Source organism: Trachurus japonicus, chromosome 12 (genome assembly GCF_045865225.1).
Source record: "Trachurus japonicus isolate A0001 chromosome 12, Traja_1.0".
NCBI classification, from domain to species: Eukaryota; Metazoa; Chordata; class Actinopteri; order Carangiformes; family Carangidae; genus Trachurus; species Trachurus japonicus.
Window position 1 is genome coordinate 23,912,243 of NC_140918.1, and position 144,179 is coordinate 24,056,421.

The 144,179-nt window shown below is 40.8% G+C and overlaps 3 protein-coding genes across 3 annotated transcripts in view; 2 read left to right on the forward strand and 1 right to left on the reverse strand.

The window, feature by feature from the left end:
- Nucleotides 1–24, reverse strand: part of adra1ab (adrenoceptor alpha 1Ab) — a 13,472-nt gene extending 13,448 nt beyond the window's left edge. Inside the window, exon 1 of the mRNA XM_085793891.1 lies at nt 1–24. This exon is cut by the window's left edge and continues 107 nt beyond it. The gene's annotated coding sequence lies outside the window, so the exon portion shown is untranslated.
- Nucleotides 25–18,360: 18,336 nt separating this feature from the next.
- On the forward strand, nt 18,361–26,025 carry LOC146977568 (transmembrane protein 230-like). Its single transcript, XM_085793892.1, has 4 exons — nt 18,361–18,502; nt 22,196–22,310; nt 22,648–22,770; nt 25,211–26,025. Exons 2-4 carry the CDS (start codon nt 22,209–22,211, stop codon nt 25,349–25,351), a joined length of 366 nt encoding a protein of 121 aa, XP_085650018.1. The 5' UTR covers nt 18,361–18,502; nt 22,196–22,208; the 3' UTR covers nt 25,352–26,025.
- Nucleotides 26,026–26,728: 703 nt separating this feature from the next.
- igsf9a (immunoglobulin superfamily, member 9a) lies at nt 26,729–92,476 on the forward strand. The gene is made up of 21 exons (XM_085793894.1): nt 26,729–27,046; nt 46,674–46,768; nt 46,919–47,122; nt 55,219–55,365; nt 59,127–59,275; nt 61,628–61,739; nt 63,587–63,728; nt 74,095–74,240; nt 75,407–75,549; nt 77,104–77,244; nt 77,718–77,834; nt 78,939–79,089; nt 79,338–79,449; nt 80,977–81,167; nt 84,137–84,354; nt 84,754–84,838; nt 85,893–86,063; nt 86,456–86,492; nt 86,803–89,097; nt 89,945–90,018; nt 91,797–92,476. Exons 2-21 carry the CDS (start codon nt 46,708–46,710, stop codon nt 91,958–91,960), a joined length of 4,860 nt encoding a protein of 1,619 aa, XP_085650020.1. The 5' UTR covers nt 26,729–27,046; nt 46,674–46,707; the 3' UTR covers nt 91,961–92,476.
- The last annotated feature ends 51,703 nt before the right edge of the window (nt 92,477–144,179 follow it).

Sequence of the window (144,179 nt, forward strand, 5' to 3'; positions counted from 1 at the left end):
AGTCATGCGTTCTTCTGTCGGCAGCAAAGTCCAGAGCTCCCTCCTCTCCTTCCTCCTCCTCCTCCTCCTCCTCTGGCGACAGTCAGAGCCACAGTGGACCGCCCCACCTGATCCGGCCAGGCCCCGCCCCCCTGCCCGCGCCCGACCGCCTCAGACCTTCTAATTGGCCGGTGTGCACGTGCCCCTGCTGCTCATTTACTCACTGTGTGTGAATGATCCAGTGACCTCAGAGCCAAGTTACAATCAATGTTTAGAATCATTAAGAGACAACAGGCAGCAGTGTCAAGGGGAAATGATTGAACAACTATCAGAGAAAATGAGAGGTGGGGGTATGCTGTCATCTGTATCACACGTGGTGGGTAAATCAATTAAGAAAGCTGTCAATGAAATATATATATAAAAATATATAATAACACAACTCAAAATTAGTTAAAAATAAATACTGTAGGCTAAATAATGAAATAGAATTTGTGAATAATAAGTAAATGATCACATCAAATAAAAAGAGTTACATTTGGAGTTAATGTTGAAAAATATCTACATTTGCAGCTGCTTTTGGATCCTCAGAGTATGGAAGTAAAAGTCTGCCTCTCTAAAGGGGAATTAAAAAAGAAGTAAAGAAAAGAAAAGAAAAAGAGAGGAAAAAAGGAAAAAGGGAGCCTGACTGGAGCCCTGAAGCCTGCACCCATATTGCCTGAAACTACTAATGATTTTTTTCTCCCGCTTTAAACACATGTTTTACTTTTCTTAGTCAATAGAAATTTGGACAAGTTGGATTCACAGGAAAATAACAGTATGAAACCCTGCAGGAGGAGCTCTCTGCTGGTTCTCAGTCTGAGTCATGTTCACATCTCAACAGCACAAACAAAGAGCTGATTTGAAAATCCTGTATGAACTGGGATAAAAATACTGTACTGGACAAATACCAGACAATTCAGCAACACATGCCCCCGCTCTTCATATGCTTCATGGTAGCTTAAAGGTACAAAAATGTACTTTATGTACTACAATTACAACATCTATACAAGTTGTGATTAACGGTGCGTTCCAGGCTTTTGAACCCGTAGGTCACGACTTCAAGTCACCAGTTACGAGTTTGTAGCGTTCCAGGCAAGTTACGAGTTACAACTGGGAACTGGGAGTCCATCGATCTAGTACGAGTTCACAGGTGGGAAGTTACGAGTTTGACCGTACGTTCCAACGGGTAACCATAGGAACAGGTCGGAAAAACATGAGTTATGGGTTGCCTGGAACGCACCATATGCCCCAACCTTTTAATTTCTGTATTTCAGTTCTTTTGATATTATACAGTTGCCATATTGCCAGCAAATTGAAATTATGAATAAACAAGTATAAATAAAACATGATCAGGCTGATACTGTATTGTGTTAAACGGAAGCCTGACGTGTCTCATTCCTCTGTGCCATGGGACTCATTTACAGACTATAACTGGTTACAGTTGTGGTTGTAACATCCCAAACCACGACCCCATCTACTGAAAGGAGGAGGAGGAGGAGGAGGAGGAGGAGGAGGAGGAGGAAGAGAAAGACAAAAGCCAAGGAGAGAAACTCTAATTGACCATGTCCTTGTCCACATCTTACATCCATATTGCAATCTGGAGAGCTTTGCACATATTTGCTGTATTGTTTGCTCCGCTGTGCTGTGTGGAGTCTGAGAAGCTTTGCATCGTATCACACACAGTTACAGTTTGCTCCTATTTTGTGAAATGGATGGTCCGCTGTAATCCCATCAGCAACGCTATTTCTGTATAGAAGGGAGAGACGACCACCACCTAATGGAGCCATAAGACAGGAGGCTATTTTCAGAGGAGAAAGTGATGGAAGTCGCCAATATGGTTATAGCCATGAAGCGATATCATTTGCTTGTGTGAAATACAAAAGAGAGATACTGAGGGCGAGGAAGGGGAGAAAGGGAGCAGAAGATCACCAGCTACCAGGCAAAAGGAGGTGAGGCTTTAAATCACTGATGGCTCCTGTACCTGAACCTTGTGAATGTTGGTGTGAATGGATGAATGGAGCACACACACAACGTTGAGCACTTTGAGCGGGCTGCAAGACTTGAAAAGTGCAGCACATTTCATATGAACATCTCCTCGATGTGTGAGATCACACAGCGGCTAGACCGGAGGGAGCCAGCACAGCCACAGCTGCCATATTACATTGTTGTTTGGGGCAATATCCGTATCCACCGGGCTGATCTGGATTCAGAACCATCCCCAATCCCCCCTCCAGGAAAGGATTTTATTTTGGCCCGGTGGTGGACAGTCTATGACAGGGACGCCTACATCCGTGTTCACTTCACCTCCGGGCAGCGGAGGAGGAGGAGGCTTGCTTAGAAATTACAGTTGCAGCTTGTCAGGGGGAGGAGCAGGCAAACAAGAGCCCCCCCCCCCACCACCACCACCCCCCACTGCCTGGAGAAGGCTGATTCCCTGTGATGTTGATGAGAGTATCCTCCCTGACTCAGACAGGAAGCTGCAGCAGAATAAATGTGATTTCTGTCTTTGTGTTGTGTTTTTCTTCCAGGTTTATATTGGTAAATGCATTGAAATCATTTTCACAGTACATTTAGTTTTTCACTCAATTTCATCTTATTCTACTACAATGCTCCGAGTAATGTGTCTCTGTTAGGTTGTTCTTTAAAGTCCCCATTATTCATTCATTCAAATGTCTAACGGCTATTTTCATGTGTGTGTGTGTGTGTGTGTGTGTGTGTGTGTGTGTGTGTGCGTGTGTGTGAGTGTATTTGGTGGCTTTTGTGTGATGTCTGGAGGCAAAGTGAAGATGGATTCTGAAGATGTCTGCAACTTTGCATGTGTCACTAGTGCTACACTGGGTGACACATACTCCCTGTGTTACACTGGGTGACATGTCCCTTCTTCTTTTTTCCAAATATTTTTATTGTCAGATTTTTTTAATCAATTGAAGTAACAGAAAACACACAAACCATAAAAATAGTACACACAAAGAGGCTTAATAATGTCAGAGTTTAATGTCCACTTGAATGCACCAATTATGTAAAAATAGATACTCTTTAGGGGGGTTAACTACAGTTTCAAGTACTCCAGGATACAGTAGGTCTCCATACACCACAAAACTTCTGTAAGTTACCAGATATCGGGTATCTCAGTTTTTTAATGTGGAGGATTCCTCCCAGCTCCCTCAGCCAGGCTTCCAACTTAGGTGGTGAGTCAGGCTACATTTACACGGAAACGATCTGAACAGAAAACGCAAAAGTGGCGTTGTGTTCTCACTTTTTATTTTGCGTTTAGACGAGCGTTTTTGGGGAGGAAATCCATAATGCATACGGTGACGCAAAAGCCTGTGGAATTCAATGTTATATGCACGCCAGGCCACACAACACACGCTTGTGTATCATGGATGTATTATATGCTGTGTACAACCAGAGCCAGTCTACGATTCAATATTAGAAATTCTCTGGTACATCCCAGAATTTTTCCCTCTTCTTCTTCTTCTTGATTTCCGGCAGGCTGTACGCCGGCCATCGTTATGCTGCCCTCTGTGTCCCTCCACAGGTCACTGCAATCGGAGCAGACTTTTACGTTTTCACCCTTTACATGGGGACGCAACGGCGGAGCGTTTTTAAGAGTTCCACTCTGGAGGGTGGTTTCACTTTTTTGCATTTTCAAGCCCCGAAAACGCAGTCGCCGTCTAAACGAAAGGCACATCCGATGAAATATTTTGCCGTTTTCATACAGGGCCTCAGATTTTACACTCTCAAAATGCATCTCTTTGCTCTGACCATATAGGCCACCACCACCATACTAATATGCCAAGTAAAGCGGTTTCTGGGTCAGGATCCAGGTTTACTTTAAGTACTGTACATCTGAAAATCAAACAGCAGAAATCCTGAATCTCAGGTCATAGCCAACATCGGTGTGCAATGCTGTCTGATTTCTTGCACCTTTCACACAGAGGGGAAGTTTGGGGGAAGTTTTTATGCGGTGACATGCTCCTTCTGTTATTGTTTGGACCCAGTTGTCATTTCCTTTCCTCGCTCTGCTGTTTTCTCCTCGCTCGTGTGTGTTTGTCCCCAGTTTGTTCTTTGTGCTTGTGAGTGTGTATGTCAGTGTGTGTGTGTCAGCTGGACGTGGCTTCCTGGATCCTGCTCCCTCCAGCCTTCATACACACCTGCTTCTCATCCTGTAATCACCTCCACAACCAGCTGCAGCTCAGAGGAGCGCTTCAACACCATTCTTTACCCAGATCATTGCGTGTCCTCATGTGGTACAGAACTACACAGCCAAGCTTTGTCTGAGATGTTTGTTGCTCAGTGTGCTCCTCTTTTGTTTGATGACCCTGCTATCCCTGTGTTTCTGGTCCAGACACCTGCCACACTCAGCCGCAGTCCCGTCTCGCCTGTTCGACTTCTGTCTGCCTGCCCGGCTCACTAGGAAACTGTTTGTTTGACTCACCAGTTCCTGTTTGTGTGCCCACCATGTTACTCTCTTTCTACAAACCCTCACCCCATAACCATCACCAGCTGCATTCAGTACAAGAACTACAATAAATGACTTAATTCCCATAAACACATTGTTTAAGTCAAGCAAATGCTGGCAATGCTCACCATAGCACCAAATCTGTATTAATCAGTGGTTAAAAATAGTCCCCCACTAATAGATGACATCCCTATTGTTGTTTGCCAAAAAACTACTTTGCCCTTTTAAGGAAATTATTATTTCTTTAGTTGCACCATTATATATGGGCACAATTGTAAATAACTGCTGAGACTGAAAGTATTTAGAGACAATCATTTTGTGAGCTGGTGTGTTTTTTTCCCGACTGTCCTAGTGCAGATCAAGTTTCAAGTAAAAGGCTGTTTGAGTCCAAGGCAGTCTGGGGTAAAAATCCTTTAATTCTCAGGGATAATCAGCATGTTTCGACTTAACAAGTCTTCATCAGGATATGAGCTAACCGATTACACAGGTGTTTTAAATTGTAGAGCCGATACTAAGAATCATGAGTCATGTGACCCAGTCAGCAAGAAGGAGCAAAAACACAAGATACTACAGTATTATGTATAAACATCAGAAACATTACTGTACATTTAAAAGATAAACACAGCAGACAACATTATCAAGAAATGTCATTCATATTATTTCACAAAAAAGGAGAAAAGTCTATCTCCTCATAAAAATAAAAAACAAAAATATTAATGGCTTGCAAAATTGATGAAATTGATGATCACTATTCAGATTTTCCAAGTGTTTTTTCTTCAGACCCTTCCAGTGACCCATGTTTATGTCTTTCTGACAGGTACATCTTGTGACCACATCAACTACACAGGTGGGACCAGTGGGAGAGTGTTTTAATGCCGTGAAACCTGTGAGGAACCAAGGCAGGTCATGGTGAGTCAAGTGCCACCCATCACTTTGCACTTGAGAAAAAAACTGCAATGGTAAGGTCAGAAATTCATCAAAAAAGTGGACATATTCAAATCTTATGCTTGGCTGAGGTGCAAAAGTTGGTGTATTGATAAAAGCAAAGTGCATTGGAAATAGACTCAGCAAATGAGTCAGATGCACATGTGCATTTACCCAGACATCCTCAGAAGCTTCAGCTTCACTGGAGAGATGAAGCATATACACAGGACGGCTTAGCTTACAGGAGCCTGCAACCTTCCCTCAGTCTCACATGGCACAAAAATGTCATTTTAATCAGAATTTCTATGTTGTTGAGTTCTTTTGACTTTTTACTGACACTTGTTTAAATACACTGTTCCTCTTCTTCTACACTGATTCAGTGTAATGGCACCTAACTGGAGAACTGGCACTAATACAACTGCCAATTATCTTCACCTGCTTAAATCCACATAACAACTCCTGCTAACATTTCCATATTTCGCACATTCTGTGACAAACTGTAAACTGTTTTCTTGTGTAACAACATCTATTGCACGTCTGTCCGTCCTGGGTGATGATCCCTCCTCTGTTGCTCACCCTGAGGTTTCTCTGATTTTTCCCTGTTAAAAGGGTTTTCCATGGAGTTTTTCCTCAGTCGATGTGAGGGTCTAAGGACAGAGGATGTTGTTACGATGCCATGTAAAGCCCTTTGAGACAAACTGTTTGTAAAAACGGGCTATACAAATAAAATTGCCTTGCCTTGCCTCGCCTAGATGGATCAATCAATTACAGTATGTGTCTGCACTGTTCATTTAAATGTTATGCCAGTAAACATCTCCTGTTTTCTTGTGAGCCTGATAAAAATTGTTTTAACACTTAACAAATTATTTTAGGTTAATAAAGCTAAACAAAAAGTGACCGCTTTGGGAGCTTAAAAAAACAAAGTGATATGGGTGGCTTTGAGGGCAATAATAAATACGCAATTTTATTATTTATTTTGGAGAACTTATTGAACAAAATACTAATGATTGAATTTCCATAAATTTCCTTCTTGCATCGTATACATATTCACAAATGCCTAGAGGCTTAATCATAATGTTTTTGATGGCCACAGCACTGACTCCTGTTTGCATCGCCATCGGCCAAAAAATGATATTGGTCCACCAGGCACTTCAGAAACTAATTGGTAGGATGCCACCAAATTCCTTTTAGCACCGGCATCAGGCTGAATCACTACACACAGGATAGTTCAGAATTTAATGGTCTGATTGAGATGAAAGAACATATCCATCCTCCCGAAGCCATAAACACTCTTGACTTAGATAAGCTCATGACTATTCCTATCACGCAACTCTAAAAACTGGTTTAAATCCAATAGTGAAAGAGGTGTTAATAGTAGCTACTGTGCTGTTGTTGTGGACTGTTCTCATATCAAAATGCTGTTTCTTACTGTAGAGAGCACACTAGTGTCTAAAAATATCTTTGTATGTTGTAAAATAAAAATTTCTCTTCACAGTAACCATGAAAAACAGGCACACAGATGTTTCCTCGTGGGCCTGGGACAGTGAATCTATGTGTTTGGAGGACTTCTGGAGGACTAGGACTAGGACCGCTACAGGGGCTTAAAGTACCTGTCTTTTAATTTGTAGAGGGAGCCCAGATGTACTTAGGTGGGAGCCTGAAAGGGGTCGGGAGGGGTCCAGTGCATCAATAATACCTCAAAAGATGACAAATGGGCTATATCTTCTCTCAGTTATTGTTTCAGGCTGTGTTATTTATGGTCACTGCGATGGCTCGATGACCTGACCACAGGTATCACAGATCCCGCTGAGGACCTGGGCAGCAGTGCTCACTTTGTTATTTTTTCCCACTGCTTCTTTCTCAAATGCCACAGTGATGCATTCATATTTAAATAACAGAGTTGTGTCATAACTCTGCTGGCTGCCGTGCCGTTGCTGGCTCTATCGATCCAGTGTATCGATTTTCCAGTCCAAGGGTTTAGTGTTTGTGGAGGGACACCTTGAATTCTTGTCCCCATCTAAAAGAGAAAAAAAAAAGTGATTTGCTTTGTAAAATCAGTGGATGGAGAACATTTGGAAAACATTAGGATCATTTTTGCTTCAGTCTGTAAACACTGATGTTTATTCCCAATTTTGAACACAATGAGCAGAAACTAACTAGTAGTTGGATTCATCTCAGTAAACAGGTCCCACTGCCCCAGGACGTGGTGCAGAACACAACAGTTTGAGGATGAATATTTTGTGCTGGACCTGGTATGTTAATGTACTTTGCATTAGCACAGAGCTAGATCATGCTTCTGTGAGTTCTTATTGACTGTGCGCTCCAAGAGCACAAATCACACTGGGTAATTCCCTTGAATGAGGCTCTGCAAAGACTCAGAAAGTCACTTTGGTCCTGGCTGAAAAATCTCAATACTGGTGCACATGCATTCAATGAAAAATAGATGTACAGTATATGTATATACGTATATATATATATATGTATGTGTGTGTGTGTGTGTGTGTGTGTGTGTGTGTGTGTGTGTGTGTGTGTGTGTGTGTGTGTGTGTGTGTGTGTGTGTGTGTGAGAAGAAATTAATGTTTGACAGATCACGTTAAGTAAATAAACATCTGGCCACAACATTCCTTTTTAACTTTAAATAAATGTCCACATTTTAAATAGGCTACAATAAATGTTAGTTAATTAGTTAGTTAGTTTGACTTTATTGTTTCCGAGGGATTGCTTTTCCACAGCACTGTGCTACCTCGCCAACAACAGAACATTCAACAACATACATTTGACACTGTAGCACAGCACAGTACTCTATCAGGAAATACAAGAATATGGTGTAAAAATGACAGCATCACACTTGATAACACAGCAACACCTGACAAACAGTAAGCAACGGCAGATATTGTGGAGACTGTCTTGTTACAAGATTGAACGCTGTTTGTTGGATTTAACTGTGACAGCTCCACAACCAGCTGCATGTGTATCGCTGAAGCGATGACAACACTGAGCTTATGATGGTTTATTTGAACTGAAACCACCATCTGTTGCTCCACCCAGCCAAATAGTTCTTGTGCCCACACCTAACCAAACAGTGCTGTTCCATAAACATAACCATACATTTATTAGTGTAATCAAATGACAAAGCTTCGATCTATCTGTTGCCATATCAACTCTGTTTAGTACACCTCAGCTCACAAGCAAAAATCCAAAATGTCCACAATGTTAAATCAATACCCTTTTAATGAAAATCGGAAGGTTTAAATAACCTTCGTTACGGAATGATTTACTGAAAGACTGGTGCTACTGAGACCTCCTGAGCATTAGTTTTTATGTTTTTTATCCATTGAAATATATTGCTTTTTGTAAGGGCACATTCTCATGTCACACATTGATAAAGGGAGTACGGATGAAAATATTAAGAGAATGAATCACAGTTCTGTATATTGGAGAAGAAATAATATTGACTTGGTCTTGGTCAGCAAACACAAAGACTTTATTCTTAGCCAAGGTCCCTTGCTTAACAAACACTTTATTAAAGCTATTGAACTGTAAAACAAAAATGTGAATATTTGCCACATCCACTGAAGAAATTCTGACTGATGACAAAACGAACCTTAACATAAAAGCACAGTTAGTCTCAGGACACGTCTACATGTGTCAAGTTGCTCTGAGTGAAGATGTGAGAGGTCTAAACACTGAGAAGCCAAAGGCTGTTTATCTTTTTTTCTCAAAAATCCTGTTTTTGAACTGCTCTGCTCATTTGAATGGGTCATGAGGCTCCATCAGATGTAGACTATGTGGAGTTGTGTTGAAAACGTCTGTGTTCCTGCCCTGAAATGACAGCCTGACATTCTGTCTCAAAGTTTAGAGCATGACTCATGTCCTCAAACTACACTTCAGACTTTAGTGAGTTTTTCGTCAAGTTTTCTTCTTCTCAGCCTTTCCTTGATCTTAGCAATTGTCAAAGCCATATAACCTGTGAGTTGCTGCTTGCTAAAGGAAACTCACTCTGATGTTTATGTTATGAGAGATGAAAACTCAGACTCTTTTGTCAGTCTTTTATCTAATGAGAGGGTATGCTCTTCTTTTCGGCTAATGTCTGCAATTTCCCTATTTTGATGTTGGACCTTTGGATCCCACGTTATACTTCTATACTTCTATATAATGTCTAATGTCTATAAAGTCTTTCACTTTAAAGGTCAAGTCGCTTGCCCTGAGCAGACGGGCTTCTCGGAGAACCATTACCGTGCCGCAGCACTCCGCGACTTCCTCTCATAACTGATGTTCTCTCACATTTGCCGACTTCAGACATTAAACTGATTACATTTTGGGAAAAACCCACTCTCTCCTTTCATTGCCAGGGGAATGCAAACACGCACGGCTCCAGCCCCCGCTTGGCAGAGGGAAATACATTTGGTTGTTATCAGCTTCAGTTGGGTAAATGCGTAAATTATTCATAGGGAGGTAAAGGCTTGCCCTCATGAGATTAGTACGCCTAATTGTTCATCCAGTTTGCTGCTTGAATGCAGGAGGGAGGCTGGCTGAGCACCAGCCTCCTGGATGATTTCTTTAATGAGAAAACGAGACATGACATTCAGAAACTATTTACAGAACTCCCTAAACTTTTAATATACTGTACGCCAAGGAATAATGGCTACGTCCAACTTTGTGGGTTGGTAAAATTAAAGGGAGATTGGACACAAAAATTAAGAGAAGGTGGCCATTGTTTGTTTTGACTGGAGTTCAGGGTTGGAATCTTAAGTACGTCTACGCACTTTTACTGTCTGAAAACAGATGCCTCTATTATTGTCAGTGGTATAAAAACGTCCCAGCTCATCTCCTGAACATTCAGTCAGTATTTGCACTTTTTCGAAAATGTCTTTAATTGTGTCCTCCAGATATTACTAATTTATCCTGCCTTTGTTCTCTCTCGTTGTGCTGTTTTCAGGCTCCAGCAGATTCACTGGGGTTCTGTGTGTGTCCTTCACAGGTTAGACGAAACACAAGTATTAAGATTCATTCATTCAATTCTAGAATAAATAAGAATCATAACTCCAGTGTGAAGTTGTTTATATAGAAAAATTGGAAAGTTGGCTGAAACTGACAGCAAGCACACAGTATATATATGGACCTGTTGGTTAAAGGCTCTGAGGCTTATTTGTTTTTCCTGTTTCTCTGAGTCAGTATTGAGTGGCTCAGTGCACAAGGCTGTGAAACGGGGGAGTGATATTGCAGTTACACTGTCTGCACCGAGTATAAATATATTTGTTTGCCACACTCAACTCAAAAACTTAGTTTAATCCTATTAATATTCTCCCTTGTTGCCAAACAAGGACTTTACCTGTGGGAAGAAGTCATAACAGCGTTCAAAAGTTTTTTATTGTCATTAATTACAAAATAAATCATTTAAGCTATCGGTCAATAGGGGCATATTAGTATTAAATTGACCTCCAGATCAATCAAAACAGATAATTGTCATTCTTATTTATTCTCTTTTAGCTTGTTATTTAGTTTATTTTATGGCAGACAGAGTTAGCTAAGCTTAAGAAAGAGGAACACGTAGAAATGGAGCCACACAAAGAAGATAATGATATGCCATGAGTCTGGCAGCCTATTTTAAAGTTCTTCTGCCCCCTAGTGGCCAAAACTCAACTAATTCAACTTTAATATCTCAGGTATGGAGGGGTCAAGAAATGAGGTTTTATATCTGTAGTTTTGAAAATTTGTCTCATTTAAACATCATCCACCTGTTAAAATGTTTCTAACAGGCAGGTATTAGCATTTTCCCCAGCATGCCCAGCTGCCTGTGTGACAGCAGGTCAGGACACTAAAGCAGAAGATTGAGCTGTGATAGCTGAACAAGGAAAGTGAGACACATTTCTGGGCAGCCTTCCTCGACCACACAGTTCATTTTCAAAGCGGGACCGGTGGTGCACTTACATCCATCAAATGTATGACACGCTGTTTTTCCTCCCTATGTGGACACAGCAAGGTAGGCGTTTCAAAGAAATGATGTCAATGTTAATTTAATTTTCTCTGCTGGCTGGAGCTCTGCAGAGGATGCTGGAGGATGCCTGTGATACCAGGGGCTTGTTTGGGAAAAAAGATATGGTAAGTCCAATTAATCATGGAGTGCACTTAGAGATGGGCAAATGGAATTTGAAATGAGCACTTTTGTTTCATTAACTTATAAAGCCTCTGGGGTTGACAGAAAACCAGGATGGATGCAACAACAGACAGGGCAAGAAGAGGAAAAAAACTCAAATGGAAATGAAATAGAAAAACAGCCTATAGCATGCAATTAATGACAAGGACTTAACGAAGATAACTCCAGGAATGTCCTATTGATTCCAAATACTGACGCTGCTACATTTATCTGAGGAAACAAACAGGTAAATGGTTCTTCATCATTATTTTCTTTTTTGGATGATCAAATAAAGCTGTCCATAGTGAAATTCCACTTTGTGTTGGGAGTTTTTGCTTTAAAATGTGGTGACGATTGAGAGATTTCTAGCAATATTTCTTTATGGACCCATGACTCCTCATTTGATTGAGAACTGGTGATGTTTTCTTTATCCGTGACTCTTTCTTATTCATATTTCTGTGAACATGTTTAAGATAGTCCCATAAAATTATCTACCTGTAATGTATGTTACATTTTTAAGGAAGCATTTTGCTTGAAAAACACATTTGTTCAAATATCCATGTGGCTCTCGCAGGGAGACAACACATTGTAGTCATAATTATCCAGCTTAAAAACAAATTGGACCTATGTATAGCATGAACATAAGATGCTACCTCCACATCTGGACCAATTCTGACACAGGAAATCCTCAAGCTGTCGTTCAGTAATATAGGAGAACAGCTGGACTGCCAAGACATATGGACCAGACTTGGGCCAAGGACCATGGGAATATGTTGATCCAAAAGTTTTTAATATGATATTTGAGTATGTTTACACACTCACCTGGTTAAGATTATGGCAAGATTGTGGTCTGAATGTTTCCTCAGAACATAATCCAGCTATTGACAATGTTGTCACCCCAAGGAAATCGGGAGCAACAATTCCTAGGTGCTAATTTTCAAGGTTAGCGCAGCCACTTGTAGGCGATAGTATGGTGGCACCTGGAGCAGTTCAATTCTAATTGAATCGTTGTAAGGTGTGCTGATGTGTGAAGCCAGCTCAAACTTTTCTCTCGCTGCTGAGTTAATCAAAGCAGTGGCGGAAATTTTGGCTGAAATATAACCTGAGTTACCAAAAGGATCTAATGTGAGTCTGCTGTTCTGCTACACTGATTCTTTTAATGGTCGGCCGTGTGAGAACTCTTGAAGTGTTTTGACTGAACTGGCCTCGCTTGACTGAAATAGTTGTTTGATTTGATTAAATTTACTGTCATAACTGAATTCTTCTGGAAAAAGAAAGATGTGTATGATGAGCCAGCATAACGGATACTGCTTGTAGAGAGTTGTGTAGTTTCTCCACAGAGCCAGGCTCAGTCTTCTCTTCACACTGGGTGATAAGCTTTATGAATTTTATTCACTATCATCACCAAGGCTTTATAAGTTTGCAGTTTAAACTTTAAAGTTCTGTTGTGTGACACTGTCTTGATGTGTCTCTACTGAGCCACATCACAGTGGCTGAATAACACACAGTGCCACAAGCCTCCTTTACTTCACCGTATTGTTCCCTTTTTATCCATCTGCGTTTTGTGTAATGGGACTAAAACACCTTTGCAGCACAAGAGGAAAATGCAACCAATGCAGCAGTTCATACATTATGGTTCTGCCAAGGTGAACAGGGTGTCCTGCCAGGTCTGCCACAGCAGGCGAGGCAGCGTGTACATCTCAAGAGTTTTTTTTTTCTCTCCTTTTCTTTATGACCACTGGAGCAGCAGCAGAAGCTCACATCTTGTGAAAATAAAGAATAGGATGGCGAAGCCCACATAATATTTTCCACGGTAGCTGTAGCAGCGACTTGGCATCGATTCTGGTATTAATTTCCAGCCGCAACTTTTCAGCACTTTCTGATGGCCAGCGACTGAAACAGGGGTTTACGTTATTAAAGTGCCACAAGCATTTTGATAGATGGTTTACTGTATGTGCACTGTGTGCCTCAAGACTTTTTGTTCGCTTGATCATATCGGCTTTATTAAATGTATCAGTCTGACCATTAAATAATAGAGAAAGTTTGGGAGTGTCTGGGGTTGCTTTTAAGTACTGCTTTCATAGTTGACCAAAGGAGTTTGTGAAAGTCCACAAGTTCTGATAAAAGTGGCTTCCTGCGGTTCTCTGGTGAGAGGTGGGTTGTTGCTTGAGTTTTAGTCTGCTCCTAAACTTTAATACTGTTCATAAATTTCTCAGCTGTGGAGTCTAGTGTTTGATTTAACATAGAGAGAATGTTGCTGATATGACTTTTGTATTGTATTTCATTTGAGATGCTCTGGGCTACAGTAATGATATATACAGTTAAGACTTCTCCAGGGGTTCTTACTTGACTTGTTTTATTTGACTTTCTGGTAATGTTCAAAGTTCAGTAGTCTTAACTGTGTTGTCTTATTTATAGCACAGAGTTAATATGTGAGCACATTAGGCTCCCAGAATGTCCCTGGTTGCCTGACATCAGTAGAAAAATACAGTTGAGTCCAGGCTCAGACGGTTTCAGTCTTATTACTGTCAGCGGCCTCCCATAGTGATGTGGCTGTGGCTGTAACGGTGGGCTATTCCAGCTTGAGCTCATTAATAAAAAAAAAGGTAGTTCTGATTGAAATTGCACTGAATCCATTATCTGTGCTGTGATTCATTGTGTTTTGCATGTTCATAAGGAGGATTTGGACATACAGTAGATGCCATTATTTCAGATACGATCTACAGATGCCTGTGTTGTTGATTCATTGATTTGGCTATGCTCACAGCATGGTGACCAGTCACTTCACCACTACTGCCCAGGCTAACATATTTGATTCATTGATTAGGTTTATTTGTAGGAGTCAGAATGGTCATTAAAGGGATAGTTCACTCAAAATTAAAATTTCACTCATTATCTACTCACCCTCATGTTGACTAAGGGTTGGGAGAAGTTTCAGAGTCCTCCGTGCCTTCTCTGAGTTACAGCAGCACTGCACTGCCATGTAACGGTAGCAAACGGGGCTCACTTTTCTTCGTCCAAAAAGACACACCAAAAAAACATCCAAATACCTCCATACTGCTCATCTGTAATGTCCCTCTTGTATTGAAGCCCCAACATGAGAAATTTGTCCGAAAAAAAAAAAAAAAGTCTATGTTTTAAGCTTGTTTGTAGCGGAAACTCCCTCCCTATGAGGCTGGTCATAGAGGTCACACAGCGGCGCAGGGCAACCTGTTGGTTAGCTTGAGCATATTGGTTGGGCGGCCGACCGGGAAATCTCCTGGTCGTCCCGATGACCACTCCGCACCTGATTTCAGACAATCATTTACATTAAAATTAATTAAATTAATACAAAAAGTTTTGAGCCTCTAAGTGTTGTATTCATTTACCATTGTAATAAACAAACAGTGCTTGAAAGGTGGGTTGGCTTTTCTGGCCCAGTTCTAAACTGGTTCAGAACCTACCATCATGATAGGCTGATTTATGTCTCCATTGGTGATTTATCCTCCTACAAAATGAACATTAGGCCTACATGTGGGATACCCCAAGGGTCAATTCTTGGACCACTGCTGTTCAATCTCTACATGCTTCCACTCTCACGTCATACGCAAACATAATCTTAGTTACCATAATTATGCACATTAGCAACTTTACATTTCACTACACCCTGATGACCTATCTCCCATATTATCCCTCACTCAGTGTATCAAAGATATTAATCAATGGATGTCAGAATTTCTTTTTTTTTTTACAACTAAACAAAGACAAAACAGAAATTCTCATGTTTCGTGCACAGGCTCAGAGACAGAAAAACGCATCACATCTCAATTCTCTCTCTCTTGACAGCAAAACTGAAGCAATGAATCTGGGTGTAATTATCGACAGCAATCTAATGTCAAAGTCATATCAACCACATTACAAGATCATCATTCTATCACCTCAAAAACATTTCCAAATTTAGGGGCTTTCTGTCAAAATCAGACTCAGAAAAATGTATCTATGCATTTATAACAAGTAGACTAGATTACTGTAATGGTTTATTCACTGTACTCCCAAAATCAAGTATTCAGAGGTAGGTTACAACTAATTCAAAATGCAGCTACACATTCTCACTGGTACCAAGAAATATCAACACATCACACCCGTTCTTAAATCTTTGCACTGGTTAACCGTTAGAACAAGAATCAATTTCAAAATACTGCTCAAAGCACTACATGGCCTTGCACCTCAGTACATCACAGATATGCTCATCACTTACACCCCAGCAAGAACACTTTGGTCAAGAGGCAGTAGCAACCTACTCATCCCTCACACCAGATCCAAAGAAGGGGGGGCAGCTGCCAGTGTATATGCCCCACAAAAATGGAACGCCTTGCCTGAAACAGTTAGACATGCCACATCAGTAGCCATTTTTTAAATCTTTTTTCCACAGCGTTCTGTCGAACCGTGTGTGTGTGCATGTGGTTGTGTGGGTGTGTGCGTGAGTTTAAGTGTGTATGTGGTGAAGATGGCATACTTATGATTGTTTACTTGCACTTGCACTCTCTGATTTCTAATTGATTTTTTAATGATTACTGTAATATACCTGTTGTGAAGCACACACAGTCTGCCTTGTGCATGAAATGCGCTTCATGAATAAAGTTGAATTGAATTGAATTGAATTGAATTGCTTTATCTTTTTTGATAACATCTTGTGGATATTGTATTATTGTGTGTGTGCCAGATATTTTTACTCAGTCTCCACACTGGTAATCAGTTGGACAAGAAATAACCACAATTAGATGCATTGTTAAAAACTTGTGCAGATGTTCATAGTCCTAAAAGGATGAATAACTCTGGTCTATAATGATCACCCGATCAGCAGGACAGTCTTCATTTATTCAATGAAATAAGCTGTGTCAACATCTACTAAATCCCACCAGTGTCTCAGCCTCAGCTGTACTTTTGTGCAAAATACTAATGTGCAATTAATTAGCATGTGGACACACAAATCTAAGATAATGAGCACCGTGAACATAACACATTAGGATAGTGTCCCTATGAATATATCAACATGCAGACGTTAGCATTTAGCTCATAGCATTGCGAATATATCTCAGACAGCATGTGCACAGTATAGGCCCATACAGTACACTCATAGTCCTATTGCTATATTTAAACTTTCTGTAAAGTGACCTAAATATATTTGTACATTCGCATAAGTACAGTGGAGCTGCACTTTCATGTTTTATCTGCAGGGTAATTTATTGAGACTTCCTGACCTGTATGAACTCTCCTCCTTTTCCTCTCTGATTCTCACTCTGACGGATAGAAGAGATGCTGCCTTCAGTATATTGGACGATGCGATTGGTAGTCGGCACAGGCTGTTTAAGCAGTGAAGCAATCATTAGTGATATTTCTCAGTTGCTATGATTTGATAGGAGCATGCTGCCCTTTTCCAAATCAGTTTCATAAGTGTTTATTGCACTGCCGCTGTGTCTAACAGAGCTGATTGGCTCTTTAATGTAGATATATTTCGTAGATACTCGAACAAGCAAACAATTTGCAGTGGATATTATTGCTTTATTGAACTTCAACACCTCAGCCTTTGTATAGCTACAGCAGATAATAATGACAGAAAGTGACAAACTACCTCAGTGCTGGTGCATTTACTTATCAGGAAACGAAGTAGCTTACATAAGATGAATAGGTGTTCATGCAGATAGAAGCTGAAACTGTTTCTTAAAGGCTGCATTATTTCCATTTTCTATCACAGTGCCTAAAAAAGAAAGTTGACACCATACAAAGAATAAAACTGGTGGAAACATTGAATAAATGTAGGCTATTTCTGAGAATGTCTGTTCTCAGCAATCTCTCACAGAAAAGTTGGGTCCTGGTCTCAGACTGGAATGTGATTACTTAAAGAGGCACATGAAAGACACAGTAGTAAAAGTATAGGTGAATAACTGAAGTTTAACAAAAGCTTTGAGAAACCCGATGTGTCGGATTACATTCAGTTATTGTACCTTTATTTTGGACTTCAAAACCTCAATGACAAAAACACAACTGACTACCCATCAACTGTTAAAGAAAAGGGGGAAAAAAGAATAAAAACCAAGAAAACTTCGGACCACAAAACTGTAAAAGTATTTTTTCTGTGCTATTTTTGTTAGCAAAAGACTAATACCAACAAACAATCATTTACATCAATTAATATATTCACTAGATTAATTCAAAGTTATTCCTCAACACTCAACACAACACTGATAAAGATAGAAATTTGTTTTTGATATTCAAATTAGTATGAATAATACAAACAGACAAAGGGATGGATAATATCTTATTGACAATAATAATACAATATTATATACAGTCAATAACCCAGTATTATTACAATAGAGATAGTGTTTTTGCTGTAAAAAAAACAACCTTTATTTTAGATTCTATAGCTACCTGATAAAACATTTAGGCTATTGTATTTTATATTATATTTATCAAGGAAACTTAAACTTTTGAGAATATTTTTTTTACAGTGCACATAAATAGATGATTGGGCTACTGACTACAAGTTGAATCAGTCTGGGTAGCCTTTAGGCTATCTCCAAGAATATAGGCTACACAGTAAGATTCTAACATAAATGCAATAAATAAATAATAAAATAAAACTAAAGAAAATGCATAGTGAAAATACATAGATATATTGATAAAAGGAAAAATCTAATAAAAAATGCTTAGATTTCTCAAGTCAGCAACTACGTCTTCAATCATCTATGTCCGCTGTGTTGAGATCGAGATGCTCAGTCTGGACCATAGGTCTGGACAACTTTGTCATGAAGCCTGGGAGCAGACGAGTGTGTAGTTTGTGCGCATGCGCACTGTAGGAAAACAAGGAAGTTGACGCAGATTTTCCATCAATAAATGTAAACATTGTGGATGTGGCACCACAGAGAGGCTGTCTACGCTGGATAACAGCATTTACTGTCTTTGTTACACAGCGGGTTCAGGTAAGAGAGAGACGAGAGCAGAGGAAACGAGTTTTGAACGGACGTGTTGACGCAGGTACTTTACAGCAGCTTGGTTTTAATGGCGCAACTTGGAACAAGCTAATGCTGCAGCTAATTAACTGTTAGATAGGAGTGACTGTCAGACATATGGACTCGTGTTAGACTCCCACTGAGTGGCTCTGCAGCTTCACTCTGACTTGTTTGCTGGTCAACAGTCTCAGTTAAGTTACTGTGCGTGATACTATAACTGCACAGAAACGACCTGCTACTTTACCGTTACCAGTAATTAGCCATAGCCCATGTCGTGATTTTAGATGGCTTAAAGTGCGTGGAGACATGGCGACACAGTAAGACACCGGAGAGGTTACAAAAAATAGCTTTACAAGAACTTAGAACAACGCACTTTACATGAATCCACTGACTGAAAATACAGTAACTTAGAGAACTAAAATATTTAAGTAGCACTGTACAAAACATGTAGGCTAGGTGTAACGTTACAAGGTGCACTGCATAAAGCTGATTTGTTTTTTTAAGGGAAGTCATACTCCCTCTGTGTCCATTTTCAAATTTAGCCTAATTTTTTATCTAATAAAATAATTCACAAATATTTCCTTCTCTCTTTAGTGTCTGAAAATGCTATTTCAAAAAAATTCCCCATGCTGCCAGGGCATTCATGCTGTGTAGACATACTGTATAATATCAGCCCCTGTGTTGTGTACTTATTAAAAGGGTTAGGGTTAGGGTTAGGGTTAGGGGAAAAAAAAAGAAAAAAACAAAACAAACAAAAAACAACAAGAGAGATTTGTCTTAAAGTATTAGCCCAAGTCTTGTAAACAAGACATAGCTACAAAGTGTGAAATCGTAGGATGCAACTCGTGTAGTGCAGGAAATATCAAATTGCCTCATGTTATTATAACAGAAACAGAAAACAAAAGATGAAAATCATCAAAACTCAAGGAGAGGTATTTTTTCATGTCAGGTTCTGTCTCTCCCTTTGAAACCAAAGTATTCCCCTGCTGCAGTAAGTGCTGCAACAACTCCAACCTGCAGCTCTCCTCATCACAGGAGCTCCACGCTGAGTCGCTGTGACAGCTGCCAGCAAAGTAACACAATGCTGAAAGCTCCGTCATTCTTTGTTCAAGCAAGAATAACAGTTTTTATTCATGGATGTAGTCTCTCGTGGGGGGGTGGGGGCTCAAGTGCAAGCAAACACAGAGCTACGATATATGCCTGCATAAACAAATCTTTGGCTTTAAACAACACCAGATCATATGTGATCATATCTTCTCTGAGTCCCTTTTGGGGCACATGACTGTTGAAGTATTGTTCTTGTTTCTTTTCCTGTTTGTTTTGTTTAATAATGCCGACTGGCTTGTGTAGAATAAATACAAGAAACAGTAGATGGTACAGGGTAGCAAAGGACTGCTAGATAATACTGTTTCTCTCAACAGAGGCAGCACTTCAAATGATTCTTTCCCTGCTGGGTCTGGGAAATTACAGCCTCTGTTCTAGCTGGATTTTTCAGAAAAATACGTCTTTTAGAAAAGCAGACAGATTAAAAGTTCTCTAAATGACCACGACAGTGTGCTGCATGCATCTCATTTCACTAAAAAATACAGGGACCCTCTGTGACCTTGCCCCAGTTTCAGCACTGATGGAAGTTGTATCAGACTTTGCCTGAAAACATTAGTTTGGTGGTGTAGTGTAAATGAAAAGAGGGGACGAGAGTCTTCTGATCACAAACAAACATTTTTAGTCTGGTCAGCTGAATGTGTGCTGTACCTTTTCAAAATGAATATGTGTTGCTTACAGTCGGTTGTGTGATAGTCCACATTCACTAAGCTTTTATTAGGGCACCATTGGGAATCTCCCTTAGTTCTCAAAGCAGCCTCGGGTCTGGCATCATGGGCTCCACAAGATGTTGGAGAGACTCTCCCTTGAGACTCAGCGCCATGGTGACATGACTGTATTACATCATTTCTACAGATCTATCAGCTGTACTTCCATGCTGTCCATCTCCCGTTCTCCCACATTCCCTAAACGTGTTCAGCTGGATTCAGATCTGGTGACTGGGGAGTGGGGAGGTCGCCGACCCTCAGTGAACTCATTGTTATGCTCATTAAACTCGTTTCAGACCACTTCTGCTTTGTCACATGGGACCTTTTTCCTGCTGTAAGATGGTAAACTGTGACCCAGAGGAGAAGCACATGATCAGCAACAATAGTCTGTTAGACTGGGGCATTCAAACCATGACTGGTTGGTTTTAAGGAGCCTAAAGTGAGGAAACATTATGTTTATGTTTATTTTGTTTATTACAAGTACATTGAGACAGTCCCAGTGGGCAGACCAGATGCTTTGCTTGGGTGTAGCAAACATGCTGATTTTCACCAGTCCATAGGCTGCTTTTTAAAAACACAGAGCTGACGATCAACAATAAAAAAATAGAATAAAGCAAACAAGTTACGTGATCATAACAATAGCAGTCCATGTCTATACATGTGAACACTGTACAGAATTCCATAGGTTCACCCCTTTACTGAAAAGGCAGACTGTCCAGATGATGTCAGCTTGTTTGCCTACCTCCCTTCAGGCAAGCGTCTGAGGAGCATCAAGGCGCACACCAGTCGCCTTAAGGATAGCTTTTGTCACACAGGCCATCAGGCTGCTTAACAGTAGCACCAAGTGCTTAGTCTAATTATTTTTATTGTTTATTGAATGCTGTTTAGACTATTTTAATGACTATTGAATTGTGATGAGGGTTGAAGAGGTTGCAGACTGCTTTTCATTGCATTGACCGCACACAGTACTTTTAATGTGTATGACAATAAAGTAAAGTAAAGTAAATTAAACTAAGCTAAGCTGAACTAAACAACTCAACTCAACTCAACTCAACTGATGTTGTGCACCTGGGAACAGTCACAATTGTCGGATGCTCGTGCGTTTACTTGGCTCGAGTTACAACAAGGTTGTGTTTTCTCAGGATGCCACAGTGGTGCCACCTCACTCCTTCCCCCTACCATCAGCAGCATGGACTGTTGACCCAGCCCAACGCCATGGGTCCATGGTCCATCTTGCTGTTGATGCCAAACTGTGACCTTGCCATCTGTTGCCTGAGCAGAAATCCCAAAATTCTCCAGACCGGGCTACATGACTTTTCCAGTGTTGATTGTTAGTGACTCTGCGCCCTGTGCAGCCTCAGGTTTCTGTCGTAGAACCCGACGTGATCCTCTGCCGTTTGCTGTCTGTCCTCAAGGGCGGACGTATTGTTCATTCTGAGAGGCGTCTCTGCTCACCGCGGTTACAGAGAATATCTGTTGCCTTTCTGTCAGCTCCAACCAGTCGAGCCATTGTCCTCTGACATCTCTCATGAGGCCTTTCTGCCCACAGAGCCGCTTGCTTTACTGGATGAATTTTATTTTTCACACCATTCTGAGAAAAAAAAAAAAAAAATCAAGAGAAGGGTTGTGTGTGTTGTGTTGTGAAAATCCCAAGAGATCAGCAGTTTCAGACAGACTTGAATCAGTACTGTTCGTACCCTGGCTGGTAGTTAGAACTTTAAAGTCTCAGGATGCAGTGAGCCACATGTTATGAATAAATGAGCAGCGCTGTCGAAACGTACAGCAGAGAACTGAGATCACAAATGATTGTGGTGATCATGGATGATTACCTCTGTGCATCTCTCTTTCCAAACAGCTCCGATGCCATAATGAAGGCAGCCAGAAGCAATATGTTGGGTGCTGGAGTGCCTAACAACAAGGTCAAGTATTCACGTCTGGCTGCTGATGAGGACGGTTACATAGACTTACAGGTGAGAGACTTGTTTTCCTTTTTGGTAACTCCACAAAACTGATGTTGTGTCATTCAGCCCTTTGGATTTTTGAGCAGCTTGCTAATTACTAAATGATTTACCGCCATAAATTAATTCCCAATTAATGACTTCCTGGTAATGTGCCAAGGCCTTTCGTGATTAAACCAGAGGACATACGAGTTGCTGCCAGCAAAAGAACAGCTCCGATAAAGTTTTAAAGTCTCGAGCTGAAGCTCAAATACGCTGAAATAATTCTAATATTTATCATACAAGTGATGTATGTGTCTGCCGTTATGAACCTCCACACTGAATGTCTTGTGTTTTGTCCACTTTCAAGTTCAAGAAGAGTCCACCAAAGATCCCCTACAAGGCGATCGCACTGGCAATATTCCTGTTTCTGATTGGCTCCTTACTGATCATCTTCGGGTCCCTTCTTCTGGCGGGGACCATCGAGGTTGAGGTGGGTTTCATTGAATCTTTTTAAATGTTTATTTGGTTCTTAAATCTGTTAAAAAGGCAAATTGATTTTGTTGATGTAGATATACTGTGTTTTAAGTGTGTGTCCACATTATTATGTATTGAACTACAGTCTCTAGTGCTGCCAGGAAGCTTATTGTTAAACATGTCACTTTCTCCCATAATGGTTGTGTTCTGACAGTAAGTACATCTGGCCTGTTCCCAGAATACACATCACGCGAAAATCCATTTGTGCCAAAAATGACTCCGTTTGAAAGCTATACAATATTTATGTCTTTGTTCTCCCCATATATGTGAAATAGAAGAGATTTGTGCTTTTGTTTGTGTTGTCTCTAATCGCCTTTGTTTCTTCAGCTCAACTTTATGTTTACACACACACATAGGTTTACATTTTGGGACATAATGCTTATTTGCTTTCTTGCTGTGAATGAGATGAGAAAGCAGAGACTGCTATTTTATCTGAATGCTAAATATGAAAACTATGGTCAGTTGTTGCGAGGTTTAACTTAGTGTAAAGTCTAGGAAGAAGGGGAAACAGACCGACTCTGAGTTCAGGTAATAGAACTAGTCTAAAATCATCTCCAAAGCTCACAAATTAAAATGTCGTTCCTCACTTATTTGACCTGTATGAAAACTGTAAGTTATCATTAATATAGTAAATAATTCTGTGGATCCATTTCTTTTGATGTGGGTTGACTCACTCTAATTTAAATCAGGATCACAGAGTAAGAAAACAAGACAGTAAATCTAACAGACCATGTGATGCTGTTTTTTCCTCTTTCTTTTTTTCTTTTGGACAGGTTTCAATTGTCTGCCCTTTTTTTGACACACATCTAAAACGGGAACCAAACAAAACCTTCTGAATTTCAACTCAGCAGTAATTTGAAGACTCTTGCTGCAGCTAATCATCTCTTTAAATAGCTGTAATTGAACAGTCATCCTGACATTTTATTGCTCTGCTGCCAATTTCCTGCTGCACCCTTTTTTTTCCCTGGCCATAATGGTTTGTTGTGTGTTTGAATGTGACTAATGATTTTGATATTTTATACCTTGGAGTGCCAACTTTGGTGGCTTCCCCGCTGTGGCTTCTGCTTCTGAAATTCATGACTCCATGTGGGAGATAACGGAGCCTGCACATATTATATTTGTAATTATCAGTAGGAGGTTAATGTGAACATTATTTGTAGTCTGCGGATTGTATTTGTAGAAATTTGATCTTACATGAAGGCAGAGTAAGACTATTTGTGTATTTGCCAGTTAGCCCACATGGGTTTAAAATGGTGTATCTAATATCACAAATTACACTAGGTTCAAGCAGTAGGTAATCGAGAAATGGCATGCAGGAGTTTTGGTTTGAAGGAATGTAATTGAATCAGTTTTTTGTTTCAGATGGAGAGAGAGAGGGTGTTTGTGTGCGTTCTTGTGAACTGTAGCTACTGTAAGTCAATGACTCCACTGAGAATTATGAAAAGAAATCCTGAACAGTCAACAACAACCCTTTAGTTACTTTTCATTTTACAACTTCATAACAACGCTAATGCCAATTTGGTACAGTTGTCTTTTAGAATCAGGAATCAAGGGTCTGATTTCCCTAAACTGAACATACCAAGTCTACTTACTAGCTTTCTCCTGAGCTGGTCAGTAGAGTTTCATCAGTTCTGATGGAGGTGGCTTAATTGTCATCTTGACTTGAAGTATGGACACGTGATCACAACTGAGACATCAATACGACTGTCCAAACTTGATTGCCAGATGAAGACCATGAGACAGAGGCGAAAGCACAGAAAAAACATAAATGCATTTTCTTTTCTCTCAAGCTATAAGAAAACACATTTCGGTGCCTTTTTGTATGTTAAATTGTGTTTTCTGCCTGTTTTCTTTGGACTTTGGATGGATGTATCCTTTAAGTACCGCATCATATATGTCAATATAACATAATACATGACACAGGCAAATAAAAGGTTTAAAAAGATGAGGAACATGGCTCTGCTTCATGCAGCAGTGCATCTTTAAGGGAAAAGAAACAGTGCCATGGTAACACAACGTGCACAACGCTACCATCTGCTGGTGAAACAAAACACATCACTTTGGCGTTGCTCAAGACCGCGTGTGCCTTCTTCTGGTTCTCCGCCCTGCATGTGGAGTGACTGGTGATTTACATGAAACCAGATCTCGGGCAGATGAAGTCATCACGTCTGTGTGCCTCCTGCCTCCAGCCTTCTCAGTCAGAGGATGCATACATGTCGTGCTAGCGGGCAATGTGGACATAAGCATGTTAAAGCTTGCTGAGTACATTAAGAAGTCTGTGATGCCTCCCCCAGCATCTCATTAGAGAGGCAGCACAGTGGTAAGCAAACAGTTGATCTGACACAGACCTGGAGGAATGTCAGCTCCTAATCTCCTCTCTTCTCCTTTGTCCTCAGCATCCAGACCGCACCATTCCTGTCATCATCATAGGGACGCTCGTTTTCCTCCCTGGATTTTACCATCTGAGAATTGCATACTACGCTGCTAAGGGTTACCGGGGTTACTCATACGACGACATCCCAGATTTTGGCGACTGAACCAAATGACATCTGCTGATTGGTGGAGAATCCCCTCTTTTATGCCACACTGTGTATCCTGAGACTGTTGCCTGCTGTTTACTTTGAGGTTCTGAATGTATGTAGCAAAAAAAAAAGAAGTTTGTAAAGGCGCATTGTGTTCACACAGGTCGACACGTGATTTTACGTAGTTTGCTGATTTTTATAATCTGTTTTATTTATTCTCTGCTCTGTGTCGCATCATCCCCTACACATACACACATGATGATGGAGACCATGGCAGCACAGCTACGTTTTGATGTTCAACACTCATTCAAGAGGTGATAACAAACTTTGGATGACTAGAAGCATTTTTTTTTTTAGTCTACACAGATGCCTTCAGTTTACTACTGCTAGAAAGTCCTTGACCTGGATGACTGAGAATCTATGTGCATATAGCACAGGGTATCTTAACCAAATATTTATTTATGGCTGTAGTCTGTATTATATCCTGACGAGCTGGAGAGGCTGTATTTCTCCTGGAAGATTATATATTTGCAGAACGAAACAAAATTTTTAAATGGAATGTATTACTTTATAAAGTATTGTTATTTGTGTATAGTGGTTTGATTTCATAAAATGTGGAAGGAAAATGTATTTTTACATGTATTTGCTTGATTTACAAAATAAAATAAAAGTGGAAATCTGAACAAGGATCTGCAGTTTGGTTGTCTGTGATTGATGATTGCTGCTCAGACTATGGACTATTTTGTTATCAAAAACTTCATTCTGGACATGTACTGGGAAACAAACAGATCCAAAGCTTCCCTCCGTCCTTGTAATATTTGCTGTGCGGAGAGAAAAGAATTATGAAAATAGAGGACAAAAAATAGTAAGAACAGCAAACAAATCATACAAATAAGTACTTGTTGAAGTTGTTTTGTTCAGAGAAAGTCACAAATAGAAAGAAAAATCAAAACACAAGCACAAATGGAAAAACACGTTCAGCATTGAGCAGTTTAGTAGCTCATCATTCCTGAGACACTTTCAGAGAGAATAAGATGCTCAGAGATCACATTTTCCACTCCAACAGAAGATCTCATTAAAAAATGTTTATTTGGACTCTCACAAGTCCAGAAAGTGTAACTTTTAATCTTGGTCTGGTCACAAACAAAAGGTAAAGGACACCCTCTTGTGGTTACCACTAAACTGGATGCCATCAAGGGATTAAAGGCTAAAAAAAAAAAAAAATCCCACCGTCTTTCATCCTGTGCCTGCGCAAACAAACTCTTTTATTAAATATGCATTGGTTGAAACATTAAAGGGCTCATGGGACGCTGGTAGGTAACTTTAGTTTGATGTGGTTGAAATCTTTTGATCATAACAAGGAAACAGGAGCAGCCAGAGCAGGGTGGAACTGGAGAGGAGGGCAGGAGGGGGAGGAGGGGGTTGGGCTCGGGCTCGGGAGATCCGCGAGGACGCAACACAGTGCGTTGGTTGTCACCTGTACGTGAGAGAAACACCTGTCGCCGGTGGCTTTCCAGAGAGAAAACGCTCGTATTTCAGGTGGATTGTAACACCACGAAGCCACAAGGCCTGAGTTCAGTTCTCCGGACAGTGACCTGATCTCCACACCGAGCAAACTGTGGTAAAAGATGGATTAATAGAAACCAGACCATGCGACGGATGAGTCTTTAACAGGAAATCTACCAGCGGCCGCCACAAACCGTGCTACAGGTAAGAAATAAAAAGTTATGATTTCTTCTTTTTTTAAGGAAGGGAAACAAGTAGGATAAGTTAATGAATGTGAAAGTTTCCAGCAGCTTGGAAAGGATGAGAAATGAAAGCTCAGAGCTCACACTGAGGAGTGCGAAATTTCCTCCTCAATCCCCGGAACTATGTCATGCATTTAAACGTCAGTAATGAATTTTCTTCGGTGGCTTTTCATTATAATGTGAAATATAAAACCGACTGAAAGTTTGTGGAGCTTGAACTCAGCAAGCAGTCACTTCTCAGGACCAGATGAAGCCTGGAAATGTCACTTTGACCTGTGTTGATCATTTCCACTGGGTCTGTGATGTTGTTTATCCCTCTGGCATTGATGGGTTTAATTGGTTAATAGTGGTGTGCTAGCCATTATAAGAAATTAATGGGCTACTTGAACCCTGGGAAAACTGTGGGGGAACGTGGTCAATGTCTAGAAAACTGGAAACTTTACTTCCAAGAGCTGTTATACATAATGCAGAAGCTCTTCTTCATCTGTTAAAACCATATGGGCTTTGGAAATACAGCAAATTCATAGTTGTTTCATTACGATTAATAACTGTTGTTTGAAAGGAATTTGCATTCTGATTAATTAGGCTGTTTTTTAATAGTTTGAAAATGAAGTCTTGGCATTACTTACTTGTCAGTTAATTCCACAAGGGAACAGGAAGTGAATACATGTATAAACTTACATTACAATTGTGCAATATGTATAACTCAGAATATGAAATCTTTTTGTGCTGTTGGAGGCCAGAGTCGATCTGTATTTCACAGATTATTGGGAGAAATATTCTCATAACTTTCTCCTGACAAGGTTCATTGACTGATTTCAAATTCTATTTCTGGTTTGACTGAGCGTGCTGAGGATGGGCGTAGTTCCCACAATATAATATTTTTCCATAAGGTTTTACATCAAGCGAACTGAGTGGAAAATAATTTTGTGTATTTTTTTTTTTTTGAAGGACAAGTATTTGCCTCACTCCACATATTATAAAGATGCACTTCACACACTGCTATTTAAAGCAGACTGAAGTAGATGCACATTACCTCCAAAACCCTATCAAGCCCACACCAGAGTGTGTTTTTTTTGCTTTTTCCAATGGATTGCTCATGGCTGTTTTTATTTTCTTTCTTTTTTAAAAAAGCTTGCTGAAGTGTTTTGAATGAGAAAAAAGTTTCCCCTGCTCTGAATCACCACCCAGCAACAATAATGTAGCTCTTACAAAAATGATGACATGATAATTTCTGTGATGAATTATACATAAGTCTCTGTAACACTGCAGCGACTACCACAACTGTTTTTAAAACTTATATTCAACTTTAATGAACTTCTCAGAAATCTATTTTTTTTTTTTTACATATTATTTGAATTCAACACTCAGAAAACCAATAATCCAACAGCTGTCAGATTTAGATTCAAAGGTTGCTGAATTGTGGTTGGTGCACCAAATTATGTGACATCACTGTTTTCAAATGTAGCCCCACCCACTTGAAACTGCAAGATGAAGGTACAAAAGAACGACAGAGATCTGTAATGCTTGAATCATCAAAACATTTAGTAAAAATAAAATACTGAGTTCATGCGGTATCCTTAAATGTAAATCACCCCCCCCCCACACACACACACACACACACACACACACACACACACACACACACACACACACACACACACACACACACTTTACAGTGTTTTACATCACTGTACATCCCCAATAATACAGTTGGTTGTGCACAGTCCAGATGTCCTAAGAATTGTCCTAAGAATTGAGTCTTGACTCTGATGACTTTAGACCTGACTTTATGAAACCAACATTGGACCTTTGCGGTATAATGACTTCATATCCTCCTAAAAAATAATGATATAAAACCCCTGACAACGGATCTGCTGCTGGCAGCACATTAGCCAATCACAAAAGCCAGTAAGATGCTTGAAAAGGCAGCACAGTGCAGAAGATATAGACAACAGCTGATATCTTCCATTACCAGATGTGGTGGATTAATGGCAACAGGTGAAACATTTAGCTAAGAGCATAATGTATACAATATAACATCTGTTTAAAAAGCATCTAATGATCTTTTTCTCTCATTCATGTTTCATCAACAAAAGGACTGTAGCCTTATGCCTACCTGCACTCTGGTTCATTGAAAATTATACCTAATGCTTTTACTCTGAGCATATGCAGCACCCCCATCGTTGAATCCTCTTCCACTTCTTCTTTTTCCTTTTTTTCCCCCTCTGCTCACTTTTACTCTTAAGTGCATATCAAGCTGAGCCATGCAGAGGGCTCCTGTAGAGGCAGAAGTAGAGTTCAGGATGAGAAATACGGTTCATATGATTGAAATGTGTTCAGAAGATGCATAATTCAATAATATACAAGTATACAGGATTTAATGATTAATAATTTCATTTATAAGTTTATATAGTGATTAAAAATGTTAAAAGCATATTGGTATTCATGTTTTTTATGTGATTCAGTATATGTTGGTAAAAGGTATACTTCCCCTTTAAGAACGCATAGGTGTGGGGGATTTTCCTGTTGATCTGAGAGCAGGCAGTCAGAGCTTGATAGCTGGAGAAGCAAACGGTTTTCTTACCTGCTTTTTAGTAATTAGTTGCTACAAGTGTATTAGCCAGCCACTTTGTTTTGTAATCCTGTGGAATAAACCTGGAAGATTTTTTATATTTTTTCTTCACAACAAAAAACGTTTCCAGAGTGGATTTTGTTGACCTGCACAGCTGGGCTAGCTACAGACACTGCCTGTGGAAAAGCACTTCTTGCTAGCAATAGACTGTTGAGTAAGCCACTGCAAGATATCAAGCTAACATTAGTTAAACCTCTACATTAGTAAGAAAACCGGCTTGACATTGGACAAGAAGCCTTTGGAGAGGTTTGTGGATTGACTGATTCAAGATTCAACGAGGGACCTGAAAGAATATTCTCAATCATCCTACTGAGGCTGCAAATGACTGTGAGTAGTTAGCTAATGTGCTAGCTAGCATTGGATCTCAATGAGCCTCGTCTTTGCTGTTTTGTGACTGTTGGTTAGCAAATGGAACCTGTATAATTACTGGAATTACCAACTGCAAAACAATCATGGCGGGGACAGGAACAGAAGAAACGGTAGGACTAACTGAGGAAAAAGAAAAGAGAGTTGTTAAACCAACGCTTAAAGGATTGGAACATAATCTGCAAATGAAAATATCCTTAAGAAGAGCCATACTGGGCCAACTTACTGATAAAAGGAACGAACTGTATGCTTTAATGGATGATGATTTGAATGCGGAAAACATTGGAAAAGAACCGTTGGCTGAATATGTAGAAACTGATAAAGGACTTCAGTGAAATAAATGAGCAGGTTAAAGACCTATTTTGCCAGACAGGATATAAAGAGAATATGAACACAGATCAAAGGGATTGGTTTGAGCAAGAAACAGTGAGCACACAGACTTCGCACGAGAAGTGAATTCATGGACACGGGCGGCTAAGATACGCCAAGAAGAAGCTAAAAGGTTTAGTGATGAGATAAAACCAGAAGATAGCGTGTCAGTCACATCCAAGAAATCTAAAAAATCCAAATCTGTCAGTGCTGTGTCAGCAACATCGTCAGCTCGTTCTGACGCTTAAAAGGTGGAGTTAGGAAAAGCCGCTCTGTTAGCCATGTCGGCTACATTGAAGAAGAGACAGGCTTTAGAAAAACACGAACTACAGCTCAAGGCTGAAAAAGAAGAGTTAGAGCTACAAGCGGGCTCGCTGCAGCTGATGCTCAACTGGCCGTGTTAAAAAAAATATGAAGGCTCAGAAGTGTCTGGCAGATCTGGGAAAGGAAGTAGGATGGATGTTCTAACGTCTACTCCAGTGAAGTACGATGTCAACTACAGTAAAAGTGGTAACAGTGGCGGTCAGCATAGCCACACAACAAGAAGAGATGCAGGTGACCATGTCATACAAGCTCCTGTATACTCAGTGGACAATTCTGTGAATACAGATAACCTGGTTATTGTCATGCAACGCCAAAACGACATCACCGAAAGCCTAATAAGGCAACAGAAGCTCTCTACATTGCCACCACAGAACATCCCTGTTTTCAAAGGAGATCCAATAGAATATCGTCTCTTCATGAGAGCTTTTGAACACAGCGTAGAGAGTAAGACTGAAAATAGCAAAGATCGTCTTTACTATTTAGAACAACACACTATTGGACCGCCTAATGACTTAGTGCGCAGTTGCTTTCATATGGACCCAGAACAGGGCTATCCTGAAGCCAAGAGACTTCTGAAAGAACGCTTTGGGGATAAATACAAGATATCCATGGCCTACCTGGACAAGGCTTTAAACTGGCCTATCATAAAAAACAGAAGACAGCAGGGCACTCGAATCGTACGCTCTCTTTCTCACAAGCTGCAGTAATGCAATGACAGACCTTGAGTACTTAGATGAGATGGAAAATGCTGCTAATATGCGCACAATCATTGCAAAGCTCCCCTACAGACTGAGAGAGAGATTCAGGAGTGTCGCCATAGACATTCAGAAAAGGCAAGATCGACGGACAAAGTTTAAAGATGTAGTAACGTTCATCACCATGCAAGCAGAAATGGCATCACACCCTTGTTGTTTGGCGAAATCCCAGGACAAACAAGACGCCAGACAGACAGTAAGACTGAAAAGAACAGGTGGAAAGAAAAAACTACACGACACTGGCCACTGAAGTAAATGGCACAGAAAGCCGAGAAAGGTGTTTGGGACGGAAACAAGAAAAACTCAGGAGAAAGGAACAAATGTGGATAAAGCCTTCAATAAACTTGTATCTTTTGTCAGGGAGACCATACCATGGAACAATGCAGAAAACTTCAAAAATGTTTTGCACAAGGAAAAGTTGGAGTTCCTTAAGGGCAAAGGACTCTGCTTCAGTTGTCTTATGGCAGGACACATGAGTAAGGCCTGTGAAGAAAAGAAGAGCTGTCAGATATGTTTAGCAAACACACCCTACACTCTTACACATAAAACAGAAACCCAAAGACTCACCAAAGGAAGAGGCTTCGAAGGAGGAGCCTAAGGACGAGTCTCCGAAGGTGGTCAGTGGATTTGTGGATGCAGGGGACACAAGCTCCCAGACTGGGGCCGGGGGTACTGATAGCATCCTCGCCATCGTTCCTGTGAGAGTAAAGGCAAAGAGGGGAAACAAGGTGCTGACTTGTTATGCATTCCTGGATCCAGGAAGTAACGCTTCCTTCTGCACTAACAAGCTGGCAAATGACCTTCACCTGCAAGGAAAAATGTGAACATCCTACTCACCACAATGGGAGAACAAAAGGCAGTCTCCTGCAAAGCTGTACCAGACCTAGAAGTGAGCAGCCTAGAAGGCGATGACTTCATCGGGCTCACAGAAGTTTTTGCACAAAAGGTTATCCCCGTGAGTAAAGAGAACATTCCTACTCAAGAAGACGTGGATAAGTGGCCACATCTGCAAGGTGTACGAATCCCTTCCATCAACGCAGATGTCGGTCTTCTGATTGGAACTGATGTGGCGAAAGCCCTTGAACCAGAGGAAGTAATCCGCAGCATCAAAGATGGGCCGTATGCAGTACGTACAGCCTTGGGATGGACCGTAAAACGGACGCTGCGTGAGAAAATTGGAAGTCGGACAAAACATGGATGCCCACAGATTAAGATAAATCGCATCTCAGTGGCTCGACTGGAAGAATTATGGGCTCAGCAATTCAAGTGTGATTTTCCGGAGAACGCTCAATTAGAGCATTTGGAAATGTCCAAGGAAGACCAGCTTTTCATGGATCGAGTCTCGGAATCAGCCAAGCTGGTCAACGGCCACTACTCAATTGGGTTTGCCGTTGAAGAACAAAGATGTGAAAATGCCCAATAATAGAGCAGTGGCAGAGCAACGAGCACTCAACATGAAGAAGAACTTCAGAGAAACCAGACATTCAAAGAAGACTACGTCAGCTTCATGAAAAAGGTGATCGACAAGGGCTACGCTGTAAAAGTACCAATTGAAGACTTAAACCGGGAGCGATGGAAAGGTGTGGTTTATCCCGCATCACGGTGTTTTACCACCCTAAAAAGCAGAAAATACGAGTGGTATTCGACTGCGGGGCTTCTTACCAAGGAACCACACATCAATGAACAAAACTATTGCAAGGGCCTGACATGACAAGCAGTCTCATCGGCGTCTTACAAGGTTCCGTCAAGAGCAGGTTGCAATAATGGCGGATGTGGAATCAATGTTCCATCAAGTTAAAGTACCGCCAGAACACGCTGACCTTCTCAGGTTCCTGTGGTGGCCGGACGGCGACGTCTCACAAGAGCTGCAAGAATACAGGATGGAAGTTCACTTGTTTGGCGCCACCTCCTCACCAAGCTGCGCGAGTTACGCTTTGAGAAGGTGTGCCGAAGATAACAAGAGCATTTTTTGATGCAGCAGTTGTGGATACAGTTTTATGTAACTTCTATGTCGACGACTGTTTGAGATCAGTTGCATCCGAACAAGAAGCAGTCAAGCTATACCAAGACCTGAAGGCCATCTGTCTAACAGGAGGATTCAGACTAACGAAATGGATGACCAACGACCGGGATGTGTTGTCAAGTATTCCACCAGAGGACCGGGCAACAGAAGTCAAAAACCTCGACTTTGACCAGGAATTACTCGCCATTGAGAGGGCTTTAGGGGTCCAGTGGTGTATCCGGTCGGATCAGTTTAAGTTCCACGTGAACATCCAGCAGAGGCCTCTCACCCGACGGGGAATCTTGTCAATGATGAGTTCAGTCTACGACCCACTGGGGATGTTGTCTCCCGTCATACTGCCTGCCAAAAACATCCTGCAGGAACTGTGCAGACTGAGAACAGGATGGGACGACGCTGTGCCAGACCATCTTGCACAACAATGGTCAAGGTGGATGGAAGAGCTTCAGCAGCTCACCGACGTTGGAGTGGACCGGTGCTTCAAGCCACCTGACTTTGGAGAAACAGTGGAGGCTCGACTACATCACTTTAGTGACGCGAGCGAAACAGGCTACGGTACTGTGACTTACCTGGTTCAGAAGAATAGCAGCAACAAGATACACTGCTCATTTGTCTTGGGAAAGGCAAGAGTTACCCCTCTTAAACCCACGACTATTCCGCGGCTGGAGCTGACGGCGGCTACCTTAGCTGTGAAGGTGGACATCACGCTAAAGAAAGAACTGCAGCTTCCGCTGTCAGATTCCAAGTTCTGGACAGACAGCACCGCTGTACTTAAGTACATAGCAAACGAGAACATGAGATTTAAGACATTTGTGGCAAACAGGGTCGCTACAATCTTACAAGCATCAAGAGTGGAGCAATGGAGCTATATCAACTCACGGTTGAATCCAGCTGATTACGCTTCCAGGGGACAAAGGGTGAGTGTCTTCGTGCAGAACGAGGTATGGATCTCAGGGCCTGCCTTCCTCAGCAAGCCAGAAAGAGAATGGCCGGACAAGCATGTTCAGTTAGAGGAGCTTACAGTGGCGGATCCTGAGGTCAAGAAAGGCATACTCGTTAATGCTACGACAGTAGAAGAAAGCATTGATGTAATGCAGCAACTAACAGAATACTTCTCTTCCTGGATACGGCTAAAGAAGGCGGTGGCGTGGCTCATTCGAGTCAAAGGAACCCTGGTAAACCTGTCAAAGAAGAGAAAAGAAACTAATGAACTATACAATGACCAAGAACAAGTGAACAAAGAGATGACAAAATACAAGAGGAGTCTCAAACAGACTTACCTGACTCTGGATGATCTGCGACAAGCTGAGCTGGATATCATCCGCCATTGTCAGCAAAGGAAGTTCCAAGAGGAAATATCTGCTCTTCAGAGAAAAGAGCCTGTCAAGAAAAGTAGTCGAATCTGCAGACTGAATCCGCAACTTCAGGAGGGAATCCTTCGTGTTGGAGGGAGGCTCAGTCGAGCATCCATGCCGGCCGAAGCCAAGCACCCGATGCTCCTGCCTAAAGACCATCGTGTGGCTGATCTGATTCTCCAGGATGCACATGAGCGACTGGGACACAGCGGACGCAATCATGTCTTGTCTCATGTACGTCAACGATACTGGATTATCGACGCCCCCTCAACAATCAGGAAAATGCTGTCTCGCTGTACTACCTGTCGAAGACAACACGGTGCATCAGGCACACAAATTATGGCGGACTTACCAAGAAACAGAGTGGTACCGGACGAACCACCTTTTACCAGAAGTGGAGTTGATCTGTTTGGACCATTCAATGTAAAACGAGGAAGATCATATGTAAAAAGGTACGGGGTTATATTTACCTGTCTCGCAAGTCGTGCGGTCCACATCGAAATGGCGACATCACTGGAAACAGACTCCTTTATTCATGCTCTGCGTCGCTTCATCGCAAGGAGGGGTCAAGTGAAAGAAATGCGATCCGATAATGGGACTAATTTCGTCGGAGCTGACCGCGAGCTCAGAAAGGCAATAAAGGAGTGGAATACTTCACAAATTGAGAACAGCTTGCTCCAGCGTGACATCAAATGGATATTCAATCCTCCATCCGGATCACACCACGGAGGGGTGTGGGAGAGAATCATCCGCTCCATCAGAAAGATCATGGTTGCTACGCTGAGAGAACAAAGCTTGGATGAAGAAAGTCTTCAAACGTTCTTCTGCGAATGTGAGGCCATTCTGAACAGTAGGCCTATTACCGCGCCTTCAAATGATATGAACGATCTGGAAGCTCTCACCCCACAGCACTTGCTGCTGCTGAAGACTCAACCAAACTTACCACCGGGACTCTTCCAGACAGATGACAATTATGCGCGCAGAAAATGGAGACAAGTCCAGTATATGAGTGATCTCTTCTGGAAGCGCTGGACCAGAGAGTACCTCCCTCTACTCCAGAAAAGACAGAAATGGAACCACCCATCACGGAACTTCATCCCAGGAGATGTAGTCTTGATCGTCGATGAATCAGCGCCGAGGGGTTCCTGGCTGATGGGAAGGATCGTCAAGACTATGGAGGATGAACATGGAATGGTCCGCAAGGTTCGAGTCAAGACAAAGACTAATGAGCTTGAGAGGCCAATAACAAAGCTCTGCTTACTTCAAGAAGCAGCATGAGAAGGACTGTTACTTACCTGATTAAAAGTGTTTTTGCTTTGTGTTTACTAGGAAGAAAGACTTTCTTCATATAAGTTGTAATTGTTTCTGCCCTAGAAAGCAATTAGGGGCCGGGTATGTAGAGGCAGAAGTAGAGTTCAGGATGAGAAATACGGTTCATATGATTGAAATGTGTTCAGAAGATGCATAATTCAATAATATACAAGTATACAGGATTTAATGATTAATAATTTCATTTATAAGTTTATATAGTGATTAAAAATGTTAAAAGCATATTGGTATTCATGTTTTTTATGTGATTCAGTATATGTTGGTAAAAGGTATACTTCCCCTTTAAGAACGCATAGGTGTGGGGGATTTTCCTGTTGATCTGAGAGCAGGCAGTCAGAGCTTGATAGCTGGAGAAGCAAACGGTTTTCTTACCTGCTTTTTAGTAATTAGTTGCTACAAGTGTATTAGCCAGCCACTTTGTTTTGTAATCCTGTGGAATAAACCTGGAAGATTTTTTATATTTTTTCTTCACAACAAAAAACGTTTCCAGAGTGGATTTTGTTGACCTGCACAGCTGGGCTAGCTACAGACACTGCCTGTGGAAAGCAACTTCTTGCTAGCAATAGACTGTTGAGTAAGCCACTGCAAGATATCAAGCTAACATTAGTTAAACCTCTACAGCTCCAATTGTGATGGAAATGTTGTTAGAGTTAAAAAACAGGACCTCACAAAAGCCATGAAAAAATAAAATGTATACTGTCAGGGGGCAGAGGAAATAATATAGCCCTCGTGTGGAGCAGAACTTGAAGCAGAAGTAAGTGATATATTTGTGTTAATATAAGTCTTAAATAGTTGTATCTTCCGACAGCAATCACTTACATAGAGTGTTTGGTCTGAAACACGGGTCTGTCAGTCCCTCTGCTCTGCTCTGAGCCCAGGAGAAAACTTTCCTTGTATCCTACAACCTTTATCCAATGAGGAGAGAGAACGGCATAAAGGGGCATTCCTCTCTGTGTGTGCAGCCAAGGGATGCGCGTGAATGTGGTGACGTAGGGACGAGGACTGTTATGGTGCGTTCAAGGCAACTCGTAACTCGTGTTTTTCGACCTGTGAAGTGGTACCAGTTCGATCTGGTACGAGTTCACGGGTCAGAAGTTACGAGTGGCCGTTATAGTGACTTTCACAGGTAAAACAGGTCGGAAAAACACGAGTGGGTTGCCTGGAACGCTACAAAGTCGTAAGTTGTGACTTGAAGCTGTAATTTACGGTTTCAAAAGCCGGCCTGGAACGCAGCATTACCCAAAACGACCGGATCGCTTACTTCTGCTTTAAGCTCTGAAATACCTTAATCACAATGGCAATTACTGCTGCAGAGGTGGTTAGAGTAGGTTGAATGCCAATGAGCAGCAATCTTTCAGCTGTGAGAGGCAACTGGCAATCAGCGCTCTGATGTAAGATCTCAAAGATTTCAAAGCATGTCAGCTAACAGGGCTCTGGAGATCTGGTGTTAAAAAAAGTGCCTGAGAAATGTTGACTGTGTTACAGAGTACTAAAAATCTGAATGAACCAATTGGTGAGGAGGATTTGAAGCAGGAATTATCAGGATATGGCTAATACTGTTGTGAAGGAGGTTAGACCTGGAAGTGGCAATTTCAAGTCAATTTCAAATCTATCCGGTCTCTGACTGTTAAAATTACATGGAATTTAAATCATTTCTTTTGGAAGCTCGTTTGATAATAGCCCATATTTTCCTTACGTAGGTCAACCAAGCCCACATATTTAAACATTCAAGCTGTCAGACTACAAGGCCTGCAGTTCACTGTCAAAGTATGCTTCATTTTTTTGTGTTTTTAAAGCCATGGTCTACGATTTGACAGTAAATGATGTATCAAATCTTCATTTCTAGCTTACATTTGGCCATATGCTTGTTTTAGCCTATTCTTGTCCATTGAGGTTCTTTAGTTAAAATCTGGCCCATACACAGCATGATTATAAGATGCTTTAGGATGCTCTCACATCTGGACCAATTCTGTTACAATGATAGCTGGACTCTGCCCAGATGTGGGCATGTATGGACCAGAAGTGGGCCAAGGACACAGGCATATGCTGGGCCAGATATGTTATTCTGCCATCTGGGTAGTCTATAGATGTTATTTCTGACCTGACACTCTCACAGGCTGTTCAGCAGCACTACATGAAAAGTGTTTAATTTAGACATGGTGTGTATTATAGCAACATAAAACTTAAAACTCGAATAGCCACTACGTTGAGTGAAGCTTTGTTCATGGTTAGAAACTTATGACATTCACATCAGTCTCAATGTACTTTGTTCTAATTATCCCTGCAGGCTAACAAAGATGGCATTTAAATATCAGTAGCCTACAGTGTGCTTGTAAACATTAGCATGTTGGCATTGACAATGGAAGCATGTTAAATGCATAATGTTAGCAGCAGGATTTAGAGAAACACTGTTAAAGCAGAAGTAAGCGATCCGGTGGTTTTGGCTAACTTCCTGTCAGCAGATGGAGTTAGCAGTCCCCGCCCTCGTCTCTACGTCACCACATTCACGCGCACGCGAGAGGACCGCCCCTTTATGCCGTTCTCTCTCCTCATTGGATAAAGGTTGTAGGATACAAGGAAAGTTTTCTCCTGGGCTCAGAGCAGAGCAGAGTGACTGACAGACCCGTGTTTCAGACCAAACACTCTTTGCTGTCGGAAGATACAACTATTTAAGACTTATATTAACACAAACATTCTGCTTACCTCTGCTTTAAGCCCAATCTTAGAAACCTGCTAGCATGACTGTAAACTACTGCATGTCACACATGAATGGACAATCATTCTGCAAAAAGCCGAAAATAGGCTATGCCATATTTCAGTTTGTTGTATTTTACATAGGTTGTAGCAGCAGTGACATACTGTACCTACCAGCCTTGGTAGCAAAAGCTAAACCAGCCACATGCACCTCTTATCTGCAATTGTGTCTTTGGATTGAATATTAAATTTATCACCACACATATAACTTTAAAGCTAAGTTTTAGTGTACGGACCTTTGTACTTGACTCAAGGCCAAGTTTCGAGTCAGGTACTCAGCAGACCTTTGAACAACATCACTCTGCTGACATGGGGCCATAATAACCCACAATGACTGAACGGCCATGAGGAGATGAAAAGCTGTTTCTGTGTCTAAGATTTACACAAGTTGCAGAAGTGATGTTTATTTATGAAAAAGAATGGAAAGAAGGAAACCTGGCTGTTGGCTGTGAGAGCAGAGTGTTCAGAGCTGTGGATTTTATGGCTGGATTTACACAGAAACTGCAGGACTGAAGGTTTAATGTAAGACAGCTCACACTGTTACAACGTGTTTAGGGCTGTTTAATGAATGAGGCTCTGTGTTTGACATGCGTTTAGGGTTTCACTCTCTGGCAGTGGGTGACAGCTGACAGAGGAGCAGGCTGATGGCTTTGGAGGGAAAAATGTTGTTGTGATTTTTGCAGAAAACCAGAAGGAAAGAGTTGTCAAATGTCTCTTTTCATGAGCATGTGGGGCTGATCAATAACACTGATTGAATCCTGTATTGACACAGTTTGTCAGGAGTGAAGCTCCCTGGTTATACTGAGTCACCTCTAATATGATAGCACATCAGGCATTTATGCAGTGTCTGGTTTATTCTGAGGGGCGAGCAGGATTTTCATACTTGTTAATATTATGATGATAATAACCACAGTGAGCACAACCGAGCTCAGCAGGGAAACAACATGTGACAGTTTAGTTGTATTTGAATGCTATGGTCATTCTCTGCCCATGGAGCTTATAGTTGTTGTGCTATAGCTGAACATTATCACTGCCATGGCTGCCATTTCCCACTGGGATACTTGTCATGCTAGCTGCCAGCGTTGGCAACTAGCAAAGGTGGTGTCTGGTTGAAAAAGAGTGCAGTGCAAGAACCTCTAAATAGTAGCCTAGTTAGAGGGTTTTCAGTCAGTGACTTTATTTGTATTTATACCATTATGATTTTGTTATAGCTCAAAGTTCAAAACAAAGACGTTAATACAAGGTCACAGTGCATTAAACATTTAACTTTTTCTCCCCTTGTTACATTCACTGTGCTCAGATGTTAATGTCCTATTTAGCTCCCTGGCAGAAACAGCCTCGACACAGTCCTTACCCCCTGACCAATCATCGTGTTTCACATTCCCCAAAGGATACATGTACAAATCAATACCTGTATTTAGGAAGGTTCAAGCATAGACCCAGACAAACATGAACCATGGCAACACTTGTGAGGAGGAAATGGAATTTGAACAAAAAGCAAAACATTGACTAGGAGCCGTTTTATATTTTGGTTTCAAGTGGAAGAGGGGGACAGAGCTGCTGATAGATCTGTTACTGTGCCTCGGTCACAATTAATCAGCCGCTCCCCATTGCTCCGTTTATGTAGATGAAACCAGCAACGGCACAGAATTCCAGCAGCATGCCCGTCTCTGACATTTCTATTTCTGTCAGCTGATAAATCTGCGTGACACATGGCGCTTTCCTTTGTGAGCCACTGGCTCATTTATTACAGCGCTAAACATTTTCCAGAGTGTGGAAGTTGTCACTGTGCTTATGTTTATGCATGTCCTGACTGTCAGAGGAAGGAAGGATAACGTCTGAGGGAAATGTCTAGAGACCATCTGTGTTACCATGGCTGAGTGTTTCACCTGGGCAGGCCGCTTTGTTTGGCAGCTCTCTCACTTTCTGGTTCAGATTTAATGACAGAAAATGTCCTGCAGCTTAAAGAGATTTTGTCGCCTCTCATCTTTCTCCTTGCTGTGTTTGCCACACTCTCTGTGCTCCCTTTCTCTCACACAATTGATTTTTTTTTTTTACCACTTTTGTTCCACTTTATTGCCTCGCTGTTTCGCCAGACAATTAAGTCCTACCTTGACAGAGCGATAAGACTATAAACAACATTTAATTCATCTATAGCTGTCACTACTTGAATAGAGGCTTGGTTATATTTCTCTAATCAGTGGCACGAACATCATTACAAGGTTGTTGCTCCTTATTGTCGCCCGTCGTATGAGTTAACAAGAGGCAGTAGACGAAGAATGAGAAGATGCTGAGCATCTGTTCATTATGTGCCAAACAGGCAAGAGTCACTGCTGTGAGTCTGTCTCTGTCTGCGTGTGAGTGTGTGTTTGTGTGTCCGTGTGTGTGTATGTGCGCATGCTGTTCTTTCATCTTCGCCCACAGTGTGAATATGAGAAGCAACAGAATCATAATGTTGAAGCTTTACCTTGGCATGCCTGGCTCAGCCTCAGCAGACACTCAATACCTTATTCAAATCTAATAAGTTCAGGATAAACTCTGTGTTGTGCTGCTTTGCATAAAGTCGCACGGGTGAGGGACGGAGGATAGAAGCAGGTTGATGTGCCAATAGGCTGCAATCAGCAGACGAGCAGCCGATTGAGAATTCTTCCTGACTTAACTTTGATTTTGTGGAGAAATCTGTGTATGCTCTGCTGTTTGCTGAAGCATGGGAGTGTGTTGGAACAAGCGCAGCAGCTGTTGACAGCCTGCGTAATTGTTTTTCACCGGTTCAGACTTTGTCCCAGCCATGAAATGAAAGATCCCATAAAGGCCTCATGGATAGGGAGAGCAGCAGCAGCAGCAGCAGCAGCTACAGCAGCAGCAGCAGCAGCAGCAGCAGCAGCAGCAGCAGCAGCAGCAGCAGCAGCAGCAGCAGCTACAGCAGCAGCAGCAGCAGCAGCAGCAGCTACAGCAGCAGCAGCTACAGCAGCAGCAGCAGCAGCAGCAGCTACAGCAGCAGCAGCAGCAGCAGCTACAGCAGCAGCAGCAGCAGCAGCAGCTACAGCAGCAGCAGCTACAGCAGCAGCTACAGCAGCAGCAGCAGCAGCAGCTACAGCAGCAGCTACAGCAGCAGCAGCAGCTACAGCAGCAGCAGCAGCAGCAGCAGCAGCAGCAGCTACAGCAGCAGCAGCTACAGCAGCAGCTACAGCAGCAGCAGCTACAGCAGCAGCAGCAGCAGCAGCAGCTACAGCAGCAGCAGCAGCAGCAGCAGCTACAGCAGCAGCTACAGCAGCAGCAGCAGCAGCAGCAGCTACAGCTACAGCAGCAGCAGCAGCAGCAGCAGCAGCAGCAGCAGCTACAGCAGCAGCTACAGCAGCAGCAGCAGCAGCAGCAGCTACAGCTACAGCAGCTACAGCAGCAGCTACAGCAGCAGCAGCAGCAGCAGCAGCAGCAGCTACAGCTACAGCAGCTACAGCAGCAGCAGCAGCAGCAGCAGCAGCAGCAGCAGCAGCAGCAGCAGCAGCAGCAGCAGCAGCAGCAGCAGCTACAGCAGCAGCAGCAGCAGCTGCAGCAGCAGCAGCAGCAGCAGCAGCAGCAGCAGCAGCTACAGCTACAGCAGCAGCAGCAGCAGCAGCAGCAGCAGCAGCAGCAGCAGCAGCAGCAGCAGCAGCATTAACAGCAGCAGCAGCAGCAGCAGCAGCAGCAGCAGCAGCAGCAGATATGGGCTGTGCTCTGGGAACCAGGGCACACTCACTGTTCATTTTCAGGAAGGTATAAAGATCACTATTTACAACTGACCTTTTATCTTGTATGTCAAAGATTGAAATCCTATGAACCTTGATAGATATGCACAAAGGAGAAGTTCCTAACATAAAGGGCCCTTTAGTTTCCATATGAGCATTACTTATTTTTCTTTTCATGCGCAGTAGCTTTGACGTTGTTTTTGTCTCAAGTAATGCTATTGTTTCTGTGCATGTTGCTGTTGCCTCTGAGTCATAATGTTGCAAGGTATGAATTTATGGGATGAAGAGAAAAACTGATTCCAGAGTAGACAATAGACTCAGATTGTATTGCATTGTGTGTGAGGATGTTGACATTGCGCAATTGTTACAGAAGCACATACCTCTCTGACACGATGTGAGCTGCAGCTTCTAACTTCATATTTGAAAAGTTAGCAAGTTGTTTCTTATTCAAGGTTTATGAGTGTTGTTTTTTTTCTGGTATATGCTTTTTTTATGAGCTGTCATTGGAGCTGTTTTACCTCTGCCAACCATTGTTTACTTCTGTCCTGCTGTGTGCGGCTCCATCATTGCCGCCGTACCGTGAGGAATAAAAGTGTCCATCAACATCAAGACCTACGCAAATGGCAGCGTGAGCTTTACCTTATTTAGTCAGTGCCTCGGTACGTCTCACTGCTTCGCTGCAGTTGTGGCAGCTCAGCAAGGACATTTACTGTTACTGGAGGGTGCTTTGCATTTCTCATGTCCTGCTACTTTACAACAACATGTCAAAAAATTAGTGGGTTTGATTCTCGTGTCGGACGTCACACTTGCAACTCTTCTGGTGACAATGCTCAGGCCAATCAGTGGAAGGCAGTCGGTTGACGTCACGTTTTAGATGGACTTTATTATTAGACTCCAGGTCCATTTAAAGGGATAGTTCACCCAAAAATGAAATTTCACTCATTATCTACTCACCCTCATGTGGACTAAGGGCTGGGAGAAGTTTCAGAGTCCTCCGTGGCTTCTCTGAGTTACAGGGGGTCTCGACGTAGCAGTGCATGTCCATATAACGGTTGCAAATGGAACTGACTAACCTAACTAACCCTCTTCCCGGTTCGTCACATTTGGACGAACCGGGAAGAGGAGCTTCGAGAAGCTTCTACTACAAAACAAGCTTGAAATATAGACTTATTTAATTTTTTTCAGGACAATTTCGCATTTCGGGGCCTCAATACAAGACGGACATTACATACGAGCAGCATGGAGATATTTGGATGTTTTTTGGTGTGTCTTTTTGTTACAAAGACAGTTGGTATCCATTTGCAACCGTTATATGGACATGCACTGCTACGCCGAGACCCCCTGTAACTCAGAGAAGCCACGGAGGACTCTGAAACTTCTCCCAGCCCTTAGTCCACATGAGGGTGAGTAGATAATGAATGAAATTTCAATTTTGGGGGAACTATCCCTTTAAAAAGACACAAACAGCACACATAAAATAGTTTGTCATTTCACAAAAAAATCTGAAATCGTTTTTTGAGAGAAGAATATCTGGATTTTATTTTTGGGCAATATCGAACAGTCTTAGTTACAACTAAAAATGTCAAATCCACTGTCATTGGTTGCATAGTATCACCAACTCTTCTGTAAGATATTTGAACCATGGTGTAAAATCTTTACCTTAAAAGTAACGTGTAGCCTACCTAAAGCTGTCAGAAAATGTAGTGGAGTTGAGTTATAATAGAAATACTAAAGTACAAGTACCTTAACATCGAACTTTAAGTGAAAATGTCACATTTTCATTCAAATGAAATTCTATTAAACCACTATCTACTGCTGAATGGTTGAACTCACTGAATTGTTATGAACTCAGTGTCTGTTGCTTTTATTAATTAAACAGTTCCTACTACTTCAGCTTCATATTAAAAGTATTCCACTTTCCATGTCGACTTGTATTGTAAGTCAGTGTAAGTTTTTCGGTGAGCTTAGCACTACTGTCCATCAAAAATGCATCTACAGTACCAAACCGCACAGTAGTCAATGACAGTGGATTCATCTTGCAGGGAGTAATTGAACAAGAAGGTGCAGCCGCAGTGAGCTGTTCGATCAAGAGCTGCGGGCAACAGGCTGCACACCTTCAACTTCTCAGCGAGGTAACTAACTCCTTTCACTGTGCCCCGCTGTTCACGGGTTCATGCCGTCTGCAGCTTAACGTCGGATCACGGACGCTCACAGAATGATGAAAAATGCCAGATATAGTTTGTTTTGCTGCTCACAGACTTGTGTGACCTGCAGAGTTAGGTTAAACTGCATTTTCTGTGTATGTCTGCTCTCCTCGCACCTTTTAAATGGATGTAGTTCTCAGTTCTTACAGTACATGGAGGTCTCCTACAGCACTGGAACTGTAGCGATGTCACTCACCTGCAAGACATTCTGGGTAAATTTTCATTTTGGGTCTGCAAAATGGGTCAATGCAAATGGAAATACCAAACGTAAAAAAAAAAATGACTGCGGGCAATTCACAAGGACTGAAAAGATTGTGACATTTCTTGAATAAATATAGTTACTCGCTAAGCTTCTTTATATTATATTACCACTCTATTGTATTATCCTGGTATCAAAAGCGGGATTGTGGTGCACCCCAATTTAAAGGCACCAGTTGGGGTTAAACTGTTCCCTCTAAGAATAAATAAACTAAATATGAATTAGATACGCTGTACGCTGCTACAGCCTTACTTGGTTTTCTATACGATCGGATCACAATGGACTGAACAGCGGACTCTGAAGAACTTAATTAACCTGCTCAACGTTGCATAGTCCTGATTAAAATGACAAGCATAGTTGTCTTATCAGCACCAGTGTAAACATACTACATTCTGAACAGAGTTTCTGACTCTTATCTGACCTACTTGTTGATGTTTGTCCTTGTAGGTGTGTATCCCTGTTCAACGCGTGCCTATAGTATCTCTGTGCTATTTAACTTCAGCCCTTGCCCTTTATTTGGGTGTAGTACACACTGCAAAGTGCAAACCCACTCCATTCCTATTTCACATTTAGCATATTTGTATTTTATTTTGAGTTTTTATTGGAAATATTTAATTCTTTATAGCTGATTTGCAGTGCTTGCTTTTACGTAATCTGTCTTTGCATTTTTTTTCTTGTTACAGTATGTTATAAGCATCAACAGTGTAGAAATCGAGCCACTTTGGCTCTAGAGCTGATTATGAGTCTGTGTCTAATGTACAGTAATTATCTTAGCAACTTGAGACATTTTAGCTGTGGGCCAAAGCCAGTGAGACATAAAGTTCATTAGAGGGCTGCTACCTTGCAGTATGTGAGATGTTTACTGATTTAGAAAGTGATTTTGCACAATAGCGGAGAGTGACTGTGGTAAACAGGATAGATGCCTCCAAGTGTGTATCTGAAAATCTCACCCATCATGTTGATATCCTCCCTCCAGTAACACATTTGATAAAATAGAAGCAGGGGCTGTCTGGGCAGGATCAAATCAGCCACTCTGTCTTGACATTAAGTTGCAGTCCTGGACACCTTGCTGCAGCCTACGCCTGCCATCAGCTCAGCTTATCTCTGTCTTTGAGTGCTGAGTCTCCTGGCTGCTCCAGCCAAATGTCTTCATTGATGTGCTCTAAATAAAACACTTAGATGTCACTCTACACGTGACTCTCAGAAGATTTATGTGACATTTATGACATTTACTTTCAGAAAGGGATATAAGGCCAGGGAGTTTTCTGGCAGCAGAGGCAGCTCTGCCCATTTGTGTAATGATATGGGATGAATTCCAGTTATTGGAAAGCTGTATAAAATCTGAACGCTCCTCTCCCCCCGTCTGTAAAATTATGACAGAAGCGGCAGCTCTGCTGTATCCCTTAGCTTGGAAATCTGTCACAGATGGCTGTCTTCTTGCGTGCAGCCAAGGAAGTAATGTGATTGTGACAATTGTGTGTCTTTTGCCAATAGATTGAACATGCTGCAGGTTGCATGAGTGACAGATATGGGGCCAGCAAGATCACATTTGCAGACTTTCACTATGATGGCAGCTTTCTGCCTATTTTGTAAGTATCTCCATTCTTTTACTGAAAAAATATTTTTGCATCCTTATTGTCAGCTCATTTTCTCCAAGATATTGTGCGCACCATTGTTTATATTGATCATTATGTTTGTTGAAAAGTAAAGTAACTGTCATTTTGCTCCTGATAATCCAGCGCCAGCTGCTGAAGGTGTGAGTCCGGACGTGCGTGGGAAAGTTGGAGGTGCCGTAGAGCTGGCGTGTAGTTTTCCTCCATCAGATCCAGCTGCTGTGACCGCTGCATCGCTGCATGTGGTGGAGTGGGTTCGACAGGGACTCGACATTCCCGTCTTGATAAAGTTTGGATCCTATGCGCCTCGGGTCCATCCACAATATGAAGGTGAGCTTCAGTCATCACAATACACAGCATACACTCAGCTGTTGAAATTATATGTTAAAGGGACAACGAGGAGTTTCTCCATCGGCAGAACGAAAAATTCCGCAACAATAAAAAAGTCTCATATTAATGTGGATGAATCTCCGCTACCCACACTTGTTAATGGGCCCGTTTTAGATAAATCTATCATTTTGTCTCTATCATTATTTTGTTATTATTAGTGGTGGTGGAAATGCTGGGCGAGCCGACCAGCGTTTCTTTACTTTCGGTTTCGTGGCGAGTCATGAGAATAACGCCACCAAATCTCAGTTTATGGTCGGAACTACGACAGTATGTGATCGTCTTCCAACCTCTGACTTTAATTCTTGATGAATGAAAACATGAGTCTGTCTTGCACCGGTCAAAGAATTTCACGGTGCTCGGAGGCTCATAAATGTAGTGTGGAAATGCTTTGCTTTTCCAAAACTCCCCGTTGTCCTTTTAAACACACCCATACCATTTACTATGATTGCTATAATTCACACCTGAGGCAGCTTCCTCTGCCATTAGTAGACCATAATCAACCAGGTTTGAACTATTGTGTGTTTGTCCTTTTGCACACATTCTGTTATTTGTTTGCTGAGGTTTATAGTTGTGACTAGAAAAGTTGCAGAAAACCACCACTTCAAGATGAACCTGAAGTATCAGCATGCCAGCAAATTACAGCTTGTTATCATACTGTCATATTTTAATTGGCATACTGTATCTCAACTGGGAAGTAGCAAGAAATTTACAGCATTTAAGACAATTAACAGACATGTCACAATAACATCCACATACAGTTGTAAAATGTACATGCCTTTGTCACAATTATCACCCAAACTGTTATCAAAGTTAGTTATCTGGTTCTGCTGGAAAAAGGTTAATGGGTGGAAGTGTCCAACTCTCAAGACATATCTGCATGAACTGAGGATGAACTCTCCCATTGACATTGATGATTTTGACGACAATGGCTCAACAAAGTTATAATCATTTTCCACGGTCAAATGAAGACTTTAAGGCTCAGCTTGAAAATGACTACAGTGAGGGCTGTTTATGCTCCAGTCCAAGTTTATTCATCTAAAAGTATGAAACTGGTATCTGGGTCTCAGACTACATTCAACACCACACCTTGATGGCCTTTCAAACCAGCCTCGGGCGGAGCTACTTTTTTTAAAGGAGCTGAAACTCTCGCATTGCATCATCATCTATTGTGCACTTTCTGCCCACAGCTCTGAGAACAAAGAGAGTCTGTGGGGAAACAGATCCTCAATGGACCAAGAATACCTTAGTGTAGGTTCTGTTATCCTTTAAAGTCACAAACAATGGGACTAATGTGAACAAAAAAGAAAGCATCTATGGGTGGCTCACATCTTCCTTTTGTCAAAGTTGTTTTTCTCCTTTTCCACGCAGTTGCCTGAAGAGAAACTCAACCTATCAACCTCTTTAAAGGCTATTTGAGTTTCTGCAGGGGCACCATGTTATAGTTCTGACTAAAGAATAGTTTCGGAAAGAAAAATGCATCTCTAAAGAGTAAAATAATCCTGACTGTTTAACATTCAGCTGGGGCAGACGGTTACCAAGATAAACATAGTTAATCTTGTTATTTATTTTCAGCAATGTGAACACTCGTTGACAGTCAATATCAGCAATCAACATGTCACTTAATATGCACTCCTTAAACAATTAAGGATTTGACCTGTTAAACCCTTCTTACACACTGTTGCATCAGTCATTACAAAGTCATGCGGTGTAGCCAGACATTGTTCAAACCCACACAAACTGATTTAAAATTCTAGTGAAGCACCCAAAGTCTCCAAAGATACCAAATATGTCAGGTAGATTTTTTTTAGAGGAAATGTTTATGGACCGATGAATAAGTCATGTGGCGTATATCCATTGGATGGAGTTTGGACTATTTCACCAACGTCAAAGTAACAAAATGAAATGAAAGAGGAATATGAAGATTAGTCTAGTGGCACAATGCAAAAATGTTGATAGACGTGCACGTATCAGTGACGGACTGGCACCAAAAAGAGGCCCTGGCATTTTTTACAGAGAGAGGCCACACATTACACAAACATATATACTGTATATATTTAGAGCAGTGATCATACAGTAATGAAGATGAGAAAAGAAAACGCATTGATCACCACAGTCGCACAATACTAGGTGGAGTTGAATCCAGATTGCAACAAAGTTCTGGATTATAGGGACAGCTAACCTACCAGGTGAGCTCTATACTACACCTGGTTCTTTGCACTATTGTGTCTACCATCTTTTAGAGTTGGCTGGCCGTAAACCAGCTGGCCCCGACTGACCTTTTTTTTAATGCGGCCACATCAGCACGGTTGCATCTTTACTCGCCCACCTCGGTCGGCATTTGCCCATGTTGCCCTATGGCCAGTCTGTCCCTGGTGCGTATACATCTTTATCTATGAATTCTACTTCAGTTCAAGGCTGCTATGACACAGAATTCAACAGGAATAATACGTACCACAGAGAGGCTGTAGAGAGGTTCATCACCAGCTCATAGAGTTTGTGTAGCTTTCTTATATGTCAACCTTACTGAGGTCCTGAGGAAAGTATTCACTGTGTTTACTGCCGAAAAGCAGAGGTTTGACCCTGGAAACAGCAACTGGGGAAATCGATGGATTAATCTAAACTGAGATTTCAGATCAGATAATAATAATGACATACAGCACATGTCTATAGAGGAAAATTCATAGGCTTTATATAAATACATCTGATCTGCCATGACATCACCCACAAGTTGCATTGGAGCTGTTTGAAGTTTAGAGTTGGCTGCTCAGCTGCTACTGTACCATCTTGGCCATGCCTGACTCCATGGTAACCCCTTGCAAATTGCTATAGAGACCAGGCTGTGCACATGATGATCTGTGTGTAAAATTGTTCAGTTTAACATGGGAGCAGTTATTTGTACCTACTTGTTGGTTTCACTTTTCAGCCCCAGAGGTTGCCGTTGGGTAAATTATTATTATTAAAGGATAAGGCTGGTGTTTTTCTAAAATTTTCTTACAGTCCCAAAATCCCATGAAAGACCAAAATCAGCAATGCATTATTCTCTCTCTGTATTTCCATGCCTCACTTCTCTGTTCTGACTGCGGCTCCTAGCCCCGGCTCCTAGCTGGAGACATACATCTTTAAAATGTCTCACAGAATATAGTTTAATTTTCTATTGTGTATTTCTGTCTTCACTTTACTGAAACATACTGTAAGCCAGTTGTGCATTTCTTTATGGACCTCTTTTAGCTGTGGATTAATAACAATTGATGTGCTGCTGTGTGTTTACAGCATCAGGATGATATAAGTCGTATTGACTCAAAATAAACTTCAGTGTCCGTGATGGTTACAGTCAAAGGAACAGTGCAGCTGATGTCTTTTTAATATACTTTTTTGACAACAGTGGATCTCAGAGGAATAAGACATACCTGGCTACAAAAACAAGACCATAATTGAAAGTGAGTGTGATGCAATTTGTCAAAGAATGATAACATAACCTTGTTCTGTACATAGTTAAATCCAAAAACAATGTTTGGCAACACAGATTCATTGGTTGTACTGCTCGGAGCAGTAATTGGTGTATGTAGGTGTGTGTTTGTCAAAGGATCGGAACCTGCTTTCAGGCCTTTCTCATTTGAGTTGGACGCCACTCCCTCGCCCGTGCCGAGCAGGAAATATGATACAGACATTTACATAGCAATAAAGTCAGGGTGAACCTTGGCTGATGAATTATCGTAAGTGGGAGAGGTGCAGACTTTAATTCCAGCCCGGGCTCATAAAAGACTGTAGCCTTTTGTCGCTGACTCTGAAGACAATCCTTCAACGTACGGTGATGTCACACCTCATTACACTGGATGTTAGTTTCAGCAGAGGCAGAGCAATATACTGGTAGTAAAAACCCTAAATTTGTCCACCCTTTGGCCCATGAATTACACTTTTTGTACACTTCACTCAGCCATAAAGCACCTTGCATAGATAAGCTACCTCAGTAGGAGGACAGGTATGCTAATCACATGGCTCTCCGGTGACAAGCGGGTATACTTGCCGTTCTTTGTGGAGACAAAAGGTTTGAAAAGAAAAGAAAGCTTTGTCCAATCTGATGCTGATTGGTCAAGCTTTCTCACAGGTACCGGCCTGTGTGAGAAGAAACAGGTGCAGTATGGGAAACTAACGTTAAAGTGATGGAGCGGCCGGTGTGGATTTCACCTCCTCAGGCCGTGAGTGCTCTCAGGTGTCTCAACAGTTTGGCTTCAGGACTCAGAATCCATAACCGTGTCCCCCACCACCCCCCGCCCCCACCCCCTGCTTCCTTTACACCTTAAATGGATAAAAATTGAACTTTTCTGATTGCAGGCCATGTCCTCCATCAATAACCATTGCCTTCAACTGTGTGTGTAGCTGCACCAAGTGTGAGATACATTAGATTTTCTTCAGATTGCTCCCTTGAGAGTGTTAGAGCTAAAAGGGTTTAAATGTATTTGTTGTAATAGAGCAGTAAAGATCAAAGGATTAGCGTCTGCTCTGTGCACAAGATAGAAAATCCCTCCGCGCCCATACAGCTGCTGACTCCATAAAAAGTAAATACAGCTGTATAAATCCAATGTTTCCATGTAAATCCCATCACAATCGTCCAGAGCAGACCGCGTGCAGGCGTAACACATCATACGCAGCAAACGTGGCCAATATGCTTCCTTTTCCACATGGATAAACAGGAGAGTTTGCACTGGGATTACACGTGTTCGTTAAAGCAGTGAGTAGGCCTCAGCCTCTAAAAGGGACAGAGCTCTCAATTCAAATTTCAAACGATGACACAGTGGAGCTCAATGGAGCAACAAGCAAGCGAGGAACGAAACCTTATCTGCTTCTTTCTCTAACTGAAACCTGAATGCCTGTACGCAGTGCGCCAAGAGCTGACGACATCTCAGAGAGGCGATGTGGGCTTCCTGCCCGTCAATATCACATTCTCAGGGACATAAACGCCCAGGTTGCACAGAATGGTATCGAATTTAAATAATTTTTCATATAGAGCCCTGTCAAACCAAACAAGACACTTTCCAGATAATTCCCCAAGAGACATTTTTTTTTTTAGAATTTAAAAACCTAATTTCCAAAATGCTACACATCCATTTTAGAAGAAAGAAAATCAATAGCTCCGGTGCATCCTTCACTCTGAATAAAACTGAGGGGGGAGCCGGGGGGAGCCCCCCCCCCCCAAAAAAAAAAAGAACACACCAAAAAACATAGCCTTCAAAGTCAAAGGCCTGCCTGAAAAGACTGGAAACCTGCAAACATTTTATAAGAGTCCGTGCCAAAAATAGGGAATGAAATCAACAAAAACAGTGAAGCTGTAAGATGTACAAAGTAGAAAACACAATGAAGCTGAAGAAATGCTGAAAAAAAGGTAGTTTTGAGAAGATCTAATATTGTATATTGACTCTCATGTCAAACCACTCCATGATCCATCTTCAGTAATGTAACAATGGTTTTTAATTAGCTGCTCGCTGATGACAGTTTGTTAACTCTCCTTTGAAAGCTGACTTTTCGGTTCAGACTGAACCTTTTCATTGGTGAGGAGTTGGATTTCGTCTCATTGTTGAACGGTTTAGTGTTTCCCTGCCACCTGAGAGTGTATGGGGAGGGGGTGGGGGGCAGGGTGTAAAAGCCCCTAAAATGAATGGGGTTAGTGGTGGTGTTGGTGGGGGTGGGGCTTCTACTGTACCTGCTGTCAGTATCATTTTCAGGCCCCTGTTGTAGCACCCTTACTCAGTTACCTGCATTGTGTTCTATGGAGTAAGATCAGTCACTGTTTCAGCTGAGCTTTACGTTTTTTTCTTTAATCTTTTCTTGTGGTTAGGACAGGCCAGGGAGGAGAGACAGGAAAAGCTGATGAATGACTAATAGAGTCAAGATCAGGGCATTTGAGCTCACTTGAAATGCACCTTAGACAGCTACTGGGTCGCTCCCGTTTTCAATTTTTTTTAATGCAAATTTCTTGCACTATATTATGTCCAATGCTTCATAATGATTTTTTTATTTATTTATTTGGAACCCTATTCTCTTTAGCAGCAAAAACAAAATCTATTCTTGCTGGGGTTCCACTGCCGTTTAGGGTTTAGGGATGCAGGGATTTGCTTTCATTCATCCAAGAGCACATTAGCGAGTACCATCACTGATGCTGGGTGATAAACCCCGGCTCACAGTCTGTGCTCCAGTTCATCCCAAAGGTGTTGGATGGGGTTGAGGTCAGAGCTCTGTGCAGACCAGACCAGCTCCAACCAATATTTAGCATTAATGGACCTGGCCGGTGTTTGTGGGCAGAGACACTGCCAGGTTGTATCAGAAAAAGGTTGTTTTTTTTCAAGCTTTTACTACAGAGATGGAGAAAAAAAAGGTTTTATTTGTGGATATTACACATCACAGTATGTTGCAGCATTAATTAAAACAAAAAGCCAATGGAAAATAGTATATTTATCCCAATAGTATAAACCTTTGCAATGGATCGAATAATACAAAAAACTAAATAACAGTGCTGTAACTTATTCTGTTGTATACAGTCAATAATTCAGTTTATGAGCTACAGCACAGAAACCTCTCTATTTTCATTATAATATAAAATGTTGATAATAAACAGTGTGAACTGCCATTCATTGATCATTGTAAGGGTTCACTTTATTTATTTGATTTATGTGCAGCACTAATGATGAGGAGATTCTGATAACCACTCTGTATGTAACACCTTCAGTTGTTTTTTGGTGCAGCAGTGAGGGAAGAAAAGGGACACGTCATATTCTGACATCAGCAATGCAAAGCTAGATTTACCTAAGGTCACCACGCTCTTGACTCGTTTGCACACAGAGAGCAGACTGAATCCCGAGCTGCATGCATGTGTGCCCTTGTTTTTACACTCACAGACGAGACATAGCAGTGAGACCTTGGCCTATGTGTGTTACGAGGCAAAACGGTCACGGTTTCCTATTTCTTTTTCTTTTTTTTTCTGGCTCTTTCTGTGTTCTACCTTCTTTCCCCAGACTCACACTCCATTTAACTCACATTCAAATCTTTGGAAATCATGCATTTTCCACATGGCAGCAGTCATGGCATTAGGTCATGCTCTTCCTCTACCTCCACCCTTCCCCTTTTTTCTTTCTCTATGACAACTCCCAGTCATGTTCCCATAACATCCCTGCATCAGCACTACCTATCCTCTACAGTAAGGTGCTGCGGTGACCTATATCACTCTGAGCCGCCAGTAAACATGAAAGAGGGAGAAAAAAACTGCCAGGGGTCAAAGGGTAGGATTTTGAAATGAACTAATCCCCAGAGTGTATGCTGATGTGTGTTTTGCTCTACTTTAACCCCCCCCCCCTCTCCTCTTCCCCCCCCTGTGGATTTAGTCCCCTCTGGCGGCTTGGAAAAGCAAATAGGGTGTGTTATCGCTGCCAGCATGCCTGACTCCAGCTTCCTGGTTCTTTTCGACTGTCAGGACCGTCCCTCCCTGCCACAGGAAGTCAGATCCTGTTAATAATTACCATCACCACACACACAGCCCGGTGGCACTGAGGCTTCCACACACTTGCAGCACGTTTGCTGTTTACGTGCAGAGAGAAGACCCCGTGTCCCCCCATTATGCTATCATTGACAGTTTCCTTTCAGCCCGTCTGTCCCACGATGCGAGGTCACTGGACAATTGTCTGTCTGATTGTCTGATAAGGTGTGAAAACCAGATGGACACAGAGGGATGTGAGGCTGCAGACTGGAAAAGATAAAGGTTGATGTTGCGAGCTGCACTCTCATTCTCGAGGGAGCCGTCACCTCATTCGATCACATTTCCAAGTTTGTTGTGTGAATGTGTTGACTTTCTGTAAGGTGTGTGTGTGTGTGTGTGGTTGTTTCAGGCAACGTTTGAGGACAATGTTCTTTTTCAGCTTAACAAAGCATCACCCTCCAACAGTTACACACAGCTCAGACCTGAGAGATGACAAGTGAAATCAGCATCACCTGGGGACGGCCTCTCTCTCCAGCCCTCTCACCTCTGTGCCTGCACTCTGTTTCTGCAGGGCGGGTGTCTCTGGTACGCATCACTGCCCTGAGGCTGCAGGCCCTGCAACTGGATGATCAGGGCTTGTATGAGTGTCGAATCCTCTTACTGGATAAACCAACAGATGAGCTGCGAAACGGCACCTGGACTCTGCTTTCTGTAACTGGTGAGGTTTATATGTGTGTGTGTGTGTGTGTGTGTGTGTGTGTGTGTGCTACATGCCTTTATAGCTGTTTTTCAAAGTGGATTATACTTAACAAGGATTTAAACATTAAATAATATTTGGTCCAGATGATGGCCATTTCCCAGTTTTTCAGTCAGAACATAGGAAATCTGCATGGATAGCTTACCTTAACAGTGCATAATTATGCCAGATAAAAGTCAAACCTTAGCATAATTGTTAGTCTTGTTTATTGTTTAATTATTTAAATATAAGTTAGGGGGGTCGAGTGATGCAGTAGGAAGAATAAATTAAATTTGTTTATTTCGGTCATACAACAATATCAAAATCAACCATTTTGCGTGAACAATTTAGCCAGCACGTTATACACAATTACAATCATACACACGCACACAAAAAAGAAAATATCATACAGTGACCGAAAAGGGAATAGGCTGAAGCCCAAGGCTTATATTTGCCTATCCTTTATACTCTATGAAATTAGATTACCCAGAATATCAACAGTACAAAATAATAAGATGAAAGTAATCATTACTGTATTTAATAATTTTTCATTATTTTACATTTCAAGGCTTTCTTAAAACTCAACAAAGAATACCGGTACATGTCTTCAACTCATCACTGAGCTTATTCCACATTTTAACCCCCAAGACTGAAACACATTTGTATTTTATATAGAGGCTACAGTCCTCACTGCAGGCAGCCCCAGTTCGAATCCCGCATCAGGCAGCCCTTTCCTGCATGTCATTCCCCCTCTCTCTGCCTCCCCATTTCCTGTCTTTACTGAACAATAAAGGCACGAAAAGCCAAAAAAAATACTTAAAAAAACAAACAAACAAAAAAACACAAAGAAAAAAAGGACAAAATCCAGAGTGCTCAGAAGGTTCAAAACATGTGACGAAGGTGCTCTTTGGTGGGAACATTGGTCAAAAGAGAAAAATCCAAGGCACTCTTCTTCAATAATATAAAAAAACCTTCATTTATACAATGGCTATATCAAATAAAACATTTGAGTGGGTTACAGCCCACGCGTTTCAGCAGAAGCCTTCTTCAAGGTGTAACCCTCAGGATGCTGGTGCTCCTGATAGGATGATTGGAATCACCTGGCAAGGTAAGAGGATCATGGGAACAAAATCAAAAGTAAACTTCGATTATCCAATGGCTAAGCATTTTTTAGAAGCACATCACAACAACCCGGGCTCACTTATGGTTGAGGGCCTAGAAAGCATCAAAAAAATAAACTCAAATGACTGTTGCAGAGGGAGACTTTTTATATTTATCAGATGAAAGTTACCACCTATCCAGGTTTAAATGAAAACATTGATTTCAGTCCTTTTTTGTTACAACATTTTTTGTAATTCTTTTCCATTGTTACAGAGACATGGTGTTTCTCTTTTTCTTTTTCTTTTTCTCTGAATTTCATGGTTGAATAATTGGTGGCCATCTACTGGTCATGTTCACTTTTCTCCCATGTTCCCATGATCCTCTTAACCTTTCCAGCATCAGCATGCTGAGGGTTACACCCTGAAGAAGGCTTCTGCCAAAACGCGTGGGCTGTAACCCACTCAAATGTTTTATTTGATATAGGCTAGCCATTGTATAAATAAAGTGCCTTGGATTTTCCTTTTTTGAAAAAAAAACACAAGTTAGAATCACGATTCTACAATTTTATATCGTTTAAACACAAAGTTCTTTTTTGAATCTTTTTTTTTTCAGTGCCACCTGTCTGATAAAGGAGATTTTCAAAAGTTTTGCTATCACAGCTGGCGTTAGCGTTAGCAGCTGTTTGCGTATAGCACTCTATCAGAAACATTATGAGTTCAGCCTCAAGCTTCATTGTCTCCAGTGGCAGCAAACAACCCTTGTTAAAATCAATTTCAGTGTCAAGTTAACCAGGTAGCAGCAGCAGCAAGCTAATCATGTAGCTCCATCCAGGCCGGGCCACCTTGTCATTTTCTGATAGTGAGTCACTGTCGTGTAGGCATTGCACATATCTATTTTTTTCCAAAAAAGAGAATTGTTTTCTTTATTTGATTGTTTTTTTAAATTTAATTTTATCTTATTTTAAATAAATAGCCTCAACGCTTCAGGGCTCTGGGTAGGTGTTCCCATGGCAGCTAGTGACTGACATTTGAGAGTTGGTGTTGCTAGGAGATGAGATGCCCTGTAGCCCATGAATATATAAATCCAAGATAAGTTTCCTCCTTTGTTCAACAAGCTAACATGGTATTGCTTTTTTAGACTTTAAGATGTCTGTCTCTTTAACATTTAGCATTTGTGAGAACCTACTGTGGAGTTATTTTGTATTCCCCATAGAAAGTCTTGGATTTCATTTGCTCCGTAAAGCACTGGTTCTTGTCAGGAGCTTCTTTAAACTGAAACTTTTGAAAAAACCACTCCATGACAAAACTTTTTTTTTCAAGATATATCTGTCTGAAACTCAAGACAGTTCAAGTAATTTGGACTATTCATTCCGTATAAACTTTCCTGACGCCGGTATTTGGAAAGAATCATCTCTGACTCAAGAGTTATCGTCACACGTATTGACAGCTTTAAATAATGAATCTATATATGAAAAACGGATCATTATTTTTGTGCTTTGAAGTTTTAAGTATATTTGGAAAAACCTTTGCTATGGCTCCACGCACAACGTATCAGTGCACACAGGAGATCAAAGCCAGGGGAGACAGTTTCACCAAGCTGGTCTGTGTGAGCGTCAGGTTAGAGATGAGAATTATAATAGAGTTCGACTTTGTACTTGAGGCGTTGGATAGAACTTCACTGACATGCCCTGCAGGTACACTCTTCACATCCTATTGTTTGCACCTCAGCCGCAACATGTGAGATTGTCAGTGGTCTTCACAGGCCACAAAACGGACAGCAAAATGAAGGAAAAAAAAAAAAATATATATATAGCTATATTTATATATATATATATATATATATATAAAAGAAAAAAACACCCTCCTGCATGTGTGCAACTAAATCTATTATACAAGCAAAGCCTCTTTGTATCTTTTTTAACTTTGTAATTTCACCAGATCTCTTCCTTAAAAAACAAAACAAAACATCTTGTGTATAATTAAATACATAAAACAACAATTAGTCTTATAGATAAATTAGTTGTTAAAAAAAGACATTTTCAAATCCTCATACCAAACTGCTTATCATACAAAGCTACAATAAAGATACTACAAAGACTACAGAAATTGTAACGAAGTGTTGAGGCTGCAAGTGATTTGTTTATGTCTTTGCAGATGTTAACAGGCTCTGTGTATGCTCTCTGATGAGATCTGAGACTTGTAAGTGGCAACAACATGTTCATGTTAGCAGATCTGAAAGACGGCATTTAGATCTGACATCTTCACTTTTAGATGTGAAATAATAATGTAAGTTAATGTCAGTAAACTTCACACAGGCTGCTGCTGTTGAACAAATGAGGCCAAGCTGCTGTCATGGTAGCCTACATATAAACTGATTTTTTAAAAAGGGATGAGAACAACCTTATTGTTTGGTCCATTCTTTTTTTTCTCTCTCTCTATAGTTTTCTTTCTTACTGCTGCTGTGTGTGAAACAATGGATCTTTTAGATTTCTATGTTGCTACTGAAAGGAAGGCTCCATATGCCATCACTGTTATTGACACACATGTTATATTATAACTCTTTTCAGAGAGAACAATTCTCCGGTGTAGCTGTGTCTTTCTGCAGATGCATCCTATTAAAAGTTCATCTAATTGTTTTGTCAGCTCCACCCACTATCACAGAAGCCCCGCCTCCTGCACTGGAGACTATGATTGGAGGTCACCTCTCTCTTCTCTGTGTTGCCAATGGCAACCCCCCTCCAACCATCACCTGGCTTAAGGATGGCAGTGTGATTCAAAGAACAAAAGATCAGGTATGTGTAAGTATTAAATGTATTCATATATAATAAACTGAATATATGGATTAATCTTAACAGCCATTATATGTGTAGCTATTGTATCTGTAATATTAGTAAGTAATTTTATATGGAGGCAGAGATATTTTTAAGTTGAACTCAGGTGTTTAGTGACAAATCTTAATTATTGTTAATAGTATTTGACTTTTGTTTAATATGTTTTCATTAGATATTATGTCATTTGAACAGTTGTTTAAATATAATTATCTAAAATGTTCAGAGTTGAGAAAAAAAGAATCAAAAAATATGACAAAGTCTCTGCCAAAAAGGACAGGAAACACTGGTTTCATCTTTAAAACTGGGGTTGGCAGGAATCTAGAAAAAGAGGAGCCAGAAACACCACGCAACACGAGTTAGCAGAAGGTTATGTACCATTTTTCACGGTTTGAAATAAAAGATCCAAGACATTTGCATAAAACACACATGCAGATAACACTGTGACGATGACGAAATCATCATCCCATTCATCTGCTGCCATCGTCTCATGTTGCGGTGAGATATACACAATTCCTGGAAGCTTTAAACATCCCAGTTCATGCGTGGCCTGTGTGTCACTAGACATGTCACCCTCTGAACCCGTCTCCATCTGTACACACACACACACACAACATGTTCCAATTCCTGACGATATCCAGCAACCTTACACAGCCATTAAAGATGAGGGGTCTGAAAATCAACAGACTGATCAACTCTGTGCAAAGCGTGTGTCATGCCACATAAGGCTGTAGTTACACAAAATACTCTTACAACACAAAAAATCACACACTTCACAAATGTTTATTTTAGACTAAAACTCTGCATTTTAAAGCAACCTTTAAATGTGACAAACCCCAGACACATCTGGGTGATAATGGGGCTTTGTAATCAACTTGATATGACACCTGTCAGCTGGGAGAACTGAGTCTTTGCAAAGGAGAAACCTTCACTAACAGATCTAAACCCATTAGATCCCCTTAGATCTTTATTTCATCTCATAAAAATAAAAACAAAAACAAAAATGTTGCATTTATATTTTTATTCAGTTTACCTACTCAACCATCCACTGTGAAGTAGATGTTACAGCTCATTTCCAGTTCAATAGACAGGCGAGTTCTACCCATCTCTTCACCGATATTGACACGTGTCTATCTGAAGGGACGACGTCGCACATCTGCGTTAGTAGATAAGCCAATAGGAATGCTCCCTCTCGCTGAAAAGACCAATGATTGGCCAAAGTGTTGTGTTGCAGGCTGGATTAAGTAAAACCTAAAAAAAGAAAAAAAAAGAAAACCAGAACCAAGAGGCGGTGCAGATATCCACTTTGCTCTCAGAACACTTGAATCACAAGGTGATTATGGAGGTTTTACCCTTTGATGCCAGAAAAAGCCCTGTGTGCTCCTGTTGTAAAGGTTGTGAAATGTTTTCTTTTCTTTAATCAGATACTGACTGACAGGATCCGATCCAAACACCTTTTAGTGGTTCTATCTCATTTAAGTCTTCTCTCTTTTTACTGGTTGAAAGTTTTGAAAATGATGAAGTCATGTTCTCCTGTGCAACGAGACTGAGTGAAAGTGGTCACGATCAATCAAACACTGTCCTGAAGAAGCAGAGTAACTGTTAAACTTGAAATAATTAATACCTGAAAAACTTTTTAATTTCGATTTTTGGTTAAATATTGAAATCATAAATATAGAGGAGTAGTGTCAGATGGTGAAGTAAGAAGCACAGGATCACTTCTAATATGTATCTGTTACTTTCTGGATATCTACAGTATCTGCAGTAAATGTATGTATCCTTAAAGTATTCAAATATTTCACTTTTTGTCATGCTGCAGCTTCATGCCAGTCCATCCTGACTACCTCATAATGACAAGGCGAAATTAGAGCAAATGCATTGGAAATGAAAAACTGAAACATCATAAGTATTCAGACAATTTTCCGTGACACTTGAAATTTAGACATTTCTCTTGATCATCGTTGAGATCCCTCTCAAACTTGACTGGAGCCCAGCTGTGGAGAATTCAATTGATTGGACATGAAAGGCACACACACACACACACACACACACACACACACACACACACACACACACACACACACACACACACACACACACACACACACACACACACACACACACACACACACACACACAAAACTTCTTTTTATTTTATCATATCATATCAGGCTGCATCATAACAAAATGTGAGCAAATGGAGTCTGGACATTTTGTGAATGCGGTGCATGTACCACATATTAATATAATATGTATCTATAGGTGTTGTTTTCATGCGTCCACCTTTCACTTTATCTGTCACATCATATTTACCAGGAGGGAGCCTTATCTCTGCGAGCAGTGAGCATGCAGTCAGCAGGTCAGTACACCTGCCACGCCTCCAACTCCGAGGGAAACGTGACTCGCGTGACAAAAGTGAAGATCAAAGGTCAGTTGCTGCATGACAGCCTTTCTGTCTCTCTGTCTGTCTGTCTCTCTGTCTTTCTGTCTGTCTGTCTCTCTGTCTTTCTGTCTCTCTGTCTTTCTGTCCTCCCGCCCGCCCGCCTGCCAGTTCCCTCCGTCTCTGTGATGTCTGTGTGTCTGACTGGCTGCGAGCCACCGTAATTTACATTTCTGTTTCTCTGTCTTGCATCATATGACAGAGTTGTAAGGAAAACTCAAACTGAATTTAACTTGCATTCTTTCCCCTGTGAAGATAACATTCATATCATGATAGGAGGCCAGATATCACCCCATCGTGATAAAGCTTCATGTTTTGCTCCATTCTTAAGGCTTTTTAAGCGTTCAGCTGATGTACACAAAAAGTCTCTAAATGAAAATCCACACAAATTATTAATTCATATGTTTTTCAAAGAATTTTCCTCCTGAAGAAAACAAAAATTGGTCAAAAATAAGATATTTACAGCTCCTAATAGTCCCTCGACACATTCACAGAAGTTTTCAGGATATTTGAATGTGTTGTCCGGTTTGAGGACAAACACAGAATATGCAAATGTTCTTCTGAGCATCAGTGGATTACACCGACACACTGCTGACTTCTTAATGTCTTCCTACTTGTACTCCTACTGCGGATTTTCTCCGGAGAGCCAGGACTCTTCCGGAGCGCCGTGCTTGAGGGGGAAAATTCAGATTTGCCTCCCATTTCTTCTGGAAGTTTCACGTTATTTTAAAATGTCATACATTAACTGGTTACATTTTGAACAATAATCATCGCGTGAGCACACTGCCCTTATCTGAGGTTTTGGCTGCGTTTTTGCAAATCGTCGCCACATGGATGGATTATCATACACTAATAGTTGATCTGGATGAAGCCGGTCTAAAATGCCTTAAGTAAACCCTAAACTGTCGCCCATGCATATATACAGTATGTCGAGCATTTCAGATTATCTGTAATAACAGCAGCACAGATCATGTGGTTATATATACATGAGACATGTGTCCTCCTTTATTAGCTCTTTGCAATAAGCACACATGTTGGCAGCTGGCACGACAGAGCCGAGTGATAAATGTCATGTGGTAGAGCCGTGATTACAGTGGTGCATGTGACAGCACAGTCTCCAAAGACAGTGTGATATTACATTTGTTATAATTCACTTTTCTTTCTTTCTTTTTTGAAAAGGTTATTTTTGACAGTTTCCCTCCCTCACATTGACAAACTTCTCAATGATTTCCTGAGTTTTCAAATCTCACACCATGATGAATTTCCCTCAATATAACAGTATGCAGAGACTTTGTGTTGTTACCTAACTGGATAACACTGTTTTTCTGGTGATGTTTGTGTAACTCTTTGGTTTTTTTTTCATATCACCACCAGAAACCTTGAAATATGTTTTTTTTCATGGTTAGAGAAACTATCATAGAAATGCCAAGAGCTGAGATAGACAATAGTGTGTGGATAGGCAGTGAGGTGTAGACAGGGCTTAACATTTACATTGTTATTTTTTTGTATTACTATTGTTTTGATGGTCCTCCTCATTTTTTTTCCCCCTTTAATAGGTTTTTACACATAATTATCCACATAATCCTGATCCTTGCCCACAGTCTGTATTGACTGACTCTAAATTAAACATCAAATTATTCAATAATGAAAATAATTCTTAGTTGCAGCCCTACGTACATGAGTTATTTTTGATTTTAGATTTTTTACGTGTATGTGTAAAAAGATATCCAACATATCTGCCATGAGATGACTTGACCAATGAAAAATATTTGTTTTGATTGTTTTTTTTTTAATTTTTAACTTAATGTAATTTGTCTTCCTTTGCTTCTCACTAGGTCCACCTGTCATTGTTGTCCCCCCCAAAAGCACCTCTCTCAACATGTCCCAGAATGCACTTCTCCAGTGCCAGGCTGTGGCCGATCCCCCCAACATGACCTACGTGTGGCAGAAAGATGGAGAGAACGTCTATCACATAGAGTGAGTGCAAGTATTACTCTTTGTTCAGGTGTGATCCATTATCACACTGTGATGTCTGCACAGTGTTACCCTTGTTTTTTGTTTTTGTTTTTTTATTGGAGAATTGGAGCAATGGACTTTTTATAGAAGGTTAAAAACAGTGTTTTAAGGAGACAAAAAATATCAACAAAAGTTGAAGCAAGAAAATAATGGGATATTACCAAAACAAAGAAACAAAGATAAGAATAAATCAGAGCATTTTGTTTGAAAATGAAAATGTACCTAAATTCTGCATTAGGCTCTACAGTAGCAGATGTGTGAGAAAATGTGTTCCTGCGTCTCCACAGACACTAACTGAAAACCTGCCTCATCAGAGCCGGTAGTTAATGAAGCAGTGTCCCCGTGGGGATCGATAAAGGTTGTTTTTTTTTTTACATTGTGATTTTGGTGTCTGCCTGAGGAGCTACAGTACATGAAAGCCAGCCCCGGAGGACCAAGCAAATCTTGCAGCGACATTTCTTAAAAGCCTGTCTGACATGCACTCCTGTGCAGAGGGCCCTGAATGAGTTGATGACAAGTACAGAACTTTCCTCAAAATGACCAGGAGTAAGAAAAGCGACTTTAAAAAAAAAACAGGAGCTGCTGCGTTCTGGATGAAACTTGTCACAGTCGTGGTGACCGAGGGCCAGCTCTGCATTAGACGGAGGGACCACGGGAGAACTCAAAATGCACAACAGTAATTTTTACTTGACACCATCCATTTTAAATGTTATTGTCGCTCAATAATGTATGAAAAGGCCTACCCCTCAGGTATGAGAAAAGTCGGCTGGGGTCACTTTTTCTTTTAAACTCTTCACACTCATGCTGTAATGTTGGAAGTCCCTCCATGCATGATATATCATCGGCTGTGAGGTTGCCAGATAAGTTTAGCCTGAGCTAAAATAGCAACACTTTAACTGGTGACTGGAAAAAAAAAAAAATCTTGATAACACCACAACAAAGTTTTTGTTATTCACAAAGACAAAGTGGTGTCTGACCTTAGGGAGTGTCTGTGGTTATTTCTGCTTTGATTGTCACAATGTGTTAAAGGGACAGATCCATATTAATTTAAATGAATGCATGAATAAGAATTGAGAGGTCTCTAAAACTCTGTTGGAAAACTCAAGTTTATACCTGAACAAAGGAGCTTTGCCATTATGGAGCCTGCTGGGAACGACACAGTGCTTTATTCCTCCCGTATCTGCCCAGGAGAGTGAGGGCTCTACATCTGCAGCACTCTTGACATGATTAAAGGTGGATTTTTTTTTTCTTGCTTCTGATGTGAAATTCAAATCAGCACAAAAGCAACAGACCAAGGTTATTTGCTTGGGGCTTGACATTTTGTGCCTGAGATCTTAAGTTAAAGCACAGCTTCTACATATACTGGATTTCTGTCTCAGTGTTTCATACTTGAGTGTTTACAAGTGTTCTCTTGCGGGGTGGGGGGGTCGTTTATTCGTATGTATTCGTATTGTAGCTACAGCTGCGCGTCATCTGTTATGAAAGGCTAGAAATAAATAGTGGTGGAAGCATTTCAATCTGATCTGATCAAGGATGTGAGAGTCACTGTCAAAGATGTCATGGTGTTTGAAAAGGAGAGCTATGCCCCCTGTGGAGCCTCACAGTGGAGGTGGTAATGGAGAGAATGATGAACATAGAGGATGTTGATGAGGAGTGGACGAGTGCTCATGAAGACTGGAGTTGGAGCAATTTGCACTGAAATGACAGCTGACAGCAGGAGAGGTCTGAGAAGTTTGTCAACCACATCCTGATTGGCTGGTTGAGGCATGGTGGCAAAATATGATATGAATATGAATAATCAGGTGATTAGGAGAAGCTGATCCTAGAGTGAAAACCTTGACAGAGTTGTGAATGAAGAGAACATAAAGATTGAGCTGTAGTTAAACTATACAGTATGTGGAGCCTTGGTGGACGAAACCCACTATAATGAAATGTGACATTTTTTATTATGATGCTGACATGTTATATATTAAAGCAGAAGTAAGGTGAATGTTTGTGTTAACATAAGTCTTAAATAGTTGTATCTTCCGACAGCAATCACTTCTATAGAGTGTTTGGTCTGAAACACGGGTCTGTCAGTCACTCTGCTCTGCTGTAAGCCGAGGAGAAAACTTTCCTTGTATCCTACAACCTTTATCCAATGAGGAGAGAGAACGGCATAAAGGGGCATTCCTCTCTGTGTGTGCAGCCAAGGGATGCACGTGAATGTGGTGACGTAGGGACGAGGGCGGGGGCTGCTAACTCTATCGGCTGACAGGAAGTTAGACAAAACCACCAGATCACTTACTTCTGCTTTAATATAATAATCTATAACATTTTATAATAATAATGCTATAATTTAATTTCTACGAACAACATAAAAAAATAGAAATCTCTAACGATTTACAAATGCAGTATACTCACACACACACAGTATCAGCCATCAAAGATTAACTTAAAGGACAATTCCGGGCAAATTCAACTCGGGGCTGTAACATTTTAGGTCTAAAAGAAGGAATCTGATGATTTTCAGTTTAATCGCTCCCGTTTTGCGGTAGTTGTGTCTGTCTTCCCATCGCCACGGCAGCGATGAATGGGAGCGGATGCAAGTTCCGCTACTTAGGCTGTTTTTTTCCCCACAGACAGCGTCAGATGGCGACTCAAACATGCACCCAGAAGTTTGTTTACTTCAAGCAAGTCAAGAGTTGATATTCCTGTTTATGACACAAACGGGAGCTTCCGACTGCAGGTAAACACACCGAGTGTGTCGACTTGGGTCTCGCGCAAGACTTTGAATTAGATCTAGTTTTATAAACATGTCGGCTTGCTTGAAGTAAATAAACTTCTGGCTGCATGTTTGAGTCGCCATCTGACGCTGTCTGTGGCTTTGAGGGATGGAAACAGCCTAAGTAGCGGAACTTACATCTGCTCCCAATGAATGATTGAATGAATTGTCCTTTAACACCAGTAATACTTTTCTGACCTCCAGTGGTAGTATTTACCTCTTTACTGTGGTAACAGCCATGTACCCAGAAGGGGCTTAACTTTCCACCTCGTGAGCCATCACCCTCATCCTCCTCATCATCACCATCATGTTCCAGTCCTTTAAACATGTGTCGACTCGGCAGAGATAAGTAGGGAGAAGGTGAAGAGCTCAGAGCAAATTTGAAATGTGATTTCTTTGGTCAGTGATTGATGTTAGTCATACAGTACAAACTGTTGGGAAACTATTTAAATCATACCTTTTGCAGGTTTGTTTATCTGTTCTTCATACAACAAAAGAGTTTTCATCGTTTTCTTAATTTTTTGCCTCCAAGATCATCTTGTTTATTCAAAACGAACACACAGCCACAGTGTGATTCAGTCCTCCACACAGTCATGGTTTTCATTTTTAGTCCTGTAATATGAATCTGAGTGTGAAAGCATGTCAGACTCTGTGTGAATGTGGTTTTTTTACAGGCTATAGATTTTATTTGGAATATTTATAGCTGTCTTTATTGCTCCCTCACATCTGCTCTATTCTTTCAGTGTTGAACAAAATGGAATTGTCTGTTTGTTTATTTCTGTGATGCCCTGATGCCGTCTAGGTTTATATGAAGTGTTTGAGCAGCAGTCGACAAGCGCCAGGTGTTTTTTCCTCTGTTACTTTTACTTGTTGCACACGTGGAGAGATGTTGTTGGCATGGCATCAGAATGACACCGGAGGGGGTGGAGATGCAGGTCCTCCATCCTCACACCTCCTGCTCCCATCCCTGCTGGGAGGAAGTAGAGATGCACATGGCAAGAAAAAGTCAGCAAAGCCTTTAGAATCACGGCTGTTCTGCTTTTATTTGTCAAAAAACATGATCTATTCCTCATCTAAGTGTAGAAAAGTACAAGGTGCTTATGCTAAAACCACAAAAAATACAATCTTTTCCTTCTTATCGAGCAAATTCATTAAATATTCACACTGCTGGTGGGGAATTTAATAATAATAATAATAATAATAATAATAATAAATTTAATAACTGGTCGGATCTCCTCCGGCTCCAATAACCTCAGACCAGCTCGTCCAGTAGCGGCTCATCAAACCTGCGCCACATTCAGGACCATTCTCCCTGCAGAGCTGCTGCTGCAGCTCAGACACATTCTCAGGATGTCTGGTGTGTGAGCAGCTCCGTCCAGGTCACTCCACAGCATCTCTCCTGGATTAAGGTCTGGACTCTGACTAGGTCACTCGGAGCGGTAGATTTACTGCGTTTGAAGTCATTTTGGAGTAGATTTACTTCGATGTTTAGGTTCCTTGTACTGCTGCACCACCCAACCCCTGCTGAGATTCAGCAGCTGGACAGCCACCCTGACATCCTCCTATAAGAGACTAAGGAGACCTTGATAAACTTCATTCCTCCCCTCTTGTCGAGCCGTCCAGGCCCTGATGCAGCAGAGCTCCCTCCATCCGACTTCATCTTTTGGATTATGTTTTCATGCTGGTGTGTAGTTCCCTGACTACACCATATATATATATATGTATATATATATATATATATATATATATATATATATATATATATATATATAGAGAGAGAGAGAGAGAGAGAGAGAGAGAGAGAGAAAGCTGCATGTTCTTCGAAAAACAATTCAACCTTAGTTTTATCACTCCACAGAAGACCTTCCCAGGAGTGCTGCTCTTTGGCAAACTTCAGGCGTGCAGCGGTGTTTGATTTTCTTTTTTGGGGGGGAGAGCAGCAGCCTCCTTTGTAGTGTCCTGTAGTGGCATCATGCTACCTGCACCATGATTTGCATATGTTCAACCCATGACCATACAGTAGATCTTAACCAGCTCCAAAGCTTCCTCTGAAGCTTAAAGGGACATTGTGTAACTTCTCCTGTTATCTGTTCACGAAAATCAATTATTTGGTTCAAAAGTCTGTTTTTCATTAACCAGTAATCCCCCCATCAACAAACTTAAGTGCTCTGAATGAGCCGTTCATATCATTCATATCTCCATGGAGACGGTAAGCTCGGTGCTGCTGCCATGTGGTGTCGCCATGTTTTTACCTTCAGTGGCAGCGTGACGGTAGGTAACCACGGAAACTCAGCGGAGACACCGGAGCTGTTGGCTCAGGTGGAGGTGGCGTCTGTGAAAAGTCACCGCGGTAACGCAGTGAGGAGGAATGGAGCGTTACACTGATGCTGCATTCACCTGCAGTCGGGCAGACGGCCGTCGCTAACAAACCAGATGTCATTTTAGTCACAGAAGTTGAGAAAAAGCTGGTAAAACCTGGGTCAGGTAAACAATACCACATCGCCATGACAACATATTGTCACACGTGTATTGTTTTGCCTGGTGACGAACCACTTGTTTACATAGAGGCTTGTTTATGCCGTTACGTCTGCCCAATTTCACGTGAATGCAGCATGAAAAATACGATTGAGTTGCTTGCAATATAGCTACAACTGCAACGCTAGATGGGAGTAATTTCTACACAATGTACCTTTAAGGCTCTGGGCTGCTTTTTACCTCATTAGACATCTGCTTTGTGCCTTCTGAGTCATCTCTGCGTGGTCCCATCATCTAGGGAGGATATTAAGCCATCCCCATTTTTCTGTTTTCCTAGAAGTGAAATGATAAATATGTAAACTCTATGAGATGACTTTGTAACCCTTCCAGCCTTATGCAAATCACTGGCTCTTAATTGTCGGTCCTTTGAGATCTCTTCTGTGAGGCCCAGTTCACAACAGCAGACTTGACAGAACAGCAAACTCAAAGTTTGAGTGTTCCTTTGTGAGTCAAACTAGCCCGCACCTCCATCTGGCTTCATTGGTTGGACTCCAGGTTTGGTAACTCTTGACTGCAGTAAGACTCTAACTTTAACCGAGGGCTTCACACACTTTTTTCCCACCAACACTGAGAATGTTTGACCGATGTTTTCAGCACACCACAACACAACAATATGAATGATGTTTTTGTTGTGTGTTTGTTCTTAATTGTAGCTGACCGACCAAATTTTAAAACAAACAAATCCCTAAATGCACGAGTATTTGAGGTGTGATTACAGGTGCAACCAGGAGAGGTCAGTTTTCAGCATCCTGTTAAAGGTGCCCTCTGGAGTTTCAAGTAGACAAACACACCGGTGTTTACATCTGGTGAAACTTGTGTTGTCATTGAAGTCTAACAAACATGTTGAATGTTTTTCCTCTCCTCATTTGCAAAGCTAATTTTTTCACTGACAATTAAAGTTGTGCATTATTTACATTCATTTTCATTAGCTTCTCCTCTTCACTGTGTTTGTCAGCGCTTTACAGCATTTGTGTGTGTGTATGTGTGCGTGTGCTCTGCTGCAGAATAGGAAAATGTGTATTTGTGCGTCCTTGTGCGAGGTACCAACAAAATGGGAACCTGTTTGTAAAAACCATTGCATAGCACTATTTGTGCTTAAAAACTCCACAGAGCACCTTTAAGTTACTTTTTATTGCCAGTTAAGGAGTGGTCATTAAACCTTTTTAATGACAATTAACTGGAGTATTTGTAATGTGAAAAACGGGTTACACAAATTGCACACAGTATTATGACAAACCTCTGCAGCGTCGCAGAGCTGTTTTAATTCATTATTTTGGTTTTATGGTACATTAACTGTACAATTCAGCCTCAGGGCTCTCATCAGCCCCTTTTCCACTGGGTGCTACAGCTCAACACCAAATGTCAGACAAAGTTAGCGACTAGCTGATGAAGAAAGTCGTGGAAGTGCCAGAGATTTTTCTTAGGAGTTAGTGGAGGAAAAGCTACTGATAAAGAAGAGTGGCCATTGGACTTCCATTTATCAAGCAGACAGACACAGGAATACAAATGAATACTCATTCTATTCACCATGTGTTTGCTGAATGCGTATGTTTGTTCTCAACAATAATGAAGACAGCATGTGCCATTCTCTCCTCAAAGAAAAACAAACAAAAACTAAATACAAGAAATACAGTGGAGTGAGGGCCAAACATGTACAACATCTGGACTTTCAGGTCTAGGTTCTATATTAATACAATGAAAGTATCAAAACTTCAGTCCACAAAGAAATACATACACAGCCTGTATTCAGAAACTGAGCCCTTTGTAACTTAGTGATGTCACTACAAAGCTTCATCGCTCTCAGGCATTTCTCAAACCCCGCCCACCCAGATTCATCATCTGACCTTGATGGATTTGGTCTGTCTGCGTGTTTACCAGAAATCTGCTGTCCTGAAATGTTTTCCGTGGGGATTTAAAACTACGAAAAGACTTCAAATAAACACTGAAGTGTAGAACATGGCCCCTTTAAGAAGCATGATGAACAAAATCTTGAATTTTCTTCTTTTTGTGTAATTCTGCTGGCACACACAAGGCACACACATACACACAAACAGATGACAAACAGAAACGAGCAAAAACATTTTCGCTGTTGGAGGTAATGAAGGAGAAAAAAGAGGCCTCACTCATGTCTCTTTAAAAGAAAAAAAATTGGCCTGAAACTGTGAAACACTGAAGGAGCTTTTCACAGAGAGGTTTCACAATACGAGTGTTTAGAGCCAGAAAGAAGCTCTGAGTGAGCGGGGGGATGGTTCCTGATTGCTGGTACATCATCCACCAGACAGTTCACCACTCTTAGAAAAAATGGTGGCTGGGATAGGGTCAGTTGAGCAGGTGGAGGGCTTCATTTGCATTACTTCTGCTCTTGAGCATTTCCCTATCACACATATCATTATTCATAACAGTTACACTCAGGTTAATACTCAACCTGATTTTGAGGAGGGGAAAAGTTTCAGAGAGGCTTTTTGGAGCTGATATATAATGCTGTTCACAGCTGAGTGGAGCACACTCGGATTATTCTGATTATCTGTTACTAATTTTGGGAAATAAGCTCTTTTGTAATTGCCTTGTTAAAAATAGGGAAGTACTCTTTGGGAAACCAAGTTGTCTCCATTAGTTTTCCACTTGAATATACGATTTGTTTTATGGCATTATGGGGTTTTATTTTGAAGGATTTTGGCTGATTTCTATAGAATTTATTTTTTCATTTTCGGGAATTAAGCCATCCATGTAAACAGAAACCTAAGTTTTATCTCTTGTTAGCATTAATGACAAACTTATTAAGGTAGGCCTGTTTTACATGCCAGCTGGCCAGTATGAATTGTTGTCTAATTAATGTGCTGTAAGCCATTGTCTGTACTCAGCCAAATGTAATTTGTGTGCTACAGAAGCATCAATCCTTAACCCATTGTGTTGTAGATTAGCGCTGTTGTATTAACTGGCAGTGCAATTAGTCTGTGGATCAGGCAGGACAAGTCAAAAAATTAACATTATGATAAAGAGTGAATATGTTGCAATGGGTGACATAATGTATACAGTAATATAATGAGCAAAATATTAATTACAATCTCTATATTTTTGTTGGGCATGAATTATACTCTGTGTTTAGACTCTTGGACTGTTATTATTCATTTTGGGCAGAGCAAAACATGAATATGAGCATTTAAATTATTGTGTCTTGGAAGTAGCAGTGATTTGCTGTGTTTTGGCTGTTATACCCGTTGGCCATTTTCCGTCAATTATTTTTTTTCATATATGTTACAATATAATTACCCATAATCTCTCTCTCAGAAATAGTAGTGATGTGTGACTGTGTGCAGGTCTATAAATTGAGGAAAATAACTTTATGGAGTGGGTGGCAGGTGGATGATTTATGCATATATGTGGCACATAGTTTATGTGCATTTGCATTGTGTTTATGCACCACTAGGAGTAGCATCTCCAATTTTGTTGTATCTGATACAATGACAATAAAGTTTCTATTCTATTCTATTCGAGATAGTGTGTGGTTCAAAAAGAGCAACAGAGTTTTTTTTTTCTTCAGGCTTTTTGTGTCACTTTCAGTTCATATCAGTGTTTTAAGCTGATCAACGTAATAACTCTGAACCAGGACCTCCAGTATTTAGAGCAAGGAGCTTGTCAAAAATAAGGCCTGCAAAGTCACGCTACAGCTTATATTTCCATGTGTCAGAGATATATACAGTACTGTAAGGAGCATTTCATGTTCTTTACTGGGATCTTAGAGTTTGTGACCAATAATCTCACGGCCTCTCAAATCTTTAGTTAAGTAGACCTTTACATCTCACTGAAATATTTTGAAGTTTTTGTTTTTGTCACAACTTGTGTTGTAAATGTTTGTAGTTGGAGGAAAATGGATTCAAAAATCAATTCAGATATAATAGAATGCTGCTAACCTCTATCTTTAGTCCCAGAAATTATATATTACTTCTACAAATTGAATACATTAAATTATATTAGTAAGGATGACCTGACTCTAAAGTGTACTTATATAAAATAACTTTATAACCAAGACGACTTGCAGACATTATAATAAAGTTACTAAGATTTATATAATTGATGTCTTTTTTTTGATAATCAGTATTTTTGTTAAGGCACAAATGCCAAACCTTCCTAACTGTTTCTCTGATGTAAGACTTTTCAGATTTTGTTCAGTGTGAAGTGTGTTAGACTGTTGGTCCATCTCATTTCCGCTCTCGTTCTCCACCTACCACTACTACTAATACAACTACTACTAATTCTGACTGTTTGGTGCAGAGCAGGTCGTGCACAGTGAGCTTATCAGAACTTGTTTGCTGAAAACAACAGATGGAAACATGGCAGAAGAAAGCGCTGACACCGAACTGCTCAGTGAAAGTGCCATAAAACCGAATCAATGGGCCAGAACGGGCTAAGAAGCTCTGTGAGAGCTGGTGATAATTCTTTGTGAGATTGTCACTGCGAGCCCCCCCCCTCCTTTCACATTAGTTATGTGATTGATTGTTAATGTAAAAAGATTGTTGGTAAATGGAGCTTAAATAACAGCAGCTTTCAGTCACACAGTGACATCGATGTCAGTGTGAAGAGAGAAAAACAGAGTAGTGATGAGAAACATCCAGGTCTCGTACAGTACATGAGTCACCTGACCTCCATGGTAATTAGCACAAATGTGTGACTGTGAGTCTTCCCACGAGTGCGTGCATCGCCTGTGTACATATGTAACCTGCTAGTGAGGTGTTGCAGCCTGGTAGACCCCATAGCTCTTTCCTCTGCTGTCTGTGTAAATGTAAGAATGTATATGAGTGGGCACTTCTCTTCCCACTCCAGCTGAAATGAAATGAAATTTCCTAAACCTCCATCTGCTCTCTCCTCTCACAGGAAAAAAAAAAAAAGAAAAACCCTCCTACACTCTGTGAAAACCTCAGTTTGACTCAACTCGATTGGAGGAGCTGAATTACCTCTCACTGCTATTCTGAAGTAGCCGATTTGTCCTTTACCTGCGCAGTAATTCCTTTGTTTTGTGTTTCCCTCAAGGTCTCTGAAAAAGCGAGTGAAGATCATGGTGGATGGAACTCTGCTCATCTCCAGTCTCATCCCAGAGGATTCTGGGAACTACACATGCACGCCAACCAACGGCCTGCTGACCCCGCCCACTGCCTCCGCCAACCTCACAGTGAAGCGTACGTATACCGTGTCTGTGCCTGCTCTGTGGTTAATGCAGAGTATAAGTCCTCCAGGGACATCATTGTCTTTCTTATGTTCTCATTCAAGAGTCCAACACTGAAACAGGCAGCTCAGTTTTTTGTCCTCTCAGCACTAAGATTTAATTCATGAAACATTATTCAGCCAAGAATTATCCAGTGAAATATTGAAATCTAAACATTTCATCAAAGTGGACAGATGCAGGGTGGGAGTCCTCTCCAACAACATTCAGTGCCTGATGGAGAACAAAATTGATAAATTAATGAAATAAATTTGAGAGTCACCAGAGTTTAAGATTCAGATATTTTATCCATGTTTTCTCTGCACTGCATGGTTTCAGCTCAAGCCAGAATGTACTAGTCAAACCGATTTTTAAACCCCCTCAAAAAACAATAGAATTGATGAGCCGACCTTGTAAGTCCCATGTATAATTAGTACGAATTCTGTCTTTTTAGATTAGAAAGCAAACCTACAGTAGCTAGGTTCTACATTAATACCATGTAAGTATCAAAGCCTCAGTCCATTGAGAAATACACACAGTCTGCATTTAGAAACTCAGCCTTCAAAATGAACTGTCAGGACTTCTGTGACTTTGTGATGTTGCAACAAATCAGTCATCACTCAGTGTTTATGTAAAATATGACATATTTTATTTGATTGTCTTAATCAATTGTTAATGATTGTTTTAAGGTGTACACTTTGTTGATAATGGCCAAACCATATTTTAATATGTTAATATATTTAGGTTTTAAAGCAATTCAACTTTATTAACTCGTAACTGTACAGTATATGAACCTTTTTACAGATGTAAATCCTTTTGTAGCATCAGAAAACCTTCTAGACTTTGATTTATTTATTGTAAAATCTGTATCAGTTGGCAATGCAGACTTTTCCTCTGAATATTTTACAGTTGCTTGTAGACCAGTAAAAACCCCTTCAGACACATTTCGTCAGCTGTAAATATAAGCGGTAGCGGGAGTAGTAAAAACACAGGAAACAGACTGGAACAAAAGCAATCTGTTCTCCAAATGAATCAGAGGTTATGGATCATCGTGTAGGTTTTTCTGCGCCAGTAGGTGTAATTTCCTTTTGGTACTGAAACAGAGAGAAATTGTAGTTACTTTAATTTTCACTCTTCATACAGACCCAGCACAGGCTCTTAAGATGGCTCAGGAGACGTACCTTCCCACAGGTATGGACGGCGTGGTGGCCTGCCCAGCGGCAGCTCAGCCTCCGCTGCTCCGCGTGGATTGGATGAAGGATGGAGCACCACTTGACCTGTTCTTGGTAATAAAAAGAATCATCTCCACAGGGAGCAACTTTCTCTGTCAGACCTTTATTCTCTGCCCAAACTCAAATTTATGTTCCAACACTCTATTTATTGATTCCTGATGCTGCAAACATCACAGGGAACCTGGCGGCCTCCATTCATTTTCTTTTAGCAGAGATATGTCAGAAACCACTGCTGACTACAGGCTCCTTTAAAACAGTCACCATTAGCAGCCTGTGATGTGAAGCTTTGTCCAGCGATCAACCCACTCAACCTGCCTACGGTGCAGCAGAAGAGCAATTTTCTTACTATTGCAGTCTGAATGTTCAGGTAGATGTAATGAATCTTTTTTTTTTTTTTCCATGGATGAATCTTGTGTCCATGGATGGAAATATCCGTCAGGTGTTCAATTGTTATGTCATTCAATCACATACTGTATATCTTAATGGACATGGATGATGTGTTCGACCTTAAAAGCTCTGGCAGCATTCCCCAAGGAACTCCTAACTGCCCCCATTACTCTCTCTCTTTTTTTTCCCTCTTTTGCTTCAATCGACGGCTCATCTCTGATGTCTGAATGATGGGTGGAGGAACTATTATAGAAGAGGAGCAGGAAGTGGGACCTCCCAGCGTTTCTTTTCTTAACTTTTGTGCTCCTCCATGTTTTCAGGTTGAAAACAGACCCTGTTGTAGCAGCATCTAAAACAATTTCCTCTGTTTTGACAAGAAAAAAAAGATCTGCTCACCTCCCATGCTGCGTTGACCCCTCCCCACCCCCTACAGAACACTTTGGTCCGAGCGGCGGACATGATGGTGGATGAGAAGCACCACAGGAAATGTGATAGATCCCTATAGTGTGGCACACAGGCGTTGTCAGGCTGTTATTCTGCCAATTATTCCAATTTCACCCTGGATGTCACTAGCTCTTATGCCCACAGTAATACTTTCTCACAGCCTCATTCTAGGGAGGATAATAGCAGTTTTGACTTCATTAAACTGAGTGGGAACCTTTTGCGCAGTCAAAGCGCCACACAAGCCTTTCTCTGTGGCTTAATGGGGGAAAAATTACTTGAAAATTTACCTGCTTTTAATGCAAATGCTTCAGAAAGTGATGTTGAAAGCACTGCAGAGCGTTTCTATCACATAGGTATCAGGTGTGTGTGTGTGTGTGTGTGTGTGTATTCAGCTCAGATGTCGTGAGGATCATATTGACAAATGGGTTTTTCTTTGTTTTTATTCTTTAACTTGTAATTTTTTAGGATATCATCTTCTACAAACTGTGACAATAATGCACAATTTAAAAGAAGTTTGGAAATAATCTGCCAGTGGGGATTTAAGTACTTTACCACTGCAGGACTGTGGTAGGCTGATATCAGAAACATTATTTCTGTAAATCCCTCAAACACAGCTGAGAAGCTCATATGTGGCCTTGGAGCCGTTACAGATTTCCTGGCTTTTAGCTCTTAAAGCTTTTTGCACCCTTACTGTATTTCCTTTGCCATTTATGCTACATATCACTCCAGAGTGTTATAGTGTTCCTTTCATTTCTGAGCCCTGTGTTTTTCTTGCAGTACCCAGGATGGACTCTGACACCAGAGGGCTCATTATTCATGGCCACAGTCAATGACGATGCAGCAGGCGTTTACACATGTACCCCGTACAACAGCTACGGCAGCATGGGCTCGTCTGACCCAACCAACGTGATCCTACAGGTGAGTGAGACACCCAGGCCGACGAGGTCACTCAGTGTATAACACACAGTCGTGAAAAGTAACTATTGTAAGTCAGACTCAGTTCCCTTCATTGTTGATGATAAATTGTTGGTCAGTTGCACCATGACAACTCAGAAACTGTCACTGGATCTGTCCCTCTAGTTCTGCTAAACTGTCTCTCTGCACCCCTGTGTATACTAATTAACCACCACTGCATCTGTCACGGCGAATTAAAAACTTAGCCGAAACGACATTTCATTGACCTTTTCACTCTGACGTGTGAGCCCTCTGGCATTAATGGGAGTCAACTCAGACTCGCCACAATGGCAGCACTATTTAGGAGTTAATTGTGCGGCTAATCCTTTTGTTATTAAGATAATCTTGTCCAAAGCGGCAGTAATCCAGTCTTAAAATCCATTGTTGGCATTGCTGAAATCTCCTTGATTCAGCTATATTGTTTTGGCGATTCGCAGGACCCCCCAACATTCAGCATCACTCCAGAGAAGCAGTACACGCAGGAGGCTGGAAGGACCCTGCTCGTTCCCTGTCAAGGAAATGACGATCCAACTATTAAAGTGACCTGGAGCAAGGTAGGTATAACCAGTCCACGTTATTCATTTGGTTTCGAAAGATAAGCTGCTTCTGTTGAAAGTAGTTCATGCCACAAGAGGCAAATTTCAAACTGAACTCACAGTGGCTGTGGTATAAAACACAAACATGCATTAGCAATTAGCAAGAACAATAATAAATCTCTCTGGTAATATGCAAATAACTATGATTCTGCAGAATTTATCCACCTGTAAACACCTTAAGGCAGAATAAATAAAAACTTTTTTCGAATTTTAATCCAGTTAGTGGACACAGCATTTTAGCTGTTAGCTAATTGGTTGCTATCTTGGAGGAGGCGTTTGATAGTTTAGTTTATAGAGTGGTTGTGGTCTAACTTCATTCATTCATTCATCAATTTACACTGCTACATCCTGTGCACACAACCTGTTGCAGTATGGCAACTCAGTGCAGCAGAGTGTTGGCTCTCTTTGCAGCGAGGATCAGATCAGAAGTAAATCAGACAGAATCGTTAGATATTCAAGCACTCCGAGCAGTGTACGTCTGATCTGTCAGTCCATGGAGGTCAGTGCACTGGATGATTTTCCTCCATATAGATATTGGTGAGAAGTTACTGCTACATGTCAATACTGTAACAGGCAGACAGACAATCTCAGCCTGAATGTCCTCCCTAAGCAAGTAAAACATGCATTCAAACACACACCAGCAGCCCATGGACCAGATCAGCTGATTGTATAACAAGGTGACTGTGTAAAGCTTAAAGTGTGGAGATGTACTTAGTGCAGGATCAAAAATATGACACTGTTCTAATACATTATGACTGCACTGTATAAGTCACTGTCATTGCACTGTCAGGTATAATTTCATAATGATAATTTTACTGTAATGAAAAACCATTTTAATGCATAGATGAATCATGACCCCTCATTTGTATTGGCTCACTTTTGATTTCTGATTGGCTGGTTAAACCGCCGAGTTTCCCCAGTTAAATCTTGAGATGTGAGCATTTATTTGAACTTGGTGGATAAGAGATCAATTTTAAGACCTTTTGATTATTTTATAGAGCTGCATATAGATGTGGAGACTGTTAGTTTAGTCTGTTGACGGTCTTTGCGTGTTTTTGGCAGGTCGACCTGGCCCGCCGCATTTCTTACTCCATAGAACCCAACGGCTCTCTGCTGCTGCAGCCCCTCACCAAGGACCACCAGGGGGCGTGGGAGTGCAGCGTTGCTAACCGCGTAGCCTCCGTCAAGGCCATCACCAATGTATTTGTCCTCGGTGAGTACAAACAGGAGGGTTCCTATCTGAAGGGCACCCGTCGTAATGTAGAAAGCGTGTTCTGCTATTACGTGATACTGTAAACCTCCTATTACAGCAGCACAGCACAGGACGGATGCCTGTGCCTCCACTCCGCCTCCGACGGATAAATGTGGCACATCCATAGATGGCCTCTAAACTTTAGTGGTATCAGGTAGTTGAAGTGCTGGCTGATTTCCATCAACTCCTCTCCATTCCCTCCATTACAGGAACCAGTCCCCATGCGGCTACCTCTCTGTCCGTCTCTCCGGGGGTGAAGCAGGCCAACTTATCCTGGGAGGCAGGCTTTGATGGAGGATCAGCACAGACATTTTCAGTTTGGTGGGTGTAAAGCCTCCCACTTTCTTCTCGGGCTGTAACCATGGCAGCCATCGACAACGCTGGTATTACTCTATTGATCTCGAGGATGAGGAATTCATTTATCTGTTATCACTTCTTGGCAGCTACAATAAAAAACGCTGCTGCAGAGCATAGCTTCATAATGCAGTGGCCATGCTAGCAGCAATAGGAGGTTACTGGCAAAACAGGATGTAATACATTTGTTTCTTGTGAATCAGGGCTTTTTCACATGGTGCTTTAGATACGCCTGTGATGAATTAAAAAGACAGGGATGGACAGAGTAAAAGGAATGTAAAACTACGGCCAGCTGGATAAAAATGACCCAGAAGTATACGATTAAAATTTTATTACCCTTTCAAAACAGTGCAGTGTAATAGCTATTATAATGCATGGAATGTCTTAAAAAGGAGTTTAGTCAAATAGAAATGCTAGGATTCACTTAATAAGACTATTCTGAGATGTAATGTTTTTCTGATGTCAAAGAATGCAAGTGATGGCATACAGAAAACTTCTCCTAATGCTCATCTTAATCACATTGTAACCTGGGAGTGCTACATCAGATGAATGTGAGATGAGCTATCTTAATCCCTGAGAGGGAACTGGGTCATCACTCCAGCAAGGAGCAGGATCGAAAATAAATATAAATTACATCAAAAAAATATATAAAAATAGATCTGAATAACAGTATAAACAAACCTTCTGAAGCCTCAGCTACTCGTCGCTCTGACAACCCGACACGTTACGGCCGAAGATTAAGAAGTGAATTGACGCTCTCTGTTATGAGAGACAAAAAAAAATCAACACTTCTTGCTTTTCACTGTGCTGTGTGAACTTCAGCGGATACAGAGTGAATGTTTTCCTACTGATATTTCAACTGCAGGCTAATAACGATTGCAGATAGGTCTCGTAAGGACATTGTGGCGTTCTGCAAATGAAATTTTTAACAGTCACAGTTTTTTGTTTTACAGCTGTGAAAGCTTTATGGGTAAATGTTCACACCACATACTTGAAAAATGAATTGTTAAAGAGCAGAATAGACAAAAAAAGACATTTTTTCTCAGAAAGTGAAGTCTGCTCTTGTATTTCGCCTTATAAATATAACCTGCTTTAAGCACCACGATAACATACAGTGTTCATGCTTCATTCTAATTACATTGTGCGAATGAGGGGGACCAAACAGTTAACTGCAGCGTGGCATATTCTGTCTCGATTGTTTCCTCATAAAGAACATACCCTTTTTCTACTGTGCCAGAGCCACCATTATGTAATTCTCTGTATAAAGTGGATATATAGAACCACAGCTTCAATAGGAGCATGAACATCACCATAATTGGAGTTGCAATAGCAGGGATACATCAGTGTCTCTGCCACAAGATCTGGAGATGATGATGAGTATGAATGATTAATGAAACCTACTTTTCTGTCATGTTTCATAAAACCAGACTCCCAGAATTCCCCGCCACTCTTTTGTTCTCACTTCTCTTTTTCTCGGTCTCTCTCCCTCTGCAGGGTGAAGAAGATTTCAGCAAGTGATAATGATGGGAAGCAGGACTGGTACTCTGTGCCTGTGCCTCAGTCCTCTGGCACCAGCCTGCAGGTGACAGGCCTGTCTGCTGCCACCGACTACCAGTTCAGTGTCCTGTCACATAATAAAATGGGCACAGGGCCCTTCAGTGAGATCGCCACCGCACGGACCCTGGGTCAGTACCATCCTTGGTTTTGGTTGCACATTTGCAAAATAGTAACTGAGATCCATAGGGGGGTAAAAAAAAAAACACAACTATTATCAAATTTTGTGTTTTTCCTCAGTCTTGTATAAAACATTCAGCTGGCAGGCTTTTCATCTGTTGGCTGGTGCTGAACTTCTTTTTCATCAGTGATGAATATTGCCAGAAGCAGATTATATCAGCAGTGGTTAGTTAAAAGTTATTTCCACAAGTAACTTGCCCAAAGGTCAAAACAAAACTTATATGTGTTGTTATCAAAGGATAGAGCATGGATACAAAATAGTACAAAATGACACAGAGCAATGACAAACAAGTTAAAGCAGAAGTAAGCGGAATGTTTGTGTTAATCTAAGTCTTAAATAGTTTTATTTTCCGACAGCAATCACTTCTATAGAGTGTTTGGTCTGAAACACGGGTCTGTCAGTCACTCTGCTCTGCTGTAAGCCCAGGAGAAAACTTTCCTTGTATCCTACAACCTTTATCCAATGAACCAATCCAATCCAACCTTCTTCACTGTTTTGGATTCATTTAGTGTTTTTAAGGATTTTTTTTGTTTTGTTTGCTACACCTGCAACTGAATTTTCTTTTTCATGTTGAAAATCAGTGATTCTTCAACTCTCTTGGACACAGGATGAGCTGTCTAACATTTACGTGGATTTTTTCTTAAATAACTTTCTATCCACTTGTCCAATAACCCAAGTTAATCCTTCATCTGGCTAAAATGTAACGTTTAGGGAAAAAAAAGGTGCACAGAGTATATGGTTTAAAACTGGATAAAAGTACATTTTGAGCTTCTAACAGGCAACCGGGACACTGATACATGCACATGTCACTGGCAGGTGACGTGACCAAATGATACGCACCGTTAGCATGATTAAAATCACATTTCTCCAGATTTTGGGAATTGCTGTAAACATTTGGGATGATTAAAATACAGGAGGTACCAACAAATTAATGTTTAAAGGGGCGAGTTCCAGGTGGATGGTGCAGAGAAGCCAAATGCAGCTCTTTCGATCTCAGTGTGAACTCGAGGGACGTGGCGCATAAGCCAGTCATTAGTCCTGGTGTGATGTGGTCCATTGAAGCACACCAGCATGGGAGTAATATATGAAGGCAGCTTTCCAGTAAAGACCTTGTAAACAAATGCGTATGCAAATCGGGATTCTCAGAGAGAAAGAGAGAGAGAACCAGACAATCTTTTTATGCAGGATATAATGATGAGTGTTTAAAGCATCACCGATAATGAACCTGAGAGCAGTGTGGTAGATGGTATCGAGAGGGTTTGGAGCTGTGGTCCAAACAAGCTTATACAAGATATCACCAGAATGTAAAACTGATAAGTTTCCAGTGAGAATCAGGAGTTAGAATGGAAGAAAAAAGCCAGTCTTTGGCTGAAGTTATTGAAGTATTTGATGGATGGTTTTGTAGGATATCTTCTCACCAATCCAAATGCCAAGCTGCTTTGCTGTTGTGTTTTAAATACTGTACAGTATGTGAGGTCCAAGCCAACGTCTGTACTCAGATAAAAGGTTATTAGTTTGAGACATCGGGCAATGAAGGTTTTTTTTTTCTGTCTCAAGGTCTGATGACTCTTTATGTAACCTGAGCATGGATGTATTAATAGATCCATGGTCCTGACCGTCCTGATCTCCGCACTGGACTAAACTGGCTGACGTTAATGTGATGTCAAGATAAACAACGTCACCTTACATATTTTTAGTTAATTAATAAATATTGATATATTAACACTGAAATAAATTGTAGATAGGATATTTGTATATTTTAATTTATTTTAATTTATTTATTTATGTGTTGTTTTTTTGTTCCCCTCTGTCTGGGCCCCCCTATTTTTTGCCTAGTTTGCCTCTGCGTTAATCCGGCTCTGAACCTTCGGTAACCTTTGATTCCTGCATAAACCTCCAGCGATGTTGCTGTGTGGGATGGTTATATTAAACTGTCAGTCATTCACTTCACATATTTGGTCCAAAATGAAATCTCTCAACCAGAAATGTTGGTCCTGTCTGGAAGAACTGACAAAACTTTGATGATCCATTGATTATACATCAAGCAGCTCCAACCACCACCTAAGTGCAGCCACAGAGAGCTGCTGGAGTGACTGGAGACACTTAGGCTTATTTAACCTCTTGTCCAGCGGTTAGTTTAATCCTCAAATGTATTTTCATGATGGTGTAACATGTCAACAGTTTTTTTTTGCTAGGATGAAATTTTCAATCGCAACACAGCCTCACGCTCTTCCCATGTGCACCTTTTCTTTTTACCTGAATGTACAGTACATTGTTCTGCCTTTGCCCGTGGCAGGTCGGAGCAGTGGAAATGTTGTTGTGAGTTAAATGTTTGCTTTTTTGCCCTTTGGGAATGTTTTACTGTTCTGAACAGAGGGTAGACATCTCAGAGACATTCGAGAGGTCGTGAAAATACTTTTTGATGATGCAACCCTTGCTGGATAAGAGCTAAAAAAAAACAAAAAAAACAAAACAACAATAGTGTCAGATTCTCCTTTTCAGAGGTTTGTGGTCAATTTTAGCAGTTGGAATCTCCCAATTTAACATTTATGCATAAACAGTCACCATCTATCCTTCAAGCTCATTAGTTTAATGGGCCAGAAAGAGGTTTGTGAATTCAAATGATGTGCCAAAGAAATGATGATGATGCTGTTACTCCAGTGTGTCAGTATTACATTTTCATAATGTGATTATTGTGGCCAAATGTTAATGGTAAACATTACTGTTGAGTTTTAACTGGACAGTGAGCTGTATACTGTACTGCAATAGTCTTTATTCCCTCCCATTCTCAAGGTTGAACATCTGTGACAGAAGCAATTTCCTCCACTGTAATTTAATTTTTCCGCCAGAACGCAACTGGCTGATCCACTGAAGGTCTTTCTGTTTTTTGTTTTTCTTCCCCCCATCCCTCTGCATCAGATGCTGCTCTGAGGAGAAGTAAACTGAAGCCTCCTGCATCGCTGTCAGCTAATCAGGCCTCAGCAGGAGTTGTTCTGCAATGGTCGCTTCCTGAAGCTCATCACCCTCCCATCACAAGCTTTGTTCTTCAGTCCCGCACCCAGCAAGGGGAGTGGTTTGATTTGGTGGAGGACATCAGTGCCAACAGTAGCGAGATAGTCGTTCCGGGTCTGCACAAGGTAACAAGCCAGCCGCACGGCTCCCTCTGAGACTAATCAGTCCGTGATGCTTGTTGAATGCCTTGGAGATTTTTCTTTTTTTTTTTTATCTAGGCTACACCTCCATGTACATTTCTCAGTGATGCACACTACATGGCAGCCATCACTTTTCTGTCGTCTTTCAATCTGTGTGCGCTGCCTTTTTTTTCTCTCTGCTGCTTTCATCCTTCCCTTTTCTCCCCTATATAGGGCTACTCAAATTCAAATCAACTTCATTAGCATTGCAGACACAGTCCTGTGTTGACAAAGTGTGGCTTCTTCCTCTGTCCTCCCTACTCTGTATGTGTGCGTGTGTGTGTGTGTGTGTGTGTGTGTGTGTGTGTGTGTGTGTGTGTGTGTGTGTGTGTATGCTGGTCGCAGGACTGTGTGTACGAGCTGCGGCTGCTATCTCGTCGCGGGGAGTTGCTGAGCGAGCCCGGTCCATCAGTCAATGTCTCCACCGTGGGTAGGTGTTCAAGAGCAACCTTGCCCCCTTCGCATTCTCGCACCACCCTCTGTTTCAACCCGTCCTCCTCTCAGTCTGCTTTTCTAACTCCTCTCTTTCTCTCTCTCTCTCTCTCTCTCCATTTCTTCCCCCGTCCCTCTGTTCCCAGCGTTAAACCAAAATTAGAGCAGGGCCCCAGGGAACACTGTCCATTAGAAGCCAGAGTGATAGAAATAGCTCCACTAATAACTTCTCAAAAGAGTTAGCGATAGAATTTATACTGGTCTTTTCTGATTCTTATGCGAATGTGACATGAATGTTAATCAGATATGGAAATCGACACACACAGTGCTGTTACCCGAGGGCTGTCCCAACAATCTGATACACACTGTTGAACGTAGCCCTGCTGATAATCAGCTGGACGTCTTGCGGAACATGTTGCAAAAACAAAACAAGGTTATGATAGGGAGATAATGATCATCACAGGGATGTGGAGAGGAGATTAGATCCACTTAGAACTGCTCACGCCAAAACCTCACAGCAATTATTTATGAGTTTCTTTCTTTGTAATGTGAATTGTAGTTATTGTAACACTCTGATGCAAATGGCATGAAATATGCATGAAGTGAAGGTCAGACAGCATGATCAGATACTTGTACAATGAAAATTAAATGAAATGATTTTTAAAATCATAATAAATAATAAAAAAATAGAATTTAAAATTTTGATCAGATATTAAATATAAATGTATTAACATGATAAACATAGGTATATGATCTCTTACAGAAAAATTTGACATTTTTTCCTTATTTTTGAAAAAAAATGAAGATAATAATTACACAGACAAGTAAAGTTCTATATTATTATTATTATATATTGTATTTTTTTTAACTTTATTTTGCCATCATGTGTTTTATCCTGTGATTCTCAAGCATGTGTTTCTTTTCCTACATTATTTGTAGTTTTTTATGATTATTGCTGACTCTACAATCTCCCTTAACTCACCCTTTGCTTTTTTTTTTTTTTGCTTTTTTTTTTAATACTAACATATATCACTGATGAAATGACATCACAGGGATGGAGATCTACCCCAGCACATCCCGACTCCTGGAGTTCGTCCCGGAGCCATTACTGGCCGGCGTGCTGGGCGGGGTGGGCTTCATGTGCTTGGCACTGGTCTTGCTGCTGGGGGCCGCCTGTGTCATCAGCCACAAGAGGGACCAGCGTCGCAGGAGGAAGAAAGATGGTAAAATGCCCCTCACTCCAGAGACTCAGCAGACACTCACTTTGATGAACTGCATCATGAATATCATCATTTATTCAATAAAATATTGAAGGCACTTTCAATCCATTATATAAATCATACCCCACTGCATGGATTTGGCGCTCCTCTTGTCCCCTGCTCATCCATTCAGTTGTAAAAGTTATTGATGTCATTTACATTACTTGCTAATTAGGGTAATTTCTCATTAGGGGCTGATAAATGTAAGTGTAATTAACTTTTTGGACAAGCCTGGGTGCCTTGGGCCCTTTAATGGGCTCTTATTGGGGTTGATTATGTTTTTACTTCTTGGTCAGTGTGGTTGTATCCTAATGAGTCAGATACCATCTTGCCCCTCTCCTTCCCTTCCCTTCCAGAACCCCCTTCAGCCATCTATAAATGCTCCCCATCAATGTAAGTACCCCTTTATCATTTCATTATAATACCTCCCATTGACCTTTTCGCGCTGCTTCCCATACAAACTAATATACGCTGAAAATGCCAGCACCACACTTGTTTCTTTTTTCCTTCCTCATCTTCATGTGTTGTTGTTGTTGCTGCTGCTGCTGCTGTTTTGGTCTCTTCCTGTCAACATCTCTGCCGCCCCCTCTTTCGCTCTCACTCAATCTTATTCTCTCTATTTTTCTTCCTCTTGCACCTTGGGTTTCTCTTCCAACCCTCCTCCCCCACCTTCTCTCTCTCTCTCTCTCTCTCTCACACACAGAAAGACTTCAGGCACCGGCAGTCCAGACAGTGTGTTGAAGAAAAGCTTACTCCCAGCCAGCTCCCTCTATCCCACCACCTCCTCTTCCACCACCACCACCTCCTCCTCCTCACAGACAGACTGTTCTTCCTGTAGCGCTGACAACCACCATCAGCGGCGGAAGTCCCTTCTATCCAACTACAGCCGAGGCCGCCTCACTAGGACGACGTCTTTTCCCATTTCTCCTTCCATTGAGTTGATCTCCAGAGGGCCGGACGGCCGCTTCACACTTCCGCCATATGAAAACGACACTCTGAGCGTTCACAGCAAGAAAAGCGGAAGGTACGACCAACCTGCGAGAGTGCTGCGGTCGGCGTCGCTGCACTCCGGTGCGGAGGACAGGAAACAGCCGCCGTTCGTTCTCTCCGTTGATCTCCCTCCTTGCAGACCGATGGACGTCGACTCCACGAGCCAAATCTGTGAGATGCCCCACCACAGTCCCTATCCGTACATCTTAGATCAAAAGCAATGTGCCTTTCCCGACCTCAGCAGTCTGTGCTCAAACAGCAGTCTGGCCACCATTCCTCGTCTGCAACCGGCGCGGACTCCCACCTTCCCGGTGCTCCCGCATATCCGATCTAGCCTCGGCCAACCTTCCACGACCGCCAGCGCCCTGGTGCTCCAGATGGAGCACGAGCGGGAGAGGGGGAACCTGAGTCGCTGCCTGATGTTGGCTCAGGAGAGGGAGGAGCTGGAGAGGGAGCTCCAGAGGTACACGCTGGAAAGAGGCTCCGTGAGGCACATGGAGGCGGAGCAGCCGGACTTAGAGGGGAGGGAGGACGATAATGAGTTTGTCTGGGAGTATAAAAGCAGCACATTACCACACAGATATACCCAGGGCAGTAAGAGCAGCTTTGGTCTATCCCCAAGTCCTTTCTCTTCAACCTCTGTCCACTGGGAAGCCCGTCCTCTTGCTGCCCCTCCCGCTCTGACCTCAATCGGGTCTCGTTTTGATGCGTCTTCACCCGCGAGTCTCTCTTATTTTAACTCTGACGACCGTCATCTCGCCGCGTCGTCCGCCAAACCGACCCCCCACCGATCTGATGAATACGGCAGTTTTTCCAAAGACACATTAACAGTCCCACATCTCTCCTTAAAACAAGGACATGAAAGGACAGAGGCAACAGCAGAGGGTTATAATAATTCACCACAATCCACAGTCTTAGGAATGCAAACGAATGATTCATGCTCTGAGGCACGGGGACAGAGCAGTCTTAGTCATGGCAGCCTTTCAACGTTGACTTTCCGTGGTAATAAATACACAGAAAGCTCTAATTCAGTTCTGGATGCGGTGCCAGACTCTTCGCGAGCGGAGGCTTCATTCCCTAGACCCTCTGATCAGGCCGTGTGTGTGGAGATGGAGATGAGCGTGGATGAGCCAGAATCAGAGATGTGTGCGAATCGGCCGACGGAGCCGATGCTGCACCACAGGATCGCCTCGCACGTGCAGCGCGGGCGCCCGCTGAGTTACAGAGGCCGGTTTGAAGACGTGAGGAGGAGCACGAGCTTTAACAGCCGGCGTCCCGCGTCCGTGGACCACACCGCCAGGACGCACGCTTCTCCACAACCTCGGGAAGCGAACCCCTGGGGAGCTGCGACCAAAGGTTCTCACCTCTGGGACTCTAAGCAGCGAAGTCGGAGCCTGGACTCGAGGAGACGGAAAGAGAGCAGTTTCCTTCCCCCCGATGCGTGGATAGACTCTCTCTCCCAGGAGAACTGCTCCCTCGCGTCACCCCGTCGTCCAGACGCTGTGTTCTGGGAGCCGCAGAGCCTCCCCACCAGGAGGATCTCCACGTCTCCTGCAGATTCTCCTGCTGCTTCCCGACCTCCCTCCTCCTCACCTCCTCCCGCCGCCCCTCCATCTGCAAGGTGCAGTCCGGAGAGGGCCGCAGCAAACGTCGACGTGCCTATTAACCGCTACAAGCCAAAAATGGAGGCATCCGTCTCTCAAAACACCGCCATGAAAGAAGCAGAGCGATACTTGGAGGCCATGAAGGAAGCTACCAGATGTTTGCCCCCCAACAACATCGAACAAGAGCTGGTGGAAGTGGAAGCGGGTGGATACAGGGGGGCGCTAGAGTCCGGGAGCAGCTACAGCAGTTACGCCAGCAGCGGCCGAGGCAGCATGGAGCCGGCTAATGGACGCCTGTCTTTGTGTCACCTTTCCCCAACTCTGGACAGCTCACCTGAGACTATAGAGGAGAGCCAGGGGAGCTCAGAGGACAAGCACAGTCACCAAATGGACCCCTGCCAAAGGTATTAAGGACATAATGAAGAAGTGAAATGATGTTTTATAGAAGAAAATGTGCCCTGCATTTGTAGTGCAAAATGACCCTGTGTGGTCGATACAAGGCTTTCAAAGTGAGCCTAATATACATTACCCAATATAATTTATAGTTGGAAATAAAGAAAATGGCATTTCCGGAGTCCTATTATCTTTCACGTACTCAAAGTTGGACAGATTTTCAAGACAAACTAATGTTGCAAGATTCCTCAAAAAGGCTTCTTCTTCAGCGTCATCTTCATAACTATATTTTCGCAAAACCTGTATTTTTTAAGTGCACAGGTGTCCAACTTGTTTCAATTCTTAGTTCAGTTCAATACTTCATTGTTATTGTCACCTGCAACAATGAAATTGAGATAGAGCCATCACAGTCCAGCATAATAACAACAGAAATAATAAATACATTGTGCACTGCAACCCATAGGGTCCAAGTGCAATAATGTAATTGTTTATATATCACACTGTGGTAATGTGGTAATATGTAGTGTGAGCAATGTTAAAAACAATATGAAAAGCAATTAATTCATTTGAAATATTAAGTTTATATATTAATGCCTTGGTAGGATGTTAAATGAAATATGCGCAAGCAAACCCCCGGCAGCTTTTTTTTTAAACAAAGTACGAAGCAAAAATGTAAATGTTTATTCATAAGAATAAAAGCTAAGTGTTTTAGAGGAAAAAAAGTGCCTAATGGATTTGATGTATAGCTTATTGGGAGAGCTTTGCCATTTGCAGTTGTTAATGAGCATGTGTTTGTGTACATTAATCTATAAACCCTGTCTGTATTTGGTACTAAGTGATGTTTTGTGACCTCTCCAGGAGAAAGGCCTCCGTTGATGAGAATTATGAGTGGGACGCTGCTGATATCTATTCACAGCCTGGAGACCGTGATGGTGAGGATTTTTTATTTTTTCGTTTTTATTTTGGTCCAAAACACTGGTTAAAAAATGGTACATTTGTCTGTTAGGAATCACTTATTGAGATAATGTGACAACCAGAGTCAAAGCTAAATGGCTGATTGCTGTGTCCAAATGGTTTCCTCAGTTCAGTAGACAAATTTAACCCGCTGCGATGCCATGCTGTCTAATGGGATACTGCAGGTCACTGGACAGGGATGTGGCATCAACTCATGAAGGGACATTGTAGTCTGTGAAAAAGGAAAAAAAACCTCTAATGGGCTTGCAGATCGAGCAGATATGAGTTTAATTAACAATATCCACTGGTTTGCAAATAGCTTATAAGTAACAACTACGTTCTTGAGCATCATTTATTTCTAGAATCTTGTGTAAACCATTCACAAAGTACCCACCGCCATGAGCTGCCATCGATTACATAAATGACTCACAATGTTAGCCCCATACTCACCACTAGTGGTCTCAGGAACTATGGGGCCATGAATAAGTCAAATTTATTGATTTAAACATTACAGTGTTGTAGCTCTACGGTTTTAAAGACTGTAAGATGTTTTAGTTTTTCTTTTTGTTATTCATAAGAAAAATCTATGTTTTATTTCTGGTTTAATCGTGGCCTGCCTAAATCACTTCAGTTCAGTTTAGACCAGACAAAATGTCGACTTTGTTTTTAACCTTGATAAAAAATCTCATTAAAAGTTTATCTCTTATGATTTCAACAAGTCCTTCAAAATAAAATGAATATATCATGTTGCTTGAAACTGTTTTTTGAAGCATTTACTCGTCCCCAAAAACCTTTCATCCTTCAAAACCGTTACAAATCCCATGTGAAAAATAATTCAGTTTCATGACATGACAACTCTAGTTCAAGAAAACACAAAGGTTTTAAAACTTGTCAAGGTCAGGTGACCATCATCATCACCAGGGTGATAATTATGGTGCATGGAATGACTGTGGTTATGGTTGAAAAAACAAAAGCAGCACTACAAAGTCTTCCTTCTTAAAGCCTTAGAGTTTTGTTGACCTTTTCTCTTAGCAGACTGTCACTGTGTAAAAACATTACAATAAAATGAAGTCACCATCATCTCAATATTGATATTCATCACCCATTACTTCAGTACTATATTTGGCAAAAAAAAGCTATAGCAGCTGCGAGGTTTGTGTTGGACCAGTGAGCGATGTTAAGCCGTAAAAACTCTGCTGACGCATCACAATGAGCAGCAGAGACAACACATACTCTGCTCCCTGGACACTGCACAGAACGTAGTCGCCTTGGTGTCTTGAAACAGTTTGCTTGAAAAGTATTGATACAAATGTACGTTTTAACTAGTGGGGTTTATGTATCCTGCCAACATTTTTAAATGTTCATTTAGGAACTGCATGCAGGCTTCTATTCAGTAGCTTGCAGTGGTTGCTTAGTATGAATGGCAAAGAGCAACATTTAACAGGCTATTACTGGAACACTTAGCAATTTTAGACTGATCTAGGGTGACATTTGTTCCTGTAATTTCAGCAACAAATTAAGAAAAAAGACATTTGTATTTTCACTCTGGCTCATCTGAATTAACTTCCAAGTTAGCCTGCCTTCGCAAGCCAATATTTGATATCCTGCTCTTAACCTGTGCGGTGCATATCCGTGGGAGTTCAGGATGGAGGGGACAAAACCAGCGGAGCGTAGACATTTAATGAAATAACATCTGTGGTAAAATATCAGAAAAAGTCAAATATAATTTCACATGTGTCTTTTTTTTCACCTACAGGCCTGCTTCCTTCATTGAATCTGCCGAAGCCCGCTCCGTGCTGGAGCTTCCCGAGCATGCAGTGCTCCACTAAGGCACTGAAAAATTGTACTCAGCTGTCTTTGCTCCCAGGGCATCAAAGCAGCTGCTCTGCTGAGCCAGAACCAGACACTGTGCTGTTCTGACAGCACCAGCCTTCGGCTCATCTCACTGGTGTGTCCTCTCACTTATTGATTCGCATCACAAGGCGACAAAAAGTGCATGTAGCAGAAAGTGAGCTTTCATCTGATCGATTGAATTTTCTTTTTCAAAGTGAGAAAACAGAGAGAAGAAGTGCAGAAGAAGACTTTGTTTGGCATATTCTCTATGAAGAGATCAAGCAATAAGGGTCTAAGTAAAAATAATGGAGGGCCCCCATGTACAGTAGAGCTTTAAAAAGTTTTCTTTGCATTCTGACCCATCATCATCACCACCACCACACTGTTAGACATTTCTTTGGAAACAGTCCACCAATCTGCCAATTTCAAATCATTTCCCCTGCTGATGGGTTTCAACACATTTTCTGGTGGTTAAGATGCATTCATCATCCAGGGACGACTCAGTGGCCACACAAGGAACAAAACAATCTCAGCCATCATCAAGTGACTGGTTTATGCTTTGGATGATTACGTTTTTCAATACCATCAATCACCACTGAGTTTTAACAAAAGAGATGTTTATGAAATGCCAATAAATAAAGAAGACAGATAGAGTATAAAAGCTATTTTTGCCACACTGTTGCTGCTTTGCTTTAGTGTAATACTAGTCCTCAAAGTGTAATTTCCCCAAAGAGATCATTAACTGCTTTTTTTTTTTTTTTTTTTGTCCTTGAAATACTGTGAAGTTTTTTGGAATGCAAACATCTACTCGGTCTGGATAAAAGCCCAAGTTTCCTCTCCAGGCCGTCTCCTTGTTCAGTGGAGCAGAACCTCTAATTATGTTTGATAATTGAAGAGGGTCAAGTTAACTTGTCGGGCTTGGCCTTGTTTATTGTGTGTTGGCATGAGGGGAAATTTAGCTTTTATTTCTTTATTTTGACTGGAACAGACCAAGGGTCAGTTTGTTGAATGATTACAGCCTTTTCTCTCTCTCTCTCCCAGCAACCTGTTTCATCCTTACACTGTCACTGAAAAGACACTAAGTTAACATCGGTGCTTTTATGTGTCACCACTTGAGTGGGTAAATGGGTTCCCTTTTTGAAGGGTACGTTAACACATCCACAGAGGGCTGCTGCGTAATAATTCAACATTATTGTCAAATTGTCAAATGGTGAGTGCTCTGTCATATCACTATTTATACCAGTAAACATTCAGAGAATATTTTTTTTCAGTGGGATCCCTGTGATGGATTCACTCACATGTGATTCATGTTATATGTGGATTAATGTAATCACCAGCGTCCATCATGTTAAAAGCACCGTCGCCATTTACATGCTGAAATTGTTAAATATGAGAGGCCTGGTAAATCTATCAGAGTGATATAGGTACTGCAAAGAGCCACGAATGCTTCATGGCAACTAAATTATAATGTAGCATGTAAATGTTCTGTATAAAATGGCGATTTGACTCATTTCTAAGATCAATCCCATAGACACGTAGCTTTAAATCTTTGTGAATTGCAAATTTGTGCTGTTGACTATTTGCAAACTGTTCTGACAGTCCTGACCTTTGGGAGAAAGGAAAGAGTAAGAGAATCCAAGATGGAAGAAGCCATCCCATTACCTATGTTGCACCACTCACCCAGGGCAGTTGTTTTTTTCCTCATACAATAGGCGAACTAAAGGTTGCCAGAGAGGGGAGAGAGAAATAATACTGGCTGTCACACTCTACAGGGGCTGTCATACCATTAACTAGATATTTGCTCCTGAAATGACAAAAACAGCCTGTTGACAACACATCGGTGTAAGTGAGTGACCTACTCTGCCACAATATCATCCCGTATATTTAAAAATAGGGGTCATTAGTTTCACTTGTGACCCCCACGGTATAACCCTGCTCTACTGAACGAAAAGAGATTTTCTTGTCTTTGCCACAAATAAAAACCAGCCGCAGCCATGTCACTGTTAGTGAACCGAGCTTCCACCACCGAGCTATTTTGACGAGGAAGCGCAAATTAATTTTTTTTTTCTGTCTGGTTTGACTGGGCACTCGTGTGTGTGTGTGAAGGGTTTTGTTTTGTTGTAAGGCATCGCAGTGGGACACAGCTCATTACATCCAGAGATATTTGATAATTACATGTGGTTTATAGTGGCTTCAGAAAGACATTTAATTGTACTGTAAATGGATGAAATTGACATTTACCCCCATCATTTTTCACTCAGTGCTCATGACAACAATGTGAACGCATGTCTTAATAAATGCGCACCAATTTATTAAAAATCAAAACAATCATTTCCAAAAGTAGTTAGACCCTTAATTCAGTTTAATGAGGATCTGACTTCATTCTGAGTCACTGGATCAGCGTCTTGTCGTGTGCAAAACAAGAGATGAAAAGGGAGAGATTAGAGTCTTTGGTTTTTGGAGCCTGTCGTGATGTCATTATATTTGAAAAAGGGATTCATACACTTCATACACTCTCTTCCAATTGCTGCAACCCCAGGGGGGTTGTGTATTATTGCTGTAACCCCAGGAGGGAAATGACAGCCGATAGCAGAAGAGAGGAGAACAGAATTTAATGTTTAGGATTGTGGCAAAAATCTGAATGAAAACACCTGTTGTCAGTTCATTACAAGAAGTTGAATGAGAGACAGAGAGAGAAATGTCAATCAACAAGGTGTGAAGCTAGTCTTCCTGACTGAACCAACTAATCCCCGGTCCTCAGCGTGATCCTGCCCTCATCATGCGTCACCACAGACTCTTTTACTGCCACTTCACCATGAAGGCCTGATTTATTGTGTGCCTCTGAGATGGTTGTCCTTCTGGCAGAAGAGCACTTCTGAGGCCACTGGGTTCATAGTCACCCAAGTTCCTGGTTGCCAAAGTTTGGTACTGATTTGCTCTTGGGAGATTCAAGCTTTAGATACACTGGTAACACTTTATTTGACCCCTATCTCTACAGCGCATTATAACCATACTTACAATAAGTCATAATGCAGTTATAGCACTGTATTATAAACACTCATAAATGATCATAATGCTTCATAACAATAATCATAACACACTATAAATCATTTTATCATGACTTATAATGTCGGGTAGTATAATTATAATTGTTAGTAACTCGCTGACAATACCCACATCGATGATGCATTATAAATATAGTAACTATCATTATAAACACTTTTATCAAATTTTATCAAATAAGCCATTATAAAATGCTCTATAATGTGTTATGCTTATTGTTACATAGCCTTATGATAATTTATGAGTGTTTATAATGATAGTTATATACATTTATAAGCCAATTATAACACATTATAACTGTATTTGGGGGGTTAATACATTATTGATGTGGGCATTGTCAGCGAGTTAATAATAATTATAAGACCTGACCTTATAAGTCATGATAAAATGCTTTATAATGTGTTATGATTATTGTTATAAAGCATTATGATCATTTATGAGTGTTTATAACTATTGTTATGCAGTTCTATAACTGCATTATAACTCATTATAAGTATGGTTATAATGCATTATAGAGATAGGCGTCAAATAAAGTGTTGCCGATACACTTTTATACCTTTTCTCTGATCTATCCCTCAGCACAATGACATCACAGAGAGTTTGTTGGGCTTTTGGTTTAATTTTTGTGTTTATATATAGTGTGAATTGTGGGACCCAATATACAAACTATGTCATCAATTCAGGTTACTTAAAGTAAAGGATTAATACATTTGTGAATCTAAGTTTTGTAGACTCATTTTAATTCATTTGCAAAATGTGTTTTTTTCTTCTTTTTTTAAGTGTGTACTGATGGGCAAAAACAGAAATTTACTCTATTTGAAATTAAATCCATAACAACAAATTAGGGAAGAAGAGAAGAGGTTTCTGAAGCCACTGTATTTCCTCCATATTGACAATAGAAAATTGGACCCACTGAAAGCATTGATTTTCACTAAGCTCTGCATCCCAGTGCAGGTTAAGATGGTTCCTGTTAGTTCTAGTGGATCAACCCAGTGAACCTGAGCACAAATCTGCCAGCGAGGCACTAAAACCGCTGTGAGGAACATGCTCTCTTTTCTTCATGAACAATGGAAGAAAAGGAAAAAAGAGGTTTTGCTTGCTGCTCTAGCTCAAGGCCTTCACATTAGTCAACCAGATAATTAACTCAGAACTCCACAGTGAAGCAGAGCATTGTGGGGTTTCCATCCTATAATTGAAATTCCCTCATAGAGGCCACATTTACTGCAAATCAATGTTTCACTTCTGTAGAACATTTTCATTTTCGGGTCTACACGTATTGTACCTTCAGTCTATGAATGATCAAACCCTATGTGCTGCTCTGGGGATTTGTAGTCAGCACTACTTTTTTGCCTATGTTTCTTCCACTCAATCTAAATATTGTGCTTACAGTAAACCAAACGCACAAAAGTAGGTGAAAATATTGTTTTTATATACTGGATGAAATACTTTTAAAGGAATAATTCTACCTGCTTTTGACAGTCAGGGTTAAAACCCAAACAAGAGAATTCTTGGGGGAACTACTCTATGTTGTGTGTTCAATGCTCTTGAGGATTCACTTATGAAATGTTCCTGCAGAAAGTGAAAATCACAACATTGACGGAGTAGAAATGTGGATAAACCACAGCAGCGCAGTGAAATAACACATCACTGGGTAAACCTGTTCACAAAGAGGTGTGGACAACAGAGAGGGCTCATAAAGATGATTGTTATACTGCTACCTTTTTCAGTTATTGTGTGTACTTAGGGGGATTAGCTTTAAAGCAAGCACACTTTTATTATGCCCATTAAGCAGCGAATGAATTATTTGCAAATGCCAGGAAGTGACTCTCAAAGCTAGAAACTAATCAAGGTCTTATGAAGGGAAATGTCACGTGCAAATTGCGGACCATATGGGGCTCATACCTGAGGACCGTATATAGTTCCAAACTCATCAGAATAAATGAGTAAGTGGCGCCTCTACATGAGTGAATGTCAGCAGAAAACCTTCCCCTGAGTGTTCTCTCTGTACGTTAAAAGTATTTATATAATTTGAACATTCAGCATATTGATACGGCAAACAAAACTTCTACGGGGTAAGTTTCTATACAGCACGCAGCAGCTGTAAGGCTCGTCATTTTCATTTTTATGTTTTACTGTCGCAGGCCTCTTTAGATGGATTGCACTTTTAAATTCTTCTGTATCTCCAGGCATATTCAAAAGTTTTCTACTGCAAGAAGGAAATGCCCAGCTCAGTAGCCTATGCTTCTTTCCAACTCTTAATAGTTTGAAGAATGTATTCATAAAAAGTCCAGGAAAAATGGAGAAAACATTAAACTAAGCAGCTGGTTTTGCCCAGAAATCCCTCCACAAAATGTTAGAGATCAGACATGTTGATTAAGGTGATTGATGTTTTAATAATCCAGAGCTCACTTTTTTTTAAAAAATTCTGTAACATCCAAATTTGTAAATGTCCTGATAACAGACTTCAAATCATCAAATCAAGTATTTTTCTACATTAAATATTTATGATTAAAATGCATGTTTCATTAGAATTGAGTGAAAATGACAGAAAACCAAAAAAGCCCAATGAGATAATGGTTGAAATGACGCTCAATCCTGATTGGCACGAGTCTTTGACATGATAGTTTTTGAACTGAGCCCTGCCCACTTTAAAGCAGCAAAAAGAGCAGAGAGGAAAAAAGAAAACCAGGGACCTCTCAAGCGACATGACCGAAACAGTTTTACCTTGGAAAGAAAATAGTGCAGTGTAGTGTAGTGTGTCATTGCTCATTGTTAGAAAATGGGTTTTTGGAGCCTTCAAAATAACAATGCAAATAACAAACTTATTCCATTGTGCCGCTCTCCTGCTCAATTATATCAACTCATTAATGTATAACAATGAATCGACCCCTCAACTGTTTACTTAACTGTTGAAAAAAAAAATGGATGTATTTACTGCTTGATATATTTGTAGACGTAGACAAACATTGTCTGCCAGTTTTTCATGGCAACAATAGACACTCTCCTCATTCAGCTCCTTTCACACTGTGTAAACCTGAGGTACAATCTGTGATGGTGCACAGATATACGACTTTGTTCTGCTCTTTTGACACCGAGTGGGCAGCTGACTTCATTGAATGATAAAATGTACTTGTCTTACATCTTAACCAGCCTCCAATTATACTAATGGTATGAGTACCACAGCACTGGATGAGCCCCATCCTGAGAAAATGATCAGATGTAATGTCACAGTCATCTTTATTAATCCTCCTGCAATTCCAATTTATTTAGACTTTTATATCACTTTGACAGAGATTACAGGGAGAAACAAACACGTATTTCTTGTGTCTGACTGTGGAATAGAGTCCTCCACCATGCTGAGAGCAAACATTGGAAGCATTAATGAGAATATCCAAGTAGTCCAGGTGCTTCAGCAGCTTTGAAGGTCGAAGCTCAAAACACAAGATGGTACTGTAGTTGACACTGACAAGTAATTTGTATTTCTACCATTTCATGACATTTCTGAAGATGTGACTGTTTGATGTTAATTAACCTTAGGGCTACTTGTACAGTAGGTGTGCTTGAAGTGCCTCATCACATGTTATGACCAGAGCACGTATCACTACAGATTGTGTCTCTACTTGTATGCTTGTGTGTGCGCTAAAGGAAACTCTTGCTCTGAAAAGGTTTTGACCCCGTCCCCACCACAAGCACTGGTTCCCTTGTTATATGATGTATGCAGACTTGTGACAGATGCTCACAAGTCTATTATTATTGTTTCCAACTCAGATCTTATATCATGCAAAGCAATTTTCCATACAAAGACCTTGTTCTGTTACTTTCTATAGTACTTGAAAGGAAAAGTGAAGCAGCAGCAGTGGGCAACTTTGAATTTACATTAGCACTAAGTGGAAAGCAATTTTGAATATTGATGGCAGACTCATCGGCTGACAATAGTGTTGTTTGTTAGTAACAGAATGTAAAAACACTGAATGGCTGTTGTTTGAAAGTGCTGACTGTAATGAGCATCAAAAATGGAGCATGATATTTGAAAATGTTTGGCAACGTAAAGGATGTGCTGATCCAACCGAGAGTTATCACCTGGCTCTGCAGGTGCCCTCAGCTTTATAGAGATGTGTAGTGAGTTTTCTGCTTGTTGTTTGGCTGTCAGGTCTGAACATTTACTGCTTAGGTTCATTGTCACTGTTCTTATAGCATTGTTCGCAGCAGGCAGCTGTTTTCCACTAAAAAGCTAAGAACCAATTGCCCATTTCCTGCTCTGTACCAGACAGCACACAGGCACAGTTAGTAAGTAACTCATGAACATAGTGGAGCATTGTTTGAGCCAGATATTCCCCCCAGGAGCTGGTAGAGACCAAAAGAGAAAAATATATAGGGAGAACATATGGGATATTCAACTGCTGGATGAATAAAGAAGCAAATAATATGACATGTTTACCACTTCATAACAGGGCCCTATATATGGGATTAAACAACCTGAGGACTTTTTTATTATTGTTCTCAAGATAGTTTTCTATCTTCAGTGGCGTGACATACAGTGTTCCACTGCAATGCAGTTGTTAATGTTTCATTTAACCTGACAGACATTTCTAATTGTTTCTGTGTTTTCCATCCTCAAGAGGGTTAAAGCATGAACTATTTTTTCTTTTTTTCTTTGCATGACAAAAAATAAGGATGGCAGGTTACGCTTGTTGCCGAGTGTAAGTGGCGCAGCTATTATCTCCTGCCAAGTGTAAAATTAGAACGATTATCAGCAATATTATTGCACAAGTATGGTTGGATGTGGATAATTTAAAGATTGAAACCTTAATGTGAGTTTTTCAATCAGTTTATCTAAACATCCACAATTCAGTCTCAGAGGCGGGAATTCACAACATGTCAACGAAGTTAATTACTTCTATGAATGCCTCCCAGCAGAGAGCGGAATAATGGCATCGGAGGAGGGGGGGAGTGACTTTTCTTCTGTTGTGGTTTTATAGTACAGCAGAATCTTTCTTCACCCCTATTTCACTTTAATTAGGCATTTGCCCAAGAGACTGAGTTTTTGAAAAACATCTGTGTTCTTGTTATCCGACGGGTGGTAACCTAGCAGTTAGGGTTTCTTCTTCTCTCAATGATTCCAAAGCATGTTCCTCCAGAATTGACCTTTATTATAATGGATGGTTTTAGTGTGTGTCCTTGAGACTCCACTCGCACAAAAAGATAATTGAGCTCAATTTTATACAGCGCCTGTTGACATTAAGAAGCACTTTTCAGGATTTTGATTTTAGACAAATATATTCAATTTTCAATTAACTCTTTTCATTGCATGAAATAGCTCTAGGTTTATTATGCAGATTTTTAATAAGGAAATATGGGCAATATATGCATTTTATATTGTTATACAGATATATATACAGATTCATATGATTAATATCAAGCATAAATGTATGAATATTGTTTGCTTTTGTAAATTATTCTAACATTATGCATTTGCTTTGTTGTCATTTCTGTGAGTTTAATACAATGTACTGTACAACAATAACAACATAATGACACAAAAGGGGTTGTCAAGATGAAAAATACATTAATGAATATGTAGACTGATGTGATTCTGTTTATTTTGTTTTATTGTTTTTTTGTAGGTGTGACTCTACTTTGTGTCAGGATGAATAACAGCAGTTTCCCAATGTTGGTCCAGTTTTCAAGTTATATTTTGTAACATTAATCGTTCGATGTATGTTTGAATTTGATTTCTGATGTTGTTAGTTCATTAGTTTTTATTATGTTTTGTGTCCCTTTATTGAAACAATTAATATAAATCTCACAGTGCACAGTGAGATGATATATTTGTAAATCTCTTTGATCCTTCACTGCCTCCTCACAATGACCTTGTTTTCCCAACATAAATCATAATTTTAAGAGAAATACTGTATGTACTTATTTTTTGTCATATTTTGATAAATAAAACTGTACTCAGCATCCAGATTTTCCTACTTCAGTCTCTTCACATGTTTTTTTGAGATTACAGTGTTTATGAGACACCAGATGAAGGGTGCTCACAGGCATTGATCGCACTCTTCATGCACCAAAGAAGTAACGTGAATACCTAAACTGATTGGTATTCCCCGCCGCTCATTTTAAGGGTTTTGCATACACAAATACTTTCTAAATCAATGGAAATGTGTTGATCTAAACCCTTTGAAAAACCGAGCTATTTTTGGGAGACTGCAGGTGCTCTGTGGCATAGAAATGTATCATCAAAGTTAATTTCCAAACTGTAAAACAAATAGAAATAGATGGTGCAGAAACTATGGATTTGACTTTGAAAGTTTCCAGAGAAGGAAGCCTATTTTTCTCCTTTGGGGTGGAAGGGAAGCGACGTCTTACTGTTATTGTTCAGGACCTTGTTTACAGTCCAGCTCAGAAGCTGTAAAGTGAAAATAGTGAAGTACAGTGTAATGGAAGTAGCCTACTATTAAATGGAAATACTCTGCACAGGTGCAAAAAGTACAGTATGTAATAACTCTACTTAATTACATATAACAACTAAGGGTAAAGTGTATTGAAATGAGCTGGATAGTTACCTGTCTGAGGCATAGGGATAGAGGAGGCAGACAATTCACATTCAGCTACAGTAATATCAAGGTTAAGAAATGATGAGACCACTTTAGCAATGTCTGAAATTGAGTTATTATTATTAATAACACTTCATCTGTGTTTCCCTAACACCTGCACCTTGCACAGTTCTTGCAGCATTATTTGTTTGAATGTGGATGCCTGCTGCTTTAACACAGTTATTTCCCGGCCTGGGATCAATATAGTATCTCTTATCTGATTACAAGATTCTTCCAGGTTTAAATATGGATATATATTTTGTACCCACAGTTACATGTTGTTAACTTAGGAAGACTGTAACACAAAGGATATAGACCTGTACACAATTTCATCTGCTTCTCTCCATCTCATTTGGATTATGATCAAGACCGGGTGTGATTACCATGTATCACTACAGGAGATGGTATGAATTCGCAGCATTTAAACTAGTGTTTGTCAGCAGGTAAGCCCGTTAACTGGCATATTAAAAATATGCTCACTTCTCATCAGATGAGACGTGCAGAGCGTAAAACGCCAATAAACACACACACACACACACACACACAAACACACTTGTAAGCACTTTTCATTTAAATAGCAATAATGCTCTAAGTGACAAGCACCATTTATATTAACACTTAGAGTGAGTATTATATGGCAACGCTGTGGGTCCACAAACTAAAAGGCTTTGTGAAGAAATGAAATATAACCATCATTATTACTCCTACCCTGATTACTGACTTTTTATTCATTACAGTGATGCATACTAAGCCTCTCCAGGCTGAGCTCAGTAGTTAGTGCGCTTTATGTTGTGACTGCAAAAACCTCTTTGTTGTTCTCGAAAGCCCTTTGATGCTCACGTTTGTCAAGTTATTCAAGGATTGCGTGAGATGAAAAGGATTATTTAGCCTGTAATTTTCACAACATGAATTTTAAATGAAATGTTTAGAACATGGATCTCCCCTGCCCTTGCTCAGCAGACACAGGCTGAATGGAACTTAAAAGTAAATAAACAATAAAACTGAATTGCTCTTAAATAACTACATTTCCATTGAGGTTGAGTGGGCATTTTCAGACTTCCTCTTTAATCATGGCAGTAAACCTGGCAAATGTGTCTTTTAATTATAGCAAAGCCAGACAGTAATGCGACAGATCAGTAAAGGGGTAAGGATGTTGTGTCTCCAAAAACAACACTAAAGTCAAGATACAGTAACTAATCCTCATAATGACCATAGATATTGAAGGTCTCTGTTTTTAACCCTATTACAATAAAGATATCATGATAAAGTGGACCGATTTGGACCAGGTCCACACAGGCCAGTTGGGGTTGACCGTCAGGAGATACAATCTCACACTGAGGATCTGATAGTCTGGCTTCTGGCCCAGTCACAGTCTATCATTCTCATTAAGCTTTGTGAAAACAGTGTTTGATTTTGTACAACTGGAATTGAGGCCAACATCATCACAGGTGTTGATAGGATCATTAATAACACTTAAAAAACCTGACATCCAGGTTTCAGTGCAGAGCCACAGCTCAGTGGGCTGTGGCTCCACAGTTCACCTTGCTCTTCATAAATGAACTCACCTTCAACTCTGCAATTTAAACTTCCATCATTTACGTTGGTGGATACACTACACTATGTAGGTTGTTTTTGTCATTCATTCATTTATTTATATTTTATCAACATAAAACATTTTGTTGTTTTTCCCTCTATTTTTTTATTTTATTTTATTTCATTGCCATATCAACTTCAACTAACTGAAACATGACTTATGTTTCTAGCCATGCTTGAAGCATGCATGCCTCTGGGGTTGGTCTATTGACCCACCACTTTGGTCCAGAAATATTCCCACAACCTCCCTCCCTCCCTGAAATTAAATAATGTCTTCTTCCAGCCAAACTCATTTCCAGTAGGACCAAAACTAAAACTGTAAAAATTACAGAAATGTTGCTGCACTTTGTACGTAGTTGTAATTAATACATGTTACTGTATATGCATACAGTAACTACTTTTTTTTTTTTTAGGTGTTTTTGTTTCAGCAAGGAATCTCTTCCCCTCTTCTCTTTGACAAAAACACATTACATGGATCAAAGTATAATAAAAAGAAGGTCAATCCAAAACATATTAGGAAAAGCACACTGGCAAGAGACAAAGTTATGAATCTTTCTTCTGTTTCTTTGCTTTTCAGTCCAAATGTAACCAGACTTTATTTGACAGGAAAAATATGATTGCTAAGTCCATTGTCCACTGTATTTACCCAGTTGTAGAGGCTAGGAAAAAGTGTCTGGGTGGAAATAAATAATCATATGTGGATGTTTTGTATGACAAGTTCCACTAAAGTTTGAGACAAACTGTTTGCAAAAACGGGCTATACAAATAAAATTGCCTTGCCTTGCCTAATCCTCAGGCATGTACCCAGCTTAAAGCGTCACTGTGATCCCATGTGACGTCACTACCATGACTGCTTGCCCCCAGTCGGAGGAGATGGATGCTGCTCGGAGCTGTTTATTTCATTCAGAGCAGCTCAACAGCATCACATATCCATACAATCTCCATCTTACACCTGTTGATTTGCCTGTATTCAAGATCCCTCAAAATGCCGCCAGTAGCAGATATAGAAACATGTGTGAAGAGATTGTCCTTGACATGTTGTCTGAGTTTGGCAGTGATATCCAAACTGTGTAATGATTTTTTTTTTCTTTTTTTCTTTTTGTGGTTGCAGGCGGTGTGGCACAACAACACATTTACTCTCTTCAAAGACAAGAGTGCCACATGTTAACAAAGTGGTGCCAAATGTGACAGAAAAGAGGGAGTGCAGTGCTGTCACTATGCGCTGTCATCCAGACACTAACGACAAGCAAAATGTCCTGCAGGAATGCACAAAGACAGAGCTTGTTTGTTGCCTCATGCTTTATAATTGCTAGTCTGGGGATGAAAATGCATCATAACCTAACATTTTCTAGAATCTCGATCCTCAATATTTCCATCTATTGATGCAGGATCTGAAGTCTTGAGATAAAACCAAAAAAAAAGAACATTGCAAATAGTTTTCACCTTCAAATACAGTCATCAATAGGCTATTTTGCACAATGGATGTTCACTTGTTTCAGAGAAATAGTTTATTTCATTAGTCAAATTGATTTCAAATGGGTTGTGGGGTCGATTGTGTTGGCCGAACAACAAATCAGATAAAAAGCGAATGCAATCAGTCGAGTGTGCTGAAGTCTTTAGAGTTAATTTATCCCAGCTTTGTTGTCGTTGCGCACTGCTCTCTCCTTTGACACTATATATAATCACATGTGTCCATTTCCATCTCCATGTACACGTTTCTCTCTTGTGGTTCATTGTGTGCTTGTTTGACATTTGTCACTGGTTGTAAATCAATGTTAACACCTGTCTGATGTCCTTACCTTCTGTTACATGTGACTGTCCATCCTTACACTCATCTGAGGTTGTCCACTCTCTCTCTCTCTCTCCCGAGTTTGTCCATCACCTCCGATGTCTGAGTTTGTCCATCACTGCTGCTGCTGCTGGGCCTGCCCCTCTTCTTTTGTCTTCTAAGTGTTTTGAGCACTTCTGTCATTTGGGTTAGCACATCACTCGGAGCTTCTGTCAAACAAAGAAGACAACAGATGTCAGGCCATATTACATTATAGTTTAGGACATCAGGCGCATACAAAAGACCAGTTTCTTTCATACGCTATTAAATCAGATTAAAATGCCACTCGTATAAGTGTAACATCAGAGGGAATTCTGAATGGAGCCTGCTGTGACTATACTGCATGACACATTTTGCATAATCTCTACTAGTAAAAGTTGTTCCACGGTTTGTCCTCATCTGCACTATAGCTGGCACTGTTCCGCTGGCTGAAACAGGGACAAAAGCCATTTGGCACCACTGACAGATAATTCATATGGTGCAGTGCTACAGGATTAAACTTAGGAACCAATAATGAAATTGAGCACAAGACTATTTTCAAAAATGTCCTTGAGCAATCACAGTACCAATTGTGTGATCTAGCCTGGGCACATACATGCTTTTATCAGAACCTCCCTCAACCTTGATACTTTCCTTACACAGAACACTGTTGTTTTCATAGTGAGTATAGTGTATACAGTAATCTACTGTACCTTTTATTTAGATTGGCTTGTAATAGTTACAATACAATTTGGGCTACTTTCTGTAACATTTGTTCATGTTATAATATTAAATAAATCAATATACCCAGAAATTATAAGTGAAACAAACACGTTTTGTAAAGTGAAAAATATGTTGTTTTTACAATTCTGCACTATTTCTTGGTCAGCAGTTTGAAACAGTAAATCAAATCATCTTCAAATGACATTTAGGTGGATTTGCTCTACTCATCGGAAGCTTGTTCAAATAACTCAATCTGCAGCCTGTGTTGACCTGATATAAATCAGGCTGTGCCTCAAGTTTCCAGCAGATCAATGCTTCCTAAGCAGCATCATGATCAGGGGTAAAAATGTCATCATTACTAAGTAAAAGTGTCAGACACTGAATTGTTATTCAAAGCAAAAAAGGGGCCTTCTCTGCATCAAATTATAGCTAAATGCTACGATGGTGGCCAGACCATTATATGATAATAACACCAAGCTTGGTTCCCTGAGAGATAGAAAATCAGCCTCCTGACACATAAAGAATTTGAATCCAATCTGCAGAAGAACTGTCAAAAGAGAGCTGTTTATTATGGTCTCAGAAGATGAGTGGCACTTTCTTAAGAGCTTCTCTGGGGAGGAAACAAGGCCAAACGCCCGGGGTGGGCTGAGAAATATACCAGAATTTCACAGTTGATAACAAGAAAGTCCTGTGTGAGATTCATGGCAGCTACACTAGGAGGCTAATAAGAGGGAGAATGATACCAAAGTGTTTCAAACCATTCAAATCATGTACTGAGCTCATGACTCATGAAATCATTACATATTGCTCTATAGCTGATGATAACTGGCAAAAACAGCTGCCAGCGAGGAGAAAACCAAAACCCACGGACTGGGGAAAAAATATCAGAAAGGAGAAGCAGGAATAAATCACATCACCAGTTAAAAACATGTCAATAAGGTCAGGTATAAGCTCCTTCTGACCTCAGTACAGTCTAAATGGAGAAGCCTTTGTTCCACCTCCTCTCTCCCTTGGGTTCACACTGATGTGGAACAAGGTTGGGGTTATTGTGTGACCCGGATCCTCAGCAACAGGTGAATTTCTTTGATTTTCACTTTGATTCTGCCCCAGTGACATCATGTTTCAGTCCCCGAAGGATCAAGTTGAGTCAGTGCCTTGAATCATATCTGTCTTGGGGAAACTTATGACTTCTCATAAGTTCCAGAAACTGCTTGGATCGACGATGACGGTGGCATCACTGTGGTGAATCCTCTGGGCCTGTCAAGAGCTTGTCCCCTTCAGTGCTAGGTCAACCCCCTTTTTTTTTTGCTTCCATCTGAAAAGGGACAGAAAGGTGAGGCTGCTGTCATGTGAATCCTGGAGGGACAGAGTCCTCCTTGTCTGGGAATCTCCCCTGAGGAACCTCCCACACAGGAGATCAGGCTTATATACAACCCTGATGAGCCGCAGAGCAGTGTGGGAAGGCAGGACGATGAGAGGCAGATGCATGGGAGTACTCTGGATCGTTGAAACAATGAGTGTACTGGTATTAAGGGCTGTTCATTTTATCCTCATGAGCCTGTTGTTGTCCATATATCACAAGCAGGCGCTGGTGAGAACAGACAGGGTCCCTGCAGTGTACCACATAAATCATCAGGGTGGAACAAGGTTGTTGTGCTGTCTCAAGGTAGCAAGGGATCGGCTGACATGAGCGTGACCTGTGCCCATCAGATGCCTATTGCAGCATCCCAGTAGAGCGGCTCACATCAAGTCCTAGTCTGGGCCTCTGCTGGCGTAATGTCGGTTACACCTGTAGGTGGTGTCCAAAATAGAGAAGCGGGGGTGACCTATTAACCCTGGAAAATACGACCCATTGGTGTTCCCTAATGAGTAGCAATTTTGGATCTGGATCCTCTGTCACGAGAATGGCTGACAAGCTTGGTAACTTTAAAAAGAACAAAAAGCCAGCAACACTCTGTGTCCTTCTAATGCCTCACTGGTACAGGCAACTCACACAAACCGGTTTCGACGGTTAGTCTTCGTCAGTGTGTGAAGGGTCAAAATGCTGTGTGGGAAATAAGTACCCAGCATTCCCAGCTCCACAGCTGTCTATCAGGTAATTAGGAGCAACAAGCAGGATAGACATAGAGTTTCATCACGTAGAAAACACAATCTCGGTAGGCATCACAAGGCCAATAGAAAGTGGACATATATAAATATACAATAAATTAGATTAATCAATATTAACTATAACCATCCACACATATACAAGATACTCATAGAACATGGTTGGTTGTAAGTATACAAAGCAACACTGGTCGTCAGAGCATCTTACCTATCGAGCTTGGTAACTTTCCCTTCACTTCCTCTGATTCTGCCCATACTGGGTCATGGATGGTTGTTATTTATTTATTTATCACATTGGACCAGGTTGGACAGAAAGGCCATGGTTCACAGACCTAGAGTGATGCAGGGTCACCCTTGGTAACCGCTGCCTCAGGGTGACCTCCTGATGCTAAAGCCTTTTGTCAGAACGTTCTTAGCTTCTGAAATGCTCCTGTCTCTTGTGTTTCATTAAATTGCGATTCACCCTCACTAACGTTTCCAGCACAGGCCCTATACATCCATAACTTCCACTATTTCTCATATGTGGGAGAATTTGGAGCATTATATTGTATTACTTTACATTACACACCTTAGGGAATGTAACTATGGAGGTGCTGAGGGCAGTGAGGGAAAACAAAAAAGTGTAGATCCACTTTCTAAGTCTTACAGTACTTCAACTGTTTTCTTATCCTTTATGATATAAGAACAGTACAGTCTGAATAGGACTAGAAGCATCGTTTTTTATTCTCCACAAAGGGCTAGAAAGTAATCTCACATGACAACATGACAATCTAACAACAACAAAGCAAAAACAAAAAGTTCTCAAGTCATGAGCAAAAACTATGTGGATCAGCATACGATTTTTGTCTTTTTTTTCTTCTTCCATGTAACCTCAAAAGCTGAATAAAAGACCAACAAGAAAGCACATCTTGTTCAACAAATACATACACTCAAATACCCGCATGCCATTCCAGTCAAGCACCAGTTAAGAGCTTGGATTATACATGTCAGACAAAGTCTTTCTGCACAGACATACATGTACATACACTCTCCTAAGAAGTCACTGCTGCAATGTCAAAACATACAGAATAATTTCTTTGTCAGGGTAAACATCTGTCATGGGGAAGAAAACTGCCTCTATATGTAACATGTAAAGATATTCTGAGCAATAGGAATTTAATAAATTAATAAACTAAAAAAGGCAGCTTGTTACCGAACACCTAAAGTACAAAGTGTGACATTTTTTCTTTCAAGGCAGCACAGGGAAGCTCAGCCTATTGTGCTACGGCAGTGGACGAGTGAGTCGGTCCACAGTAATGAGGGTGTTAAGTTTACAGTAATTGGCACATTCTGTCATGAGGATGTCAGATGTGCTCACAGCCGCATTCTGTCACATTAGCATCCACATGAGCCCAAGTGTGCCAGGCAGCACATAAGCACCCAGCACCTCAGCATGTGGCGTGACACACTGTTAACTATTTCAGCATGCTGGCTTTTTAAGTTGAGAAGACGATGAAAGTGAAGAAAACCTGTGGCCTCCATCAGGCCGTTTCTTTTCTTTTTGTTTTCTCCCATTACCAGGCCTGGTATTGATCAGGCATTCCACAAGTAGCAGTAAACATAGTAGAACACACAGGTACATCTATTCAAACGCTACTGAAGTCGCCAGATGAGACTGTACAGTATTCTCTCATGGACATAAGGTAATTTCTCTAGAATGCATGAAAGGATTTTGTCTGAACTACACAAAGGACATTTTCTTGTCAGTCAATGTAACTATGAGCATATAGACTGCAGTAATGTGTTCTACCTTTTACTTACTGTACAGTAGCTTTAAAATAGTATCCACATCAATGCTTTGTATGAAGTACATGCATTTCAGGATGCCTCTTTAATATTTTGTCATACAGAGAAATAACTGCAGTATGTGTACATAAAGCCACATTTTATGTCATAAGAAAAAAAGCACCATAAAGGACACATCACAACATATTTCTCCCTTACTGTGGCAGCAGTCTAACTCAATATGGCAAACACATGTATTTATTTATTTATCTATTTTTTATTTTCTGAGGTGACCACTTTTTATTTGCAGCACGTCAACTGCCAGACAACTGAGAACTGCTCCAGATGCAGAGGATCTGATCAAACGAAAAACCTTTTTGTGGGAACAGTGGAGGAAGACAGGAGGCAGGACACCTGTTGTTCTGCTATGTGCTAAAGCGGTTATTCAGCAGAAAGGTCACTGACACACTGTTGGGACCGAGTGAGTACGTGAGGGTTCTCCCAGCGAAGGAGGACGGGGATTTATTTGACCTTCTTGGTGCAATCTGTGTCTGGTCAGATTAATTTACTTCATACAGATCTCAGAGACCTAGCTGAACTTAACGAGGACCTCCACAGGGCCAGGAATCAAGCACTTTGTAGCTCCAGGATGACTCACTGTGTGTCTGAGGTTACAGGCCTGACTTTATGTTTGATTTTTTTTTCTCTCCTCTGTCTGTTTACCACAAGAACTTCCCACCCTGTAGAGAGACAGAGCACAGACATAACCTAACATCCTGTTCAAGTTTAAATTCTCCTTTCTAGATTCAGGGGGAATTTAGAACAGAGGCAATCCATTTCAAGCTGCAGCGTGATGTCCTCATTCTTGCACGGATCTTTCTTTTTTTTATTATTATTTGTTTCGTTTTTTCTAATATTTCAACCTAGCAATAGCTGGGAGATCATTTCTAAGACAAGAGAGTTCACACAGATCTGGGCTTTTCTGCTGGAGAAACCATTTCTTCTTATGCTTGTGTAAAAAAAAGGGAGAGAGCATACTGTATGTTCTGATACAGTTTGTCACTTATAACACCCAGTACACATTCAGTGACCAGACAAACAAGACAGCTTGTAGAGTTGGATTCCAGTCTGTATAACAGCCTTTGAAGAAGTACCACTAGTGCACCTGTGTAAAGCTTCAGATGCTCACTTCATATCGTGGGTGAGTCCATCAGTTTGGATTCAGCTCAATAAGTTGATAGTTTCAGAGGCTGGTGTGTGTGTGTTGTTCACTGTGGCACTAAGTGATGCAATTTTAATTTTACCTGTATCCTGAGACCTGGATATTGTATAATGAGAAATTGGCCCCTGAACTTTTGAACCATGAGCCGTGGTACAAGGACTGCAACTGGACCTGTGAAAACAGATCCAGCCTATAGGGTCTTCCATGGCTGAGGATTCTGCATTTGCAAGCGCAAAATGAGAATACATTTTTCAGCATCAATTTATTTTTTCAAGGTGAATGAAAAAAAAAAAACTGCTGGATTCAAAAGCGTTTCATTTTGATTAGAAAGAGACTTGTGATTACCACACAGACTCAACAAGTAATTCATCCAACAACAAAAAAACTAAGAAAATGTTCCTGGAAAATCAAATAACATTTGTGACATAAACTAATCAAACACGTGCTTCACTCATAATTAATTTAAGCAAACACTTGAAAACATGTTGCTGCAGGTAAAACTGGCGTAATGGAGATTCACAATCATCATTTCTAAACTGCTGAGTTTGGTTGTAATCAGATGAAAGGGTAAATATTTCAGTTTTACTGAAATCATGACAATAAAGTCACTCCAGGAGAATGAAAAATAAAAAGATATTTAATATGGCACTTAAAGAGGCTAAGAGCTGGCATGCTAACTCCAGAGGAAGAAGAGATACTCGTGTGGGTAGCAGCAGCAAGACGAAGCTCTTCAAAGCAAGAAAACACTTGAGAAACTGAGCTCCAATGGGAGCAAAACAGAAGGGACAGCGCATTAAATATAGATGATCATTTGCAGCCCTTAATGGGCTGTTTGCTGATAGATGCCTTTTGTTAATGTAAAACAAACAATCAAACAAAAACACTAGGATTGTTTGACAAGTATTCTTTGCTGCTTAAAATATCTTCTCCTCTTTTTGATTAGTGATTGCTGTTTTTTTTTTCCTTTTTGCAAATTCACTTCCCCTTTGATTTTCTAAAGTAATGTGAGCTGTGTGATTAAAATGAGGGATGAGTATAAAATTGCAGGCTCATTACTTTAAAGGAACATCTTTGAAGCTTTGACCCCAGATATTGTTTTACTGCCTCATTTTCACTCAATTTCAGTCAGTCCATTTCTCTCTCTCTCTCTCTCTCTCTCTGTCTGCTCTTCGGCTCACTCTTAGCCGTTTAAAAGCTGAATGTCAAAAAAGCCATAAAGAGTGTTTGGGAGTTTGGTTAAAAGGTATACGCATTTAATGTCAGCGTTTATCTTCTTACCTGTAGCTCACTCGAATTGCGGACAGCTTGAAGGGTGGTCAGGAAATGTCAACATTCACTGTTCTCAGAGGATGAATCTTACGGTCTTATTTTGAAGGCTGGAGGTGGATGGTGTGTGAAGAAGGTCACAGCAGTTCCCACTGGATATTGAGGTGAAAGGGCCGTAGGGTTGCAGTCTGCACTCTGAAATGACACTGGACAGCAGGAGAGAGGAGAAGAGTTTAAAGGAGACATATTATGCCCCCCTTCCACAAATTAAAATAGTTCCCAGGTGTCTTAAAGACATGTCTGTGACATGCTTCGGTCAAAATACCCCAAGGATCAAACATCACAGCTCTTTTCATCCTCTCAAAACAGCCCTGTTCAGTTTCAGTGTCTGTCCCTTTAAATGCAAATGAACCACTGCTCGCCCCGCCCCATTCCTTCTACTGGTCCCAGGTAGAGGTGGTATTATGCAAATTTGAAACCTAGTTACATCACTGGAAGACAACTGAGGGAACAGCTCGTAAAATCACGTGGATTTCAACCTAGGGAGCCTGCACATTATAGATTTTGTATGTCATTTCTCACATTTTGGGGGCCGGAAGGCAAGACAAAAGGCCCTTTCACACCGGAGACGTATTTTTCGTGCGAATAATTCGCGCATCAATATTTTTTTTCGAACCCCGGTTTTCATCACGGTCCTTTCACACCGACCGCGAATGTGTCGCGGCGAAAATGCGACATAATTTTTTTTCGGAGCGAGGTCGATTTTTCTGAGCTTTCGCCCGGCGAATAAACGCATCAACCAATCATGTGGCGTGAAGAGGAGGTACGTCACAGCCCCCACGTCAGAACACAGCTGTTTCCCATAACAGACGGTGGCCGCACAGTCTCGGGAGTCGGCCCGCCACAGTCTCTCACAGGAAAAAAGTTTTTTTTTTTTTTTAGCGTTTCACCGTCTTTGCTCTCATCTCTGCCAGCCAGAGCCAGAGGTAGGTTGAAATCCACGTGATTTTACGAGCTGTTCCCTCAGTTGTCTTCCAGTGATGTACAGATGTTACTGGTTCAAAATTGCGGGGTTTGTCCTGCAATGCAAGATCGTGTGAACGCGTGTCTTTTCACCACAACTGTTTTCCTCTAGGTGGCAGCACCGTACTAAATACTGCTCAGACGTTTTGGGGACAATGATGGCACGTCACACAATGTAGCCGCGATTAGGAGTGGCGCTGTTCATGATACAGAATACAAGAGGATGAAAGGAGAACTAGCTGCAGACAGTAAATAATATAGTAGCCTAGTTTTTCAATGACAAAATGTAACGACGGCAGCTACAGTAGACCAGCGGCGCCGGATTCATTTTAGAGGTGGGGGGGCCATGGAGGTTGGGTTGTTACGGGGCATAGATTTACACACTCACTGTCGGTGCAATAGTCATTTGTAGTGTCCGGTCGTGATGCGTAATACCAGCACAATGCATGCGTAATCCCCCTCCGCCAGCATCTCCCAGACCGTCATGCCTACCGTAACTTCTCAAAAAAAAGAAAGCCCTATACTCCGGTCTCCTGTGCTGGTCTGGCTGCAGGTTTAAGTAAATAAAATGTTGTGAATACACCTCTTAAAGCCCGTTTGAGCAGTTTCTATAAACTGCTAGTTTCTCAACGACCCGACCCGGTCCGATCCAGGTGTTGAAGCCTGGACCTGATGCAGCCGGACTCACGAGCAGTCTCTCAGCTGGACCACGGCAAAAATAAAAAAATAAAAGAAGCCCGTGGTCCGACCTGACCCAATTTTTAATCAGAATTTTAATAATAGAAAACATAATTTGTGAATTTGAGATCTCTAAAATATTAGTAATGTTACTTCTACCATGCATTTAGTTTTTCTGTAGGTAAATTAATCATCATGGATCAAGCAGAAAATCAGCCTTTGTAAAAGCCGAAGTAACAGTTTATGAGCACTCAGGTCTGTGGCGCATCAGTCTGCAGCGGCTACTTTTCACCTCTTTTCTTGTCATTCATGTTTTAATAATAGGAACAATGCTTAAGGTCAACGTCTGCTTAGACAGACGTTTGGACTTTATGTAGCTAAATAACTTTGTCTCAGTCCGTGACTGTGCTCGCTTCATAAAGACAGCTGTTATAGACCACTCGTCCAGCTGTGGTCACATGAGTTATTACAATGTTTCCATTTTGTTGTTTTCTGCGTCTCTTCTTTTTCTCACAAGTTATGGTTTTTACTGGGAAAACGAGCCAGTTAGAAATGAATAAAGGAAAAGAAAAAATAATATCCAGGAGACTTTGTCCCGTCCTCAGGACGTGCGCGAGGGAGGATCAGCTGGTGGCTCAGGTTTGGTGATGTCATGGCTGTCAGCTGCACATCTGTCAGCAGGTCCGCTTGACCGCTCCACACACACTTCACAAACTTTAGGAATAAGCTAGATGGTGATTTTGTAAACAGACAGTGACATGCTGGAAATAAGCAGACACCATACTCGCCCTAGTTAATATTGATTATTGAATTACTGTAGCCTACGTAACGTCATAAATCTCTCGCCGCTGTAGTCCGGTTCATCACCTGGCATGTACGTCATCTCCAGGTGAAACGACTGTAACAACTGTAAAACACCTGGAATTGAAAATAACTAAAGGCATATCACCAAAGCTGAACTAGCCTAGGCTATTAACACTTAAGGTTAAATTAATTCATCTTTTCCTCGCATTTTTTCAAAGTAAACTTCCCTTCGCTCACCGGCAGAGCAGAAGTTGCACTTTCTGAGATGGTGCACTTGGTCAGAGACGAGACATTCTAATATTGATTAATTAGGAAGGACTTTGACTTGGTCCACAGTGTTTGTGGATGAAGCCTACAGGATGAGAAGGTGACGAAGGTGAAGGTGACTAATAAGCGGAGGGAGGACGACGGAAGCCGGAGAAGCTTCGTTCAGCTGTGCATTCACGTGGGCATAAATAACTTTCCCTCGATAGAAGACGCGGCCGATACAAAGTCGATAGGTTTCATTCATCCATTTTTTGACAGACAACACAAACAGCCAGTGATAATGAGAGTGGTGACACCGTCAGCCATGCAGCCGCCTGGACTTTTTATTTTTAATTATGAAGGATCATCTGCGCAAGGCAAAGATGATAGCATCAACAAAACACGGCGTAACACACGCGGCTGTATGGGACAGGCTTTTATTTAATTCAGAACAAACTGCTTAGCAAAAATGGAAAATATAGTCTAGAATAATTAATTGATCTGTTGTTTGGCCACTGTTTGAAAATAACCCGAATTATGAGCAAATAATCTGATCCAGAGCAGCAGTCATAATCAGACTTCTTCTAAATAAACCTAAACATTAAATAACTGAGTCAGGTCGGACCATGGGATTCTTTTTTCTCTTCTTCTTCACAGGAGAAAATGAGGTGCGCTGCGCTCACGGACGCGTTGATGTTTTGTGATTTATCTGCTGCCTTGACTCTGCCCTTGACGTAAACAAACATTTTTATCATGTGATCAACAACTCACATGTCTATTGTCTTAGTTACATAGGCTATAATTTAACACATATGTTGGATGATCGCGCTGTTTTATAACTTTAAACGTATGTTGTTATTTGTCTCAAACGTCCCACCTATGCGGGTCGTTTGAGACACAGAGGAGGGGCGGTTTAAACAGAAACTACTGACATTAGGCTACTCCCGTTATGAAGCTTATCTGTGAAACGTGCACTGCTCAGAGACTGGGCAGAACGGTCCCACTTGCTTTCTCCGTTGGTGGAGATCTCCCACACAGTAAAAGATTTAGGCAACACATTCTTCCAGCTGGCTGTTTTTCTTCCAGTTACAGAAAGTAGCCTATGTGCAAAGTACCTTATGAGACACATTAACATCTCTATTCATATAACGCCCATCGAAACAGCTGATTTACATGTCGGCCGTTAACACATGGCGATTGGCCATTCACGCGGCTTTGTTCTTGGCCAATCAGCTTATAAGCACATGGCTAATTATCAGCTTTCAACCAATCGCACTGTTTTAATGTGTGTGTGAAAGTTATTTTCTTTAGTTCATTTTCGTTTCTTTTGGATTTTTTTTACAACAATGTATCAATATAATGTGTTCATTTCGTTATAAAAATCAATCCCTTTTCTTTGAAACAATGAGATTGAGCAGCTAAAAACCAGACCAGTTCAACTGTAGCGATTTTTCATACTAGTGTACTCGTTATTGCCAAAATGTCACATAATTTCTCACAATATAAATAGGTCAAATAAATATTTTTGTCCCGTGCGTAATTGTCAAGATCCGCATTTCGATTAAACTCGCCTTTCTTCTTCTGTACGAGTTGTTGGATGACTGCATTTTCATTTCATTTACTTATTTCCCTGTCCTAAGTCATGTTTATGGAGACACAGTTGAACATATTGTCATTTTCCCCTCGGCATTTTCCCCTCACTTTGCTGAATATCTGTTGATTCATGTCATAAACACGAACATTAAAAAATATGTGGTGTTTATTAAAAATACATGTTGTTCATTCAAATCGGTTGTTGTTCATTGCAAAACAGTTAGGCTATTAATTTGGTGATTTATATACAGATATTGATCACACTATGTGACCACAATCACTACGCACGGTGGGGTGAGGGACATTTGAAACAGCTGTATCAATCGTCCCTGCAGCGACTACTGACACTTCAACCTGTTTTGCCCCTAAACTTCAAAACTATGACATTGCATAGTTTAGGACATCTGTTGTTAGGTCATATTATTATTGCATGAAACACACAATACAACTTTTGATCACAAAAAAACTACCGCACCTAACATTTTACTTTCCGTAGGCCTACAATAGTTTCTGTGATTTAGGCAGGGTATACAGTAGTTAGTTCTAGTTTAATAGCCTAGAGTTTAAGCTGTGGATTACTGCACAGATCACTGAGTCATCCGCCTGTCGTCCTCCGTTCTCACAGATGCCACCTGGTGGTTGTTTTGGCACATTGAGGCTTTTCATTAAAACCTCTTGTCTCGCCAAAGAAAAAAAATGCCTGAGTCTCGCGTGGACCACGCGTGAAGTCCGCAATTTTGAACCAGTAACATCTGTAACTAGGTTTCGAATTTGCATAATACCACCTCTACCTGGGACCCGTCTCTCTGGCGTACGGTCGCACCGCACGTACACACACACACACACACACACACGGGCGCATGGACACGTGCTTGGCCGCTAATGTAAACAATAAATAACCTGTGTCTCGGAGGAGAGGAGAGGAGAGGAGGAGGAGAGGAGAGGAGGAGGAGGAGAGGAGAGGAGGAGGAGGAGAGGAGAGGAGGAAGAGGAGGAGGAGAGGAGAGGAGAGGAGAGGGGCAGGGGGGGTAAGTGGAAAGAGGAGAGGAGGAGGAGAAACAGCAATAGAGTGTGTTCATACTGTCAGGACAGTGATCAGATATTGATCAGTGATCAGACAGTGAGCTGCTGTGTTGAGTAAAGCTGGTAACACCAGTGGCGTAGTGACGTGAGGGATAATTAACAGATTGAAGACATGACGTGGAAGTGAAGAACCACCCGTCGCAAAGCGAAACTTTGGAATCTAATCGTCACATCTGTCGCATATTCGCGTCGCCGCCGGTGTGAATGGTTTTGATGCGAAATATTTGGCTGCGAATATTTCACAATTTCGTGTCGTTTATTCGTTACGTCCGCGGTGTGAAAGGGCCTAAACACCCAAATCTATTAAAGAGCCTTCAAAAAGTGATATTTCCATAATATGTCCCCTTTAAAGTATGAATGGGACTACACGATTGGCTGATTGAGGTCTGATTTGTTGCTGAACACCCTTGTGCTCGTAATGGGAGGAAAAGTGTGTGGGTACTCACTTATGTTGGACTACCTGCTGCAGTTCTGTCAGAGTGCTGCCTGTTAGCCAGAGTTACTCAGTAGCTTTCAGCATTGAAAGGCTGTTAGTGATGACATGTCACCAATCAGATGTCGCTGCTGGCAGGACACCTTTTTGAGTTCACTTTTCAATCTCACATGTATCACAAACACTTGACTACACCGATGGGATCAGCCCGAATGCTAAGCACTGATGATTGGTCACCAGATGTGGGGTGAGAGAGGGTGAAAATTTATTTGAGAATTGTGAATAGAGTAGAAATAATCTCTACATGAAGCTTCATTATAGCTGAGCGTGTTTGTCTTTGCGACTGTAGGCAAATATCAGACGATGCAGGCTTTCTCATTTGCCAATATTGTTGTGTTTTGAACATACAGTACAGTTTTAATTTTAACCATTATGATTTTGTGAGTAATTATGTGTAATCATGTATAATCATATCTATTTACAACTTGCGTAAACTCTAAGTATGCAAACAAAATATACTTATTTCTGTCACCTAATCAAAAAGGGTCTCACATGTAATTAGAGGAGAAAGCAATAACAGTTTCTTTCTTCTGTCAACCTCTGCTTTCTTCTCCATTCTCTCTGGAGTATGTACACAATCCAACCACCACCAGCACCAACCTGTCTCTTTCTCTCTGTCTCTCGCACTGTGCCACCCTGGAGAGTTGACTGTTCTTACTGTTTTAACCTCCACCCCGGGTTGTCCATGCTGGGTTTGCAGCGTGTCGCACACTGAACTGTTTGTTGGCCACTCATCGCTCACTGCCCGGCCCGTGTCCCCACGCGGCTCCCTGCGGCCCACAACCCACTGGAGTGATTCCACATCTCCAGCTCTGTCTACATGCTGCTTCCCCTCGCAGCAGCTGGTAATTTAGTCCAGACAAGGCTTCAGCTCCTATCAGTGAGATAACACTTTATTCTTGCTTTCCCTATACCCCCCCCCCCCCCTCTCTACAGCGGCTCCACATGTCATATGACTCACCATGCAAGGTGTTATCGGTGATAATACTGCAGCAAATGAACCTGTAATACTCCAGTATGTGATCTACTTACCAAGCAGCCTGTAATCAAAAGTGTGTGTTTATTTTGACTGGACAATAAAAAACAAACAAACATGTGCCTTACCTTCCTGAAATCTACAGCGCACTAAGTCTAAACAAATATTGACACAACACATACAATACTGTACAGTGAGAAAAACCTTGAAGACTGAAATCCTTGCTTGGTTCCGCGCCAGTGCAACAGTTGCAATGAGGAGAATTAACTAAAACTTGGCACCAGGGCAAAACACTGACTATGAACGCTGTCACACTGACGCACTTCAACAAATAGCCATTTACAGTCTGCTGCACTCAGCTTCCTCCTGTTCCCCCCGTCTCTACCTCAGCCCTGCTCCTCCAAGCTTTACTTCATCAAGTTGTTTTTGGAAGTGCAACAGAAAAATACCTTCTTATCAAATCCTTTTCTTGTGTAACTAAACGTCGTACAAGTGAAAAGTTTAAGGGGAAACAGTGAAATATTTTATGTTTTTCCAAATATATATCAACATTCCTTCCAGAAAAAAAGACATGTTTGTTTCTGCAATAGATGCAAATCTACTTTTAAGTTGAGTTGCAATCATAACATGTTGATGTATTTTTGCTCAGGGATGAAAAGCATCAATACAAGTGCTGTTCCGTCCGTCTGAAATGATGAAGCATTTTTCTGCGGTTTACTTTCCATATTCCACATTCAAGACAAATTGCCATCCACCACAGCACTCATTACTGAGCATTTTGATTTGAATTGACCAAACTTATCCAAGAATTATTCTGTGAGCTTCGAGGAAACTAGCTCCAGTCCCAATTCTTCCTCTCGGTCCAGAGTAGACAGGGGTGTTGACTTGAGTGTAATTACAATGCATCATAATATTGCTGCAGAGGTTTTTCCCTTTCCCCCTAACCCTAACCCTTAAAGGGACAGTTCAACATTTTGGCAAATTGGCCCATTGCCATAATCGCTATAGCAGTTTGTTACCTTTATTTGTCGGTGTAAGATATTTTTAGAACGGCGGAGAGCTCAGAGCTACGCTACGGAGGCTCATGGGATTTCTTGGTTTCCCTCATCAAAGTCATCAAATACACAATCCAACAACTCTAAAACGCTGTCGTGGACAAGTTGTGAGCTGCACATTCACCACGCTATGAGATAATAACACAACGTTACGAGACAGAGTTGTTTTAGAGGGAAATACTTGCAAAACCGCTGATGCGCGTTGCCTTCAGGGACAGTTTTTCATCAAGCAGTCTCTGTATTTACCTCGAAAACAACTCTGTCTCCTAATGTTCCATTATTATCTTGCATGGTGAATGTGCAGGTCACAACTTGTCCACCAGAGCGTTTTGGAGTTGTTGGATTGTGTATTTGATGACTTTGATGAGGGAAACCAAGAAATCCCATTAGCCTCCATAGTAGCTCTGAGCTCTCCGCCGTTCTAGAAATAGCTTGCACTGACAAATAAAGGTAAAGAACCTACTGCAATGACTATAGCGATTATGGCAATGGGCCAATTTGCCAAAATGTTGAACTATCCCTTTAATTTTCTTGTGAAGTCTATGCTTTGTCACATCACTGAAAACTGGAATTACCAGTGGATACTTCAGGACAGGAGGTCTGCTGAGGTGGTCCACTACTCCACTTGTGGTTATTGACAGTGCATGTGAATTACACACCTCAGAGTTCTAATCCGTCAGAACGATAGATGGCTGTCAGACTTTCCTGTCACTGACAAATTCAGTCAGTGACTGAAAATATTTGGTCAACACGGCTCCTGGTGTGGACACCCATATGTTTGGATTTGTTGATAGACACACGAGACAGGCAAAGGGACAGCACTGGGTGAGGAAAGTGGGGCTGCTGTGGTGAATCGAACATACAAAACAGACATTTCTTGGGAAATGAAATGTTTTTCTCCAGAAAATGGAAGGAAAATAGGAAATAAGACACTGATGTGTGGTGTTGCAGGGTGGCACGCCGACCACCCGTGTTTTGGTCTCATCAGACCTACTTTTCTTCGCTGTCATATTTTTCAGTTGCTAAAGGAAAATATGAATGTAAACACTCAAATACAGTCAAAAATGACTTTTTGATGGATTCCAAGTTGATCACCCAGTATTTTCATGTTTTCATGTTGTGACATTTAAATGCCACAAAATACAACTTAGTTAGTCATGTTAGATTTCCGCCTTACCCATTACACAGTCATGTGTAGGAAACCAAATCCAAATTTATACTTCAAAAGACAAACAACCCTCTCTTCTCTCACATGAATTGACTGATTGTCAGATTCATTTCACATTACTGCTGCAGACAAATGCGACTTAAACTGCATTTTGTCAGCCATGAATTTTCCCCTTTTGTTATCAGTGTCAATGTGTATTGAGGAATATTGCTAGGAGGGCAATTAAATGGATTCCTCAGGCTGTCATGGCAAAGCATGGAAGTCTTTATTATTCATGGAGGAAAAACTCAATCTGTACTAATGGCTGTGCATGCTAATCATATAGGTTACTGCTAGTCCCACTGCATATTGGATTATAAAGTTTTCACTTGGTGTTGCAAATTTAACACCAAATGTAAATACTCTCTAATCCACTCACTGCTGCAAAGACCTTGCAACCTATCAATGTAAATGTTACATGCATCAGTTTATATGCTGCTATATGGATTCATTTTGGAACGTGATTTTGTTCTTTAGTAGTTTTCTATATGAATTATGTATGTTTATTTTTTGCTGTTTCATATATTAGAATATCGATTGGACCTCATGTGCCATTTACTCATTCCTATTTACAATAATAATAATAAAAACGAACAGTTTCAGTTCGTTTTTGCAGTTAGGGTGGCTTTAAAACTTGGGAGGTGTCACCAGACATTTGTTTTTATTCTCATGGAAAGACTGACAGTTTTCAGCATCATCAACTTTTTAATGGAATTTTCACAACATTAAATCTTAATTAAAATCTAAATTAAAATGGGAAATTGTACGAGTGTATTATTTATGTTGAGAATAATTTTGGTCCAAGTTCTTGTGTTTTTGAAAAGAGCCACAGGGCAACTCACTCTAAAGTCTTCATTCATTCATTCATTCATTCATTCATTCATTCATTCATTCATTCATTCATTCATTCATTCATTCATTCATTTTCCACATCAGTGAATTCCAAAGTAGAATTCAGAAAATGTTTAGCTGTTTCTGGGGAAACAACAACAAGGAACACAAGGCGATCTGTTTTGTTTCCTGGAGCAAAGGTGATGGACAGATGATTTGAAGTGAAATAAGATTTTCAGAAAAGTATCTTGCTTTCAGAACACAGAAAAGCATCATTATTGTGTAAAGATACTGGAAATGACTGGCACTGATGAAAAGAAGAGTGGCTGCGCAATGTGTTATTTATCATACATTGTATAAGAATGCATATCTACAAGAAGGAACAATTGCCACAGATTTTAACTGAGCACAATCTATCCGTTTAACAATCCATCCCACCACCCTTCTATCTGGAGTGTATGGCTATAAAATTATGAGGGCAAAATACAGTGAACACAAAGTCCTCATCCCACCCACGGTGAACAGACCAAAAATATACTGCAGTTGGGTCTGTGTTCAATCCTAACCTACAGATGAGCAGAGCAAGGCAATAACATGCAGTCATGCGTCCGTTTTTACCCTTTCTCTAAAAATGTATGTGTGTATATCAAGGATGTCTGAAAATTTGTGTTTTGACAAATTCTTGGTATTTTTGACCATTGATTATAACATGCATTTGTACATTAAATTCCAGGACAACTCATGTTGAGCCTCATGATTTCATGAAGTTTTTCGAGTTGAGATTTCCTTGTGATCATACAATGCACCCAAGGACACATTACACAATACACTGTAAGATTCATTCATAAGTTGATGGAGTTATCACAGTGGAAACATACACCTACTGATCATGTTGGATCATGAAAATCACCACTGTCACCACCTCAGGAGATCATAAATCTATGTACATGATAGTTTATTATTACAAGATAAGGTCACTGTGAAAGATTCCATTGAAAACCTGTCATATGTTTTGAAAATCTAGCACATACAGTATATGTGTATACTGTATAGTAGACTGATACGTTTTGAAATTTTGTCATTTGCAAAAGGGCAAGACAGAAGATTTTCACCGACAGTTTTTTTTTTCAGCCTACAGTGGTGGATGGTGAATGTTTGATACTAAAAATAAAGCTGTTCAGGGGCATATTTCCTTCCGGAAAGTCTCCATCTCATGCGGTCCTAGGGCCACCCAAAAGCCTTCCATTACACAAACTGTGACACTGAGAACAAAATGTGTCCTTGTTAGGTGACTGTATGTGTGTGTGTAAGGCAGGGCAGTGTGACAGCTTGAACAGCTGAGGGGTCACCGGCTGACCTTGAAATCCGTCTCGTCAGACAAGATAAGAGAGTGGTTGGGAGCCGCAGGCAGGAGCAGCACTTGGTCCGGCTTATCCTCTGCTCTGTGATGTCTGCTGTTAAATGACCAGTTCACTGGGATGTTTTGTCCTCACCTACAACAGCCTCCAGCCTGACACGGTGACAGCCCCGCATCAAAGGCTTTAATCATCACTGTTATCGCAGGCAGGTAGGCGAACGTTTCCCCTTTGTGACTGTATAGCTTCGTCGTTAAGCAATGAACCTGTCAGCAGGTAATGTCATTTGATGGCTGGAGTTTGGTTGAGTGCGTATGCATAATGCTGCCCATCTATATTAATCACACACAGCTCTTTCCCTTATGTGATCTGTGGTCAGTGTCTTTAAGATAGAGGTAGTGGCGATAATTATTTTAACTTCTTTTCTTTTGTGGCTTGTCAACTGGAGAAACTTTGATACGTGGAAACATAAAAGACTTTCATTCCTGTTCTGACAAAAAAGAGAGAGAGATTTATTAAATGGCATTTAAAATGTGGGAAATTACACCCTTTGGGGATAGATTTAATAAATGCAGACAGAAACGTCTGAGTGTTTTGATTTTTCTTCTACTCCCAAAGGGGGCTTGAATTTACAGAGTAATTAGTTGAGTAGAATACACCCTCTAATTTACCCCTAGCCCATCCTGCTCTCCTCTGCAGCAAAGTTTACATTTGGTAATGAATTAAGAGCCTTGCGCTATTAAAAGGGGGTTTTGCTGACATCTCTATAAGCTTAAGATAAGCTGGGCCTAAATCAAGAAAAATGCAGACCAAGCACATTGCAGTCCAAGGAAAATCTTAGCAAGAGGAGCTTTCAGCGGAAGATAACAGTAGGTATATTTGCTTTTGCATTACCCATAAAACATCCTGGTTTGTCTTAATTTGAAAATGCTTTTAGAGGGAGTCCTGTAAAGGTGGGAGAGGAGAACAGAACCATTTTATGGTGCTGCCTCGTGTAAGGAAGTGGGTGTAAAAATACAGTTTAGGTGCAAAATTGCCATTTAAAATTATTGATTTAAAGTGATCATTTGAATTTGATTTGAATGATATTTAAATTGAACTCAATATCCTATAGTGAGTATTTCTACTACGGTCTCCAACACAGAAGCCATAGTGCACTCTGTGTTATGTAAGCAGAGTTTCACTAGAGCCTAGTGTCTACCCTCGAGACGGAAGTTCACAAAAGAAAAAAGCAAAGAAAGAAATAACAACAAAGGATAGATGACTTTGGCTTATTTTGTGGAAAGCCTGTGAGTGTATGCTCTGCAGGCTTTGTCCCACAGACTACACACACTAAAGCATGTTGTATATTGACAAACAAGCTGATGTCAAACATGTTCCAGCAACATTGCCCCCTGTTTGCACCTCCCTGCGTCTCTGTGACGAACGGCAGGCTCCTGTTCAAAGAGTTCAACGAATCAGTGCAGTATGGATCTGAATTAGCTCCAGTGTAGGGGTCGGTAATGTTAATTATGTGTGAGAATCAGGCAGTGATGATGAAAGTGTTATCTTAAAACTTAATCTACCTCGCGGCCAAAACAAGCGGTGATGAGGGGTTGTTTCCTGGCGAGTCACAGGTTTGATTCACACAATAATCAAACTGTCAAAAGATCCTTGTTAAAGTGTCCTTGAGCAAGACACTCAACCCCCATTTGTTAATAAGTCTTCCCTGGCTACAAGTGAGGGCAATGCACAGTGATGGTTATAAGTGTGTTCAATTCCCAAGTACATTCAAAATAGCCATAGACTTTTTTTTGTTTTCCACAGAAAATCTTTTTACAATTAAAATACAGCAAATTTCTGTTATGGGTCAGTGACAAATAAACATTGTTATAAAAGCATGCATCTAACTGGTTAAAAATTTACATTTTGTATTCATGTTGGTTTGATGTCATTTGAAATGACATTTGAACCTTTTTCAACAAAAGTCAGACTGAATCCCCTGAAAATGTCAAATGGTATAAGCACATAAGGATGATAAATATAGGCTAATATAATACAATATAATATTTTATCCACCTACAGAGGATTTAGGTGTACTTATAAAAAGTACACTTTCTTCTGAAAACATTAAATTGAAATAGATTATTTGCTGTATTTCTTCATTAGAATTTTAATGCATTTTAGCAATACTGGGCAGGACATATCATGAAACACTGCTTTTCTGAATAATGTGTGACAAATTATGTAAAGTCTGTCAAGAAATAGTGTTGTATTGCGAAAGTGAATTACATTTATTCCACATTTATTTTCCTGTATCAGATGATGGAAAAATAACAGGTAGGCTACACCTACATCTACTCCAGACAATATCGGACGTCGAAGGATGTTGCCAACCTGTCGGATCAGTCAGAACAGACAAGTTGGCCACGCCTGGTAACATCGGCTGATAAGACCAACACATCAGCTGACTTCTGAGGCTATGCGCTGCTGCAGTCGAAACATGTCCAGGTAACATCAAAAATGTCCTTTTGGCTGTTAAAAAGCAGTAACCCCCCCCCCAAAAAAAACAAAAAAAAACTGACCGGTTGCACCAGTCGACAGTGGGTGTCATCATGTCAATGACGCATATGGAAGCCAATCACACTATGACCTTGGAGGGTCACTGCCAGTTAACATAAGGAAGAAAATAAGAAATGGAATTTTGATCAGACATAGACCAGAGCGGCATCTTTATGCAAATGAGAGTGACTGAGGCATTCTGGGTAATTTAGGGGCAGCGCCCGGCATCCCTCCATTGTAAAGTTCAGCCTAACTGGCTTGACAAACTAACTAACAAAAAGTTGTCTATTAACAGGCTGTTTCCAGACAACACTGAGCCAAAACCTCCCCGGTGATTCCACCAAATACGTGTAGATGTCTGGGTCAGACATTTCTGGCCACTGTGTGGAGTCATTGATCACTGTGGGAGGCTAAAGGAGCATACCGTAGATTCATTCATTGTCATTTTTCAAGATAGCGTGAACGGTGAGGGTGAGCATGAGGGTGTCAAAATAATTATGAGACATAGTGCTACAAAAGAAACACAAAATAAAACATTAAAAATGATTGTTAGTTAGTCTACGCTTCATCAAAACACAAAAAGCCACTGAGTGCAATTTAAAAATGCCAGGTGCTGCCCCTAAATTACCCAGGATGCATCAGTCATTCTCATTTGCATAGAGATGCCGCTCTGGTCTATAGCGCTGCTCAGAGAATGAATTCTAATCTCTTAGCTATATAGTACGAATCGCCTTGTTGTTTACACATACTTCCGAGTTTCGCTAGGGTGAAGTCAGGTAAAATGGGCCACTTTTTGGTAAACGATTAATAAGACCATCAAAAACGCTAAGCATGAAATCCATTGATATTTTTAAAAATCGACATAGGTCTCTTAAATGTATCTGTGTGAAAAAAAAAAGAAAAAGTATAATTATTTTGGAATTATGAGAGTTAAAGTATCGGGATATTCCCTCTCGAGGTACGATGAAGGTTCAGGTAAAATGGGCCAGCCGTTCAGTTAAATTGGGCCAAGAGAGAACAACACAGTAATTTTAGCAGAAATCATTTAAATTTTAATAATTAATTGACACTACTACTAAACTACAACACTAAACTTAACATTAACAGTGAATACATAAGAGGTTGAAGACATTTTTTAATCTTAAAATGCATTTTAAAATTACATGATCATGTTGTTGCTATGCTCTTTGTTAACTGACTATGTTATAGGCTCTTTTACTGTGTGTGTATGTGTGTGTGTGGCATTATAGATGCCATTTTTTCCCCCACAGTGCTTATGGTACCATGAGTGGCACTGACCAACCTTGGATATATGTCTAACTTTGAACATGTTTTGCACCCTCAATTTCTGTGTAACTTCAGTGTAAGACTGTGTTTTGTATGTGGCCCATTTTAGCTGAAATGCATGGCTCAATTTACCATGATGCATTAAGGTAAATTGAGCCACCCACAAAAAATGCATTTAAATTAAAAATAAGTAAGCTTAGCAAGAATTTTGCATTCTATCCAATGGGGGGAATCACAATGTGTATTATAAATCACATTTTTTATTGTAGATCTGTTTTTTTACGGAGTTATCAACCTTATCAGTTTCAAGTGAAATTTGTTTGCCAGGCCACTTTTCGCACACTTCTCCTCAGCAGGCTGGATATAAAGCATTGTCCCACCCAAAACAGCAACCAGAGACCACTCAAATCAATTGTTTTTTGTCAAGTACAGTTGTAGCAACAATTTGAAATCATTTACAGCCATTGCCTGTTAAAACTTAAAAAGCTAGGAGGCTCAAACCTTAACTGGCTCATTTTACCTGATGGCCCAATTTACCTGATGTCACCCTATATCTCATTTTTCATGTCACTATATCACCGTTTAGACTAATCTGATGTTTGTAAAGTCTATAAAACCAATGATTGGACAAACATTACTATTTCTGTGTGCACATTTTTGTAATTAGTCATGGTTATCATAGATTAGCCGGGCTAACGGTTAGCTACCTGTTTAACTTTAATAACTCAGTGACTCAATAAACGCTCCATGAAAAAATATTTTCTCCAGCGGATATCTGAGTTCAACATGACTGAGCTAACTGGAGTAGTTTCATGTCGTGTCCCACAACGGGAGGGTTTTAACAGCTGACGTCCTGCTGTTAGCTTAGCTACCGTTAGCTTAGCTACCGTTAGCTGTCCCTGTCAGCTGCAGCCACTGATGTTAGACACTGTGATTCCCCCAAACTGAAATACTACACATAGCAACACAAAACACACACACATAAATAGTAATGTTTCTTCAGTCATTTCAGATTTGTCTAAACGGTGATAGGGCATGAAAAATTTGATAGGCTATCTAAACTCTCGTTCTATTCTCATTCAAATTACGTGCTGGTTTTCTACCCGAAAGTAGTCGTAAACGACAAGGCGATTCGGTCTATTATGAAGGAACAATGGCTGAAGCTCATGTCGAAGGATGATCACCACCACCACCACACACTGCAAGAATCACATTTGGTGATAGGGTATATATGCTGCGTTCCAGGCAGGAACCCGTAAGTCACGACTTACAACTTAACTTTATAGCGTTCCAGCCAGCCAACGCGTAACTCGTGTTTTTCTGACCTGTTACCCGTGAAAATGCACTAGAACGGCAGTCAAACCAGTAAAATACACAAGTTACGGGTTGCCTGGAACACACCATAATAGGCTACAATCCATCAGCACTCTAAATTGGACTGATATCCTTAAGTAGCCTAGGCTATATTGACTAAATAACATAATATAACTTCTGATTTTCACCGTGATGTTTAAAGTAGTATTTCAACAATATTTTACAGTGTTGCAATGTTAAGGTAGCATTATGATATACACGTTTCTTATGGCTTATCTTGGCTTTCAGAGCTTTACAATGAGATTCAGCTCATTGTTTGGGTGTCAGAAAAAAAAGTAGGTTTAAGGTCAGGGAAAGAAAAGGAACTATGAGACATGATTTGAAAAGCAGTTCCTAGTAGGATATAGATGCAGACTTTCTCAACAACTATGTTAGCTATAGCTGTTGGAATGCAAGTGTTACTGTCTTTGGCCGCGTTTCCCAGATTTGTTAAGAAGCTCTTAGCGCTAAGATCTTCTTAGGAACGCTCTTAAGAACGCTGTGAAAGAAGAACGTGTTTCCCAGAGTCGCTCTTAGCTTAAGAAGATCTTTCACTAAGAAGGAAATGTAAGATCAAGCTGACCCACTCTTTTGAGTCTTCTTAGCGACTTTTTAGCACTTTTTCAAGGCAAATCAATATCACACTAAGCAAGATTTAAACAGTGCACATCGTATGTTTAAAACATATTAAATATGTACCGAAATAAAAAATAGAGATAAAAAATAAAATAAGAACAATAAATAGGCCTAACCTAAATATGAGGAATAACGTGTGCTCTGCACATCAGGCACACAAATAAAATTAATCATCATGACTATCATTTATCATAATTTTTACGCACACATCCACGTCCCATATCTGCATGAACATCAAGAACACAGCCGTTCTTAAATCAACCCCTAGTGTCGCTGTTGCATCGTGTTTTTATGCAGTGGGCAGCTTCTTGGTGTGGTGGGGGCATCGCAAGCAAGGGTCAGTGTCACGGAGTGTGGCAGCCGTGACACCGATCCTCCCGTGCCATTTTATACTGGCACTAAAAAGACTGTCACGCATTAACACTCCACTATATGTAGCCTATATACATATGTATAGCATTGATCATTCAGTGATGATGAGAAAAGAAAAACGTGTTGACCACCAAAATAATTTTCTATTGGGTGGATTTGAACCCAGACCACAGCAATGCTTCAACTTGTAGTGGGAATACTCTATGAGGTGAGCTATTTGCTACCTTGTGTTTTCATCCTTTCCAGAGTTGTCTGGCTGTAAACCAGCCAGCCCCTGCGCACGTTTTTATTTTTATTTTCACACACATCAATCACATGGTCACGCAGCCGTCTCGGCCGCATCTTTACGCGGCTGTGCCGTGTCACCTACGGCCAGTCCGTCGCTGCCCGTGACCAACGTGGCAACAACAGCGGAGAAGTTTCTAATCAGGCCCGCCGACACCTGTGTTAACCTCATGTTTGACAAGTGGAAATCCCGTTTTCGGTTTATTCATCGCCCGTCGGTGCAGCTGCGCTTGTCACTGTGTGTGATTTATGCGCGTAATAGGTGGCGTGTGATATAATAATCGATTTGCCTGGCATCGATTGATTCAGTTTCAGTACTGTGGTGGTGGACAGCTCCCGTTAAGAGCTTCTTAAGAAGCTTCTTTGGCGTGATCTTAAGAAGGCAGTTAAGAACGCATCTGGGAAACACCCGTATCTTAGCACTCCTTCTTAGCCGAACCCTTCTTAAGAGCCTTCTTAAGTCCTTAAGAAAGATCGAATCTGTGTATGGATGCTTGGCTTAACATCACATTGTTTCTTTCAACTGCTAATTCAATTGGACACAAACTCACATCTTCTACAGCTGCACAATAAAGGACTACACTGCTTTTGCTTTGCATAGGCTACTAGAGAGAACAGTTGGTATTCACATGGCTGAAAGACATGACAACTGAAACAGGTGACACAGGTCATCAGTTATATCAATATATATTAATATTTCTATTAAGAACATGATTGTACACTACATTTCTTGAATTCATTTTTTTTTCAAAAGCCAACAGGCAACTGTGTTCAGAGATAAACTACTAACACAGTGGAACATACTGTAGTGGCTAAGCCAGATGCTTCCCTCAGGGGTGATGGTGGAGACTGACAGAGTTAAAACAGAGTGAACACTGTACCTCCATTCATGAGGTGCACAGACTTTAAAATGAATGCTAATGTTGTCTATGTCTCCAGGGTGTGTAAGCATGCAACAAGATTGTCATATTATTAAATCTGATATTTTAGGTTGACGGATAGACCAAATACTAAAGCTACCCGGTGAGTCCGTGTCTTTGTGCTGTATAATGTCCCACTGCCTTGCAACACGTGTGTGACACCTCTTTGGAATGCAAATGAATTCAGGATTTAATAAAGGCTGCACCTACTGAATGTCAACAAGTAAGAGTTGAGGCATATTTAATTTGTTTACTGTATTAACAGGCAGCAGGGAAGCGTTACTGTCCTTCAGTCGCCTAATTCCTACTGGTTCCAGCAGCACTGACCCATCTGTGGAGGGGCCAGCAATAAAAGGATTTCCAGAGCTCAACAAAGGATCACATCATCCTGAGACAGCTCTGATAAGGTTTTGTGCAGCTTTTCCATTGGCCCAATGCAACACAGTGAGGACCAACTGTTTACTTATAGGTGAAAACTAAAGTTTTGCAGTTTTTTTTTTCCCTGCTAATTGTGGAGGCTCTCGGTAACAATGGCAGTTTAACAGAAACTCTAAATCTTGTATGTTTATAATATAATTATTGTCAAAGTAATAATTAGTTTCAGCAATTTTAAATACGTGCATATTTAATTGTTAATTAGCTGTTGATTGTAGAGCACTGTGGATACAAACTGACATCTTCATTAAGTGCTGTGAGTCATGTTTATAAAACAGCGATATGAGTAGATGCATATGAAAAGTCAGCTTCAAGTGTTAATTAGGCCAGCTTGATGTTGTCTTATTATATTTGAGATGACTTTTTTTATTGAATCAAGTCTTTTTGAACTGGAAACTGTAAGAAAGTACGTGTAGCAGGGGAAGCTTTCAATCCTTTTTATGCCAAGTAGCCTAATCAATAAAGTAATATGCATAGGAATCGTGACTTACTGTAAATAACAATATTAACTGGCAATCTTTGTGTGGTAACCATAACCTGTTGCAACCATAGTGACATATTCAATTTGTGCAGTGTAAAAGTTATTCAAAACAATCTATGTTGAACATAACTGTGTGCCTTGTATATTTACATTACCAACACATTTTGACAAGCTTTGTTATACACATTTATGTCACTGATAGAAAACACAAATATATACTGTATCAAAGCAGAAGTAAGCAGAATGTTTGTGTTACTGTAATATACTATAAGTCTTAAATAGTTGTATCTTCCGACAGCAATCACTTCTATAGAGTGTTTGGTCTGAAACACGGGTCTGTCAGTCACTCTGCTCTGAGCCCAGGAGAAAACTTTCCTTGTATCCTACAACCTTTATCCAATGAGAAGAGAGAACGGCATAAAGGGGCGGTCCTCTCTGTGTGTGCAGCCAAGGGATGCGCGTGAATGTGGTGACGAGGGTGGGGACTGCTAACTCCATCTGCTGACATGGAAGTTAGCCAAAACCACCAGATCGCTTACTCCTGCTTTACTTAGACATGACCCTACTGTATCTGAATGTATGCACAGTGTTCCATGTTCTCTGTGGAACCAGCTCGACATCATACTCCTTAAGATCTGTAACCTCGGTTTTTTCCCTTCTGCTGTTTGCTGCCAGAGCGACTCATTCATGTTTCAGCCACGCAGCTGATTGGCCGATCAAATCTGGCAACTCGTTCCCAACTCACATAACCAACATGTTGTGAGCCAGCAGTGTTACATGAGCTAGAGAAGCTGATGCCTGCTGAAAATGTCACTGGATTTGTTGCTTGGCTGTAGTGTGATGCTCAGTCACTGAGAGGACTATGAGAGGTTGCAGCATCAGGCGAGTAAAGGAGTTGGCAATATTGGTGCTTGGTGAGCAGGAAGTTGATTTAGGAAATCTGATCAAAGATGGGCCGATCAAGTTTTATTTGTTTACAAGGCCTTTATGATAGCCTACTCTTGCTATACCCTTCCTTTATTGCCAGAAGCGTACAGTAAAGTGTGGTTACTGTTGGAATGGAAAAGTTACAACACATTAATTAAAGTCGGTACTCTGAAAGAAGCAACATTGTCAAATGTCTTCTTCTCTAAATCAAATCTACACAAGCTGTTGTTCAAGTTTGCTGCATTCATTACATTATAATAAAGTACATGCATATCTCATCCCTGCTGTGGTGGAGGAAGTCTGCTGATTCCTTAGCTACTCAACTACTATGAGCATTACTGTAAAAATACTTAACGCTTATCGGCAGTTACCTAAATGAGACCATCTGTAAAAAGGTAAAGGAGGAATGTCTCCTTGGTGGCACTGCAGAACGATCATAAACAGCTGAAATATGATAACCTGCCTCAACTAGAAAGGAATCGACAAGGCAGAAAGGTTGGGAATCGCCACGCGAGCAGTGCGAGCTTCTCATATCTGACTTTTACAGCTGTACATCTGTCAGATAAATGTAGTACAGTGAAAAGTGCAATACTTCCTTGTGAAATGTAGTGGTGTCAAAATTTAGAGTAGCATAAAATGGAGATACTTGATTATAAGTACAACCACAAAAGCGCTTGAATAAATCCATCACTGCTTCTGCATGTCCTCAAAAGTTATATTCACTTGCAACTATTATTTGCTGCATAGATAGATAGATAGATAGATAGATAGATAGATAGATAGATAGATAGATAGATAGATAGATAGATAGATAGATAGATAGATAGATAGATAGATAGATAGATAGATAGATAGATAGATAGATAGATAGATGGTCAGCAGTCCTGGGACACTAAGTGATCGACAAGTTTTCCTTTAGCACCTTTAAATGACTAAATAGTTTGTTTTTACTTACTACAGTTTTTACAAACTGAAATAATATTACAGAAACTCCATCAGTCTAACTTTGTGTATCTAATTATTTGCCTGGTCTTATGTAATTTCCTGTTATCTGTCCACCACATTGTTGTGGAACTTACTGTTTAACTGGAATGATTTTTAGGCTGGTCGCACACTCTGCTGAGTTCTTTCTTGTTTGCCTCTCTAATGCCTGCAGCCCATCATTAAAATGTTTTTTTTCCATAGCTAAAAGGCACCTGTTTTTGTGTTTATCACAGTCAATAGAGTGGAGGACTTGACAAACTACAGTACCTACAGCAGACTGCATCAAATGGAATAGAAAAGCAAGGATTCCTAATTACTGTTTTTTGAACAGTGAAAAAAAATTGTTTTGTTTTGTTCCTTTTTTTTCTTTCCTACCTTGAGTTATGCATTTTAATAATATTGTGTTGCTGTTTTGCACTCACTTAAAAGTGTTTATTTCATTTCCGGAAACTCATTTACATAAAGATGCAATCTGTGATTGTCCACTCCACGCATTATTTGTTTGTCCTTTGCATCATTATTTCCCAATATAAACACTAAGAAGGAAACCAGGCTGCCATGTGATAGGCACAGGCCAAAACAACAGCTACTGTGTTTTCCCTGCATTATTTTCTTCCTATTACTGCAGGCTCTCAGGCACTGTGTTGTGTGAGGCGATACTGTAAAATTGTTTTTCTAAGAAATCCGCGATTGAATTTAGAAACATTTATGTAATCGTTATCTCATTTGCATATGACCATGTGTAGTTTGCGAGGGTGGGAGTGAAATCACTCCACAAGATGATTGTATGCTTCCCTCAGGGGAATTCACAGCTCCACGCAGACCCCGCCTCAGCCTTTCAATGGTGGAAATAGATTGATGTCTTTGAAATGCCCTCCAGAGTCCTGTTCCTTTACCACAGGAGATGTGATGATGGTGATGGTGTCGTGACTGAAGATGCAGGCTTTTACTGATAGTCACTACGGCTGCTCTGACAACAAACTATTCATTTAGGTAAAAATGTTCAAGGTGTTTCAATATTTTCTACCCAGCTCAGTCTAGGGAGAGATGCTGTGTATCATTAGTCCTAGAATGAATGGACATGTTTCTGCTAATGACAGTAAAAGCAAAGCAGCAGCTTATCTAACTGTCACCCACTTCAGAATCTGCTGACTCTGTTTCTTTTTTATTATTTGCCCAGGTACAGTACAGAGGAGCTGTTTATTGTTCTTATCCTGCATGGCAGAAAGAGAACCATGAGCAGCTCAGTGTAACATATGATTTAAAAAGTGAGGTTTGTTTTGAGAGCTGAAGGTCTTTTGTTTCCAGTGATTTTCCAAAGTCCGCCACAGATCTTATAGAATTAACTCAACTGTCACATTTAAAGCCTTTAAATACCTGAGTAACCTGTTGTGCTGTGAGAGCATGCTGCTAAACATCCAATAAAAACGGAATCCCCTGCAGATGTTAAGAATCATTTCTCCATATATCACCTTTATAGAGAAAGTTGTGAGCGTTTGCAACATTTCAGACGCTTTGCATCATTGAGGCAGACTCCCAGACAGTTTCAGCAATTAGTGTCAGTTTATAGAGTGAATATCCCCTCTGCATAGTAGGAATGGCATGTTGTGTTTTAGTGTTTTATCTATGTGTAAGAGATCATGCAAGATATCAAAGCAAATGAGTCAACTTGATTTACTGTTCCTGACAAGCTGTAGTATTTTTTTCATATATTTGTTGTTTTTATTCTTACTAGTTTCTTCAGTACTGCCTGCTCTTTCATATAGACTGCAGCATACAGCGTATCAATGTTGGCTTTGGTCAGAACATGTGGACATGAATGCTTCATGCAGGAAATGAGTTGTTAAGATAAGATAAGATAAGATAAGATAAGATAAGATAAGCCATTTGTCTCTGAGTGGGGGAATTCACAGTGTATCAGCAACAAAGTGGACAAACGTAATAACTGTAATAATAGTATAGTAATAGTAACAACAGAGGAATGCTATAGAAACAAGTAAGTAAAACATCTACATCTAAGTGAGTAATAAATAAACATAATTATAAAAAATATGTCATTTACATATATTTATATAATAGAGACAACGTGGCAAAAGTAGAGGATGGAGAAAAGAAAAGAAAAGAATAACATTTGAGCCTTTTTGCTTCCAACATTAAAGGGACAACAAGGAGTTTCTATTTGGTTATAAAAAAGTCTCACATTAATGTGGATGAATCTACGTTACCACTTGTTAATGGCTCCATTTTAGATAAATCTATGGTTTTGTCTCTATCATTATTTTGTTATTATTAGTGGTGGTGGAAATGCTGGGCGAGCCGACCAGCGTTTCTTTACTTTCGGTTTCGTGGCGAGTCATGAGAATAACGCCGCCGAATCGCCGTTTATGGTGGGAACTACGACGGTATCTGATCATCTTCAAACATCTGATTTTAATTCTTGATGATTGAAAACATGAGTCTGTCTTGCGCCGGTCAAAGAATTTCACGGTGCGCGGAGGCTCATAAATGTAGTGTGAAAACGTTTCGCTTTTCCAAAACTCCTCGTTGTCCCTTTAACATTTTTATTTTCAGTAAACCCAGCAGTGTTGATTCTCCTTTTTCCTTGATTTCACATTTTAAAATTGCTTAATTGTAAATTCCTGCTAATTTAGTGATGGATCACTACTACAATATAATAATGGGTGGCCAGTGACATTCTGTCCTCCAGAAATATTAGTAGGGAGATGTCCCTTCCCTTCTATTCCATTCAGGACCATGTAGCAAGTATACCTTAGTAGTAATCTTGATTTAAGAAATTTTAGCATTTAGCATGAACTTCCCTCCCACTATATGTTCTACATAGTATTTGACCATGAAAACAAACATCAAGACAATGAGGAACACTCTCTTGGTGGTTTGGTGAGGTTCAGTGATGGTTACCAACCTGTCTCTGACTCAAATTGAAAGCTATTGCTTTGTGTTTTTAGTTTAGTAATCTCTCCTTACATTTCCTCTATCCTCTCAGTAACATGGCACTTCCTTCAGGTGTGTCGTGACAATCCTTTCAGGAAGAACAAAAATAAATCGTGGCCATACTTATTGTGACTCTTGACTGCTGAGAAAAAATAAAGCAGTCAGGTGATTTTAATATGGAGAGACACAATGTTGGGCCTAAGAATGGGATACTGCTGTTAGTTTCCTGTTACCTGCTGACAGTCAACATCAGTTTCTTTTACCCATCACCGCATCTCAGTGGCGGCTGCTGGTCTTTCAAAAGAGGGGGAGATCATTTTTTGCCAACATTATAAAATTTGTCCATTTAATTATAGGCCCAACCTAGCCTACAGTATGAATGAATCAACAAACTAACAAAGCTATATTAAACTTGGACAAGGAAATGTGAGAATTATGTTAAACCCGAAACAAGGAAATGCTATAATTGTGTTGCCAAGAATTGAGCTGAAGTTTGTCTCTCGACTTCAAATCTTTTTTTCCCTTCCTTTCCTGGACACTGAGCTTCAACATAATAATAATACGTTTATTTGAAAACAGGGACAGTGCACATTAATAACATCACTGTAAATGCGCCAGAATTAGCCAAGAGGCTAAATGCAACATGTTAAATGCACTGAGAGACTACAGGAACATATGAGAAGAAAATCACATCAGTCGACCTGCGATAACAGTAGCTGATTCTGAATGAACTGTTGAACGCATTTCAATGCATTTTTGGTCAATGAGGTGTAATCACAACAGTTTATTTGACCATTTATTTTTGACATTCTAGAGGAAGCAGAGCTTGCATGCCGTCTCAGAGCAACCGCCTTTGCCTCATCTCAGCCTCTTACCTTAACCATGATGGTGAAGGCGCCCCAGGTGCCTTGTCCTTTTTTCAGTGAGCTTCCTAGATCACAGAGAGAAATCAGAAAATAACTCTTTGTACCACAGAGAGCTAAAAAAAAAATATCACATAAACACTTTTTTCATTGAGTGGTCAGTATTGATTTGATTTGTTTAGTCTCCTCTTTTTGCTTTTGTGTAGATGTTTACACAGAGCCAGAGCGTGAAGAATCACCAATATGTCTTAAGCCTCGCTCTTTGTTCATGGGGGGGGGGGGGGGGGGGGGGGGTGACATTTCAGTGACAGTTCAGTAAGTTACTGTGGGACTATTGACATCTGGGCTGTTCAAGGAAACAGTCGAGATAATTCTGTCAAAACACTTTTGAATCACAGTGAACCAAGAGAATTAGAATCTATTTTAAAATCCCCTCATTCACCAACTTTATTTATCTCTTCAATTATTATTGCCTGTAATATGGACTGGGATATTAAAAATAAGAATGTCAATTTAAGATGTTATGGTCATTATCAGCCACTGCTACAGTGTTAGTGGGGTCTGGGCTTGCACTGCTTGTGCAACTGGTTTAGGGATCTGAGGTCGAGTGAGTAAATTTTGCCACTGCTGTGAGGTGTCAGATTATAGTTAGCCAATACTGACGCACATGCAGCAAATTAGCAAAACAAGACGTCTGGAAGGTGACCGCAAATGATAAATGGCAATAAATGAATCATAATCGGAAAACAGCTCAATAAGTCTATCAAGTGAGGACACTGTAGGTTGGTAACCAGAGAGCAGTGATGAAGTGAAATGAACAGTGAAGTAACTGCTTTCCCCGCAGACAGACCAATCAGACAATTAACTCTAAATGAGGTATGTTTATTATGTAAAATCTACAAAGAAAAACCATGAACGACTGCTAATCTACTCAAATGAAGGTAAAAAGCAGCAGAGCTTCAATTTTGATTCTGCCTCTGAGGTTGTTCATTTCCACATGCATTTCAACATTTCTCTTTCTCTTCCAGGGAGTAGAACATAACACACAGCACATTTTACCTTCACATCTAATTTTAAATGTCAGTGCTTTTACAAACACATCATGACAGGTATTCCTGATCTACAACAACGGACACTGATTAACACCTATTAGTCGCCCACTCTGTTGGCAGTCAACGCTACCGTGGCTTCATCATCTACCACACAGCCGCTGGTTGACTGAGAAGACAATACATGCCAAAACTTTTTTCAATTTTTTTCCACATGTCAGTATATGAATTTTTTTTTTTTTTTTTTAAAAGGTAGCAAATATAGACATGTTCACTTTCACACCACAAATGTAAGGACCAGTGACTAGAAAGCTGCACAATGTCAACTTTGTATTTGTCATGCTGGAAAATCAAGGTTATCCAGCTCAATGACATCTCTCAATACTGTTACTCCTTTTATTTGCAGTGATCTCTCTATTGCCGCTGCAAAGCAAGGTCAAAAAGCATGATTTAAAAAGTGGAAAAACATTTTATATTATATGATTATCTAGGCTGTAAATATATGACTACACAGCACCACAAACAGTCTGATGGTGTGGGTGTTTTGTTGTTAGTAGTGCTGTTGTGGTATATTGATGTGTTGATGAAAAGAAGTTAGACCTTTAGGCCAACAAAGTCACTTATCCTATATCCCACAACACTTAGCCATAAGAGAAATCAAAAGTACCAATCATTCACAATGATCCAGACACCTTCCATTAGATCAGATTACTTCTAAGCAGGATATGAAACCCATTAAGCAGAGCATCAGTTCACACATTTCTTCAGTTCCAGAAAAAGCACACACACAAAGAAGAAGATAAGATAATATAAGATATTATAAAGTAAAAAAGTTCAGGTGGATAATACACAACACTGTCAATTGTCAATTAACTGTTATGCCCAATATGTGGTTAGTTTATCCAAATGACGTCTGTTTGGAAGTTTGCTCCGACGTTTTGGGAGAAGTGAAGCTCCAGCTGTGGGAGCAGCGACCAGGACCAGCAGGTCATATCAGAGGCAGCAGCCCGGTCTGTGGAGCCAATCGGCCGGTCAACCTGCGTCGTCATCCCGGGGTTAGAAAGAGAGCCGATTAACTTACCTGCAGGTCTTTAGAGGCTTACCACCGGCTGGTTTCATTCTTTTTAGGAGATAAATATATTGGTCTCATTGATTAGTTTGTTTGAATGAAAATTCAATTTTATTTCAAGATTTTTAAAAAAGTCTTTAAATTTAAATATACTTTCTTTGTTTTAAATGTTCGCTATAAGCTTCAGTCTTAACTCTTTCGCGACCATTGACGAGTGAACTCGTCACAGCCTGCCGAACGTTCACGACCATTGACGAGTAAACTCGTCAAAACCGTTTTTTTTACAGATTACGATAAAAGACACTCTGAGGTACCCTGTGTGTGAATATGGTAGTCCTCTGATATGTAAAACTGTTTTAAACTAAAATCAAAACATAATGTTTTTTATAAACTGTGTGATCTGGGTTTTGTTTGAGTAATCGTTCTCCTTGAACGCTGCTCTGGGGACAGCGTGCAGCGCTGTGCAGCTGTCGGCTACAGTGTTGCGACTTTCTCGCTGAATCTGGCGACTTTCCAAACCCTCTTTTGACAAAAGCGACCGACGACAAACCTGGCGAGTTTTTCCGGTGCTGTTACAAACGTTTCTGGTGTGGAGACTCGGATCTGAAAGCCGGTTATCACGGCTGTTTTCACGGTGCAGCGGAGCGGGCGCTCTGCAGCGGGGGCTGTGACCGGCCGCCCCCGCCCCAGAGCACTCACCGCCGGCCAGTCACACAGCAGTGTCACGGAGCTGCTGCGCTGCAGCCAGAGACCCACACCGCTGCACCGCTGCTCTCCACGCTGCCACACCCCCCAGATTTGCCTACAAATATATTTATTTAGCCGAAGAAGTGATTTGGGAGACATACCACACTGCAGAGTAGCGGTAAAATGAGCAGATTGCCACTTGACACAAAAGTGCGTTTTTCTCTAAAACTAGAGCGGGAGCTCCGTTTTTGGAGAAACCCAGCTCTCTTCTTCTCCTTCGTACTCACGAACGAAACGGCGGAAAAACTCGCCGTTTTTTCGTGGAGCACGTTGTAAAGTCACTCTTCAACCACGTGAAGACCGTTTGTTTCTAGGTGATGTACAGAGTTCGGTTCGACGTGAGATAAAAGGTAAACAAATAGCCAAAAACATGTGGTCCTGAGCGGATGTGCTGAGGAATTAGTGTGGTCGTGAAAGAGTTAAGTGGACAAATGCAATTAATCCGTTGACAAATTAATAGTGATTAATCACGATTTAATCACAGAAAATTGTGCGATTAATTAGTTGGGTTTTTTTAATTGATTGACAGCCCTACAGTATTAGTTAAAGCAGAATTAAGCGGAATATTTGTGTTAATATAAGTCTTAAATAGTTATCTTCCAACAGCAATCACTTCTATAGAGTGTTTGGTCTGAAACACGGGTCTGTCAGTCACTCTGCTCTGCTCTGAGCCCAGGAGAAAACTTTCCTTGTATCCTACAACCTTTATCCAATGAGGAGAGAGAACGGCATAAAGGGGCGGTCCTCTCTGTGTGTGCAGCCAAGGGATGCGCGTGAATGTGGTGACGTAGAGACGAGGGCGGGGACTGCTAACTCCATCTGCTGACAGGAAGTTAGACAAAACGACCAGATCGCTTACTTCTGCTTTAAGTTACTGACAGTAATAGAAATAAAAACTGTTTGGTGAAGCTATACAGGTCTGCATCAATCTGATCTACCTCAGTCAATAATGTGGTTACATCTTTCATCAGTGTGACAAAAGCATGTGACACAGCAGCACTGGAATCCAAGAATTAAAACAATAAACAGCAAGAATTGTTGCCTCAAAAAGAAAATAAACAAAGTAGGATCATGTAATTTAATGAAACTGAAACATAATAGCACCCTGCCACTTCACTGTGGTGCTACATTTCAAATGTTACACTTTGTTAACATTATGCATCCTACTGCTGTCGTATGCCAGGACGTGATGAGGTTCCATATAATCATACTGTGAAAGTATTTAAATGCTCCGTCTCCAGGGAAAGGCAAGGCACACATCCTGTATTCAGAAAACTGAGCCTCAAAACAAACTGTCAAAGCCTCTGTGACTTTGTGATGTCACATCAAAGCAAACGTTGCATCATCCACTAAGTACTGCCCACCTGGACCTGGGTCAGAGCCTCTCTTCTACAGGGTAAGTGGCTCAACAACTGATGTTCTAACCAGTTTTAGTGATATCAGTTCATTCACTGGTTGAGCAGTGTTTAATTAGGTTATAATTACTAATTTGCACGTATATATATTGAACAATTATTGCTGCTAATTTTCTGAGATCTCATTTCACACAATAGAAACACCTCACTGCCTCATCTGAACCTGATTGAACCTGTTTGTGCTGGTCCTCCCACGTATGAGCAAAGGGGCAGAAATTAACAACTTAATTAATTGTAATTAAAAGCCAGTGTATTTTCTTGACAGCAGAAAAATACTGCAGATCACCAGTCGATGGCAGGAATTTATTCATTATTATACATGATCTGGACACATTTCTCTCCTTGGCTCTTAGGTGTTTCATAAAACCAACAGTCGATGAGCATCTTTGCAGCAATCTGCGTTTCCTTTGAACTTTTCTAAAAGGCAGCCTGTCTTTCTCCTTGATTCCTTAATCAGACTTGGCAGGTGATTCTAGCCAATTACTAATTTTAATATATAGCATCCAAAAAAAAACAAATATGCTTTGTTCACCGACAGCAGCAGCTATAAAGAGGAATACTTTCCTTTCAGTCTGCATTGCACACAACTGAAAATCAAGAAAAGTGTCCGCTTGTGTGTCAGAGGATGTGGCTCAGTGACAGCAAAGCTCAGAAGCAACCCATTTAGCTGTGTAACGCCATGAAGAGTGGCATAGTGCCAAACCCAGTTGGGGGCTGTATAACATTTTTGTTAATTTGTATCACTCTTCTTCTAGTAGAGGAACTCCTGCTAGTATGTGGCCTTTTAGTTTCTAAAGTCAAATATTTCTTCATCAACTAGTTGTTAACTTTGAGTTGTGTTGTCTTGGTGCTGGGCTGCTGGTGTTACTCGTACTATTAGAGCTCTGTTGGCTGGACTGCAACAGCAGCGCTAGCCCTATAATCATGTAAGTCTTTGACTGAGTGAGTGAGTGACTGATCATAATTCAATCACCGATCAGCTCAAAACAACATGATTGAGTATGTAGTTTCTTTTAAATTGGATTGGAACAAACAGTCTCTATTAGGTCTTTACGACCTGTAGTGTTGCCAACTTTTTTTGCTGCTCATTTATCACTAGATTTTGAGAAAAAAGCACCTGGCAACAAATCTAGTGACTTTGTTGGACAAACATTGGATGCTTAGAAGAAGAAGGCAGCCAGTGCTGTCCTCTCTGTGCATCTGCTCTGTTACTGAGCGGCAGAGGTGGAGCAGCACTTTGTAACCCAGATGGAGGCTGTGAACTGAGAAAGATGTTCAGTTGCTTCTAAGTGTCTCTCTGAGTGATTATTTTACAAGTAAATATAGATGAAAACACAGCACAGCCTTTGTTTGGTGTTGGTGTCAGATTGTGTCACTTTCAAATCTGAATTTTAGAAGCACAGCAGCGGCCTTGTACTTGACATGTCGTCTTAACGGGACACGTTACTGTCTGACATGATGGACAACAGAGAATGAATTAGATTTGAATGGGAACAGCTTTACCGGGAATCCAACTGTAGTAAATTAAGTACATAGGAGCACAGAGGAGACACAATGACCTTTTTTTGGTAACAGTGGTTATACAACAGTTTTCAACCACATCCTTATGCTGTCCAACTACAACTACTAACTATGTTTTGACCAGGTCTTTTTAAAGCAGAAGTAAGCGATCCGGTCGTTTTGGCTACTTCTTGTCAGCCGATGGAGTTACCGCCTGCACAGGTATCAGGAGACTGAGACCCCCCGTCCTGTCGGTCCTCCGCCCTTACTGATCCGCAAGCAAGCAACCCTGCGGACGCCCAGTCTCTCCACCCCTCTCCCTCACTTCAGCACCTGTGTTGGCTCGCTCCACCGTCCTTTTTTTTTTTTTTTTTGATTGAATGAAGTAGGCCTATAACTAATAATAATGCAACGTAGCTATAGCCTAACTAAATACGCGTATGAGTAATCAGAGAACAGTAGGCTGTTTACGCTACTTTTAAAAGTCATTTAAAACGAGGAGCGAGCCGAGCCGACACTGTGCAGCCCAGGACAGGTGCTGAAGTGAGGATGGGAGGAGTGTACATACCGGGCAGGAGCAACCAGCCCAGAGGCGATCACTGATATAGCCTATATGTGCGGCTATCGTATGTGTGTGTGTTTGTGTAATGCAGGGGTGCTTTAAAAAAAACACAGTTGTCTGGACAGTAGGCATTTTTCTCACAACCGACCTCAAAAGCGAGGGCAGGTCCGCCGAAGCATCATTCCGGGTGTTGTCTTGTGCTCCACAGAGCACATGGCTACTTAATTATGCACGTGCTGACCATATATGGTTGTGCTGAGTCATTCTGGGGGTGGAATATGAGGTGTGTTCATGTCCGCACCATTCTTGGAATATTGCGGAGAGTTGTGCGTACGCACAGCTTGATCAGTGTTTCCCACATAAAAAATAAATAAATAGCCTAAATAAATGTGTCCACGTCTCACGTGTGTTTACGTGCGGTGCGCCCGCACGCGAGAGAGGCGG

Bases quoted from the DNA above. Each gene is read 5' to 3' on its own strand.
- igsf9a (XM_085793894.1), top strand. From the start codon at position 46,708: ATGGGGCCAGCAAGATCACATTTGCAGACTTTCACTATGATGGCAGCT. The intron at 74,241-75,406 runs GTACGTATACCG...CTCTTCATACAG, and splicing joins CGCCAACCTCACAGTGAAGC to ACCCAGCACAGGCTCTTAAG. The intron at 77,245-77,717 runs GTGAGTGAGACA...GGCGATTCGCAG, and splicing joins CAACCAACGTGATCCTACAG to GACCCCCCAACATTCAGCAT.
- LOC146977568 (XM_085793892.1), top strand. From the start codon at position 22,209: ATGAAGGCAGCCAGAAGCAATATGTTGGGTGCTGGAGTGCCTAACAAC. The intron at 22,311-22,647 runs GTGAGAGACTTG...TCCACTTTCAAG, and splicing joins ACGGTTACATAGACTTACAG to TTCAAGAAGAGTCCACCAAA. The intron at 22,771-25,210 runs GTGGGTTTCATT...CTTTGTCCTCAG, and splicing joins CGGGGACCATCGAGGTTGAG to CATCCAGACCGCACCATTCC.